This window comes from Labrus bergylta, chromosome 3, assembly GCF_963930695.1.
Source record: "Labrus bergylta chromosome 3, fLabBer1.1, whole genome shotgun sequence".
NCBI classification, from domain to species: Eukaryota; Metazoa; Chordata; class Actinopteri; order Labriformes; family Labridae; genus Labrus; species Labrus bergylta.
In genome coordinates, this window is record NC_089197.1 from 29,904,147 (window position 1) to 30,048,325 (window position 144,179).

The following is a 144,179-nucleotide window of genomic DNA, read 5'->3' on the forward strand; positions in this document are numbered from 1 at the left end:
TAAAAAATAAACAAAAAAGCATCGACTTTTTCATTCAGTAGTTCAATGTTTGAGAAAGCAGCGTTGATGTAGCAAGCTACGTTTGCCTCTTTGCTGTAGCTTAGCTTGCTACATTTCTCTTAGAGGTAGCTTCAGTGTAGTAAGCTATATTTCTCAAGGAACTCGCCCAACACTGCATCTTAATTACATCACAAGTGTTCTTACTCAACCAATGACCTACATCCTTTAGACAATACTTGAAAGTGAAAAGTTGAGAGAGTGATAGAAACAGAGTAAGAAAAGAGTATAAACTCCACAACCACTTGTCTTTTTGTTTTCGATGAAAGTGTACAGCAGAAACATGAATCAAATATGTAGTTGAATCAGTTACAGAGAAAGTGGAACTTTTTGGGTGGTGAACAAAAAATCAAAAAATGTAGGCGTTGAAGACTGATTCAGTTAGATGTTTTTATGTCAGTCTTTGATTAGTGTTTTTTCAAGACCTGCTTCTCATGGGTTTCACTTTATGTCGGGCATGAACCAACAATTATTGCAAATCACTAAAGAAAGGAAGTATCTCAGCCAAGCTGCATCCAAAAAGCAGAAGAAGAAGGCTCCAGATTCTCAGGTTAAACTTTAACACAGTACAGCTGTAACTCTCTGTAAATGTGTGGGAGGACTCGCTGCTTATTATCCACTGGGAGGATCTGTACATGCACTGTTCTGTAGAAAGGTTAATGAAATTACGCAGGGGGCTGGTACCTCAACTGCAGGTGTGCTCATACACACACACACACACACACACACACACACACACACACACACACACACACACACACACACACACACAGGCAGGCACACTGAAGAGAGACAGAGGAAACAGGACAAGCTGAGTTCTTTAGTTGCAAATGAACTCCTTAGTCAGTACACTTAGAAAATCTGCTTATCTAATGATTTATCTTGGCAGCACACTTGCCTAGACTGAGAGTTTTTCATACACAGGACCAGATTTGCTGGACTAGTGTACATGATTGTGATAACCTTGAAGATTCTCATAACAGCCCTAAGATAGCGTTTGTCATTTCCATATGTCATTTTTTGGATAACCTTCAGGCCTTTTCAAGAGCAGTGTGGGCTTCTGTTTGTGTGTATGTGTGACTGTGTGGTGTGTGTTTAACAATTGTGCATCGGTTCACAGTTGACCGGTGATACGTTCGGATCACTCACAATGGTTCAGGTCGCTTGTGATCCAGGGATCGATGGAATTTTTTTTTAACATGGTGTAAAATAAATGGACTGCCACTAAATCCCTGTGCAGAGTGTCAGTGAAAAGAAGAGTTTAAGGTACTTGAGTGTTGGCACCATGTAGATCTGCTGTGCAAATAGGTCGACAATTCAGTCTCTTAAAACGTATTTTTACGAAAGTTTTGTAGATTTCACACAGGAGCTGGTCAAGCGCTGATATCTGATTGTGTATGAATACTTAGTTTTTTACTTTTCTCTGTTTCATCTCACCCTGTCTGCCTTTGTAAGCAAGTATCAACTGGTGGCTTCATATAGCATCAAGCAGAAACATCACGTTACAAACTTTAGGTCACTTGTATCATTAGCTATTGGTCCACCTATAACTCTGTAATATGTTGGTAGAATTAGCATTTAAAAGGTCCTCTCCAGTCAACAAAAACTTGCTTTCCACCCAAAAGTACATTTTGTCTGAGGAGTTATTGTCTTTGGAATTTAAAAGTCTCTTCAGTCCAATATATATATATATTTTAATTGGTCTTAAGGTTGGCAACATTTAGAAAATATTGTATAGTTGTTGTTTTTTTATAGTTATATTTCTGAAAAAGTCCCTGCTATTATTATACATCATTTTTGACTTTACACCAACAATAATGTCATGTAAAGCTTCAAACAGGCATCGTTTTTTTTTACACAGCAGTGTGCCAGCCTGAAGGTCAAGCTGCTGTTGGTCCTGAAGAAAAGGCCAAATCAGTGTCTGGACATTGTCATCAGTTTATCTTTCTATTATATTGTTTCATTACAGTGTCTGCATTCATCTGTCAAAACACAACACAACAAAATCTACTGTTTTCAGTTGTTTTTTTTTTGGCTGTAATATGATGCTTTGAGAACTTGACCACTCAGAAATGATACCATGCACCTCTTGACCAGAATAATGTACTCTGAGCAGGTCATTTATTAGCTTTTAAATAAATCCACTCATCTTAATGTTAACCCTCCACCCTATCATCACAGCTCAGCTTTAGTATTACAAAAAAATGATGTTTTTTTTCTTTTCACAACTGCAGGCCATATGTTTGACATTTTCTCAATGTCTCTGTTTGCTACGGCAGGTTAAAGGGCACATAGTGATGACTGTCTGTACCCCAGTGTGCAAGAGAGCGCCAAAGATTAGAAGGTGCCAAATACGAAAATGACAGCAGGACAAAGATATTTCGTTTCACTATCTTCAGCCTGTTCTCTATTCTTAAAGCTGTTTATGACTATGTCTGATCCCAGAGAACAGATGGTGGTCTCCCCTCTCTGATTTTTTTTTTTTCATATGTATCACCATTCGGTCATGCGTGTTCAAATGTTCATGTGTGTCTGTGTTTAGAAAAGGCTTGTAACAACAACAACAACGACGAGCAACAACTGTAGTTCTTTAACTTTGTTCATAGCATTCTATGGGGTCAAAATTACACTTTTAGGCAGCCGCTTTGCAAAGAGCTCTCATGTATTTTTTTTATAGATCTCATAGTCCATAAGAAGATTAAAAAAACATTTAGATATATAGATTACTTATTTACAATATTCCAAACAGGTGGAGTGGTTAGGTAACATGCAAGTGAGCTAGTCAACAAAGACATGATTTTGAGAGTGTATGATGACAGTCCACAATGAGGGACAGAACCAGTTGTCATGGCATGAACAAAAAAATAGAAAAGATAGGAAATGAGGGTGGTAATAGAGAAACAAATACGATAGAGTTGCATAGAGTTAGAGACAAGGGGGGGCTGGAGGGATACAGGCAGTGTTCTAATGACTTCACACCCCATTAGCCACTTAGTCTGATGCGTCACACCTCATTATGCTGCTGGAGCAGCAGTGCATGAACGCGTGAAACCGTCCACTCAGCCAGACCTGTCCACCCGCTCCAAACACTCACTCACTTACAGCAATTAGAGTGTGTGTTGGTGTGTTTGTGTTTCTGTGCTGCTTGCTTGCAGGCCTGCATGTGTGTGTAGAGGCGAAATGGAACCGACCTACCTGTTTTTCAAACAAACGGTTCAAATTAATTGTTTTAAGCCCAAATGAAGACCTTCTCAACAGAGATGTAGCGGTTTCCACTATGTGGCATTTAAACACAAGTTCACCATGGCTACCCCACAGTTCAAGCTGGAAATGCTGCAGACAGGCCAGAGCACCACTTTCTTTTGTCCGCCTTCATAAGGGAGGAGGACCGAGTAGCGTGCTCCAGAGGACTCTCCTTAATCACTCTCCCTTTAAACACGCGAGTGCACATGCATACACTCTGACACTACAATAAATATGCATGCACCCACACACACAAAAAACAAGAAGATTGGTGAAAAGAGAGAGGTGTCCCCATGCCATTCCCTGCACGGGCAGCCCCACTTGGCAGAGTGTGAAGTGTTCCTCTCCAGTACAAGGCCTGCTAACTCAAATCCCTGGCCAGCAGCCACGCTCCTCTCCATTACAAACACTGGGCCCATTTATTCCAGTGTCCCCCCCCCCCACCCCTCTTCAGTCACAGTGCCACCCCTGGGGGAATGCCACATAATGGCTATGAAGCCACTCTAACTGACATCTCTGTGCAGATAATGTTTATTGTTTTGCTCTGCTTGGTTTGTTGATATTCAACAAAAAATGAGACGCACACAAGAAAAACCAGCATGGGAGGATAATTGTATCATTGTGCCAAGCTTTGTATAATTCATGGAGCAAAGACAAATATTTCATATTTAATCTGAGTCGTCTCCTGTTTCCAGCCAAGTTCGACTGTGTTAATACCCAGCAGATGAAGGAGCTACTCTATTATGCAATTTGCCCCTGACTAGAACATCAGTATGAGGTTGAACACTATTTTTATCTCTGCCGATGACCTGAAATGATCTAAGCTTTCCTCTTTTCATTGTTCATCCTGGACATTTCTTAACTGTCCTGTCTTATTGTTTACTTTTTAGATTTGATTTATGTCCCAATTTGATACTCTTTGACCATGGTTTGCATGATCTCATCAGCTTTTGCTTGCCTCGACCATGCTGGGAACATTTGTCTCTGAAAAGTGGTTTTCATTTGCCCTTCAATTCCGGGTTTTGTGAGTATTTCCTCCTGCATTCCTTTGTTGTAACTGAGGCTTCAGATTTGAATGGTACGTTATTCAATCAGTCCTGTGACAAAGTGCTCTGAAGAGCATTACAAACGTATCTGCAGGACAACCAATAGGCTCTTCTACACATGATTTGTAAATATCACGATTAAGGCCTTAGCTATTTGAATGATGCAAACACAATACAGAATGCACTCAGTGAAATCTTCATATTAGCTGAGGCTGCACCCCGCCCCACAAGAATAGCATTTTATTCTGAAAAAAACAAAGCTTGCAAACTTCTGTAAATGTGATGATCCTATAGGATTAAAGGTGAGTCCACAGAGAGACTGTTCTCAAAAACAAAGAAGAAAAAAAACACCACTCGTGTCTCTATGAATTGTGCTTTACTGTCTGTGATAAACTGAATCTTCCCTTGGCTTTGAATTTTCACCTTTACAGTCAATAGCACTGTAAAGCCACAAACAGAACATTTTCCCAAATTATGTTTCCACGTGATATAAGGGAAGCATAATCTCATTGTTTTTGTCTCATGATCGTTTGTTTTTTTGCTACTAGCTGGGGATCTCCCCTGACCTTCACCAGCGCACCATGAGATAATGTAATCATGGTCAGGGAGTCGCTGCTGTCAAACACGTCTCCTCCCTGTGATGAACGCACGCTGTGTGAGCATGTCAAACATCACACACCTGAACACCTGTCTGTTCCTGTCTCCAACCCATCTCAACCCCGTCTTTGAGGACGAGGGAGGGTAAGGACAAACCGGAGGAGGGGTCGTTCACAAATAAACTGAGAGGCAGTAAATCCACGTGTGTCTTAGAGCTGAAAAGATCTCTGATTAATACACACAATAATTGCATTGTTAATTTGCTGAAATTGAGTTTTAATTAAAGAGTCTATCAGTGTGTGGTGAGATGTCAGATGATTTGTCAGATATCAAACCTCGCTGACTGGCAGCTGTGACAGTCGACACAGCTTGCAGTGTGTTGGCCCCTGCAGTGGCCTGTTACTGGGTCACAGAGGCCTCGCTGTGACGCTGTGCGCTGCAGACAGGGGGTGGCCTTTGGTGTCAGATTCTTCTGTGACCTCCCTCTTGCATTCTCAACCTCTTCATATCTGCCTCCCATCCTCAGGGAAAAAACAGGGGAGAGCTCGTATCAGCTGAAGGGAACTGGCATACAAAACATGTCTCGCATTTCATGCTGGGATAACAGTTTAAAGCAGCTGAATTGATTGCATAGCCCTCACAGGTAGATGCATGTTGTTGTGCGTTTGTGTGAAAGGATAACGGGGTGAATAAGTGGTATCGCGCTCTGTCATCTTCAGAAATCCTTTACACAGACAGGCTGTGACTCCTCGATCTCTGAACTCTACCCTCACTGCTGGGAGGAACCGGCATCAACAGAAATGTGATGAACATGCCCTTGCCCTGTCCAGATGTACATAGAATAAATATTACACTTTATTTTGAATGCGTGTGGGGGAGGGGTGATAACGTACTACGGTCAAACATTCTCATTATCCCTTTCAGTTCATTATTCCCTCCACTGCCCTCTGCTCCCTCTCTTTCTCCACCTCCTCTCCCCTTCCCTCATTCACTCGTTCTATCTCACACTTCCTCTTCTCTTTTGGACAGAGGTATGGCTGAGATCATAATTATGTTTTGACACATGGTGTTAGCCCCTAGAGCGCTTTGGATTTCTAACTCAAAGTGGGAGTTGTCAGTGCGACAGCCCCTACTGCTCTTAATTGGAGGGGAGGACCAGGAGGCCCGCCCACAGACCAGGGTGGCAGTTTTAATGAGGTTATGTTTGTACAGGAAGTCAGAGTTGTGACAGGAGGAAACTGTCATTGGCCTGTTAAAGAGAGCGGCTGGCATCTCAAAGCCGGCTGTGTTTGTCAGTGAGAGGGGAAAACCTCTCCCCTCCTCTCTCTACAGGTGGAAGAAGGCAATTAAAAAAGAAATAAGTAAGTAAAAAACAGCCAGGCCAGCCACACCAACTTGAGTAAATGGCCAATAAACACCAATCAGAAGAGGAAAAGCTGCTGATAGAATAATAATTGCCAAATTAAATACTTATTAACCCCCTTGGCCTCACTTCAGCAGGACTCAGTAGAAAAGGAGCCATAATTACCCCAACTAAATGGCAATTAACACAAATCAGCAAGAATACGTGTGCTTGTGTCAGTATTATATCTGCACACATATATAGCATGATTTATAGATCATTATGTGAATTTCATAATCCGTAGGTATATGCTTGTTGTGTGTTGCAGTTAAGAGACTTTGCGCCCATGTTTTTCAGCCTTTGCTCCATTCGCAGAAAAACATGGAGAGCGAAGGTGTTGAAAGCTAGACTGCAGACTTCTCTTGCCAAAACACTGGCCTCAGTGTTCTCCAGGTGCACCCTGTTGTGGAAGGGTGCTGTTGCCAGAGCAATGTGGCTCTTGGTAGACTGCCCTAACAAACAGGCAGTGTGTAACCTTTGATCTGCACCAGCCTCAAAGTGAGAAATCCCCTGAGGTCCCACTTCTGTGAAAAGTCAATTGACAGAATGTATTCCATTCTTTTCTCTAGTTTATGCCCAAAGCCAAAATATTGGCCCAAAGTTTCAGTTCAAACAGACATTTATTTGGAATGGGAGCTCGGTTTATTTTCCTAAGTAGATTTTGAACAGGTTTGAGTTTCACCCATGCTTTTAAGCACACACACGATGTGCGCCGGTGTCCAACCAAAATCATCACAGAGATCATAGCCATTTCCTCCCGGCATGTTCCTCCACGGACCTCTGCATGTTTTAGACACACCAGTTTGTTTTGCTGGCGAGATTTATCTTGCCAGCCAAGAATTCTATGGGTCAAGGAGAGGGTTTTTAGCACAAAGAAGTGAAAGAAAAGTCAATCCAGGTTTCACACCTTTGGTTCTTTGTGAGGTAAAGTTCAGTTTTTTAAATTCTTTTCAGAAAGAGATGATCCATTGTGCTTTCACCATAGCCATATAATAAAACAATTGTGTTATTATTGGAGGAATATGACGATGTTGATTATGGCATGTTAATTTGTGCACACATACACACACCCTCACAGGGCTGATTCCAGCTGGCCCAGTTTTGACATATCTCTCAGTCTTCGGTTTGCTTCATCTGGACCTTATATCATGAACTTAATAGACTCTCTTTGTCCACCTTGACAATATGTGGCTTCGCACAATTAGAGAGGACTCCTTCCTGCCATACTGTAGATAAGCATCACCTGCTGGCTGTATAGATTGGAACAGGCCTTTCAAGGTTGTCTGGAGGTCTTTCTGTGTTTAGCGCCGCATTCTCACAAACACCTCAGAGCCGGCCTCTCTGAGGAGGAGATGGAAAGGAGCGTGGGTGCATCTGTCCTGACCTTGTGTGGCAAAGGTCACGAGGAGTGAAAAAAGGATGAAGTAGAGAGCGCGATCCTGAGCAGAAACGGACAAGGTCAATGTGTTTTTTAACAGGCAGGAGGAGGCTGTTTAGTTAGTCGACAAGGATCGCAGCAAATTGGCTTATCTTGAGATATGGACACCAAGGTGAGAGGGGGCAAAGTCCCATTTAAATCCGATCTGAATTTAATGCTATGGTGAACACAAGTCTTTCCCATGTTGTACATCACAGCCTTCTATGGGTGTGTTTCAGATCTGAAAAAAAAACCCAAGAGAGTAAGGTGCCTTTTTAATAGCTACTCCATCAGGACGAAGGATTTCAAAGCTCTAACAAGTATATTGAGTGGCTTCTACCCTCAGGCACACAGGATCCAAGGAATACTATTTGATTTCCGACTGTAACCACCATATTTACATGTTGGCCATTTTCTTCAGACATCCAGCTTAGTATCGGAAGCACAAATGCTGCCACAATGTCTTATCGTTTCAGGTTGCAAGCAAAACAAGTTCAGAAAATCTTACAAACCCTTATTGTTTCTCTGCTTTCTGATCAATCAGCAACTGAAAGACAATGAATTATGAATAGTTGGACTGACAACGAGCCATACTTCAAGGAGAATTGATTTTTGTTTGCAAATCATTAGCTACAATAAGGTAACAGCAAGTATTGGAACAAATCAGCTATTGTCTCATGGAGATGCCTCAGGGAGGGACTTCTACTTTTGGGGGTCCTGAGGTAGCAAGCTACTAACAATTAATGGCCTACTGGCCAAGGCTTCCTCTTCCATGGGTTGCTTAGTTTGTATACAGCCCACCTTGCAGCTTGAGAAGGAATATGAGGTCAAAGTTGAGAAACAACATGAAAGAGCTGACTATCAACTGCACTCACGTACAGATGTCTGTTCAGAGATATGAATTAAAGCTAAATCTACATTCTATCTCTGCCAATAGCTTCAGAGATTGTGTTTCAGCTGATGTGTTCCCCCACTTATGCTCTTCAGACCGTTTTCTTGTATACATCATTATCCATCCAAATTGCTTTCGAACAATGTTACTTGAAATACTGACAGAAACCAAAACCCTTCTGATACATAAACCTTTCACATGTAGAGATTCAGCTTTATGCAGAAAAGAGATCAGATATTTGATGTTTATTTTCAACCACTTCGATTCCACTACATTTACTACAATTTCTCACAGATGGGCCATGATGAGTAACCGAGTTTATTAGCTTGATGCATACTGGAAAATGTCTTTAACTATCTAACAGAATAAGCATTGTGATAGTCTTAACTTAGGAAACAATCTATTTTACTTCACATAACCGATAATCAACACCATATGCACTTGTACTTGCAGGCCTATGTTCCCAAAACTCTGTGGAAATGAACTTGAAAAAACCTGCTGACTTATGCTAGTCTGATTTGCTACTCTGATCCATCTTTATAAACAGTCAATGCTGAGATCAAGAGACTCTTTCTCTTTATGTCTGCGATCATGGGACATATCCATCTGCTCCTTGGTGTGCAATGCGTTCATGAGCGTATTCAGTAGTGCTTTCGAGAAGCCCCTACCTATTGTATTTAAGAGGCGCAAATGTACATGTTAGACTTAATGAGTCAATGGAGGCCCCTAACATCATCATTCTGGATGTAAAATAAAAAACACTCCTGGCAACAGAAAGACAGCCACCATGGCGTCACTTTTCAGACCCTTCAACTTCCCCAGTTGTCGCAATCGCTGAAAAGCTTTGAGTGTTTATTCTTGCTTTATCTAAACTCTCTCTCGTCGCAGCCTTCTCTGCTTCTGTCCAAACAGGGCGAGCAGTTACAAGTAACTGCGGCATTGGTCAGTTAAGCTAAGCTTTCTCTGCCATCCTCCAGTGGACGTGGAAATCCTCCAGCAGCACTGAAGCGCTTTGAGTGCAGGCTGGTGCAGGGCAAGGGTAGAGTCTGCACAGGGAGCCAGGTTGGCTTTTGATTGGTTCTCTCCATCCAGAGCTTACGGCAGTGATAGGTCGGAGTGCTTACAGGATTCCAGCAGCTATGGTGGCGGTTCTTTTTCTCTTCTTCTTCAGAGCACATGATTTATTGATTGCTGTCAGGGTGGGAAAGATCATTTCAACGAACAGAACAAATAGTCTATGTTGGATAAAATTACACAACCCTGCCTTTAATTGTGTGATAGAATTACAATGCATTAGGGAAGGTGTAAATTCGTGGCGAGCAGTGAGAACGTTTTTTATGATAACATATGCTGTTTTCTGGCTGTAGCTAATATGTTATCAAATATGAAGTGTTTCCATCCATTTTTATCCCTTCAGGTTCCCTAAATGTTTTACCACTCACAACTTGGAACACAGCAGTAGATGATATAAATGCTGTTGAGCTTCAGCCACACTGAGACATAACAAGAAAATGACACTTGTGTGAATATGGCCAGTTGTTCTGCTGCAGGCCCAATCTGTGAGAACCAAGAAATGTTATGGTGTGACTTTTGAAGTGGAACTGCAACAGGAGCCAGAGTTTAACATTACTTAAGCTGGGTAGCCTGTGTGTGTGTGTGTGTGTGTGTGTGTGTGTGTGTGTGTGTGTGTGTGTGTGTGTGTGTGTGTGTGTGTGTGTGTGTGTGTGTGTGTGTGTGTGTGTGTGTGTGTGTGTGTGTGTGTGTGTGTGTGTGTGCGTGCGAGCGGCTCAGACCTGAATTCCCATCACACCTTTAAGGTATGTATCGCTGCACTGTTATCATGAGTGTAATCTCACCACAACTCAAGCTCACCCTTCTTAGAATCACCTGGAACATCATGTCATGAGTTTCAGTAGAGAGCACTGTGACCTAACAGAGAAAATAGGTTATGCTAATGCCTACTTCCTACGTGTGTCGATGATGGAAACGGATGTGCTAGAGAAGTCAACATGCACACCACTACAAGCATGCGATGAGTATTACGTATTTCAATGTTTTAGACCTGTTCAGAAAGTTATAAAGGCATCAAAATGTCAAGGTTCCTTTTTTTTTTAGAGCTAAAGTTGAAATATGGCCACTTCATTAGTCGACAGGTAAATCTTTCTGTCACACTGATGGAGAATCATGTTGTACAGTGTAGACTTTGTGAGTCTCTGCAGTGATCACCTCTGGTTAAACCGAGAATCCGTAATGCTCAAAGGTCCACTTAGCCGGGCTTCTCTAACATTAATAATGCAGAACATTTTCCTAATGAAGGAACATATTTTTTCTTTTCCATTTTTCTTCCAACATGTTGGATAACTGTGTTAATCAAGGCTTTACTTTCAGATTTCCTCTCTAATGGCATATCCAGTGGAAGGAAAAGGTCACGGTGGTAATAGACTGATGTGAAGTCCTCAGGGAGATCTCTCTCTCTCTCTCTCTCTCTCTCTACCCCTCTCTCTCCCTCCTCTCGGCCCAAGACAGACCGTCTCACTCTCAGACATCCTCATCTGCCTCCCTCTGCGTTCAGCCCTGCTCGCAAGGATTTCAATCACAGGACCAAATGAAATTATTAAGAGGTGTTAAACTTATTAATCATTAAATTAGCTAAATGATCCTCCGAGTTCAGCCGAGATGAATGACGTGTCATTCTCTAATGCAATTTGCTTCTCCGACAGGTGAAGGTCAGTAGAGGGCCCACAGCGTGGACATTGATGGTTCTTTTTCTTTTTTTTTTTTTTAGTCTCATTTCAAGTCTTTCCTGTTTCTTATCCCTTCTGAAGCCTGCTCTGAGATCCAGAGGAAGACCAGACACAGTATGCTTAAAAAAATACATAATATTACATTATGATAATTTATTAATTTAACCTTTATTTTATCTCAATAAATCATTGAAGGCATGTCCTCATTTTTAATGTCATGAAAGAACTACACTCAAGAAAAACAAATACACATATAAAACAGGAATAAAGAGATGAAACTGTTGGAATAAAAAGTAAACAAGCAGATGAAAGCAGAACAAAGTGAAAACAGTTGCATTCATGATCAGAGTAGTTTGTATCATGCTTAAGTTTTTTTTCTGGGTTTAAATACATGTATGTGTTTCACCGACACTAAGAAAATGTGAATGCTGGATTTAAACCATAATTTACTCACTTTGACAAATCACATCTTGACTTATTAAATAATAAGTGATATGACGATGATGTATTTTGCCTTAGCGTTGTATTACTTTCGGTTTTCTTTTCTTGATTTGATATGTGGAAAAATAGGTGAACGTATGTGAAACACACCACGCACTTAACACCTATGTTCTAGGTGTGAAGTATGTAGTAACATTCTTTTGGTATTCTATATGTACCCCGTGAGAACTGTAATAAAAAGTTCCAAGTTCAAGCCTCAATCACCTTTCAGGAAACGAAAGTGTCGAAGCTGCGTGCGTGCGTGCGTGCCTGCGTGCCTGCGTGCGTGCGTGCGTGCGTGCGTGCGTGCCTGCGTGCCTGCGTGCGTGCGTGCGTGCGTGCGTGCGTGCGTGCGTGTGTGTGTACAAAAACTGAAAGGTTAACACTCAGCTGTCACTGTCTGTCATCATGTCATGCATTGTTTTTAACTCTTAGTGTGATAACATTTATTTGATTTATTTGATACCCTGCACACTGATATTATATGTTTCTGGTTAAACTTTGGTGTAACATAGAGCAGAGAACTAGGGCTGGGAATCTGTGGGTGTCTCATGATTCGATTCGGTTTTGGTTTTGATCCTTGGGGTCACGATCTGATTGAGAATCTATTTTTGATTTTAAATGATTCTCAATTCATGATTCAAAGACTATTTTTGAATAAGTACATACTTCAGGATTTATTCCAGTCATCTGTGAGACTGGCTGATATTCCTCCTGCTACATTTAGCATTCGGGGGCAGCTGTGGTTCACTTGGTAGAGTAGAGGGATCGGTCCCCAGCTCCTGCATCAACATATCCGATGTGTCCTTGGGCAAGACACTTAACCCCAAATTTCTCCTGCTGCAGCGTATAAATGGAAATAGTTACTTCTGATGGTCTCGCTACATAACAACCACTGCCATCAGTGTGTGAATGGGTTTGACATGCAGAGTAGAAGCGCTTTGAGCAGTCAGAAAACTAGAAAAGCGCTTTATAAGTTCAAGTCCATTTACCATTCTACTGAGTTAAAGAGCTAGTCTTAGCACTTAGCAGGGAGTGAATGATTAGCCTAAAGAAATCACAAATCTATTTAAAATCTCAAAAGACAAGAATCTGGACTTTTGCGTAAATCGACCCCCGCCCCCACTCAAACCTCTACAGAGAACCATTCAAAACAAGACAGAGTTTACAGACGGCTTGCATAGCAAACCTAGTATTAAGTAGTAGTAAGTATTTTACGTTCTCTAAGAAAAAAAAGCTCCCCTTTCATTAAATTATTTGGCTGCTATTATGTTGTGGTATTTCATCAATTTAAATGTGTGTAATATCCCGCCTCCGAGGTGTTGGCTGAAACATCACCTTTCCAGTCTTACTAGAAGGCAATCTGATCCAGAAATTAGCAAACAAAAAAAAAGGAGTTAATGTTGACAAACTTGACTTTTTTTTCATTTCCAGGACAAGTACACTGCATTGTGGGAAAAGGATCAGAGAGACAGGGTGCGATTTCTGAACTGTTGTGAAAGGCAGATCAAAGGTAGGCCTCCTCTATGGATTAGGTCAATTCTTCATTCAACTCCACGACTGCTGCAAGTTTTGTGGCAGCTCAGGAAATCGTTAGGCGTGGGAAGCCGGTAGTATCCTGCGTGAAAGAAACAATAAACAGCAAACAAAACTGAGATCCAGGGCTGACTCAAGACTAAGGTGTAATGGTGGTCGCCTCAGGTGCACAGATGGGGAGGGTGCTGCCTTTAAACCTGAATGTTTTGAATATCACCCTTAAATGATGTTAAATATAAGCTTACTGTCAGATTGTCAACATCCCAGCTCTCTGCTCTGCTCCCATTCACCGCTCCCTCTCTCTCGGTTGCTCAACCACTCTCTCACCAAGCTCCACCCGACCCTGACAACAGCAGGTGAGATGACGGAGCATCAGGTACAGGAGGAACTCTATCCATAAAAGTGACTGGCAGAAGTGAGCCTCTGTTTAATGATATGATGTACATTTCTCTTCGCCCTGCTTCGATCATTGGCTCTCTTCTTTAATTTGCGGACCAATATGCGTCTGATCCCACTGCATTCCTGTATTTAATACATATATACAGTAAACACATACAGACATGCAGGCAGGTAGCATGTGATGGAGAAAAATCACCCACTGGAGCATAGTCACACACTATTTGGTAACATTTATCAACAAATACTAATTTGAATCTGTTAGTGATGTGACTGGGCTGAGAGATGCTTAATTAACTTCATTACAAGGTTTAAATATGTCTTGCAGCTGCAGATGGATGTTTTTGGGGAGCTGCAGGGAAAAATGTCTCAAGGTTGGCGACCCCTGAGATGAGGTCAGAGCTGTGGATGAGCAAGCACAGTGGATGGAGGTTTGAGGAGGGACACACAAGGTCAAAGGAACAAAAAAGGCCTTGTCCTAAAAAGAAGAGCTCTTTACAGTTAGGTCCTGGTTTCATTTGCAATTAAACTGTGTCACGGCAAACACAACCTCTGACTTTGTCCAGTCTGCTGCCCGCGACATAATTGTTTGTGGCTGCCAACTAAGGTAAGGGAGACGGACCTTACCTGTTGCAGTCTTCTCTCGGCGCGACGATGCGTCACTCTTTGGACCAGCTCACTCTGCTCGGTTCAAACCAACGCTTTCCTCCATCGGATGACAGTTCAATATTTAACACAAAACACACGACAGTAACTCAAAAGACTTAACTACGAAGAACACGGGAAGGCACCGACAGTCTCTCATCCAACTCCCACGAAGCTTCTCACATTCCCAAACATTTGTCCCGCACACCTGCCCGCCTCAGCTAATCAAGACGGTGTCTTCCCAGCCATTACCCGTTCGCCCAGGCAGGAAGGCCTGCCCCCCTTACTAGCTTGACAGCCATGCCATATAACCTATCAGGGACAGTGTTGCTGTAACAACTGTAACTTGGAGTTGGAGTAGTATAGAGATATGGTCACACACCAGATAGAATATTTGACGTCCTTGTTTGTGACTATACAGGCCATGCAAATGTTTTTGCTTACCTGCAAATCTCACCATAACCTTTCATACCTCTGTACAGTTTGCTGCCATAACTGTATGTGTGTGTGTGTGTGTGTGTGTGTGTGTGTGTGTGTTTGTGTGTGACACACATGCCAGTGGTGCAGATTACAGTCCTAAGGGATTTAAATATCATTTTAATTAATCTGCTCACCTGAATTTAATGAGACATGTCCAAGGGGCTGAATGCATGTGTGAATATTGGATGCATGTGTCCATATATGAGTGTGAGCTGAAGGTGTGTGTGTGTGTGTGTGTGCTGCATGTGCATCTATATGTTCAAGTGTGCATGCCTGTGACTAATGAAGTTCATTGCTGGACTTCAAATTACCTCCTTCATTCGGTCTTTTCAAATTTGCATAAATTACCTGTACGACAGCGACAGATGAAAGAGAGATCAATGACGGGGCGACTTTGAATGTTTACCTTACAGTGAGCTCATCCACAAGCCTAAGAGCACCATATTTGTATATCTGTTGAGTCTAGAAATCAACTCTACCTGATAGTAATATGATTATATAATTAGTCTGTGATCAATATGACATTGATTCCAATGCAAACAAGGGGATTAGAGCTCTCTGTGTTCTCTGGACAGTTCAGTAGATCACATGATCTGGACGTGTTCGACAGGCTGACCAGCTGGCCGGTACAACCTTGAGCAAGTTTACATCAATACCTGATTGAACAGAACACAGAGGTTATGGGAAAATATAGAGTTAGAAGTTACCAAAAGGAATCACTTCTAACATCGTATCAATATTCAATTACAATTCTGAAAATCATTGCCATAACAAGTTAAAGGTGCAAAGTTGCAATGATCAGTTGCTGCCTGTGCACATGATTTTAAATTACTCAAGTTTTTATGAGCATTTTAAAAAAAAGTTTTGTTTTAGGAGCCTCTTAGGCCCTGTGTCCACCTAGCATTTTCCGGGCAGAAAAGCGCTCGTTGTTCACTCAGGAGCGCTTACAGAAAGCATTTGTGCGCTGAGAAGAAAAGCACTGCACGTCCGTCCTGTCTCTATGACAACAGTCTATTCATAACGTCCGCTGTATGTCGCTGGTGGCACTGTTAATTTTTACTGTATGGATTGTTTTTGTATCCCTTTCAGACATGGAGCAAAGAGGATGTGGATACAAGACAGGGTTCCTAGGAAGCTAAACTACGGGGAATATCTTACATTTTGAAAAAAGTGCCAGTGACGTTAACAGCGCCCTTCTGAGTTGAAATATTTTCAACTTCAGCGCACGGAGCAGACGCACAAAAAAGGCAGAGCGCTTGGACAAAAGACGCTGGCCGCTACGCTTTACTCCAGGCGGCCGTCTGCTCCTTCGAACACTCTCTACTCATTAGGTGGACATGGGGCCTTAGGCTGTAAATAGTTTTGGATTTATTTTTAAGATATGAAGGAATAAAAAAAAGGCACACTTAAAGACTGGTGATTTGTCTTTCTGGTGTGATAACTCAGAAGGAAGTCCAGTTTTTTATGGCTTTTGAGCAATGTTTTTGGTCTGGTATATACTGGCTGCAAGGATATTAGATTATAAGATTATTCATTTTAAATATATAACGAACATAATTGACAGACTGCAATTCTTCAACTTATCTTCTTCTTCCTCAACCTGACACTTTAAGAATCCAGTGTTGAATGGTGCTTTTTGTTCAGAAGTACTGTAAAAAAGGAGGGTTGTTGATACATTGAACTAGCGGTGATCATTTTAAATAGACATAATGTAACAGGTTTGGGTAATGCTTAATGTATTAAAGTTGTGGTGTAAATGTATACCTTCATAGATTTTTACACACTGCAACTTTCTACATATCTCTTTATGAATACATGGTGTCGACATCTCTGTCTCATAGCCAGGCCTGTGTGTGTTTGTGCGTGTTTGATTGTGATCGCTGTTGGACGGCAGTTGTCAAACAACAAACATGCGAGCACATTGCCAGACATTGCACAATAGGAATCCCCCCCTCCCTCCCTCCTCCTCTCTCTATTACAATTGCTTGTTTCTCTCTGTTGTGCTTTTGTTTTGTCTGGCCTCATTTGTGATGGTATTTATCTCCATAAAGGATATAAAAAAGCTCGCTGTTGTGTGAAAGAAGAGTCATTTACATCATTTACATTAACAAAAACTGTATTTTAGCATTACAATAAGCTCAGACAATAGCATATATCCGCCTCGTTCATTTTGAGCTACAAATGAACAGAGGTACACACGCTCCCATTGTTCTGGATAAAACATGCAGCAGACGTAATCATCTCCCCCCGCACTTGGTGTATTAGATAATGAGAAGATGCTCAATACAATCTACTCTCCATTGGCTAATCCACATTATTCAGTATTGTAAGGATCACAATGATGGTTTATCACTGCTCATTCAGAGCTCAGCAATGATTTAAACATTTGGAATATAGGAACAAACACACAGTCTTAGATCATGACTCCGTTTAAGAGGATACCAGTTCTGCTTAGTGGCAGCTGTGTGTTGCTTGGAGGATGTAGATTTGTCTCAAAGCTCTACAGAAGATACCGACCTTTGGAAAGTCCTGCAAAATACCAAAGATGCCTATACATGCAGATCTTCTGGCACAACTTTTTTCTTCTCTGATATCGATGCTGATGCCTGAATTTGGAAAGCACAAAATTCAGGTGTTGCCTGGCTTTGGTTTTCACCCTTTCAAAAACATGAATAAATATTAGAGAGGGAAAGCATTTTTTTTTTTTGAATGAAAGTAACAACACAAGTTTTAAGATTAATCAGTCTGGAAGTAAAGATTGGTTGGAAGTGTTGCCAGCAGAACAAACACTTATGTGGTGGTCTGAAGTAGTGCTAAAACCAAGGGGCATGCTAGTGTAATAGTAAAGCACAAAGATTTTTTTCAATATGGTGTGCACATACCTTGACGTTGTTCAATGGCTCAGTATTTTCTTAAAATCAGCAAAATAACGTGGAGTAAACGTAGAAATCTGCTACTGTGTAGCCTAGCTTCTGTGACCAACATCTCCGGTGGCTAATATACTAACTATTGACCTCATACAACTCCACTTAAAACATACCAAACTAAAAATAATAATTTTGCAGTAAAAGTTTCACTAAGTGATGTTCTCAGAAAACAGAAACCATCATGAAACTCCAACCAGTAGAAAGCCTGCATTAACCACACACTGTTGTTGTTTTTCTAAGAATGAAATTCTGCTCTTCTTTTCTGCTCTAAAACAGTATTGGTGGCAGCAATAATACATCCATTGTGGCAGTACAGCACAGCTTCCTGTGAAGGGTTCCGTTTTGAAACTAAATCTGTTCAAATATGAAATGGGGTTTAGGGTATTAGTTGTTGTTTCACACCAGTGACAGCATACTTGCCAATAATTGGTTTTTGATCTATCTGTGATATTTATAACACTGGTATCTGCATCAGAACAACTTTACTGGTATACAGTCAGCATGTCTTTCCTTCTCCCTGCATCTCCTCCTATCCCATTTGTCAAGCCCAGTGCATTTTGGACAGGCTGTTCGTCATGGGCCGGTTTTGCCCAAGATTTCTGCCTCTTAAAAGGACTTTATTTTGCCACTGTAACTTTGCTAAATGTTGCTTTGTGCTCATTATGGATTAACATTGGGTCTTTATAGATAATATAGCAATGAGTAAGGTCTTTAAAGTGCTTTTTGTTAAGTGTATTGAGATCACATTTGTTATGAATTGGGGCTATACAAATGAAGATTGATTGATTGATGTCAGTAAAAAATGACCTAAATTATACACTGAAATACATACAGGTTTACAACAAAACATAGAACATGAATGGAGAATTGAACTTAGACATGTTGTGGCTGCAGCAGTTAATGTCCCCATTTCCCCAGGATCTTATAAAGACTGAACATCTTCTGTTCAGCTCACCTGCCCCTCCAGTGTCGGGCACCTGGGGTATTGAATTTCACTGAGAGCCGGGTCCTTAATGAGAAGCAGAACGACACCTTCATGTTATAGCTTATGCCCTACCTCTCTCCAATTCTATGACTTGCTTTAATAAATTACTGTCCAATAAGAACTTTTATGATCTTGGCATATGTTGCCTTTTATAGGTGAAAATAATTGCGTTCCCAGATCACCCTGGCCGTTCTGAACATGAGAATGAGACTAGCGGAGCCTACAAAATGAGATAGTTTCACAGTGTCTGCACAAGTCCTTCTCATTCGGGTGGTTACACCTCCTCCCGCCTCCGCCTTACTCAGTTTCCTGGTATACCTTCACAAGCAACCCCCCTTCTTCCTCCTCTTTGCCACTCTTAACTCCACTCATGCCTAGAGAGGCCTGTGCTTGCATGCCAACAGGCACTCTTAAACCCACAACCCCATCCCCCATTCGACTTCACACGCTCACCCCCGTACACACACATACACAGAGTCTTGTTTTTGAGTTCCCACTGAAGTGTGACAGAAGCCACTTGACAGGTGACACACACACTTGATGTTATCGGGTCAGGTCCAGAGATTCAGCCTCCTGAGTGATGAGAGACTGTCACCCGCATTGTTTATCTACGCTACACGAGGGGAGAGAGAGAGGAGAGAGAGAAAGAAAAAGAGCGAGAGCTTCTTTCTTTCTTTGCCATACATCACTCAAGGGGAGAAGGAGAAAAGAAAAGAGGGACCCCTTCTCCCCTCAGACGACAGTGTCAACATGTGGAAACATATCTAGCCACAACCAGCGACTTAAAACAACTTTTTGACGTTGAAGACGGGAAAGAATTTTCCTGTTTTACTTGATGATATTGCTCCCTGCTAAAAGAACTCTTTTGTGCTTCAAACAGAAGTGCTCTTCAATCATTTAGAGAAATGTGCTGGTGTCGCCCCACAAATTGATGCGGCTTTGTTATCGGCATTGTCAATTGATTACACCTAGGGCCATAATGAAATAACTAATTGAATGTGTCCTCTTGTAAACAATTTGCTGGAACGTACAGAACACAAACGGCCACGACGTGCCTCCCTCTTAGAGACTGTGAGCCGCTTTTAATTAATTGAAAACCCGCTCTGATAACCTTCAGACAACTATAGCCTGAGAGTCGGATTATTGACAAGCCAGGGAATACTGCAACAAATATCACAAGAATCAATATCTGACAGATAATCTTCAGTTATGTTTTTATATTTAAATTTAATAACCAAGGAAAGTGTGTTTGTGAAGTGAAACATAACCCAACATCTCAATCTCTCTTGGAACCAGGGCTCGAAGGTCATCGTCTCTTAGGCCGGAATTTCTTTGGATTTCATCAAGGACATGGTGAATTAAAAGACCAAACACTTACATCTCTTTGTAGTAGAGAGCTCTAAACCAGAACAACGAAGGACTCTAAAAGCCCTTTAGAGCTTCATTCATTCATTCAAATGCTCTTTTTCTCTGTCTTCATTTGTGTTCTCTTTCACATCTGTAACATATCCAGATGTTTTGGACTCAAAGGCACAGTCCAGAAAACGACACCACAACGTTTCTTGTTACAATAATTATTTATTAAATTTAAAATATCTTTAGCACAGGTTAAAAATTAGACACTTCCATCTACCATGAGCGCCTTGGGATTGAACATGGTTCTAACATGGTTGAAAATAAACACTCTTAGAAACCCAAGAAGATTTCTCCCCACTTCCTCCTGTTGCTGTTCTTCATTAAATGTCACAATAGAGTTGTTAGGGCAGAGGCAAATTTGGCATATAGACAATCATCATATTCACTGGACATATAGTATAAGAAAAAACTGACAAGGATTTTCAAAATGCCTTTCCCTTGCAAATCATGATTTGGAGAATTTGGAATGAATCAAATTATCTTCTTTTTTTGTACCAGCTGCTTAGGTCGTTTAATGGTTTTGTGTTCATAAATAGGTATGCCATTTCAAAATATCGGCACATTTAAAGCTGGTGATTTGTCATTTGGTGTGATAACTCAAGAGTGGCAGCCCAGTTTCTACTGCTTTTAAGCAAAGGTTTTGCCGTGGCATTTTATTGGCTGTGTTAGACACTAAGGATATGTAATTAATTATTGAATGTTTGCAAGTGAGCGTGCATTGAAAATAAGACGAACAAAAACAAACTACAAAGAGTCTGGCCATGCTGCCATTATTCCCCTCTTTTTCTTCTTCTTCCCAAACCCCGCTCTTCCACAAACCAGAGATTCATGGTCCTTTTTTTGCCTCAACCCTACCTTATGAAACATAAAAAAGATAACAGGTAACATGAGCAGAGCACTGTAGTAAATGGCAGGCCAATGCATTAGTTATCAGTAAGAAAACATTAACAGCAAAGACATATATTTTCCAATTTTGAAGTCGTTTACAAACCATATCCGTGTTCACAATTTATTACGTTTTTCTATGTTTGAGTTTTCTTTTCTGTCATTACATGCCATATGAGAAGTCTGGATTACAAAAGTACCTGAACAAATTGCTTGTATATTAGCATGCATAGCTGTTTGGTATTTACATCCTATTTACAGTGTTGAGCTAAGAAGAGAGGGATCTACAATAGGTTTTCTTTCATGTGGTTCATTTACATTTCTCAGATGGAGAACAAAAAGCAGCCTCGTACGGAGAGTACACAGGACATGCACAGAAACCAGAATATTTGCTTGACTCAACAAACCGTGTTGTTTTTATTCCCGTACAGTGAAAAAAGGAAGCTCTGAATTCTGTAACAAGCTACATCTCTGACCAGGGCTACTGCATTGCATAACATAGATCTATTTTCTCCCCCATTTTTGTCTGTATCGCACAGCAGTCTCTGAGCACAGGGGGCTAAGAAAGGTTAATTTACGATGTTAACCGTGCCGTGAAGGGAAAAGCAAATAGGAAAGAGCATGCACAGCACCAGAGAAGGACATTAAGCTGCGGCCACATCTTTCTCTTTCTCCCTCCCTCTATCTGTCCAGTGACAACAGTAGGGCCCCCTGATGTGTACCGAGACACAGAGCTATCACCATCCATCATTGCAGACATACTGAGAGGATCTTTCAGCAGTGATCAGGCTGTAAACAGGCGCACACCATTGACACCTCAGTATTTATTTGTTTATCCTAGTGTTGTTCATAGCCACAGGAAAATGCCCCTATCAATGTAACACATGTGCAAGGACATAAAAAAAAAGACATGATTGTGGACAGTTCAGTTAATAGGATCAGGGTAGCACAAAGGAAAAGACATCAAATGAAAATTCTGATAACTACAGTATACATTAAAGCTATTGGAAATTACTCCACAATGTAACATTGAGTCACATTTCTATGCAAAATGTACTTTTTTGTTTCTTTTGGTGGTGCGAGTTGTCGGATGAAATGAAGCTGGAACATGTTGACCAAGTGATGGATCATATAATTTAGTACCCAATCATTCTTACAATCGATGGATGTGTTTGGTGTTTAGTCCATAAAGGGTCTCGAGGTTTAAACTGTTTGACAAAAGAATCAAATGGAAGACGAGCTCTGGAAAAAAGGAGACTTTTTTAGCAACTTACTGCTATTTTTCTCTCTTCAAGATCGATCTATTAGTTATTAAAAAAACACTATTGTTAGATGAAGTATGTACAAAAATAACCATTACAGCTCTAGGACTAATAGAAGACTTGGATATATATTTAGACTGCAGGCAATATTTGTAATCCAGGGGGCAGTAACCTGCTCATGGGGCGGTGCAGTCATTAAAGATATTGCTTATTTAGTGAGAAGAACATCAGTGCAACACTGTCAGTTCTTGCCCACTACTACAGGTCCTGTGTCCACCTCCTGCTCAATTATACTCAACCTCTAATAAAGGCAATCAGCAGCCCCCTGTCCTCACCGGGGGTCCATAAACACTTGATTTCACAACACTGCCTTTGATAAAGGAGGGAGGTGACTGCAGGAGCATGTTAATGTGCTTTCCCATAAAGCTTATCTCTGACTGGGGTCATGGAGGCCAAGTGGCAGGGGGCTGATCGCCATAGCAATAAGACCCCAGAAGCTGTTACTGCAGCTTACGACCCCTCTGACAATAACAGAGCCAACCAAGGGCTACCTTTGGATAATCAAACCCTTGGTCCAGGCCCATGTGGGAAATAATGTGGACATTTACTGCAGTACAATTGAAATGAGGGGCGAGCGCGAATTAACCTTTGGTAGCAGAGCAGGGGCTCATTGTGATAGGAACCATAAATTTTTTAATTGTCCACCAGCAGCAGTATTTTAAACGCATGTAAATACAAAATCATGAGCTGACCCACACCATTGGGACACGGCTACTGTTTGAACAAAGTTGAAACAAAGTCACTTCGCAAGATAAATTCAAAAATGTCCCTTCACAGTTCAAAGGCAGCACATTTTGTGAAACATATTTTTAGGATATCCATTGTTTTTCCTGTTTGTACACTGAGCTGCATAATTATGTTTCTTCTGCGTTTGTCAGGTATATGTGATGATTCTGTATAATTCCGTGGACCAAAGACGGGAGCTTTGAAGAACACTTTGATAGCATATGGTTATCCCCCCGCTGTGTCACACTCACTGCTCCGTAGGGGGCCCAGAAGGGACATATGCGTAACTTTCTGGACTCTCCAAACTTTTCACTCCTTGAAAAAACTGAAGGATTACACCCTGTTCACAGCAGGGGGAACAGCATGCATCCTAGCATCTCCCCTTGAGCCATCTTTAATCTTTATTCTACATCCTAAAGACAATGTGCCAGCCAAACAAAACCAGGCTGATAAGGCAGAGTAAGGTTATATCAAAACAACTTCCTGTGCACCTGACCCTGAATGAACATGCACAGCCTTTACAGGATCACAATCAGCTAAAAAAACAGGCAGTTCTAAGTTTTTCTTATCCATTAGCTTCATCAATTGTGTTTCAAAGCAGGCAAATTGGAATCCAGTTAAGCTGTTTTTCCTGCAGTTAATTTTCTCTCTTCTGGCTCAGGTGCAAGGGACTAAATCAAGCTGTCAGAAAGCAGACTGCACAGCTAAACGGTGCAGGCTGAAATGCCACCTGTCCGCAGCTTCTGGCGATTTATTACTTCACTGTTTATTTATTTCCTTAGTGGCAACTTGGGTATTTGTCCCAACTCCCTACTGCTTATGACAAACTGAGCCTGTGTGTGTTTTGATGCATTCAAATACAACAAGGGTTTTGGCAATTTCCCCACAGATCATTGTTGCTAAAAGCATTTGTTTTCCTCCATTACCTAATCAGAAGCTAAAGATTTGGTTTACTGCGTTTATCAATGCTATTACACCGAGGTCGGCCCCAAGCATTTACTTAAATTGAGGCATATTGGTTAATCCGATTGACTCCGACCCCCAAATCTTCTTGGGTGCCCATCTCATCTCAGCGAGGGGGTTGATGGCAAACAGATCTCCAGCTTATGCACGGGGCAGAATGAGGTGGGAGTAAGGGCTTTAAAGGTCCATTATACAGCCCTGTCATTAGGTGCGTGACATAAGGAGGTCTGCTCCGTCTTTGCTGCTGTCTTGCTATTAAAAGAGCCTTCATCCACTGTATTAACTCCAAATCTATGCTGCCTTTGATGCTACATTTAAGCCTTTTACCAAGTTAATTGTAAGCCAAAATACCTAAACAAGCAAAGTATTTTGTGTTCAAGTTATGACGATGTTGATTTTTCAAGAGTCTGGAGTCTGCCTGGGGGTCAGGATTAGAGCGGAGCAGTTGACATGGACTGCCTCACTGTAATCCTTCCACCTTTGACCCTCCTCCCACCACCCCAACCATGTCAGACTGGAGGTCACTGTTAATCATGACACCCCACCAGACACACACATAGACAGTGTTTATGTCTGTTAGAGAGAGAGAGAGAGAGACAGAGGGGAAAAAAAACATAGATTTGTGTATGTCGAAGAAGCTGCTGGGATTTCCCACTGTGTATTCCCACTTACATTTGTACTGAACATTATCCTCTGATGTTCTTAAAAAGGAGGCACAGAAACTTTAATACAACTTTGACTTCAAGAAATTATGATTTATTTTTTTTGGTTTGGCATGGTGACTGTTTGTAGACCTGTGATACCCATGAGCCTTGAACACTAATGCACGCAAGAGATGCAAATTAGAGGAATTGTAACCTACAAAAAATTATACATGCTTTTGTAACGGGAGATTTAAAAAATGACACCAAAGCTGATGTATTATTCTAAAGTTGATACAAAAACAATAATTGAAGCAGCAGATTGTATTTTTTCTGGAAACGTTTTTGCTCAGTGCTAGGATATCCCTTGCTGAAATGCACTCTGGGAGTTGTAGTGCTTACTTCCACTTTTGATTATAGACTTAGATATGTTACACAGTTGCTAATCTTTTCTACTGATAATTGTGTCATTGCACTTTCTTCTTGGAAAAAAAAAAAAAAAAACTTCCCCTGAAACCGCCTTCCCCTTTGAAAGTGAAGTTAATTTATTGCTGGTCATTTTAATAGCCAAATATGTCACAGCTTCGTTAAACCAGCTTTTCATGGTTATTCTCATTTGCTAAAACCCTTTCACAGACACAAGCCAGTATTCTATTTTTAATGCTGGGTTATTTATTCAAGCCCCATGAAGTCCAAAGGATCTTGAGTGTCACTGTTATCATCACCTTTGTACCTATTGTCTGTCTTAAAGGTTGTTTTTCCTCCCTGGTGTTCTACCTCTGTGTTTACTCTGCTCCCCCCTCCTCCTCCTCCTCCTCCATGTGTATCTGCTCCAATGGTCTACAGACTTACGCAGTATGCACACACACCATAGCCAGTCAGTGATGACACTAATGGAGTGTTTAGCCAGGAGGACACAGACTTATTAACCAGTTGAGAGAATAGGCTAGATGGTAATCAAATAAAGCCGAGATAAGTTAATAAGCTGTATGTGTAATGGAGTGAGCTACACAGGCTTTATCTTGACTGACACCGCTCTTGTTTGCTGCTACTCAATGAGACACAAGAACTGTACTTTCATTGTGTTGAAGTCGAGATAATTTTTTATCTCTGTTTTATTTATCACACTCTTTATCCATATGGTTATTTTTAACTTGATGCTACAATTAGGCTTTTCCTTGCTTTGCCCGATCGTGTTTTTGTATCAGACATGTCAGTGGGACAATGTGACTGGGACCCCCTTTACGTAATCCAAACACAAGATTGTGGACCTGCTTTATCCTGCTCTCACAATGACCACATAGATGGATGGGACACTTTGCTGAAAGGAGATTAAAATCTATCCCGAAAAAGGAGGAAATGGGCAGGGAATGGAGGTGAGAAAGGTATTAGAGTGGAGAAATGGGAAAGAAAAGTAGGGATGTGTGTCTAAAGAAGTGGAGGGTGAATGGAGGGAAGAAGCGGTATAAGAGAAGGAAGGATGATTAAGTGGGGCCCGTACGAGGGAGGAGGAGTAGAGAAAGGCAGTGGACAGGGCCCAATAGGGGGTAAATCTAAATCAGTAGCGCTCTATATCCTTCCTACCCCTGCTCCCCTCCCCCTTCAACATATCCATCATGTTAATATACATACAGCGTGGCCCTCTGGGTAATATATCTTTGACCTGTGATTACGCTAACAGCTTATTGTTTGCACACTGAACAATCCCATTATGTCGACGATCTGTTTACATACAGCCTTGCTGTTTAGATTAGTGTGGTGTGTGTGTGTGTGTGTGTGTGTGTGTGTGTGTGTGTGTGTGTGTGTGTGTGTGTGTGAGAGAGAGAGAGAGAGAGAGAGAGAGAGAGAGGGAGAAAGCGAAGTTGCATCTGTGTGCACGATCATACTTTCTGTATATGTACATATACATCATTGGATGTTTATGTTCGAGTGCTGACCCCAGTCAGGGTCAATGCCAGATAAAAACGCATATGCCGCCTGACTGTCAGGGCAGAACACCACAGCTCATGCATTCAAAAATACAGAAATACAAATCAACCTGTCACACACTGCCTGCAGTTGTGCAGAACCAGGGCTTTGTTTGATTTCTCGGAAAGTGGAAAGCCTTGAGGCTCAGAGAAGATCAGCACTCGCTCAGTGTCTTTCTTCCCACTACATGTGACGTCTCGTGTTTGAGTGATATCTTCATCCTTTCCTGCATTTAAAATCTTCTTCAACTAATCACTGCTAAGTCGTAAGTCCTCATTTCAAGTTTGTTTACTTGTTGACTGTAAATATGCTCATGTGGATGCTCAGACTGTTTGGGAATTCTATAAATTGGCTACACACAGTGGGGGCATACAACTTAAAAAAAGATTAAGTGCCTGAATTCTGCTCATATTAAACCTCTCCTGAAAATAAAAGGTACCTTGACTAGATTGTTATAATTTGAATTGTTTTAATCACATTTTTCTATTCTTAACATTTTTATTGAAGCTTTGCTCAGAAGAGAAGCTGTAGTGGTCAGTCTGTAAAGAATAGTGGAGAAAGAAGAGTAAAAAGTGTTAAGTCAGAAGCTGAATATCTGGCTGCCGAGTGAGGAGCTCATTAACACAGCTGACCTCAGACAGGACATCAAGTTGTGAAAGCCCAGAGAGCTGCATGACGGTGTAACTGTGTGAGGTCACAAGGTTACTGAGCTCCCTAAGCTAGATGCTGCTCAGGAAGAATATTCTGCAGGGGAGCAGACCAAGAGAAAACTTGAAAATAGGTGCAGCGCAACCTTCCATTTTTCAATCCAGTACCAGTTCCTATTTATTGTTTCTTCTGCGCCTTCCTTCCTTTCTCTGCTCTGCTCTCGGACTTCTCTGGCAGCATGTAGACTCATTGGGATGTGCAAATCCCTTTGACATAGGATGAATAGACAGTTGCTGGCAGGATGCCCCATGCCACTTTGTGTGCTGCCACTTAATTGGAGCGCCCCAGTTTGCCTCCCCCTCCTCTTTTCTGCTACCCACGCTCGCTGTGGCCAGGTTCTGTCTGACATCAAAGACCAGGTTACTGTATGTGCCCCTTCAAAGACTTTAAAACCTATCAGGGTGGCTGTTTGGCTGAAGAGGCCTCATCACAACAGGAGTTGTTGCTGTAAAAACTATTTTACCATACTCAAAAGCAAAGTAAGGACATGTCATCCTGACATTGGGATTCCCATTCTGATTGGGAAAGTCTATCCAACGACTAGCTGCACAGCTTTTTCTATGATTAATGGTCACGTTCCATCTATAAGTCAACATGCAGAGCACAGCATCTGAGACTATAAATAGTGGATATACTGTACATATATACAGCAACATATTCGAGTGGTGCTGTGTAGGATTTTTGGATCTGTATGCATGCGCTCATTTCTGTGAGTGTGTTTAAGTCAAAGTGAACTAGCGTTTGGTAAATTTCCCCAATGCCATGTGCACAGAGCTTCATTCTCCTCATGAGGCTCTAGAGACGTGAAGCACAGAAGTGGACTGTGGGGGACAGCAGGGAAGGCGAAGGGCCGCTGATAAGTCATGGTTTTCTTGGTGCACAGCACACGCTGAGAGGTAGAGGGTGCACAGAGGTGGAGATTAGGCATTAAACAACGTAGCAGTTTCCCTGTTGTCCATGCAAAGGTTTTCTGTCTTGGTTGGATGCTGTCTGTTCATTGGCTTGTCATGTTATCTTTCAGTCCATTTGGTTATCTCCATAGTCCATAGCAGATGGAGGTCAGAGTCCTCAAACCATGGAAAAAAAAAAAGAAGTGGCCCACTCATGATGACAGCAGCTTTGCTACTGCAGTTTCAGCCCACTTACTGGGATGGGGAGGGATATTATTGCAACTTGAAAGAGTCAAAAGGACGATTTTAAGAGAAATCTAATGTAAAAAAAAAAAAAAAAAAAAGAAGAAATATTTATAACACTCATTGCTTGGGTTAGCTTTTCCTCTTCAGTTTGACAGCTATTTCCTGATGGAACTGATCGATGATACCAATGTAACTGCTGACTCTAGATTCTTGAATGGTATTGAAATAATAATATTGATAACTCTTGCCTTTATGCATCTATTTAGATTCACAGAAAAAAGTGTCCTGACACCTGGGTACATATTTCTTTAACTATGAGAAAACCAGCTCTTAAAACGTTTTAAAAGGTTGTTTGAAGTATCCACACCTTGAGGTTTGTGATCTACTGGGGAAGTGGTAAATATACACTATAGTCAGTTCCATGCTGTTGTCATCATTCGTCTCTATTTACATGTACTAATGCGGATATTAAAGAGGAAGACTAGGCTGTTTGGTAACGAGAATAAGAAGAATAGGAAGCACATCTTTTTACAATCCAAAGGGTAGAGAAATGATATTGGAAATGATAATTACATGTTCTCTGAGGAGGTAAGAATGATACTGACTTTATATGGAAAACACTGAACCATGAGTAATCTATGCACAGTCATGAACGTTGATGAAGTAGCTGAGAGCAACTTGTTATGTTTCCTATATAAGGAATACGAATAGGGATTTATTATGATCTATTTACAGAAGCATGCATCACTGATATTCCCACCAAAGAGAAAATAGTCCTTCCAGTGTATTTATCTGGCGTTTCAACCATCTCATAATTATGAGTCTGTCTCTTTTTTTTTTCTTCTTTTATGTTTTGTAGAAAAAAGCCGGAGGTAAAATATCAGGGAGGGAACCAGGAGTAGCAAGAGGCTGTCAAGAATTTCACTGTGAGAATTTTTGGTGGGGATTTCAGCGGGTCTCGTCTTTTGTTCTTCAGTGAAGTCATTTTTGAATGTTGTGCTTTGTAGGTGTCTTCGTGCGATTGGTCGGCCGCTCTGATGTCATCGCTGCTCAGTCGTAAGGTTTATCTGTTAAAAGAAGCAGAAAGATGGAGGAAGGAGAAGAAAAGAGAGGAGAGAAAAAGAAGTCATTAGACAGTGAGTCAGGCCAGTATTCTCTCACATACTTTCATGGGTAGTGTCTCCATTCACACACATACCCACTCACACACATGTACACACAGTGAGGCATTGAGTGAGGTCCACAATGCGAGCTATAACTCTGTACACCCGTCCAGTCTTTATGGTGACACAGAGTGAGTCACGGTCACTGTATTTGGGGGTTGGGCACTGCTCTGCTGTCACTGGTGCGAGAGTCAAAACAAAGGCAGAGTGACCACCCTGTGAGTGTACATGGCAAGCCCACTTGGCTCAGATTCAGAGTGACAGTGGCGTCAGCATGGGGGGTGACTCTTTAATCAGCTTCAATTAAGGCCAAAGACAGACAAGAAAATTCAGTGTGGATGAGTGTACTGCACGTCTACTTCTCTTTATTCAATCTCTTCATGTTTTACTCTTCTCGGAATACTTGTTTTTTTAGTCTCTTTTTTGTATCTAATGTACACAAAGTTTGTTAGAACCCCACTGCAGCCTAAGTAAGGATGATTCATGTAGCCAGAAGCAGCACTTTGTGGGTGGGCCATTAGACACAGAGATTCTCATGGAATTCAGCTACTATGTACTGGAGATCCAATTACATGACCCTCCTGTAAAGGTGCCCTGTCTGCACCCATTATAAATCACCATAAACAAAGCAAGTATTGACAATGCATTGCATACAATTAGAGTTCTACTCAAACCTAGTCTAGAAGTGTTGTTGTTTATTTGCACAAGATGTTATAAATCCTACGCCTAACAGAATGCTTGTGTTCCCAAAGACGGATAAACCATGTGCAGCTTTTGTAAAATGTGATGAAAGATACTGTTCAGAATATAACTTTACTGTGAAGGAATTCCAAATATTAATTGGAATCAGGTTATTCATCATCATCATCATCAACCTTTATTTAAGTTCTCGGAGAGATCATTGAGGGCGACCCTCATTTACAATGATGCCGAGAAAACATACACAAATGATAAACAACGAGAAATGAGATAAAGCTACTACAAATTACAAATTGAAATTACTACAGTGATAAGTCAGCAATTAAAATCAAATAAAACAGTTACAGTCAGGTATTGGGCGGTTAAAAATAATATTTCTAAAGTGTCCAAAAGGGATAAAAGTGCTCAAATTCAGGTCCTGTTGTATTATTGGTGGTCTCAGCATATAGTACAAATGAGAAGTTAATTTAGCTGAGTGTCTGTGTAGGTTCTCAGTCAATCAAAGCTTGATCCAAAAGACAACTGGGCTGGTTTAAGGCCTTAAATAACTCCAACCAGACCTTCAACCAAGTCCACTTGCCTTTTGGATCAAACCTTGAATGTAGCTGTTGGTTTCATTATTGAAGTAAATAGCGATTGATTATCTCTGTAAACCCTCTTTTCTAATATGTTTAGGGTCTTTATTTTCAGTGCTACATTTTTAAAGCGTGCTATTTGTTATGGCTTGGCCACATCTGATTGACAAGCTGCTACCATGAATCTGTCAACCATGGTGGATGCAGCAAAACATAACAACAATATTGTCCAATATGGCTCCTTCCAGTTCCAATCAAATCAAGAAGATTACAGCCAAAATGAGAACTCGTGCCTTCAAACAGGAGGTTTTTTTATGTCAAATTTGCTACTCCACTTTTTATACACCGTCTATGATCATCACACACAATGATACATGCAGTGGCGTTATTCATGTGACATTGTTTCTGTTTTCTACCACTTAGAGCATAAATCACTGCAAGCTATACGGTCTCAGTTTTGTCCACCGTTTACGCAGCAGCGAGCCATGTTCTATGAGCTAATATCCTCACAACTGAGATCACAGCCATTGCCCGGGGGCGTGCCATATCCACTCTGAGAGAACAGCAACAGTTGAGACTCCATCCCTTCAAGACTGCATGTGGTCCCAGGGTGTGTGATAACTGAGTATGTGATGGGAATGCAGGGCCATTTGGACCTCCAAAGCCAGGTGTTAGCACTTCAGCTCACTGCTTCATCAATAATTGACAGAGGCAAACCAATCAGAACAATTTGCTCCCCACAGCGAAGTGCTAGAGCAGCCTAACACCGGTGAATCATTAATGAGGCAATTAGCTGAAATGGTTAGACGGTTAGCCCTCCCTGGCAGCGCTCCTGTGACGCTACGCTAAGCGACGAGTCTGCTTATTCAGGAGCAGCCGATGATGGAGTGAAGTACAGGCCAAGGCAGGCTAACAGGGGAGAGACAGAACTGAGCCTCCTTAAGGTTGGAGTGTAACTTGTATCAGTGATGCCAGCTCTCCATCTGTTGACCACCACTCAGAGGGCCAATAATGGGAACAAGCCCAATTGGCCATTACCATGGGAGATTGACCTTTATTGGTTGTTGTTACCATTGCACAGACCAACAGAAGCCGTCTCCCGGGTGATTCAAGTGTGGGAGAGCCTTTATGGACATGGATAAAATCGACCCCAGTGACATCACTCAAACATGGAAGGGGGAGAAGCAACAACAACAATAACAGCAAAGATGGAGTTTGCCTTTGAAGAGCAGAGATCCTGGATTGTTGTTTGAGAGGAAAATCAAAGCCCCCGGGGAGCTGCTCACAAAGCCCCATCGATCGACCATATTGGAACCATTTCATAGTTTATCGATGCTCCTCTGCCTGCTCTCTCAGCCCTGGGTCCAGTACAGGCTCAATTAAACCAGCAACCTTGATGTCAGGAACAAGCCATGCAAACTCGACACGCTGCACAGATTATTCCCAAATACACACACAGCCTACCCACTCCTATCTGAAGCTGATAATTTACACACTGTTTACTTTGTTTAGGCCGGATGAGATTAAAATTATATTGTTTACTTTTCCGCATTTACAGCTTTTCCTTGCAAAAACAAGCTTTAGTTTTTCGGCTTCCCAATCATCCTAATGCATTCTCAGTTTCAATATATCTTTGTGATGGAGGCATTTGGAGTGAGAGTGAAAAGAGCAACAGAAAGGGAGGGAGGGAGACTAAAGAGAGGAGGGGGGCTGATGCATACTAAACTCTTGAGGGTCGTTGCTGTAGTATTGCCTTATAGCAGGCCAGTCCCTGCAACAACTGTGTGCTGATTAGTTTTTCTGTATTTATGAAATACATTTATTTGACATATTTGCTTAATTTGTTGTAATTATACTCTGCTAAAATGCTAAATCTCAGACCTTCATGTTGTGTTTGAAGGGATCACATAATGCTTTTTAGGGTTTTATGGGTTCACTGAGGATCATTTCTTTTAAATGTAAAATGTGTGCTGAGCAGAAAACAAATAGAAAAACACTCTCTCTTTATCCATCCACTTTTTGTAGCTTGAAAAGAAAAACAGGGAGCCAGTGTATGATCCTTTGTTAAAAAAAGAAACACCGGTGTCAAATTAGCTTTGATGACTTATTTAAAGGCCAGTGGGAGATAAACGATTTGCGAAAGAGAACAGAAAATAGCTCAAGTGATCTGCTCCATTATTGCCCTCATTTGAACACTCTCGAGCTCGATTTCCTGCAAAGTCTGAAAGATTCCCTCCGGTGTGATGGTAGGTCACGCTTCACAAAGCAATCTGTCCTGGAAATAATTTATTAAGCTGATAGAGGGCAGTTCACAGGAGCTCCAGAACGTAGATAATAGTTACATTTAGATGTTTTTCATCCTAAGAAGTCTGTGTCAATTTATATTATCACATCATATTTTGGTATCTAACGCTCTGAAGATCAATCAGGCCTGCTGGTCTATTAAAGCCTGTGGAAAAGGTCTTAAACCAGATTATGAGATCTGCCAATTATGGTAAAAATTGTAACATTGAATACCACCTGGAAAGTTCAACTCAGTGTAAAAAATAAAAAAAATAAAAAAAAGCAAAATGAAGTGGCTATAAAAGATTGTCTTGCTAATTCTTTGAAAAGAACAGGGAGTAAATGTAATTGATTAGCCGCTGGGTCAACCTCTGTTGCTGTTATTGACACTTGTGCAGATATTGTAGACAGATAGCCTCTGTTTAATGATTGCCATTCACTTTTATGGCCCTCTCAGGATACCATCCTCAATAAATATTTGCAAACAGGAAATTTGCCGCGTGACTTGAGAGAGCTATAACCCTGTCCTGCGATGTGTTTTGAGATTAACATGTAATTAAAATAGTAAATCAATATTTATTAAGCAGTAATATACAACAAATGAGAAACCTAATCAGGTCATATAATGAGTCGCTGCATGGAGGAGGGCCCTTTAAAGAAACATTACATATATGAGCAGATTAGATACCTGCAAAATGGCTTTAATAAAAATCAATCAGGCACTCTGTTAATCACTTTGAATACATAAGAGTGTTCATTACTCGTTCAGAAATGCAGGTGGAGGGGCTCTGGTGGCGCAGTGGTTAGTGCACATGCTCCATGATCAGACGCTGTCGTCATTCAAGCGGGCGGCCCAGGTTTGAATCCGACCTGTGGCTCCTACCCGCATGTCATTCCCCTACCTCTCTCTCCCTGATTTCCATCTCTATCCACTGTCCTGTCTCTCGACACAAGGCACAAAAAGTCAAAAAAGAAATCTTAAAAAAAAGAAAATGCAGGTAAAGACCCCTGAGACCCCTTCACTTCCCTTTAACGCATTTTAAGACTTTTAAGCTAATAGAAGCTTCAGCTGCAGAGAACCCCCCCCCCCCCCCACACACACACACACACACACACACCTCTGAACTCATCAAAGAGGCCCTGCTGTCCAGACTTTCCACATCCAGTGATGTATGACAAAGAGACGATGTTAAAAGCTTAATGGACCGCTCCTCTTATTGTTTAAAAATTGCTCGACTTATAAATGGCCAACGAAAACATTGCTTGGCCTCAATTATGCATTGAAAATAAAGTTATGAGCCGGTGGCTGAATTATTGATGCTGGCAACGGGAACAAGAGGAATGTTGGCAATGTGTCACTGCTTTTCTGCTGAGGCTTCATCTTGTATTGATAATTTTTCATCTAAAAAGACCACAAAGTCTTGATCTGTGAAAGACGGAAAAACACACCACCAGTATTGGAAAATCTAATGCAATATTACCGGAAGAGGAAAACAGATAATAACAATAACACAACGCCGAGTAAAGAAATGGAAAAATAAAAAATCAAAGGAGAGAGACTGGACATCAGTGCTGCTTGTTGTTTAAGCAGCCTCAGAGGTGTTTCATTGATGCCAGTGTTCCTTCAAAACATATCCATATAATGTACAAGTTAGTAAAAAATGGGAAACAAGTAAAAAATAAAAAAAACACTTTGTCTCGGGACTGTCCCCTGAGGCTGACACACATCCTGAGATGTAAATACTACTGCTTCATCTGCTGATACCTAAGTGAGACTCAACCACACACACAAAAAAGACACGTGTACAAGTGCTGACAATTTCTTTGTGTGCAAATGCTTTGTTTAAAATATTAACATTTTATAAAAGTTATGGACCTTTCTAATACCGTTCCATAATATAAACGATACTATGCACAGACACAGACTGCTCATTCTTACATTTTAAAATGGATCTGGCAACACGATCAGGCGTCCCAAAGAAAAAGAGAGAAAACAAAGAACATGGTTTTATAAATGAATCTGCACGGACTGGTGTGCTATCAGTTTGTTTTAAGGACATCATAGGGGAGACAGCGATTACCCAATCAGATCCTGTGTTTATAGACCAAGCCACAATGAGAGCGACACTGCTCAGTGTTTCACAATCTGCAGCCATCTGTGCACACGCAGACAAACACACTGCGGAGTGAACATCTTCATGCAGTTGTTGCAGAGCTCTTATCCCCCCATCTATGCAAACTGAGCTGCCACTTCATTAACCTCTACCTTTTCTTTATTTTAGTCTTTCTCTCTTTATTTAGTGCTACAATGCTTTAAAATAAAATACATACTCTAAAGAAAGTCATACATGCACTCTGTAAGACAAAACTTCCCTTTATAATTATAATGGAGATGAATGTGTTTCTTAAAACACATGATTGATTGAGTTGCATCTAAGAGACATACAATTTAATGTCCTTGCGATTAAGTTCAAGCATCTTTGTTGAATATAGTTTGAATGTAAATCAGTCTGAATCTAGTTTGAGCTTAAAGAAACATATTTATCTCCGATATGTTTCATTAAAAATGGTCAAAAGCCTGACAGGAGTGAACTGTTTCTTTTAATTACTTATTAATGATTCAAACAATTTGTTTTAAAAGTTTATTAATATAAATGAATTAAAGAATGATTCTGTTACCCTTTCATAAAACATTGCATTCCCTAAATAAATGATAATTGCAACGCTCTTTGTTAAAGGGGCAGAAATAGATAAAGCTGGCTATAGAGCTCAGCAGCTGACATTTTCAACAGGCATTAAACAAAAGCTCACTGAATCATCCATCAGTCCTAGAACAGAGAAAGGTTGAGATAGGTTTGGGTTTCTAAGGGGGGAAAAAAGAAGTGAAACTGAGGTAAAATACGAGTGTCTGTTATAATTCTCAGGCAGCATTATGACTGGGCTCAACCTGCGGACGAGTTCAGGCCATTCACCATCGAAACATTACCAACATCTCCTCGCATGATTCACAGCTCTCATGGCTACCCCAGAGCTAAAGGGATGAGGGTTTTAGAATTGAACAACCACAGGTTATATCTACACAGCAGCTTTTCCGACCCGCACCTTTCCAGCCTACTCAAATACGTGTTACTCTGCTTGTGCTGCCTGAACAGCCAGCATGTGGACATATTTTTTTTGCTCTGTGTCAGTTTCATGCTGCCGTGACTCAACTTTTGTCATTCTTCGGCCTTTCATCTCCTTAAACGGCGACTGCTGAGATACTCTTTCTTTTATTTCCGATAAATGACTGATTTTATGATGAACTGGCAGTCAGAGGCCACCGTTAACCTTTCCACACCTCCACAGTGGTGTGTGTATTTTTTTTCACCTCATTCGTGAGGTGTGAGATGTGTGTGACCGTACAGAGCCGCCCACTTCTCTTCTCTTTTCCTCCCAGGGTCCCATAATGTTAGCCCGTGGAGGAGATCAATACACATCACACTGCGCAAATAAATACATTTATCACGCCGCTGCAACGCTCTGCTACAGCATGTTTCATCTGATAGGGGAAGAGATACTCAGACTCACCCACACGATAAAGAAGCGATTGCCAAACTGTACTATTTTTTTCTGTTAAAAAAAAAAAAAAAAAGGTCAGAAAGCAGATGTGTAAGGCAAGAATGAGACTCCTGCTCAAAAAATCACACTACTTTTGACTCTGTTCTGTGTCTTTTGCAAGCTCTCTGGATTTTTTTTTTCGAATCTCTTCTGAGAGAAAATGTTCCTTCTGTCGTCCCTCTGCTGCGGATAAAGAACAGGCGTTTGAGTAATTATGGTGCATTATCGCCAAGGAACGTTTGATTGCTACATTTTAAGCTGTGTAGTGAGCGGTGACAAACGAACGACCGTTTTAATTCCTGTCAGGAGGAAAAACACATGGCTGGAGCCAATGAAGTCAGCTCTCTCATTCTGCCACTGACTGAGACCATCTGGACTGAATAAAGTTTTTCCCTTTGAATCAACAGCTGTTGAGAATTACACGGGAACGCTCCTTCTCCATATATTGGACTTCCTTTTTTCATTTTTGCTTCATTTTAGTTTTAAACCGACCATGTTTGTTTTTTATGGTTTGAGTTTAGTGCCAGATTTGATCAGTGTACAACAACAAACCAAGACGAAGCAGGACGTTCTCGATGCACCTGTTTCCTTTTCGTTTTCTTTTCTCCGTTCATGTCTCTAGCTTTTTTTTTTCTTCCTCTCACTCACCCTCTCTGTGGTGGTGATCGAAGGGTTGACCATGTCAGTCAATATGTCAGAGGCTGACAGTTTTACAGCACATGCACTACACTGATGGGTACCATCACTCACAAAGCGATTGCCCCCCCGCACTGAAATCAAAAGATGCATGAGGGAGTGTGAAGGCTGAAGAAACAGAAGGCAGCTAAAATAAAACCAAAAATGTTCTCTTTTTTTAACAGGAACATAGAGGAAGATGGAAAAAAAAGCTTTTTCATTCAAGTTTTATCTAAGAAGCTGCCTCTTTTTAAAGATTTTCACAGTTTCTCTGAGCTGCAGAGATGGAACTGCTGTGGTTTTCTCTTTTCCACTGGCCAGAGAGGAACTTGTTCCACTCAGCTGACAGATTCAGTTAACGTTTTCACTCATGATGAAATACATAAATACATTTTGTTAACGTAAATGTCTTTCTTATGTATGTTTTCTTCAGTGTATCTGTTTAAAGCTGGCATTTTGTAACGCTTGTCGTCATTAACTTCTTGAGTCCCTCTACATACTTAAAGCAAAGATGAACTGAGAGCGTTCGTAGTAGTTTTTTTTTTTACTTACAGCTTTTGTCATTAAAACTGTTGTAAATGCTTAAAAAAAAATATTTGTGATGGCATTTTTTTTCCACCTGTGCTCGCTGACAGTAGTGATGGGAAACATGTAGGAAAAGTTCCTGTCTGTCCTAGACGGCTGGGTCAGGCAGGAAGCCGCAAATATGCATATTTGAGCCTGGGAATGTACTTACATGTCAGCCAATGCGAGGGTTAAAATGACCTGACAGATTTAGGAAAAATCATTTTTTTTATAGAATGAAAAATTACACAAAGAGAGAACATATTTTGACCAAATATGACCACTTGCAAACATATTATATAGCAAAACAGGAAAATGTCATCTCTGATATGTAATACACTTCATCCTCTCTTTATGTTGGAGAAAAAGAATTTGAGGTTGATTTTAGCACACGGATGCAGGATAGATTTACCGATCTGCCCGTCAGTCTATAAAATAATTCTGGGTAGCTTTGAAATAAGAGAGGGAAAGAAACTAAAGGCAACACACATTTGATCCCTGATGGTTTCATTTAATATGTTTTATGTGGAATAGCTGCTACTTACACACTAAGTTCTGATGCTGTGATCTGCTCTCAGCATTAGCCTGACAGTGTTGTAGATTAATTAAAAGAAGCCATGCTATTAATTGAAATGGAGCAGCAGCAGCCGTCTCTGTGCAGACCCAGGGGACGAGAGTCCTAAGCGTTCCCCAGAAATAAAGAGGCAGAAGCTGCCCAGAGGAGAGAGGCAAACGAGCCAATCTGTTTGTCTGTTTACAGGGACCGGCAGCAGAAGCATCCTGCTGCCCCGTGCTGTCATATGGGAGCCAGGCTCCCACAAACACATGCTTAATGACTCGATTTATTCACCCCGTCACTATATCTTCATCTCTGCCTCTCTGTTTTCTCTAATGGTCCTGCCCATATGCACTCCTAGTTCTCTGTGGAAATTTTAAGTTATGGCTTCATGGCTAACAACTTACCTATTTTTTTGTAGTCTGTGCAGGAGTGTGCATGTGGATGGGGACATATAAGACAGGACTGTGTGTCCCACTACAAACTTAGGGTCATGAAGGGGTCTGTTTTGTTTTGAGCAACGGTGCAATGCGTGTCAGTGACATCTGGGCCAACAACGGCGGTGCATCGATCAGCCTGTAGCTCTGGAAGGTCTCTCAAAAGCTTTATTCCTAAATCTATTCTGACAGGCGATGACATGATGGAGACGGGGCTGCTGAATTGATCGCATCTTCTCTCTCCTTTCGCTCTCCCACTCCCACTTCCCTTGGCCTCGCTCTTCTCCCTTTGTCCCATCATTCTTTGCCTTCTATCTCTTCTTCCCTCCGCCTCCCGTTTTTTTCCTCCTTCCCTACTCATCGCCTGGATGTGTCGAGCACAAGATGTCAGATTATTTCCCAGCAGACACTGCGCTGTGACAGAGGACTGGAGCTGTATATCACTGGATGACACTTCCACTGCCTCTCCCCCCTCCCCAGCTCTCCTCAGACAACATCAAATATCATCGGGCCTTTTTGATCACTTAAAAGGCTTGTATTAGGAGAGGAGCCGGTGCTTAAACAAAAGCAAACAAAGTGTTTCATCTGTCATGTTTGTCAGTGAGCCATATGTGCAGCATAACAGCGTCTCTATCAGAGAGGTGGTAAACCACACGATATCACACAATAAAGGACTTGAGAAACAGCTCAGTTCAGAGCCACTGGGTGTCAGAAGAGACAGAAATGTACAGTTTTAAAAGATTTTATTTTTTCTTTGAAAAATTTAATTATTATTTTTGTTTTTCATTTTAATTAGTTCCTTAAGGTTGGTTTTATGGCATATATATATATATATATATATATATATAAGTGGTGATTATCATCGAGGTAGACTTCATTTAAATGCAGTGAACATAAGCAAATAAATCAATCAATCCAGAAGGAAGACAAATGCACACAATACATGAAGAATATTTAGAAAATGTACATCCACAGAAGCGTAAAAAAATATAAAAGACATGGACCAAGAATACTTCCTAGGGGGGGACCCCTTGCTCTTAATCTACTTTACACACATTTGCTTAATTTAAACCTGATTTTTATTATACTGAAATATAGAAAATAAAACTGAAAACTGAATCCACTTCATTGAGATTTCTTATGTTCACTAAAGCTGGGCTTTATTCCACACCATGTAATTCTAATTAAAAGCACTGTGGGCTTTGGCACGGGTGGGGTCAGCCCCGTATCCAGACCAACCGATTGGCATATTGTTTCTATGGCACCTGTCCCCCCAGATTAATAACTCCAAGGTCTGCGCTGGCAAAGCATGCATAGATACCAGAAATTACAATACTAATTCAGGACTAGGGATTTATACAGCAGCCTCTCGCAGGATTTATGGCGGGGCAAGCGAGAGAGCAGAAGCAAGAGAGAGAGGAAGAGAGACTAATAATGTAGGAAAAGTGATTAGCTCAATGGGAGAAATTGTGCGTTTGTAGTCCTGCGATTATTATTGTGTTTCTCATCACATAATGAGTTTGAACAATGCAGTTAATGGTATTATTGGCCAGCCACCAGAAACAGGCAGTGTATATAGGCTTGATAGCACTTTTTGGTCAATAAATCACTCCAGTGCACATGGCAATATTTAAATCTATGTTATTAAAAGTGTTGGAACAACACTATCAGATTTATGTTGTGTTATTTTATTATGGATTGATTATCATCATCACAGGCATATCTGATTTGCGTGGAGGCAGCTGGAGCGTGCTCGGTTTAATCCATTTTGATTGCTCTGCAGAGGAATGCCGCTGCTTTGCTTGAATGGACAGCTACTCGCTGTGTTCCTCTGATGATTGCCTTACTGAGAAAATAAAACAAAGTGTTTTTTTCTTCTTTTTGTTGTTGCTCCATGTGAGTAAGAAGTTGTTTCTACAACAACCTGATCTCAAATTATTGTAAACATCTCTCACTTGCGTCCTCCAAATGAAAAAGAAACACTGAAAATGCATTATTGAGAGTACAGTGCATCCTTTATTGCCATCTCCCTTTTACCAAACTAAAGGTCATTTATCTTGGTAACACTTGGGACCTAAAGAGAATTAATAATTATTATTAGTTTGCTGAAAGATCATGTATAATTTCTTAAAAATCTCAAACACAGTACCATTCAGTGGATATCGTCAGATACAAAAGAGCTGCATAAAGGGCAAGCATTAAAACAGAGAGATAAATAATGTGTTACACTGGAGGAAAACAAAAAATGGAGGAGTGTGACCGCTATGTATACACTGCTCTCTGTTTGCAAAGTAGTCTGCTGTGAATATTATTCTAATCACTTTGTTTATAGGACATGTGATGAATGTGTAAATGAAGGCAGTCTAGACAAAAAAGGAAGAGAACAGTCTGAGCACAGAGAAGCGTTCAAGTATGTCTGCTCAGGGATACGGAGGCAGAATTACCGGCTCTCAGAACTGTGACAGCCTTGAAATTACAATTGAGTTTACCTCTTTCCCCGCTTTCACACCTTCCTCCTAACTCCTTCCCTTGTTTCCTCATTCTCTCTTGCTCTCTTTCTCTCACTGACGGCTCAATAACAGGTGCCATGCTAAGAGAGCTGTTACAGCCGTCCCTGAGTGGTTGTGTCAGCAGCAATGTAAGGGTTGAGCCTTCCAACCTGCTCACCATGCAGGAAAAAGGAAAGCGAGGAGGAGGGAAAAAAGCCTCTCCGGTCCCCAAATGATGCCCGCTGGGAGCCATCGTGTGCTAAATTTCACCGGGTGGTTCTCCCCTGTTTTCTGTCTTGTGGCCCCCGGACTCCGATTTACAGACAGAGCCATATTGGGCCTTTCTGCATGGTGGGGCCTGAGCAGCTGTGTTCAGCAGAAAAAAAATGACAACAACAAAATAAAGAAATAAATAAACAAATCAAGAAACACATAAGAAAAGCTTTTCTCCCTGCAAATGCACGAATAAGGACTTTTTGTGTTCCATCTGCAGAAAATGAACCGTGTAGTCGGACCTTGATTGCAGTTTGGCCTGACTATTCAAAAAAAAGCCCTAACTGTTGTGGAAAATCTACTAAATCCTCTCATCTGCATCAAAACAAAATCATAAAGTTACTGTGTGCCTTTTTTTTTTAAACTTTAAGAGCTAATTTTCTGCATGCAACTCCACTTCTTCTAATCCGGCCTGCTTTTAACACAAACAAGACGATGTGTCGTCATGATTGCTCATCTTTAACTCGTCTTCAAGCACACTCCTCGACATTTGAGAGGTTCTTGGCAAAATCTATGCAAATGAAGCTGCTTTGAGAAAAGACACATCACTGTGCGTGAAAGCCTGAAGCGGGCAATAATCACAGACGGATTGTGTGCAAACAAGAGAAGCTAAGCACCTCAAACCTCTGCAAGCGACAGAAACAGCGCACACACAGAAACACACCACGGGATGAAAGAGATAAGTCAAACATGCAGGTGATTGCTCAATATCTGTTCTTTTTCGCTGATGAGCAACAAAGTATGGTTCAACATTGTGTTACCTTTAAAACTTTTTGATGCACTTAATGGTGAAGAAGTGCACGTCATTGTAGGGATGACATGCCCGAGTTAAAAGAACAAAAAGCAAAGTCAAACGAGCGAGATCAGGCTTTTGATTTTACCCGTCACAAACATGCAGTAAACGGACTCTGCATCTCAGCATATTTCATAACCCTTTCCCCTCCCTGTGTTATGAGGGGAAGAGGGGTGGAGATATGTTAGCATATAGGTAAGCTAAATTTAGCTTCCATACCATCATGGGGCGTTTCATTTTACGCACACGAAAAAAAATGATAAATTTCAAAGGTGACCTGATGGGTTTCATTACAGCTGATTGATCGGCTTTATGTGAGGGTGTCACAAAATGGACAGGGGAGACATAGAACACCTTCAGGATCCTACATGGGACATAAAGGCCATCCAACCTCGGCACCTATACACAGGAAGCAGAGGATCTATACTGTTTATCTGACGGGACATGTCTGGGTTTCAAATTGATCAGAAACATTTTATACCTTCAGAATTCCCTTTAAAAAAATCTGTTTTGCTAACAGCAGTTAAATTTACCTTTTTAATATTGAAACAATTTAAATCAAGTAGAAAAACTACAACACCCAGACGAAGCCCGGTCACAGCCTTTGAGAGATTCATGTGAAAAAAGGACAAAAACATGAAACATATTAAAAGCCACAGCTGCTAATATGATTTGACTTCCTGCAATCATTTCTAACTTAAAAAACAGACAGCTCATCTTATTGTATAATAATTTACCATTAAAAAATGAATATTTCCAAATGTAGTACACAGTTTGTTAAAAAGGGACATTCACTTGTCATAAAGCTATTCAAACTTAAACCTCAGAAAACATCATTCTCATGTGACATCCTTCTTTAACTTAGTAGGTGAATCATTTGAGGTTTTTTCTAGCTTCAATGGAATAAAAAATCCTCGGAGGAAAACATTAAACAGTATGTAGTCATGACGCTGGAAGTTCCTGAGCAGTTCTTTTTATGGATGTCTCTGCATTCCTTGCGAGTGTTTGTGAACAAAGCAGGCATCTGTGACTGCCTCCTACGAACAAGTAAATAACCCTCGCAATTCATCATGAGAACAAGAAGGAAATGTCAAGGGCACAGGAGTCCCTTTTTTTGTTGAGGTCACACACAAAACATAAACATCAACACATATGCAAACACACACACACACACACACACACACACACATTTCCATGCTGCATTGTGACCACAGTGCGCTATATAGAAGTTGAGGCATTGACAAATCACTGAGACCTGAAAGTGGGGCCGAGGTGGGACTAATTGAAATGAACTTTAGAAAAGGGGGGACACCTAATTAAACATGAACTTTCTATCCTGTGTTTGTGTTGACATCATGGGGCCTAAATTTAAGCTCATCTTTGTTAGGCCCGAAACCTGGCGATGCAGGAAAAAAAGAACACTGCATAAAAACACAGAGAGAAGGAATAAGGTCATCGCTTTCCCTCTGTGGAAACAGATTTTTCCTTGTCTCAAGTCACTGGCGACACTTTTCTGTGTGAGTTTGTGAGGGGCACATTCATTATCTATAGCTTCTCCTCAGAGAGAGCATTCACATATGGTATCGTGGTGTTTTTGTGTTTATCCGTGCCGGCTATCATGAGCTGTGTGCTTATTGGCATACATACAGCCTGAGCTTTTGCACCTGCATACACATACGCGGGTGTGTGCATGCATGCGTTTGTTTGTTGCCGTTTATTGCCTGTTCTATTTTCTGATTTACTTAATCGGGGACGCAGCCCAGTGCAGGAGCCGTGAAGTTTCCCAGTAACAGGCTAATTCCTCAGTGGCTGTTTAGAGTGTCTCCAGCAGTGCTAAGTGTTCTCCTCTCTGTGCCTGATCAGAAAACAGGACCACTTTAGTCAGTTTGTTTAAGGTCCCCCGAGAAGGCTCTCATATCCTCCCTCTGCTCACCCCCTTTCTTTTTTCCCTGCTCTGGATCTCCCGCTCTCTCACACATACACAAAAACAAAATCGCAGCACCACTGTCACACTCCATAAAGACAGAACATGAAGAGATAACTCAACTCCTACTTTATTTCTACATGTCTCTACTCTAATTCTCTAAAAATATCTTTTCACTTTTTTTTTTTTTGTTTAGTAAATGGTAGTGACAAAGATGAGTCAAAGATTTTCACGTTTTGAGTTCAAGGTATACAACAACTCGAGCTCGGGTTCTTTTGAAGGGAAACATACAGTAAATAAGGAGCTGTGCAGATGGTGCTGCATAAATAGAGATGTAATGTGCATTCTAAAAAGCAAATACTTGGCACTAGATATGATGCAAAGCTTTGAGTCACCACTTTTAATAACAATTGGAAGTAAGTACGGTGGTGAACAGACTGCAGCTGAAGATAAATGTTACGATGGCTATTTCAAACAATACTACAAACATAAAACAATGACTGAACCTTTTTTTTGACTCAGTAAATAATACCCCACAGCTGTTTCTTTTCAGTAAATTATCTTAAAAACAAATGCTTTTTCCACTTCTTTGTGTCCTGATTAGAGCCTGATAAATACACAATTCCCTAATACAGATCTGCAGCTGATTGAAAGACACTTTGATTCATATTGTATCCCATTAACATACATAATTGTATATGCATACAGCCTAATAAGCCCTCTTTTGGATTGATCTGGAGGGCTTTATGTTGTTTAAACCTGCAGTAGGTGTTGGAGTGTCAATTCTGCCCTCTTTTAGAAGAATTTAGAATGGGGTATATTTGCAAGGGAAATTATTTGCATAAAAAGAATCTATCCCACAACATGGAGACACGATCTGTCTGTTTTCTATGGCCTCGCCTGTTCTGCTATCCTTGTGTAAAGGTGAAGTTTCCTCAGAGGAGCTGACAAGTGTGAAATTACGATAGGAAGTGCTTCATACCCTGCCATTTACCTTCATTCATTACCACACTGTACACACACACACGCACATATACATATATCTACACACTCCCTACAGCCCACATCTGACTGGCTGATATGGCAAGTCATTCCTTTAACCAGGAGTGTAGAAAAACACCACACATATTATGCATGACAGTTGTGCCTTCGGAGATCTCTCAGAAACTTTGCTGGAGTCCTCAAAGGCTTCAGCTTGCCTTTGGAGTTGTATTGAGTGCAGAGGTACAAAGGTATCGGAAAGAAGGCTGGAAGAAGAGATATAGAGCTACATGGATTATAGCTCATCTATACCACTAGTCTCCAGCCTAAGAACAATAGATCCATATGACGTTTAGAGGAGCGCTGGACCACAGAGATTTTCTACCGAGAGGTGAGCGAAGCCACAGGGCATGACATGATCCTCGGAGGAAACGAACTGTGAGCCTTTGTCTTTCAAGTCAAATTCAAAATACACAAAATGAGGTACACGAGATCACCTTTAATGAAGCTTTGCTAAAGGGAATACTATCTAAAAAAATTTTTTTTAAACGGTAAATGAAGTGTAATTTTTGGTGTATTGTCTTTCTGCTCTTCAAATAACGAAGTTTTTGTCTTGAAATCAGATAACACAATTCTAGTACTCTGTCTCCCCCTCCTCAGTCAGTGTGTGTTGTGTGAAGGTTATCCAGCTGACTGTGTGACCAGAGGAGCCGAGGGAGGCGCTGGGCCCGGTCATAAGTCTTTGTCTTTGAAGACTGCACGCTGTGTCCGTATCGCTGTTGCAGCGTAATTGATACAGGCTCACGCTGTTGAGCTTAACGGAGCCCCATCATGGCCTTACACTCAGATCTCTCACAGCTGTAGGGCTCAGAGCACTGAGCTCTCACAGAATCACACAAGCGTGTGCAGACACATACATACACATCAACACGCATATAACACCCAGCTGGCTTGTGGGGAGATCACAGCTAAAGAGATCCTGAGCGGAGCTGGTTAGACTAACGCTAATGGAGATGAGCTGCCTGGTTAGCTCAATGGAAAAATTGGAGCAGAGTTGATGCTTATTTCATCACAGCAGTGGTCCTTTCCCGAGGGATTTTACAGTCAACTTACACTGATTTTAAATCCTTGTGAACAAGAAAAGAGAAATACAGTGTTGAAATCTGAAGTGAAAGAAAGGCCCATGTGATGTGTGATTTGATTCTAAGTAACGTGCACAAAAGGATACACTTGTAAGGCCACGCTGTGCTCAGTCAATGTTCCTCTACTGACGACGGGCTCTTCTAACTCGCTTCCTCTGTATCGAGTGTATTAAATCATGTCACCAGCCGGTCTGGTGAAATCCAGGCCACACCTGAGCGCGTCTGTCCTGCCCGGCAGCACTGTAGCGTAGTAAAATCCCACTGAGGATCACTGGCGAGCAGGAGGAGGTCCTCTGCTTTTATCCCTACGCCTGACATTCTGTGACATTTAAGAAGTCGTTAAAGGTGTGAGCGTGTGGAGCAGGAGAGCGCGGCTCCTCAGGCGGAGAGAGACCCTCAGCACTGTCACCAAATAAAAGCTTGTTGGATGAACTGATCATGCTGTCAGAAAAATCACAACATTATATTACTCCCTGCTCGGAAAAATGTATTAACTGTGTTGACGAATCGTGATGGGGGGGGGACGACGCCTGTTGTGGACGTTTTTTTTCTTCTAATTCAGCTCATGGAGGATGCACTGCAATTATCTGATTGAGTGCTGTCCTGGACTGTCCCGCACGTCTTTCACTGTGCTCACTGTTGGCCGTGACACAAACACACGGGGTCCACACAAGATAAGAGTCTCCACTTTTATGAGCCTTTTCCTCTCCAACAACAAACAGCTATAAAAGCGTCGCTAGATCTGGCTCCTGCTGCTGCTGACAGCTAATGTCCTGCTATTTGTCCATCTCTGGCATCCGTCTCCATAAAAGCCCTTGCTGTAAAAAAAAAAAAAAAAAAAAAAAAAAAAGAAGCTTGCTGACCTACATCGTTAGGGGCCGACCCTGTCTTTACTGCAGTAAATGTTTGTTTAGGGCCAGGCCCCTGTTCTGAAGTAGCGATTAGCCTTTTGGTAGAGAGAGGAGCCCTCAGGTTCAAAGCCCTCCCTCCACTGACGGGCTGTCAGCTCCAATACTAACAGAAAACACAGACGGAGAAATGCAGAGGCAGAGACAGGACAGTGATTACAGAGCCTCCCTCAGCTCTCTGCTCAGGGCTCTGTGCTGCTTCTCTAGAGGAAGAAAAAAAAAACACACTATCCTCCTCAAGTCACTGAACTGACAACTGTAGTGCGCTGTAGTGTGGAAGTGGGAAGCATCTTACAGAAAAGATAGCTTAGCATGGTTTACCCAGTCAGTACAACAGAACACACACACAGCCTTCTACAGAACTATACTTCTTATGAGAAGTAACCACAAGTTTTTCTTTTATCTGCATCCACATTTTTGTCTCCATTTATGACTCCCTCCCCCCCCCTTACATTATGAACTACAAAAAAAGTGTTGTGGATTTTAAACATTTAAAAAAAGGTTTCTGTAAAAGTCTAACAAACCAGATCTCCATTTTTACCTGTTCATGAAAAGGTGAACTGCCTTCATGATAAGGGGAATATGTTTAGTGTTCTACAACTTCAGGGAAATGTAAGACAACAATGAAGTCATCGTGACAATTTTGTAAGTCGAAGAAATGTTAACAACTTGACTCCAACTGATTTTAACTTTCACTCTCAGTGTGTAGGCTTAAGAGCTCAAATCTTCTCTCTCCTTTTCAGACATTTGCATTTAAATAACTAAGTGTTTGAAAACTTCTTTTCTATTATGTTATTTATTGTTTGTACATATTACCTTCTTTTCTGTCTGACTGGTTATATATATATATATAAGTTATTTTCTTTTTACATCTTTAAAATAAATACTTCAATTAAATTCAAATTCCCCCAAAATCTTCAGTCTTAAATTCTTCTTAAGCCATTTATTTTCAATTCTAAACCTACACTGCTGGCTGTTACTTCACTATAAAGTGATGTAACATTGCGCTGCTGTTGGGTGTGCTGGAATAAACCACAACTCGTCAGAAAAGAAACTGAGTCGAAACTTTTAGATCAGAAGTCATCACAGCATTGCTGCTCTGCCATCAAAGATGAAGTCTCCTATATGTTAAGGGAAATGTACACAATCTTTGCCACCATCTGAACTCCACCCCTCTACTTTTCAGTGTCTTAATGTCACACTGCTCAGTTTGTCGTTCTCATGATACACACTGAGTACATTTTAAGACTTGGAGCTAATTTCCTGTAATTTCAGAAGCTCAGGCTCGTAAATCAGTCATCTAAGCCTTCCCTCCTCTACGACCTGTACCTGGGGACCTCACACTCCCTTGCCTGTGCCATGTAAATCTGTCTATGTGTAAGAGTGAAAGTCAGCCGGGTCACAGTTAGACCTCTGCCCATCAATCTGAGGCGCACGCTCCTCACACAGGGGGGTCCTGACATTCCCACAATACACGCAGAGGTAATGGAGGCCCAAAGCTGCCTGCAGGGACGTAAGTCACAGAGAAAAGAGATGGTGACAGAGTGACAAAAGCCTGCTACACTCCGATGCCTCCACCCTCAGGTACAGGCTCCAGTCCCAAATCCTTTGTGGTAACCGGCTCAGGTCTTTCCTCAGCCACATCCTTCATCAGACAGAGGACGGGGGGGGGGGCTTTATGATGGATGTTTAATAGATGATGGCTGGAGGTTTCGGGGTTTAAATAGAGAGCACATCTGTAATATTCTCTGTGGCCTCTCAACTTCTACATTACATTTAAAATGTCTGTGTGGCAGCCACAGGCCTACACGCTGCTCTGTGTGCACATTCAAATCACTCTTACCGGCACTTCCCAACAGACTGTCATGAAGGAATCTTCAGTGCACATGTTTTTTTTTCGTTTTCTTGTGTCGTAAAAATAGGAGTTGTAATATTAAAAGAACACACACATTATCTGATTACTGCTCATAACACACACTGTACTTCACACAGTCCATTAGTTACACTTCCTGGGCAACATTTTGCACATTACTGTACAAACCAAAGCACTTTTCATATGCATGTTACATATTATTTTATGAATAAGCCTTTTTATACATTTATGGACATTTATATGTTAGTTTCTTAAAAGTAGGAGTACTGCTGTTTACTATGTTTCCTGTACTTCTTTTTGATTTAAATAACTGAGGGCGATTCCTTGTATATGTTGCATGTTATTGTCCAGAACTAACCCAGGTCTCTTCAGGACAACTGCAACTAATTGGTACTAAATAAGCCATACATTGATATGCATGAATTATGTATGAATGAATGAATACAACATTTTTGACAATCATGACAACATTCATTGTGTCAGCATTATATGACGTATATTTTTTCAACTCAGCTAGTCGGGTATCAAAATTTTCTTAGACTCTAAAGTTGAATGCTTTTAAAACAATGGAGCAGCAACGCGTTTAGCATGGTGACATAACGCGTTGTTCGCTCCAATGTTTTATATGCATTCAACTTTAAAGTCAATGGGAACAATCCTGGTGTGTGCTGGATTACTCTGATCTTGAGAGCTGCCTGTTCCTGCTCTAGCTGCACCCTGGATGAGCAGCACGCCTGTGCACAGGGCACCCATCGATCCTCAGTTTTCTTAGACTTCTTAGATTCTTCCCATCCTCTCTGCATCACTTGAACGCACCATTATATCACTATAAAATATTATAAGTGGCTGCACACTTCTGTTTACAGTGCAGTAAGAACATGTAGACATCGAGGCAACACCAATGAGCCCTTACTGGCTAGCTGGAAACTGCACACGCTCACATTATGTGTTTAGGCAGGCACCAATGAACCAATACAGTGACGTCTTTTACCATAAATACATCGAGTCACTACAGTAAAGAACATTAAAAAATGGAAAACGGCCATATTGAGAGCTCGCTCAGCTTTAAAGCCACTTTTGATGAATAATTCAAGTAGCTCTTTAAATTATTTACATAAAGGTCAGAGTGTAATGTTATGCAAAAAAAGAGGCTTGCCTGTTAGTGTAGCACTATCTTTAAGTTATGGGGGGATTCTTTCCGACCCTCCTTGATGACATATGCTGTACTACATGCTCTTGCTGTTGTTATAGTATGCTTTTCATTACCGTTAATCTCAGCACCTGGGAATGTAATCGCAGCGTCTAACGAAGTGAGATACACAGTATTCAAGCACATCAATTCTGTTGTTTTCTGGATCGCTGAGTCTGACCCGAACCTGTGCGGGCTAAAGCCAAAACTAAACACACACAGACATCTGCTCCCTGTAATCCTCTTACAACTCTTCTCCCCCCCCCCTTCACACACAGACACTCAGTGGGGAGTCTGTGGTGTCTATGACATCGTGACATGGCAATTAACTCTTGTCCAATGATTATATAAGAGCAGCTTACCCTAGCAAGGGTCAAGGAAGCGACTTAGCATTGAACAGGAGAGGAGAGGTCATAGGGCAGTCACACACCATCTGATCATGAGTGTGTGAGTCTGTGTCATATCTAGACACATACAGTGACATAATGTGTTTCATTTCAATCAAATATTTGAACACGTTTCAGAATGACCTTCCTGAAGTCCAGGTGACAAGAGACATTGTTAGAATACATGTGTATGAACTTTAAACAACATTTAATCACGCCTACATTGTGATATTCAAACTTAAATGAATGGAAGAATAAATCAAAAAGTGCTTTTGAAATTCGATTATTGCTTTAACAGCATGGCCAACATACTATCTCATGATTTCTATTTGTTCATTAGTCCAGTTCTCTCTATTTCTCTACGTGTCTCACAGAATATGAGACGTTCTCCCAGTTATGGAAAACACTGAAATGATGAGTCTGATTGGCGAGAACTTAGTATTGCCGATGTGCCCTTCAGTAAGGCACCGAACCCCCGACAACTCCCTGTGTAGCAGCCACACTCCAACATCTGTCCATTAATGCATGTCCATAGCTCCTGTCTGTGCATGTGTTTAATTCAGGCCTATGTGTGTGAGCAGCGTGTATCTCAATAACAGAATGTAAGACACAATTTCCCTTCTGAGTTTAATAATGTAAAATTCAACTAAATTAGAAAAACATTTAAAGTCTATTAATTTCTGAAAATTTGTCATTTTTTATTTTTAAATATGAACATTTGACAACAAGAGTTGTTTGAAAAATGTACAGGTACTTTTAAGCTTCCTACGGTTGTACGGTTGAACTGATTTTTTTTTAGCACTGCTAACTTCTTCATTTTGATTGAAGTTTCTGTCTACATAAATTATCTATTTGAGGAATATATTTTCCAAACATGTCAGATGCTCTGTACATTTTCTTTGTTGCTCATTAACTTAATTGCTGAAGGTTGAAAAGCCCAGCTTTAATTCTGTGGGTTTGGCATACGATTATTTACTCACAGTGGCCTTTTTCTTTCTATTTCAGAGATTTCACAGATGACAACACTTTGTTATAAAGTGGAGTTTTCAGACTAAAACACTACAAGTCTATTCAGTAATGCATCTTAATCCCTCTTATCTTTAGAGCAAAGGCACAGTTGTTTCCACCGAAGAGAAGACATGAATGAAGTTTTAGAGAAACAGGAAAGCTTGAGTGCGGTCCCTGAGATAACAAAGAGGAAACTGCAGTGTCCCTGTCACAGCACATGACCCTGCTGTCATCACTCAAAGAAACATCATCCAAGTTTGCATCTTGTCCTTTTTAATTTATTACAAATTTCACATGTTAAGCGTGCAAACCTCCAGGGTGCAATTTTAGCTGCAGCAAACTATCAACAAATCTTTGTTTCTCCCCTGGCAGAGCGCTTAGTAGAAGCGATAAAAGCTTTTTGAGAGAAACAGACTGGAACAATGGTGGAGACTACGCTCTAAACGGCTTCCTGTTGCGCTGCAGCGCAAGATTGAGCACTGCTTCAGAAGAGAAGAGAGAAGTGGAGAGAGAAAAAAAAAAGAGGCGTTTCATATAACGGGCACACAGATAGCATAAAGCGAGGGATACACAGTGTATGAAAGTGAGAGAGACACTTAAAACAAACAGTTTATTGACTCTGCCGGCGAGAGCTTGTGTGTGTGAAGTGAGAGCGGTGCAAAGACTCGTGGGTTTACAGAGGCATGCCTTTAGTCTGCTACACAAGAATCTCCCAGTCCTCCCAGTCCTCCCAGTCCTCTCAGCCACTTAGCACCCTGCCCGAGGGAGCTCAAGGGGCTGTTGTTGTTAACGTCTCAGGGGTAAAAAATACTAAAGAGCCAGACACTTTGAAAAGAAACAACAGATCTCTCTTAGGTGTGTCAGTGTCCACAAATCAGAAAGGACAATGCTTGTTGTTTTTTGTTCCATGTGTGCAGAATTATTCGACATGTTCATAGAGGTTATAAGATAATATCTCAGATGAAGAAAATGAGGGATTGAATCAGCTGTACTTTTTAAAACGATTTAAACACTGCTTTGAACACCCCAGTCTTTGATTCTATTGCAGACAGGATTTCACTTTTTAAATCCTAAAAGAAACCCAGGATTCACATTTGACTGATGAGAAAACTGAAGATGGTGTATCAATAAACTATAAAGACACAAAGTGCACAGGAAACATACAATAATAACCAACATGATGCATGTGACTTTAACATCACTCAGACTTTTGAAAAATTTGAAAGAAAATTCTGAAGAATTAAAATGTTCTTAAAATGAATAATGAATAATAAACAAACTAAAACGTGTCCTTCACTTGGTTTTACAGCATGAGAGCTTTTGGAACTCTTTATATCATTTTTATGCAGAGGTTTAATTTCACCTGACTGGAGAATCCTGATTTTTTTTTCTTTTTTTTAACAGTACCTTTACTAAGGGATTCATCTTTTTTTCCCCCTACAATACAAAATTCACTCATTGAAAGTAAGGCATTTTTTAGGATTAGGTAATTCAAACATCTTGGTTGAGATTGCCGTTTTTTCATTAAACGCTGACTGAAGAGACCAAATGAAACACGCATCCAAAAAATGAATAAAATCAAATAAATGATTCATATACAACACGTTCAGTATTTTAAGGAGACAAGTTTGAGATTGTGCACATGTAATATAAAGTTTAAGTTCTGACTGCTGTAGATCCATGGCAGCTACACAGTCCCCTAACTAATTATAGGCATCAACAGTAAGTGACTGATGGAGGGATATATTCTTACCCCCATCTCTCATCCCAAACTGGCACAGTGTCCCTGTGTGGGCACCCATAGCCTTGAAGCTGAATCCCTGACAGGGCCTCTCACGGCTTAAATACAGGGTGTTCCTTATTAGCACGATGCCCAAGATAGGAGTGCGAGGGCTGGTTAGGTGAGGACTCCCTCAGGGGAAATAGGAAGGGTAGATGACACTTTGGCATTGACTCAGACCTTTTCAGATTTAGTAGCACTTTGTCACAGTCTTGACTTGCAGACATAAAAATGGAGCTACTGCGAAGGCTCTGCACCAAACATCTGTTATGAAAAAAACTCAAGCAAGCATACACAGGCTGAAAAAAAAAAAAAAGACGAAACGAAAAAATCAATGTTACTTTAATCACATCCAGACCTACAGTATAACTGTAACTCTGGAGCTGTAGTAATGGTAATCAGAAACAGAGCGGTCTCGTCAGGAACCTATCCGCTCGCTGTTTTTCATTAAAATGCTGGCCACTGCTCCTCACATCTCTGTGAGCATGTAAATAGTTAATGGACTGCCCATACGCCCGCCTGGCTACTGTAAGTTTGGGGGGGTGGGGGGATGAGGCTCTTTGAAAGTTTCTCTTTCAGATCAGAAAGAGTGACTTTCCAAATCTTACAATATTCATGATGTGTTTAGGAACTCTATACCCGCTCCTGGCTTTGAAGTTTAAGCAATACCAGATTTCATCCATCTCACAAAAAACCCTCCGGCCCTTTTGACTGGTCAGTAATTGGGCACCAACATAAACACATACACATATTATACTTCACACATTCAAAAGACACTACTGTATTCTCACCGAGTCCCTCTGCAATTTTCCCTGCATAGCCAAGGTTCCAAATGTTTGGTCAAAGGTTTGCTTAATGTGAACTGCACAGTCACTGATCTGCAGAGATGAAGGGTGTCAGGACGGGGGCGAGTAAAGGAGAGAGGGGTAACTTAAGAGGTCCAGGATACCAGGTAGGAAGTTTGAGTTCTTGCGCTGAACACATACAGCGATTTGGCACGTTCAGCAGGACCTCTTTGAAGGAAACTATAAAATATTAAGGGGAAGTGGATACCTCGCTAGGCGCAATGCAGACACGAGTCAGGCCACACGTAGGGTCATAAGATAAACCCTTATCTTCTCTCTTTTGCTTTTTATCTCTTCCTTGCTCAACAGCCCTCCTTCTCTCGGTCTCTCACTCAGTCTGTGCAGCAAGAAGAGGTTCACAGACTTCAAACACGTCTGTTGGCGGTCTGTCCCAGGCCAAGGGGAGGGGGGCAAACTTCCTCTATGCCACAACCAGCAGCTCCACCTTTACTTATTTGTGTAGCCTGAGGAATTGAGCCTTATTAAAAAGTTATTTCTTACCTTTCTGTGGCAAAAAGCTGAGAGCTGTTAATGCTTTTCAAGTTTCTATTTCCCTACAGTAATGATTTATGTTTAAAGTGGACATATTATACCCCTTTTCTACCTTTTCAAACAGTCCCCTGTGGTCTAAATGAAAAATCTGTGCTGTGCTTTGGTCAAAATATAACATGAATCAATCACCAGAGGAGGTTTGTGACCCTGTATAAACCAGCTCTCTCAGAACGCTCCGTTTTGGTGTGTGTGTCTCTTTAAATGCAATGACCCCCCCCCCCCCCCCCCCCCCGCAAACAAAGGACTGGATGGATTTATTTCACATTTTGTGGGTTAGTAGACACTCAGGTTACCCAAATATGTGTTCAAAAACACTGAAAGTGGATTTTTCATAATATGTCCCCTTTAAATAATAATACTGCTCAATTAAAACAAGCACGATGAATCCATTGGTCAGGTTTTTATCAAGTAAATACACTCAAAACATTACTGGATTCACTGTGACTTCTTATTCCAACATTAGTGGAGTTGAAATGAATCATTTAATGGATGCAGACTAGAAGATAGATGCATCAATGCAGGGACAGGATGTAAACAATGCTGACGAGGTTGGAAAAAGGCATCTGCCAACTGCTAAATGCGGTTGGTTTGCGCCGCGTTCGGGGAGTTTGTTTTACCCATCGCCATGGTGGTGAGTAAACGAAAGTAACGTAGGCTAAGAGAGGGATTTGTGACAGAAAACAACGTGAGGCATCGGATTAAATCGATGCACAGCTCTACTCAAAATATCACCTGTGTCACTGCATGACGTGTCTCATAGAGATACACACACACAAACCTTCAGCTTCTGCTCGAGACACATGAGTTTGTTAAAGTGTTGGTTTCTATATAAACGCAGCTTTTAAAGTTAAGAATCTAAACGCGTGAAGCTAAAAGTCAACGATGCGTTTCTTTTTAAACCATGCTTGATGTTTTTCCTTAACATTATCAAGTGTATTTTTTTTATTTTGCCTAACACCAACTAAACAGACTGTTAGACATTAACCACCAGATAGAAATAAGTAAAACAAATACTTTAGTATGCGTCTGTATGAAAGGCCAAAGGGATGTGATGAGGCATCTGTACTTAAGATAGTGAGATAATGGCGATTGGCGAAACATGGAATAAAAGAGAGGGAGAGAGTCATACACAAAATACATCCGTTCAACCCTACAGCTATCTCCATCCATCCATCTCTTCTCCTCCTCCTCCTCCTCCTCCTCCTCCTCTTCCTCTCCGATGCAGGACTGCTCAAAGTTACTGAAACACAGTACGCCAAGCCAGATGGCCGGCCACACGGTCGAAGCATGTACCACTCGGTTTCAACACCCCTCTAACAAACCCTCCTCCCAGCTCCAGATGGCACGCCATGCCTGCTTCTAGTGCCACAGGGGGGACTGCGGCGGTATCCGTGTGACTCACGTCCCTCGGGGTATGGTCTGTGTGCACGTGTGTTTGCGTTTGTGTATGTGAGCGTGGGCGGCTTGTCCCTTATGTGCGCTTGTTTGGTTGTGTGTTTTAGCAATCAAATGCTTGTGTCTCGTGGGCTGCTGATTTCTCCCCTTTGGCCAAATTCTGCTGCTGTGGTTCAATATGGAGCTCCTTTACTAATAATCCTCCCCACTGAGCCTCACTGTTTAAGTATGTACGATCTCAAAGGGGAAAACTTGTCCTCACTACTGGAGGAATAACACACACAGAACAGAATAAAAAGAACATCCTCCCTTGCTGTAGTTTCTTTCACATACAGCGGGTCTTACAAAGACATATGCTAGGTGGAAACTTTTGCAAATAGTAATTGTGACTTAAAATGTGTATTTTATTTTTATTCTTAAAGCTGTGAGGTTAAGAGAATGCACTTGAGGAACAAAGTGCAAACTAGGGCCTGCCTGATATTGGATTTTTGGGGTCGGTACCAATATCAATATTACGCAGAGAAAATATTGGATACTGTAATTTCGGTTTGTCTGAATGCAGTTCCTGCTGTTACCTTCATGATCTTTTCCTGCTGACTCTACTCTGCAGGTGCATCTCTCTTTGCAAACCCAGTCAGTTCCTTTGTGTTCATGCATTTTCTGTTCAGTTCACTTTGCTGTAGTCGTAAGTCCATAATTAATGCTGAATGAATTTCACTTTAATTCTGTTGTAATATACATCAAAATCACTTCTAGTAATGTCCAAGACAATTTTTTCACCGAGACAATACAGTTAATCGTATCTTGTGTTATCTTATTGCTGCTCAAATTCTTGAAGTCAAGCTGCCACACCATTCTTATCAATAGTGAGTGTTTCTGTTTGCGGATATTTGCTTATAAGACAAATATCCGCAAACCATACAATGGTTGTTATAAAGAAGTGTAAGCACTGTTCCTTATAGAGGCATTCTCTTTGACATTTAAGTGGAAAATAAGTCCAAAAAATCATTAATTTAAAATGCCAAAGAAATCAAAGCCAAAGTAACAAATCTTGAAATTTCACGATTGACTTTCAGCCTCTGTGAAATATCATTTCATAGGGTATAAATGTTCCTGACTGTCACTTGTCAACATGGTGGTAATTTCAGCTCTGTGCAGAAACGTGTTTTTATAAACTTTGTGTAAAGGAAACACACCATTTATTAATTGTTGAGATAACACCGAGGGGTTTTTCTCTGCTGTGTGTCCTCCTGCTTTACCCTGCAAATGTCAGGAGGCTCAGAAAAGCGTTGAAAGCAGTCAAAAGGGAAAACCAGAGGTGGCCCTTTGTGTCTGATCTGGGGAATATTTCTACTGATCCCCCCCTTCTAAATTAAAAAGCAGTTATGAATAATCCTCACTGGGGACTCTACTTAAATTAATACCTCAATTAGATTTGGAACATTAAAGGTAGTAATGATTCCACTCCTCTGTATTGTAATTTAAGGCCTGCTTGCTCTTCGCTGGGAAAGCAGCTCTTTACAGTGAATGTATTAGAGTAGATTAATGAGGGGAGGATGTGGAGGTGACTCACAGGGAGAGCTGGGCCACTCCGCGTCCTCTCTTCTCACACACCCTTAATGGCGATGAAAATGGAGGTTTATCAATCATGCAGTCGTTGTCAATCAGGATATTCTTCCGAGAAGTTTTCTCTTAAATGTAACGTGGCATAAATTGCTCCAAAAGCCAAAGAAGAGCGTGTTAGAGGAGACGAATAAAGAATCCTTCATCTCTGCAAGGGCACAACTCAGTTAGGAGCTTCACCTCTCTGCTGCTGTGAGTCCCTCCATGGCTCCACCTGAGCGCTGGGGCGGGGTTGTAACGATCGCTGCGTGTAAGTGATCCATCCCTAATCGATCCAGACTGTCAGCATGGACTAGACATTCACCTCTGCCTGTTATCTCTATCTGTAAGGAAGCCTGCCTCAGCCGGAGCAGTGACCACAGCCTAACCCAGCTGGTCAGCTCCCGTCACAACCCACTACAGCGGAGACGAGTCACGTATGACTGGGATCCCGGTCTAACGTCAGGTTTAACTTTGGTGAAATGAACAGCGGAGGGATGTAGGCTGGCTTATATTGCATTAAAAGGTTAAATCTATGGTGACCTTATTTTTGGTGGAGCAGCGTGATAATTGGAAGTCCTGCACAACATCAGGGATTACTATGTTTATCCTCCCATAATCCCCATAAACATTAAGACACAACGAGCTACATGCTGATTAGCTTCAGGCAGGAGCAATCAATCAGCGAAAGATAAATAGCCCCTTGGCTTTTGATGCACATCAAAGACAGGTGAACGGCTAATTTTATGTTGTGCAGGACTTTCCATGGCTTTACCAGCTCCACAGGCACCATGGGAAATGCTTGAATACCCCCTCACAGGTTTTCATCTGAAACAGACATACCATCTTCATAATTCAGCATTTTGAGGAATAAATTAGAAGAGTTTTGCAACTTTAAATTTAAGCCGTTTTTTAAAGAAGATAATTCAATAAAACAGTTCTCGTTCTTTGCTTACTGTAAGTCCTTATTGACAATCAAAAGTGTAAACATTTATCGCCCGCCACAGGCCTGTGGGCACGACAGCTCCTTTGGCACACAGGAGGCCATTTTGCCATGCTGCACATTTGCCTTTTCAGACGGGGAATGGGCAGAACCCCTCAAGCAGAACATATTCAGGGGTGCGTTTTGAGGACTTCATGTTTGCAAATGACTTGCAGGTACACACATAAAACCCCCTACCTGCTCTTGATAAAGAGACTTGTTGAAACCCAGACAAGCGCGGCTGCTCAAGCTCCTCTCCCCAGATGCTGGATGGAGGAGACAGGTTGTGTGTGGAGATGGAGGAAAGCAAGAGGGGAGGGGAGGGGGAGGGGGTGGAGGGGAGGGCAGGCATACGCTGTCTCCTTGTCCGTGCGACGCCATGATAAGGAGACACTAGAGCTTGTTTACATGCAGCAATGGGAAAACAAATTGAAAATTCCTGCCGGGACGCAGATGCATATCAAAACAGGATTATTTTAGAAATAATCGCCCATGCCACAAACTGTCACCAGCTAATCTCCACTTTGTTAGAATTCAAATTACTTTCCCATGTTTACATTGCCATTACTGCAAGGGCAGGGACTGGGGACTCTATGGGGGCCGATTTGCACAAGAGTAGCAATAAAAAAAAAAACAGATAAAATAAACTTTCCATAAATATTCCAGAGCAGAGAGAATGCTCAGGTCCTGTTGGCGCAATAGGAATATTGAATAGGAGGGGCTTTTGGAATAATGGATGCTGAAAGGCTTGGCTATAAAGCAGAGGCAGCAGACAGATTTAAATTATGATGGGATGAGATAGACTGGCAAAGAGAAGAACCAATCAGAAGTGGTCAAAAACTGCTGGAAGAGCCTCCGCTGACCTCCACCTGGCCAGGCGGGGATGAGCCAAGCAAATGTGGTCTTGGCGAAGAAGAATAGAAGTGCATTAAGTTTGAACTCTGTCGGAGGCAGAGGCGTCTCTTGTCTCTGGATCAGGTTGCTAGTGTTTATCACTTCTAGCTGTGCTGGCACTGAGGGCAGACACACTATCCCTTATCCAGAGCTGTCAGTCAGGCGGCCGATCCGTCTCTCACATACACAGCAGCCCTGAGCATCAGCCTGCTTCAGCACTGGAGGGAGCCATGGAAAAACACACAGGGCTTATTGCCCCATATCCCACCGATCAATGGGGCTTGTCCTTAAGTGAGAACGGAAGTGCAAACCTGTGCGAAGCAGCTCTCATGTATCAGACACGCTGCCAAGTCATTGGGATGTTAATTCTGTATATGCAGAAAAAAATAAATACACATTTAGCCTTTTCAAACTTAATTAAAGTGGAAAAAGCCTCGCAGGAGTCAAGCTGTGCATGTAAAAGTCATAAATCTGATGTCAGTAGACAAGCTTCTGTGCATGCTGGGAGAAGTTGTCCCTCCTTAAGCAGCATTAAAGATACAGTCAGTCTCGGTCCATCGCTAAAACTCTTTCTCGCGGTCAGAGTCTCCGCACTAGCCTATTTGTTGCTTTGCCATGCTGTCACGGAAGTTGGCCTTATGGTTCCCAGAAGGATAGGGGATGTGTCTTGTGGTGAAAACCACACTGTGTGACAGACACAGAGGAGACATGAGGAAGGCAGTTCTCATCCATGTTCACTGAAGCAGTGGTCACACCAAAGACTCTTAGCATGCCTTCCCTTTTTGTTTTTTCTACAAAGATGTACTTTTTTCAAACCTCTTGGACAGATTAATGTAAAAATCAGCCATTCAAAATGGAAATAATGCTGGTGCAAAAGCTTCAAGTTTACAATGAATAACCAAACACATGTTGTTGGAGTTAACCTCCCCTGTGAAGCATGCAGTTAGAGAGGAAACAGTGTGGTGGTGACTTGAATCCACCGCTCGGCTGTGACTTTGCTCTTATGTTCCCAGCCCTTGCCTGAGGCGGCAAACGGCTTTGCTCACTTAGGGAGAGAGGAGAGGGGGTGGTGCATGGGCTGGGATGGGAGGGGAGAGCAGACAGAGGCAGGTTAGATTGGGTTTGACAGGGTAATGCTTTGAAAAGAGGCCTGTTAGATGATTTATTCTCAAACACCTCCCCATAATGGGCCGGTGCGTGTTTCTATTAAGGCTGATGGAGCTGCTGCTACGCTCACTTCCTTAGACACTCAGTGGTCTGCTGTGCTGTCTGTCCCTTCTTCATGTCTTCAGCCTCTTCATCTTTCTATTTCTCATATCTCGACTACACTCTCCCTTGTGCACTCCCACAGAGATGCACACATGCAAGTTCTCGCCCCTCCTCCTCCTCCTCCCCCTCGTCTTCTTTACTTTCTTTTACATTACTCACTCTTCAACGATTCCCAGCAGATATTTTGTCAGCGGCAGAACAGACACACAACATCAGAAGTCAGGAGACAGAGCTTTGCTGGAGCTCACGTCGTCTGTCCTCAGACTCAGCGTGAGACTTAGCGCCTACTAGCTGTGTGTGTCTGCTGCTGTAACTAAGCCAAAAAGAGGCCTGTCTTTTTAAATTTTGTACTTGTCGTCTCAGCCTTCAGCTGCTGGGCTGCAGCGCTCCGTGTGGGAGTGTAGCGGTTTAGGGTATACTCTAGAACTGAGGAGGACGGAGGAGACAGTCAAATAGAAAACATCTCTGACAGGGTGAATGAAAGATGATGGTTTAACCGCAGAAAGGCTCCAGAAGCAATTCAAAGCTCAAGCTGTTTGTTTAGTTTAAATAGGAAAGGGACTGTAACACAATGCAAACAAACCCATAATGCACAACATTACTTACACATCCTGTGAAACAGAAATCAATTTGTCTTCTGATGTCACCAGATTTCACCTCTTTGTTTTATTTCTGCTTCAGCCTCCTGCACCAAAAGTATGTACGTGATGGTGTTACAGTAGGTGTGTTCTCACTCTTTTGTAACCATCTCTCAGACCATGAGTTCAGAGCATGACTTCCTGTGACTGGTGCGAACCCGGCTGATAGCAGTGGTTTCAGTTAAGTAGGGTCAAAGTTGACATAGGAACATTAGAGCAGCCTGTAAGAGAGCACTGGCACTGGTTGGACAAACCAAACAGGAAGCAGTGTTTCGCTCTGCAAGGCTGACAGAGATATGGGTCTGCAGAGAGCTACGATGGGGTTATGGTAAGATATGGATGCCTGCTCGAAGCCATTGCAGGAAGGAACAGAAATAGATACCATTCTTTCCGTTGTGCTGGGAAGGTGCTGCTCATATCGGACAATCACGTTACAGAGGAAAACAAACACATCTGTAAAACAAGAAATGAGACATTCAAGGGTATACGTTGTACTCTCACAATGCTCCTTTCCATAAAAAGTGGATTTAAATACACTTCTGTTAGAGATGATCACAGTTGTCCTTTTCATTGGGACCCATGACTGATCCAGTCCACTAGCAGAAGCCACAGGCAATACTGACTGTCTGTCCTAATCTGAAAATGTAAGAAACAGACCAAGAAACCCTTTATTCTGGCAATTAAAGGGACAGTTTGGATCATTTAAAGTGGGTTGTATGAGATACTTCTCAATAGGGAGTGTATTAGCCACCGGAGATAGCGGTCAGTTCAGCCCATTTATTGAGAAACTGGTCGGACTGTTGACACTGAAGAAAGGCTACACATTGCGTAAATGGGGTCAGTTTAACCACATCATTTAGAGAACTTTCAGCGCTTGACTTTTCCGTCAGCAAGGCTTTTTTTTTTTTAGCAGTACTTCGGGGCACCACATATGTTTAGGTGAGTTTGTGTTTTATTTGTGATCATTTTTCACTATATTGAATATGTTCTCTGTTTTTTTTAAACACACATGTGCGCCCTCTAGTCTTACATACACAATCTTACAAAGGCTGATTGGACCTAACTTCAAGCTTCAATTTTTTTAAAGATACACAAGGCAGGAGCAGTGATTTGTTCTCTGACCTGCTTGGTTTAAATGTTAAAAAAAACAATCAGCCAATGATATCTAGCCCTCAAACGCTACCTCCTTATAATCTCACAGTGTCAGCATGTGTTTATGTGCCTTACAATACTTCCTCTTAGGTAATTCAATAAACCAGTTACATTTTTAGAGGTGCCAAACAATATTACACACGATAAAACACCTAACCACAACACACACAACTGTACCTGACAACAAACCAGGCACACCTACATAACTGGATGCATTAGTGTTTTGTCTCTAACAGCAGCAAGCCTGGGTCACTCTGTGCTGTTGCTATAAATCCAGTTAATTCATTGTCAAGACAGTGTGCTGAAAACCCACATTCATTATGCTAGCTCGCTCTGCGGAACATGTCAGCGGGCATTTTAGATCTTGGGAGTCTGTTAGTATTTTCGTTTTGCACACCAGCCACAGTAGCACTCTCTTATTCCGGTGACTTTTCAGGTGGTGAGAAATGATACGCTATCTGTGGCAACAGAAACTGCACTGCCTACCTCTGTCTCCCTTTTCTTCAACCCCCACAGATGTAGGTTTCACTGTGCTGAACAGGGGAACACAAGCGCACAGACACACATACAATGAAGCATTCGCACATACAAGTGAACCTCAGTGTGACCACCTTTACCACAGGTTTTCTTTGGAACCCCCCCCCCCCCCTTACTACCCCCGCCCTCATCTCCCCCTCTCGTCTCAGAAGCTGTGAGAAGCAGGTAGAGGGGCTATGTTTTCTCGATTTGAAATACAGAGGGACTCTGAAGCCAACTTGTTGCCGTGCAAATAAAATACCACTTCATTACAAGAGCAGAGGCATAGCTGCTTCCTTTTTTTTTTTTTCTTCAGCCGTGCTGAGCAGAGAGGGACAGGAGCGTGACAGAGAAGAAAGGTTTGGTTTGGGAAGGTGGCAGAGAAGGAATATAAAGCATGACTCTTGTTTGGCTCACACATTACTTAGACAACCTGAGTGGTCACAACCCCCATAGTGAGTTTCTGAAGGAGGCAGAGAGCGATGATGGTGAAACGACTGATGATTCACACTTTACTGTCAGAGGTTGTAAAGACAGTGCTCGCTCACACGCCTCGAAAAAAACAGCGTGCGATTGAACCATCGTGGCTGGTATTGACTCATCTTATCCTCCACCATGTTGCTCGGACAGTTGCATTTAGTCATGACAACAGGGCAGCACAGCATTGTTTTTTATTATTATTATTATTATTTTGCTGCATAATGTCCCGGAGACAAAATGCCTTTTAACACCTGGTCCTCTTGTTTAGTCTTTTATAATCTGCATGTACACTCTGTGACTCCATAGATCTACTGTAAATATAGATGCACGTCTCTGTGCACCTTCCAGTGTGCGTGTGCCGCCTTCCAATCGCAGATGGTGAGGTCTCTGTTCTCCATCAGTGGGATCTCAGTAGAAACAGATGTTCTCATGTGTGTGTTCCCATTGTGTCTAAACCTGTCTGAGCTCCTTCGCTGTGTCTGCAGCTCCTCCTCAACCTGGTCCCATTAAAGGAGTTTGGGACAATGAGGATCACTCTGTAAAACACTGTTAAACATCCTGCCAAATGGGCCACTTCCAGTCACAATGAAAGCTTGGAAAACAAGGGCAAACATGGCCATTAAAAAAATACTGGACACGTTAAACAGTCCTCTGCTTAATGGATATTGTTGGTGACAAAGTTTGGACAGTTTACAGTCGCACCAATACATGTTCTGTGTCTTATAAGCATATTACAGCATTCATGTGTTACTTAAATGGAATGGTCCTGACACGTGTAAAATCTAGATTCTAGGTATGACTAATCAAAAATAGAATGGCATGTTTAAGTACAAAGCTGGACATTCTGAAAAATGTGACTTTGGCCTTTCCCTGGCACTGTTTGCATTGTCTTGAAGGCCTGATGATGGCCTGTGTCCTGAAGGCCCAGTAGTATCTGTCCAAACACTGATACAGCTCTTCCAGAGCTTCCTCCTTTCGTCCCAAGACCTGGCTGCTAAAACAAACACTGACCCATCCATCCGTCAGCAACATGCCACAGGTATGTGCGAAGCAGGAAATAATCTTTTCTTCTGGTGAAATTTGCACAACATACTGTGCAATATTTCTTGTATCAAATGTAGTCAACTATGCAACCCTGTGAAGGCACTGCTTGATTTTGTCTGATAAAAAAGGGACGTTTTGTTTTGTTGTTGAATTTCGGACTATCATCGACTTGCAGCAGTGCTACTGTGAATGGGAAGACACTACTCTGATAACAATGAACTCTGACCAAACAGGCATCCTGCTCCTATCCAGTCATGCTTTTCTAACCCTAACGCATGGATCAGCAGAGATCCTGGAGGCATGTCTCTTTATGCTCTCCCTGGGCTCATAAAGCTGCCAGACCCCAGGATGTGGGGTCTTCTCACTACACCAACCATGTCACTGCCAGCTCCCTCCATATCAGTAGAGTCTGCTTGTGTCAAGTGAGGAGTGGGATGTTTGATGGTTGTATCTCGCATGCCACTGGGAGTAAAGATAACAAAAGCAGGTAGTTTCTCATCCCCTCACTTGGCAGCACCCCTCTAAAAAGACATTTACCAATAGTAATTTCTGTGCCAGGGAGGGAGGAAATGAAAGGGAAGGAGGGAGAGAGTAAACAGAATCATAAAAAGTTTTCAAAGTAAGCAGACAAAGATAGGGTTTTGTCTTAAAATGTCCTATATAAAAGTATTCAGTGCACTTATAATACTTCTATTGGCTCCCATTTCCTAATCTGAAACTTTTTCTTTTTTTATCATTGTCAAGGGGAGGAACTTCAGTCTTCTAAGGGAACTATTTTATTTAGGGAGAAGCGTGTTGGGCCATGCAAAGCATGCAAAAGCCCCTCTCAAACTCCTCCTCAGATGAAGTGCTGAATGCTTGAAGGCCACGAGAGTAGAGCCAAGAGCCCAGAACAGACTCCCATGAACCAGGTTATGTTACAGCACAACACAACTGGGGACTGCCTTATACACTTTCATCACACTTACAGACACATGCTGTAATGAATCGCATGCAGGCCTCATGACCGCAAAACCAAATACTTGAGTTTGGTTTTAATGAGTGTACCAGGTTCAGGATTAAGCTGGAATCCTGTTGACTGACCAACTGAGTGGAGGATCATAGTGATAGTGAGCAGAGTTAAGTTGCTCTCTAATTAGCAATCACAAGGACTTGATCCCACACAGGTACACAGGTGTGTGACCTCACTTTATACTAGGTTGTCAGACTTTAAGTTTGAATTTGACTTTTTGTTTTGTGTATAATTTAAAAAACAATTGGAGCTTTTTAAAAGTACTTCAGTTGAGTTGGAATTGATTAAAAATGAACACAAAAAGACGCTTCTTTATCTTTTATGTGTAGCCCCTCTCATTGTCTAGACAGTTTTCAGACATTCAAAACATTACGTTTTCTGAAATTGTCACACATGTACCTCGAATAGAGAGAACGTCAGTGTTTCTACAATCCAAACACAATAGGAAAACAATACATAGCCAGCAGTAAAGAGTGGAATACAACAAAACTCTGTTCAATGTGGACAAAGTCATTGTCCCGCCCACCTGGAGGGATTTTTCCACACTTTTACCTGCAGCATTAACTTATTGGCTCGACCTGACTTTACATGGAAATATTGTCAGGAGACTGGCAGGAAAAAGTCGAGGTGAACAAATTCAGCGTTTGCTGCAGAGTCAAACGTTGCTATAGACACAGCTCTAACTCTATATTGCAACAGACTATTTAGGTAGCGGAATACATTGATATTTTTAAATCAATAACATAATTTCCAAATCAAAGTTGTTGTTTTTTTAATTACTGATTTCCTAAATAAGTGGGATAACACAGTTCTTATAACGGATGGACCCCTCCCCTGTCAGCCTTCCATTCTGCGATAACAACCTACTCACTATACATTATCCCTTACTCAAACACAAGCAATGCTATAAATAGAACATTTTCTTCTTATGATTTTAAGCATTAGGTAAGAACTAGATTCATTATAGGACTCTACAGATAGATTAGATTAGATTAGATAGTACTTTATTGTCAGACGTAGTCTGAAATTTGTCTTGCATCACAGCGGCTCCATTTGATAGGACTGTAATAGTGTTTATGATAAGCATGAACACCCTTACCTAAATCATTTCACCTTCTGAAGCAGAATCTAAAGTCACACCAGAGAGAATAAAATGTTTTAAAAGACAAACTGTATCAATGTATCCTCACATCAACATGAATGGAGTCAAGCTGCTGTAAGGATAGCAAACAAAACAGAGGGAAAGACTGCTATTCAGGAAAAGTGTGTATTCTGAGCCTGTGCTTGACATCCTGTGTGATCAATATAAATAGCAACAAATGGGCTGTTTTGAAATTGTCGAGAGCTGTAAATGATCCCCCAAGACAAAACTTGAACATGAAAGAGCACAAACTTGTATGCACAGGTACAGACATGCTGCCAGACATACATCTCCAGCAAGTGCAAATCTCTACAAAAACTACTTAAAACACACGCACACACACGCTCACACATGCACACACACACAAACAAACGCACTCACACACACACACGCACACACACAAAAGCACTCACACACACACGCACACACGCACACACACACGGCTGATAGTGACTGGCTGAGCAAAAAACCTCCTAGCTTCTATGTGTAGAAAAAAGAGAATGTAAACTCTGCAAAAAAAATAGCTTTTCTCAAGCAAATTAAGTTTTTTTTTTTTGCCTCCCTAAAAAAATCACTTGGCAGGCACACACCGGATATACATGTACATTTAAAAATGCATGCATGCATACACACACACACCACTGCTTTAAGCTGACCCAAGGCAATACTTCCCCTTCAATAAGGCAAAAACACATCTTTATTGCTTTGTTTGGTGGATGGCATGATTTATGAAAAAAACTTCTGATCAGCAGTATTTCAATTGCTGTATACCAGGGGACAGGGAAATGGGCTGACTGTAGGGGAGAGGAGACGGAGACCGACGTCCTGTACACGCTGCCCCTTGTGGTCATAAGTAGCAAATTCAATTGTAAAAACTCATTAAAAGTGAGGATATTCTACTATTGTATTGTAATGATTAATTTTATGTTTGCATCATTTATTTTTTTCCCCCTTTTTCCTCTACCTCTCTGTACAAATCCATTCATTTATCCCAGGTAAGTCGAGAGAAGGAGATCCACTGATTATAGAGACTTATTGTATTATAACTCCGCCAAAGATTAAAGGGAGAAACGGGGGTGGAAGGATGAGGGAAGGCTAAAGTGCTGCGCTGGCGTTTTATACACACAAAGACTTTTTAATGCATATGCATCCCCCAATTCTTCATCACAAATGGGTGCACCTTGAGCGAAAAAATATTCAAAGATATCTTTCCAACTAACTTTTGAGGTAAAACAAAAAAAGAAAAAGAAAAAAGCTTGAGTTGGTTTCTGTCTGACAACAGAGGAGCGTGTGCGTTGCCACTGGATGCACTCTTCGCCAAAGTGCTCGCGGTGACGGTCGTCGCTTACCGCAGCCGTGATTCAGTGGATATCACACAGACTGACTAATGAGCATTAGCATTATAGCTAAGAGATGCACAGGTAAAAAAGCACTGAGGAAGGAACCTCCTGAGGATATGTCTAACTTTTTAAATCCCCCTTTTTTCCTCTCCTTTAATTTCCCCCTACGGACCATTAGCCAGTAGACCTCCCCCCCCCCCCCCCCAGCTCCCTCCCTACCTCCCCCCTTCTTTCTTTCTTTCAGCAGGGTGCAATTAGCGCTCTCATTGAATATTGAAGGTATGAAGAAGAATGGGGCTTTTTAGCCGTTTCTCTTCCGCTAAGACCATTGCTCGGCTGAGGGATGGCTGAAGGCTCCGACTAAATCAGGATGCCGAGCTACAGCAACGGCACTTAGAGCCAAACAATCACTGATCATTTATTTAGTCTGCCTTATTTATTCATCTCCCTTTGCTGTTGCTCTGAGCTGTGATTATTTCACTTAGGATTATTCTCGTGTGATTCTCTTTGCTTGGAGCAGACAACTGGTTGGAGCTTCGCAAATGAACGAGAATCGTCAAGATTTTTTCTTTTTTTTTTCATTCAGATGATTTTTATCAGATCTGATTGTTTTGATTCCAAACATCAATCTGGAGGAATTTTATTGCAATCATAACCTTTTCTTCTCATGTTTTCTTGATTATGATCTTATTTTCTAAAGATTGTTGCTCCTGTGTTGCACAGAGCTTGCAGGAGGGATCATATTGCTGCTTTGTGTGTCATTCAGAATAAAGAGTAAAGCCCTACTGTACACACTTGTGTTGCATGGATGTCAGCCTGAGGGCTGTGTGGCACGTTACTGGCAGTGCAGATCAGCTGCTTGATTCTCTCGGCACACCAGTCTGCCAGCATAACACACAAGCATTGTCTGCATGTAAACCCTCCATGCCCTATGGCCACATAATCAGACATGATCCCGATTAACACAAGCCTGCTCCTGCCATCTATAAACAGCTACGTTTGCAGACATTCACACGGATAAAAACATTGCACTGAGGTTGCGCACAAACACACGCACGTACGCCAGACATCGATTCTCACAAATTCTAGATTACAACGTCTCACTCTCACAGTCTAATAACCATACCCAGCTCACATTGCACTCTATAAATACATTTACAGTCTTAACAGGCCTCAGTATCAGGTCTGGTATGCTGCTGAACTCCAACACGTGTTGGTTGTGGGGCAGATCTCTGAGGGCAGGGGTGCGGATGAATGAGGTGGGGTGGTGGAGGAAAATCAATCCCTGTTGGATCTGTGTTTGGATTTGACACCATGAACTTTTCAGCTTGTCTTGTGGATTTCTTTAAAAGTGATCTATACTCTGATTTAGATCTCTCTTCATGAACACTGGTTGTGATTCTACACTGAAAGCAATAATGGAATTATCTGAAGATATCATTGCCTGTTCATTAATCCAACATTTCTTCTCATCTTAAGAAAATAAAATGATACTAAGGTGTCATACTCTGTTATGCTGCAGTACAAGAACACACACAAACACACACACACACACACACACACACACACACACTGATAAAGGAAGGAAAGTATTGCCGTCATGTGTCTCCCACCACTTCCTTTCATATAGCCGTGCTCTGTGGTGAGAGTCATAATGCATAACATAAATGCACCACACAGATGCAAATACAGGAATCAAATACACACAAACACACACACACAGTCATTTCCAGGAAGTCACGTCTCAATGCTGTGCAACACTGGCCACAGGCAGCAGCAGCAGACACTTATCACTCTCATTTCTTCAGATTTGATGTGTCTTCTAACAAGAAGAAGCACTCGCTGCAGACCGCTTCATTCGACCACATTCAAACAACCACTGCAGAAGTAAAGATATACATCCGTGAGGGAAAAAAATAAATTGAAAGGAGACAGGTTGAAGCCAGAAAAAAAAAAAAAAAGAGACTGGCTATAGGATAGGGCCAGACCACAGTAGGAGACAGGCTCCAGCCTTCCGTTACAGCTCCATCAATGTTTAATGCAGTGGGGCAGAGAAGGGGCCGGGCCCAGGCTGACACCCTTAAGGAGGAGGTCAGCAATGGAGTCGTCAGGCTGGAGGGAGACCACAGGGAAGTTAGAGAAGTGTGAGAGGAGACAAGGGTCTGTCATACAAGGCGACTAGTGGGAAACAATCCCTCCAGGGGGTCACAGAAGAGCAGCCATGTTTTTCTTACGTTTCTATGAAGAGAAATCTGTTTTTCTATTAAACATGTCTGCAACATTTTCACAGTAAATTGAAATACTTTGCATTGAATGTATCTGCAACACATTTTCTGTTCTCCAATAATATACTTCTGTTAATAGAATATTGGATACTGGGAAAATAAATGTTGTAAGTAGGTTCAGGCATCTCAAACCTCTTAGTTTTTTTTTTGTTTTTTTTTCCCCATCAGTGTAAGCTAACACGAGGCGCAGCACTGTCGCACAATAGGCCAGTTTACTTTTGGAAGGGAAGGGAGGATGTTCAGGGAGATACGTTCAGTGATGTGCACAGGGCTCACAAACATTGGTCCTGTTTGTTTTTATCGTTGCAGGACGTCCACTCAATTTGTGACTGAGCAGACATCTACTCTGCGATCAAAGCAGGAAAAGGCCGGTTTTCTATGGGTCCACTCCAGCTCAGTGGGGAACACTTTAGAGTTATCTCCTCTCACAGTATGAAAAGCACACACACACACACACACACACACACACACACACTCACACTCACACAAGGAGTAACCCTGCACACACTTTTAGAGAACAGACACTCGCAAAGCTGTGATTACCTGGACTAGAGGCTATCTGCCCTGTCATTGGGGCCATCAGCTGTAGTAGTGTCGGCGTGTGTTTGGGAGGGGGCGTGGCCACATAACCACAGTTACACAGTGACCTTCATCTGCTCTGCCCATGGAGTGGGCTGTGGATGTATGTTTAAACCGATACAGAGGACAGAAGAAGATAACGACTGACATAGGTGCAGGCTTACATAGCAGCAAAGAATATCTAGAGAAGCACACGAGTGAGGACAGGGAGTCAAGTCATCCGATTCAGCGTGGTCAGTGGAACAACACGTTGTGAGAGCCCCAGAGTAGCAAAAGCATGTGCTGCTTTTGCTACTCTGGGGTTGACTATGGATGCTGTCCTAAAGCTTGTCAGATCTTATTTAAGTGGTGTTGAAGTAAGGTGACGACGATTGAAGAGCGCAAATTGCCAATCAGCGGGATGATGGATAAGTCAAACAAACCCCAATCGTTTGATAACATAACCATTGTTGATTATGATCTCTTCCTAAATGCTAAATGATATTTATATTATATATATATAATATATTTATATTTCAAGATTTTAAAAAAGTAATTTGAAGGCATTTCCTTGTCAAACTGGTTGCAACAGCGCGCCCTAAGCGGTCTGTCAACACACACACATCCAGTAATGTACATATTAGCTCAGGCGCGTGTCCTGAAGGGATGTCCAACCTGCGGCATCTGTGGTTGGCAGGCAGGCAGTGAGGGAGGGATGGAGAAAAGGGAAAATGAGAGGGAACGTGGGAAGAGGGAAGAGGGAGGTAAAGTGCTGACTCTGACACCGTCTCTGTGTGCCGCTAACACAGGAACCAATTAGCTGGGAGCCAGCTTCCGTTGCCTGTGCTGTTATAGGACCTCCTCTCTGAGTCCCCAGGGCCGACTGCAGCTTCAGGGCTGTGGTGGCACATATACTGTATACAGTAGACACGCTATAGGAGAGACACAGATACTGTGCAGACACACTATGGACGGGGAGGTGGTGGGGCCTTCCAGACAGAAAGAGCAGAGCAGACGGATGCAGCAGGTCAAAAAGGTGAAGTGTGGATATGGCACAGAAGAGAAAAGTGTAGTAGTACTGCACTCTGACTGACCCATGGCACTCTGTCCTTATGTCCTTACATCTAAAAGACACCTTACAACATCACCACACGGCCTGCAGCTCATTTCCTTTCAAATGAAAAACATTTTTCACAATTTCCACACGCTCAGACAGTCCCTCAAATAAACCACCGCACACATCTCATCGACTCGCACCTCATCTTACATCAGTGTCGAAACAGATGTAAACACACAACATCATGCACACTCATGATATCACACACATGAGCACCCGTCATTCCTCATTCCTACACATGTCGAGCCAAAAATGTGCTTACACATACACACACCTTACTAACCTACAGACAGCATCTCCCCTGTCCTGCTCAAAGAGGGCACCGGGTGACGCAGTCTTTTTATGACAATTATTGATCCTCTGGAGCGCAGTAAAAACTATCCCCAGACAGACAACAAAAATAACTGTAACCATATAACAGCTTCCTGCCAGGGGAACAGATCCCACAGAGCGGCCACGTGACCGCACTATTCCTGTAGCATACTGTAGACCCCGTGCAGACCCGGGGCACTGACCAGGCACACACTCACATGCACAGGACGAGGAAAGAGAGGAGAGGAGAAGGTTATAGAAAAGTGTACGTTGAGACTTTGTCAGTTCATTTGGCTGAAAAATGAGCATTTCATGTAGTTCTGCTCACTGAGAGGCTTTCAATTTGATTGTTTTTGAGCAGCTCCTCTACCTCACCATATGGTGCTGCTCACTTTTAATTATGATAATATCAAAGTCTTTGTCTTGCATAGTCCATTTATGTAATAGCATTTTCTCGGTGCAGTACTCATGGCGTTCTCTCACCTTCTCATGCCCACATATATTCTCCGGAAAAGACATAACTTATCAAATCCATCCTCTTTGAAAAACTAAACAACTTTGGCATATTACACCGACAAAACACAGAGAGGGAGGGAGCTGAACACAAGCCTTATTTCAAGTGTAAAAATGGGCTATTGTATTCACCGCTTTGTGGTTGAATTTGTACCCTAGAAACAATGGACAAGATAAGTCAATATTTCTCCCTCAGAACAATTTGGCTGTCGGCAGGCAGGAATTACTGTTATAAAGCTGTCTTTGATTCTGCCACCCTGCCATTAATAGAGCCGACTAAAACACAGCTCCTGGACGGACTGTGAGTACCTGAGATGAATGAGATGATGACAGAGGTATAGAGAAAGTGGGAGCCCAACAGTGGGATGTTAGACTAAATATACACTAGACTGTGGCAGCAGTTCACAATCGTTTTTCTTATTCCCAGAGCCCTATCTGATGGGCTCAAGTACCTCTTCCACATAGTCCCTCCATAGACTTTGCAGGTGCAGGGCTTTAGTTGTTGAAAAAAAAAAGAAATCATAAAATAGATACCACATTTTCATTTTGTGGATCTGAGGCTGCACACAGGAATCCACACAAAACACAGTGATCCTGGTACCGCCAGAGTTACAGCTTGGCATCTCGCACAGGCAGTTTAACCAATCCAATTTAGTGCTCTGATATTGGATAAGCATGTTACCGGCTGCTAACATAAGACATGAGAATGAAGTTGGAGTTTAGATAGTTGTATACCAACAGGATGTTTGTTGCACTTACTGTATCCAGGTTTCTGTTTGCTGATCTTACACGGATACATGGCGTACTTATCTGTTACTTAGCTTTTACTTTGCCAATTCTTTTGTTTTAAGGATTCTTTTTTTTGCCTTTATTGGATAGGACAGGTGAAGACACAAAGGAATTGTGGTGAAAAGAAGGAGGGATGTTTTGCATCCATTGGAAATGGAATCTAAATAAGTACGCCTCATTTCTAGACACTTAAATCCAATTTGCTTGCTGCATTGGCAGCATTATTAGTTTGCTTTTCATATCTTCAAAAAAGTTGTTGATCTGGACTTGTCAGGTGAACTTGGCTTGAAATAAGTATAATGATGTATTTTGCTAGAAATTAGACAAATACAGTGAACTGATGGGTCAGCAAAAAGTGCATGGTTAAAAAAAGAGGGTACTTGGGGGGTTGGGGGCACATAATGGGTCGGGATATGATCTGGTCTCAGATACAGAGCAGTTAGCGGCTGTCAGACAAACAGCATTCAGTCTTGTCAAAGTCTAACACTCCACAGTCCACATTATGTCCTGGCTCCCAGCCAGCCTGGTGACGGAAACCTCTCATCAATGCCATTCCTCATCTGTCCTATAGAGTCCCATTGTCTGCTGAGTTAGGAGCTGTGATCTCAGCTCAGACATGTAGAGATGGTCATGTGACACATAATACAGCCAATAGTACAGATTTTCTGTTATTGTTAAATGTATTCTGAAAGATGTCTTTAAAACTATGCAGCCTTGCACAGAGTTAGAAATGTGACATAACGGAGCACTTCCCCCCCTTAATAACTTATCATCTGTCTGTGTTATCACCTCGTTAGCGGTGCCTCCGTTAAATGAGACATACACTGAGCAGTGTTTTCTGCAGCCCCCCCCCCTCCCCTCGAGGGGAGCTTTCAACTGGGGATGGTCTGTTTGATCTCAACACTTGTCTGCTTCATTTCTGTTCTCTTATGTGGTACTCGCCAGCCATCACTTTGATTTGTGGTCAGGCTCAAGTCAAGTGCATTAACCACCTAACACACAGATGTGTACATTCAGCTGCACAAACACACTCAGCATCAAAAAAGAAAGGGTCCTGTTGCAAACCTCAGTCGGAGTGAAATGAATGTGCTTGCCAGAAGGGTGTTTGATATCGTTTCAGAAACTGTTTGTTTAGACTGTTCATGTACTGCTGGAGAAAATAACTGCATATTGTCTGCACTGCGTTACATATTTCAAAGCCTGATATTTACTTTTTCTGACTCATTTGTACAGTAACTGTGTAGTCATTGTGTAGTTGTCTGAAAACAACTGCAAATTGCTCCCTTTTACATGCAGAGGTCCAAACCCATGATTATTTTGAATACAAGAAAAGAACTGTACAAAAACTGAGTGATCAAACCCTCTTCTAACTACTCTCTAAGAATTAAAAATGAACCACTTTTACCCAGACTGAGCAGAGACGCTGTAATTATAATCCAGAAGCATTGATTACAGTAGGAGTTTCACTTTAACAATGCATTAGTGTGTTTATCATGCAATAAAACAACGTTTTCTTTCTAATCCACATTACATCTAAAACATTGGTTCACAAACTGGGGGTGCGCCAAAGATATCTGGGGGTTGGGCTTTCTTAGCTCTGAGGTTGTCAGAAGATTTACACATGGCCTAAAATAATGATACGACTTATGGAATAGTGTCATACAATATCTTTTGGTAAGAACGAGTGTGTGTAGGCCTTTTTTGTTGGGCCTCATCAATGAAAACAATTACAAATGTGCGTTCATTTTTGAAAGCAATGGAAGACTTTTTTATACAGTACTTTCTGACAATGTTTCTGTTCAACAAGCAATGATAAGAACAAAAGCTTCAGGATTTCCTTTGTGCACTGTATTCACTGGATAATGGCAAAATGAGAGAAGGGAAGAGAAACCCCCTTTTTTGACTCTCAGGCATATTCATAAGCTTTGAAGTCACACCATATAAACACCACATAGTGGCTGTTTTTAACTGGATATCAAGCACTCAAAACTAACTGCTGATGCCACTTCACGAGCGACCAAAACAACCAAACATTCAGTTTGATTTTGTATTTCTATATAGTATGTGCCTGCTGTTAAAAACAAATCCATTCACAGGACACACACCAAAAGAGTCTTTGTTTACATTTCCTCTGCAAAGTTTCACACTGGAGGGTATTTGAAGAGAACTCATCACACACTTGTACAGGGCAGGATTTACAAAGAGATATGTACCTCTTTATTTAGAGTGGATGAATCAAAATGAGAGGTTCTCGTATTGCTTTAAGTAATAAAACCAGAAACAAAAAAAAAACAACAACAGTGTAATTCCTTGAACTACAGTGGGCTTGAAATGATTTAAGTGATACTGAAAGTTCTACTAATTGAAGCTCTCCTGCGATGTTGTCAGCAGTCATTTGACACTAGACTTTTTTTTATTTAGAGACAAATAGGAGATATTGTGTTGGAAACCCCCAGTGTCAACAAATGTATATTAAGATTTCTAGCTGAGTACATTAACACTTCTGTTAATGGCTCAGGCTTTTCCTGTCTACAAAATGACTCTGCTTTTATTTAGGGCAGGCATCAATACAGCACTGTCCTAATTATTTTTAAACAAAGCTCATGCACAGCAAAGATGGGAAATACTATAAAATAAATCGATCTTACTTTGTAAGAACAGCATGCAAACCTGCTTCACAGCCTGTTTGCATACAAGCATTAATCTGTCTTTCTTGGACAAATGTTGAAGTGCATCTTTATTGTTTTGTGCGTGCAGCCTTTTCTCCTTATTTTTGATCCTCACGCTATTTCAACACTAAAATCAAAGAGGCCTGTAATTGAGACCGGCCATGTATTTGTCAAAACATGTGGCAACTCCGGGCTGGTAAAAGGGACTGAGCGTTAAATAGGGATAAAAAAAAAAAACCCATATATTTCATAAAAGAAGAAAAGAGACATAAAGATTAATTTTAAATAAGTTGAATGCACTTTTTGTTCTGCTGTCCACAGTAACACAGCCAATCTCATTAGACGTGATCAAAAATAAGAAAACAAAGCTTTGAGAAAATGATTCAGACAGTCAGGAAACAGTGAAATAAATGGGATTAGACAGCGAATAACCGTGGCACATTACAAAGAGGGTCAGTGAAATTGAAAACACACTTTGCCTGCTCTGAATCCTATTCCTGTACGCTAGTCCTGTGCATCTACATGTGAAATAGATTCTTATGCCATCCAGAGTCCTTCACGCTGCTTGGTAGCGACATCTCTAAATATAAGGAAGGTAAGTATGCATGTAGATTAGGTCGAGTAGGGGAGACGTGCCCCTAGAAGGAGTTGGCCCTGTTTTACTGGAGAAAAGTATATTTCCTGTGGAGCAGGAGAAACACTGCAGGGTAAGCTTTTTGTGCAACGTGTGCAATAAGAGTATTAATTTCTGGAGGTGTCTCCTTTAGATGGGGTTTGTTATGAAAGACTGGGAGGCAAGAAGAGGAGATGGGAGGTTTAGGGGATGCTGGGGGCTTCTAGTAGCAGGTTATCTGTTTAAATAAAGCCCTGCAAAGCTGTGTGATCGGGGAGCAAAAACACACATGCATTAAAAAGCTCTGCGTGCAGACACTATCATATGTGCTTGAAAAGCAACACATTTTAGAAGTTTCCTGCAAGAGGTCACACACAAGCAACCACAAACACTATAATTCTTTTTTTGTTTTCCAATATTCATAATGACTTATTGTTTTAACTCTTTAGAGATGAGGGGTTCTGTTCAAAACATGTTCATTAAAGTTTAACAAAAGGAAAGTAGGCAGTTTCCCTGAGAGCAGACATGCACTGCAGTGGGGAGGACCAGATTTGTTTTTGTGGTTTTACTTCTGGATTTTTTAGTTCTTTAACTCAGCTAAATTAAGACAATAACTACAAGTTTACCCGCACATATGAAACACAGCCGTAAAAAAAGAGAAAATGCACATTTTATAGGCCACAAAGAACGAAAATTTAGGGCTTTTGCTGCTTGTTTGATTCCTGTGTGTGTGAGTGTGTGTGTGTGTGTGTGACAGAGGCAATGAAATAAGTGTGTTCGCCTGTGCTTGCCTATTATCCTCTCACTTATCTTTATGTCTGCAAGAAACCAACAAGAGCAACAACGAGAGATAACAAGAGAGAAAGAGCGGAAGACTTACTGACAGACACACGGCGAATGAGTGTGAAAGTACTGTCGATAAAAAAAAAAGTGCAGATTTCAGATATAGCCGTTAGCAGTTCAGCCATGATGGTGGCTGAACACAGCTGTCAGACCCAGATGGTGAGGTGCTAATAACATTCAGAGTTTTGCAGCGCACCGTTTATTTTCTAATAATAAAACTGTTAGCGCTTGCTAATAGCATAGCCGCTGCCTGCCAAGCACACGTTCCGGCTGACACTCACACCACTCTGCTGCCATTTATGTGCCGTATACTGCCGAGCCCAATGGGTCTATAGAAGGCCCTAACACATCTGACAGACAGACAGAGACTTATACACACACACACGCACACACTCACACTGTCCAGCAAGCTGTTGTGAGCTCCCAAGCAGAACAAAATGACCTGAGGTAATGGACACATAGATGTGTTACAACCATGAATATGTAAATATACATGCAGAGGTGAATATAAACACACACGCACACACACACACACACACACACACACACACACACACACACTAATTCACACACACTCATACTAACACGTGACAAAACATGCCTTGTAGAATAGGATTTGATTGTCATACCTGTGTCTAACATTAACCTGCATTATAAAGACTTACTATCACTTTGTTCATGTTTCAAATATAAAGGGAAAGTGTTTTACTACTTAAATGACGTGTGATACTTCACTCAATTCAAGTAGACTTGGTCACAATTTAACAGAATTACATTTTCCCACAGGTGACCTTTTGGTGATGACAGATAGAGTCTGTTTGTAAGACAACCAGGCCTGCGATCAGTGTGATCTTTAACTGTGAAATGTAAAATAAATGACTTTCTTTAGCCTTTGACAGCTTAAACAAAACCGCCCATGAGAAAATGAAGCGAATCTCTACTACAGATGTCAAAGCAGTCGCCAAATCTAACTCTGTATGTTTCCTACACGAGAGATATTGTTTTAAAAACATGCCGGTGTGTTTCAGTTTAGCCATCAACTCAAGAAAGTCAAATAAAGGACCAGAAAGTAAATACATAATCAGTGAGAAACCTTTAACATATTCAGGATATCTTTACATATGTGAAAGGATGGAATGAATAGAGTGACAGTGTTTATTTTCAATTCATGAATGAGTTGTCTGGACAGTAGTTCTGGGCAGATCAGCCAGACTCGCCGGGTCGAAAAAAACAAAAGATGCTGTTCTTTGAAAGTGCTGACTCATCACAGTGTGTCCTACAATAGAGAGCTACTGTGGCGTGACACAGTATGTCACTGACCCTTAAAGACTGCTGTTTCCTTTTATAGACTTTCCCATTTTAGGTGAGATCATTGGGGCGCACCCACACCTAATTCAACAGAATTTTACCTACTTTTTTTTTTCACACCAATTTAACACTCCCGGTTAAAAATATGTTTCAATAGCTGCAAATGTAGGAAGAGAGAGAAGAGGTCTGCATCCAAAGTCAAACCTGCGGCTTATTAATGGACAGTGAATCTTTACATTTTGGCTCCTGTGACATCACTTTTTTCTCTCTCCTTTATATTTGAGCAGTATATACAGTATATGTGTGTGTGTGAGTGTGTGAGTGTGTCTGTGTGTAAAAGAACATAAACAGCCACGTTTGTCAGTATCATACAAGGTTGTTTCACCTCGCAACTTATTTATTCAATATTTCACCAGGAGCCAATTTCCTGTAAAGTGTCATTACAGTGTTTCTGCACACACGCGTGCCTCCAAAGTGCCACAATTAATTGGACTTCATTTCCGGGAGATAATTTCCGACTGTTAGGCAGGCTGTAAAAGCACATCACCATGCACATAATTACATAGGAAGGCAGGAGCAGCCTGCAGAATTTATCTTCCACCCCAAATATGAGTCGCTGGTGAGCGCTGGAGCCTTTGAAGAGGCGTTGTGTGTGTGTGTGTGTGTGTGTGTGTGTGTGTGTGTGTGTGTGTGTGTGTGTGTGTGTGTGTGTGTGTGTGTGTGTGTGTGTGTGTGTGTGTGTGTGTGTGTGTGTGTGTATGTGTGTTAACAGTCTCTAAATGAGCATGCACCGTCACATCACTGACACGCAGCTTCATTTAGTGTGTAAACTCACTGAGTCAGGGCTTCCATATCTCAAAATGTTAAGCTTGTGTATGAATGAAAAAGATGTGTAATTTAGTAACATAACCCTGATTGGCAAATAAAATGAAATGAATCACACAATGATATAAAAGCAATAAACTAGAATAGCAAACAATCTACATGAATTAACTCTAAATGAACCCGCTGTACTGTGCCAGGTCTCCAGCTGTCTCATGTAGCTGAAAGTAGAAACCTGTCTTGGCTAATTGAGCTCCCCTCTGCCACAGTTATCATTTTGCTTATTATGCAGGGATACAGTATGTGACGCAGAAAAGCAGACTGACTCTCTTAGCAGTAGTTGGCTCAGAAGCGAAATCACCCTTTGCACTGCATGCTTTGAAATGCTCAATACTAAAAAGACAACATGTGGAGGACAGGGGGGCTGCCAAGTGACGCAGCAGGGGTCTTTTGCTAAAGGTCTTTCCAGTCAGAGTCTGTGGAAACCTGGAAGAGAACCGAGAGATGAGAGAAGGAGTGTTGACTTAAAAAAGGGAATTAAATGATTCGTGGAAGTCTATGAGGTGGATGAAGCGCCGGTAGGTTGTTAACATGGAAAAAAATCTGCTCTATCTGTGTGTGTGTGCTTTCATGTCTGAGTGTGTGTGTGGGACAGAAGGTTCCGGGGCTGCTGTGTGCAGTACCGGCTGGCAGGGTGGCTGTCAGAATGGCCCTGTTTCCTGTGTCAGCTCTAAAATAGGTCCAAACACAGCAGAGATGCACGACACACTCCGGCTATTTACAGCACTCACACAGTGTGTGTGCAGGATGCTGCCAAGAGTATGGAAGCAGACGCTTTCTGCGTTCTACTGTATCTACGCTCAGACTGAAAAGAAAAGATGTATTTGCTTTTAAAAATATGCAACATGACAGCCAGGGAACTACATTAGTCTTAAAATGTAAGACAATGATAGTTCATATGCTTTGGTGCAATGTTAACAGATCACATAGAAAACCTGTGTGTGTGTGTGTGTGTGTGTGTGTGTGTGTGTGTGTGTGTGTGTGTGTGTGTGTGTGTGTGTGTGTGTGAGTCAGTGTGTGCATGCCCTTGACCCCTCCATATGTAGTTGTTGGGAGGGTATTGTGTACGGTAAGGGCGCTGCGCCCTGCTTATGTCACTGCACCCACCTCCTGTTCCCTGAAACGTCGCCCTCTGGGTGTCCGTGATTACAACCAAACCTCCTAAATGACGCAGACGGACTGCCACCTCACCTCGCTCTGGGCATGCTCAGTAAAGCATTCAACAGCACATAAGGTGTTCAACAAATTTAAAAAAAAAAGGAGTCTACTAAAACACAGTACAAATGATTTAATAAATCAGTGATCTTTAAGTGACAACTACATCTTTTTATTTCCACATCATACTCCAAATTTCATGAATCGTAAGCCCGCCAGTCTTTGGAAGCTCTACTTCATAATTGACTTATTTTCATCTTTTTAGTTTCGTATCATTCTTTCATCTTCTTGACAAAGAAAGACATGCTGATGAATGCAGTTTAAAGCTCTGTGTGAAAAACAGTAGCCAACCATGACCATATTCTGTGAAACCCGCCGACCTGATCCAGTGTGTCATTAGCCAATACACACACACACACACACACACACACCACCCATAACTGCCGCTGACCACGTTCTGCCACAATGGTTGATGTAAAGCAGCAGAAAGTCTGTAGTCACTTGTCACCTCACACCAACTACCAAGAACAGTGTTAACACTTTGACCTAAACAAGTCCACTACTTGTTACTTGAGGAACTGAGCGAGAATCTCGAGTGAGATCCTTGAATCTCAAGAGGATACTCAGTTTATCTGCCTCTGTTAAACCATTGTTCTACTGTTGGAAACGTTGGTCGCTGGCTCCCCAAAGAGAGACACCCATTTAAAGATTAACTGCAGCCTACTGGAGGCTCGAGGCAGGTTGTGAGGACACAATTTTGTTTTGCAAAATTCTGCCCCTGCTCTTTCCACACAACACACCCACGGCATGATCGACTCCATTCACATCAAAGCAACCATCAACTAACCTCTGTTAGAAGTGCTTTTGTTATTGCATGCATGCCCACTCCTTTAGTTTTTTTTTTTCATTTTCTGCTATTTTTAGTTAGCAATTTGTCACCCCATAAAGATAGATAACAATAGTTTCGATCCTTGTTTAGTCTTGCATTGCTGCTCGCCCACACTTTCTCTCTTTGTGCACGCTTTATCCTTATCCGTCATATTCTACAAGTGTTTTTTTAATAAAAATTTCCATTGCAGGTTTCAATTCGGAAACCAGACACTTAACGACTATTTATTCGTAGAGGTGAGAAATGGCGACGCACATGATTTTTGAGCCATGGTACACTTTTGCACAGATTCGAAATCGCTAACAAACACATGAAAAACAGGACTAGCTCCCAGTTCATGTGCAGCATTACAGCAATTTCACACTCTTGGGAAAGTCTGTCGGCCATCCCCGTGTGTGCATTTAATGTGTATTTGTGTAAATGCATGCATCTTTAAGAGTGTGTTCAAAAGGCAAGAGCCAGTACTGGAAGGATCAGAGCGGGACAGGAAGCAGCTATCAGTGTACACTGTGTCAGTTTTCAGTCATGAGGGCCTCTCATACAGTCCGTCTGAGGACGAGGAGGAGGAGGAGGAGGAGGAGGAGGAGGAGGAGGAGGAAGCTTATCAGGAAACTGATAAGATGGCTCAGGCCTTTCTCAAATTATACAGAAATTATTTTAATTGCTACTGAGAGCGAGAGAGCTTTGAATTTTATCTGCCTGCTTCTCTGTGCCGGCATCAATTTCTTTTGTCTCTCAACATCCCGCCCCTTCCCCTTCTTCTCCTGACTCACTTCACCTCCCTGTCTGCTAAGTTTTCCCCTAAATATCTTTTTATACACAGCAACTGTCAGCCTCAATCTGGGGCTGCTGGTAAAGGAGGGAGTGCTTTTTCTCTGCCTGCTTTTCTCTCTCTGTGTGTGTGTGTGTGTGTGTGTGTGTGTGTGTGTGTGTGTGTGTGTGTGTGTGTGTTCTCGAAGCGTGTTAATACACGGAGGTCACAGGGTCAGTGTTTAACACCCAGGCACTGTATGACCAAGCTTTGAACCAGAAAACTGAACCAAGAAATCTGGCCTTAGCTGATTCGCATGTGTATGTGTGTGTGTGTTAGTGTGCATGTGTGTCTCTTGTGCACTTGTGTGCTCCCTGAACCAGAGAGCTGGGGTCAGATGCCTCCAGTGTTGGGCTTAAAGCTGCTTTGAATGGGCCAGGCTTTGCTCATCTTCTGTCTAATCTTCCTGCTCTGGTGAGTGTAGGGAGGAGGAGGAAGGAAAAAAAAAAAAATCCATAGTCTTTTCATCCTCCTGTGACCACTGTGCCTGTGAGACAGCAGCCGTGGGAATGGAGATGGATCCAGGCAGCCCTGCCTCTGACCTCCCTCTACTTCAACACAAGGGTGGAGATAAACAGGGCCACAAGGATCGCTAACATCTTTCTTTCTCAGGGACACACAGGAGCTCACACACACACACACACACACACACACACACACACACACACACACGGCGACATATCCACAGACATCTCATTAAAGCAATAGTAGGTGAATGTTGCAACACTAGTGTGCTACTGGGAGAGAGGTCTATTAGGGATACTATCAAGAGACGGAGGAAGGAAATGAGAGTCAGTGTAACGGTCCTGTGTGTATATTCTGGTATGGTGTATGTGTTTGATGTATGTCTCTTTTTTGACCATCCTGGGAACCAACCAAGGAGACAGTTTTAATACTTATTGGCTTCTTTGTTGTTATAATGGCACGACTCAAGAGGACAGATAAAAATACCTTCTAGGGCTAGTAATAATGCCATATCCTCTGAGGATATTGATAAAGGGGGGGGGGGGACTAATACACTATACTCATGAAGTACATCCAGGAGTACATTGCCACTTCCTCTTACTGGTTACTTACTGTACTGGTTTAAATAATTGTGTCTATATAATTGTAAGATGGAGATGCCACCGCAGGCCTTCTCGGTTAACAAAGGAGTGTAACAGAGGAGGAGAAACAGATTTTAAATGTGAAACTGATTGAGGTCTTTCTCTTCACTTAAAAAAAATACAGTCTTGAAAATGTGACCTGCAGTGAGCACATCTTTACGGCCACTCCTTAAACTGGCAGCATGATCAAGATATAAACCCTATCAGATATTTTGGTTGATTAATATAGGAAAAAAACATGATCACGTTTGTTGTATATATCACCAAGCCTTTAATCTAAATTAGATCTCTGTTAAATTGTGATGTGTTGTTCGTGGTCTTTTGCGATCTTCTGAGCGTGTCCACAAGTGAGAAAGACAACACAAAACATGTAGCCTGACAGAGAGCATTCATCCCAAATTACTCTTCCCTCCTCTCGGCTTCCTGGGGATTTTGGAGTGATACTCGCCTCCTGCTCCCTCGCTCCCTCAGCTGTCACAACCCGTCACCACAACTATTCCACTTCAGCCGCAGGGACGGTGGGGAGAGCTTTGTCCCTCTCCATCACCCTCCTTCCACAACCCTCACACTAATGATGGCTGTGGCATACTTGGTTGTATATTGAGAATGCGTTTACTTGTAACCTTTTTTTTTTCCTGCCTCCTCCATGACCTATTTGGTTTAAGGACACAGCAAGAGGCTAATGGTTTTAGTTTTTGCTCACAAAAGTCTCAAACTGCAGTCTGTCAAGTTGGACAGTAAACACACATTGAGATTTCTTTGGTTAAGGCTAGTGTCAATAGAGATGAGTCTTATTATGGTCTGTCAGGGGTCATAATTGTAATCCAAGCAGACAGAAGTTTATACTGAGAGAATTGCGCCATAGTATTCTCTTTCTGTTTGTGTCTATTTTTTTTTTTTTGTATCTATATGCAGCCACTTCCGATAATGTCATCCTACACTGCTCTCCGCTCCTCGCAACCAGAGACTATCAGCTGTGAACTCATCGCTCTCCTTTAATGGCCAGGTCGCAGAGAGGGAAGACAAATCTAACAGGGTTGAAAGGCAGCGATGGTTTCTGAGAACGCGTGTGCCAGTAGAGAGAAAAGACAGTTTCCTTAGTTCTGAGAAAGAGGGAGCAAACCAGAACTCTTCATTTCTGTTTTTGTCTCCACCACAACATTCTTTCCCAGGGGTCACACACCACCCTCCCACACCAACAGAGAAGACAGCAGCGAGGTGACCAACTGAGTTCACAGCTTGGTCTGGCCTGGCGTGCCTTTGTCGGAGAGTTCCCTCACGACACATGACCATTAACTGCCTCTTCAGTACATGCAGAAGTGTGCCGCTCCTCAGCCCCAAAGCCCCTCCCGCCTCCCATCAGGTCTCTGAGGCCATGTACTCTCAGAGGGTGACACTATACCCAAAGTCTGTAATTATAAAACACAGAGAGCATTCCTTTAGCCTGGTTAGCCAGAACTATGAGAGAGAGGGACAAATATCTACTGCCCCACCCCCTCCCGCTCCCTCTGTTCCTCCTCCTTTAACGCACCCCCACCCCAATAATTTAACAGTAAGAGCAACTCAGCCTTGTAAACACAATAGTTATGTCTGCGCTCACAGAGCCATGAAGCAGACATACAGGCTCCACTACCCCTGCAGCTACCACTAACACAGGCTCTCCTCTCCTCTCCTCCCCTCTCCTCTCCTCTCTTCCTCTCCCCTCTCCTCTCCTCCCCTCTCCTCTCCTCTCCTCCCCTCTCCTCTCCTCTCCTCGCCTCTCCTCCTTCATAAGTTAGCCTTCAGTGTGTTTTATACATTTTTAGATTAAACGAGGATTGACAGAAACTCGATGGGATATTTACAGCTGTGTACATTTTGTATCAGTGTTGCTTTTAATTTGTCTTTGTAACAGGACACACAATGTCTTTGACAAGGTCTTGAAGTATTGGTGTAAAAAAAAAACTATAAAACAGAAACTTTGTATTTATCCTAATTTTATCCCAAAACATTCTCTAACCGTGTAAATTCTGTGGTTTCAGCAGATGCTCTTTCTGCCAAATGTATAGGACTCTTGGCAGAATTAATAATTGAGACTGCAATAAACTATACTGCAGGATGTAAACTGGACTTAAAAACAATGTTGCACTCTACCTATAGGTCTGTCACACTTCTTATCTCACTCTTTCTGACTTTGAAGATCCACAGAAATGTACACTAAAATGTCAAAGGGCATCAAAGTGAAGAGCAGAATATACAAAATGTAATATGCCACTTATCATGTATGTGAATATAAGAGAACAAATAATTTCTGTTTCACAGAAAGTTAATGGATGTTAACTGAGACAAGGGAAACAAACTTGGGACATGCATGTTCGTGTATCTCAAATGTGTATTAATAGGATACTGCCAGCAAAAAAAGATAGAATCATATTGTCTCAGAGGCTATTTGTGTTTGATGTTAACGGGCACAAGCACAATACATTAAGCCTGGAATGTAAGTAATGTGCACTTAGACATGGAGCCTGAGCCGCACTGTGCGGACAGCAGCGTTTAATGTGCAGCAATAACTCTGTGCTGCTGCTGCTTCTCATCGCTTCTCTTTCACCTTGCGTCGTCTCTATCTCTCCGCCTGTTGTCACTTTCTGTATTCATTTCTTAAATGGTGCACGAGTGTGAAAGATGAAAGATGAGAGAGGACACTGCAGGTCTCTTCAGAGCTATTTACTTTGTGCCGCTCTGTCTCCCCCTGGTCCTGTTTGTCTGAGGAAGCAAGATACTTTGAAATACTCTAGAAACATTTGATATGAAGCAGCCATACTGGACCTCTTTTATTGCTGGCTTTTTCAACAAAAAAATATGCTGTGATTCAAGAGGCGAGTTGAACTCTATCAGTATAAATGCAGGCCGGGCCTCCACAGAGGACCCGCTATCGTGTGTGAATGACTGTGAGAGCCGCTGTATGGCAGGATGAAGTGTGTTCATTTCCTTATTTATTGACTCACTTGCTTTTCTCTGAGTGTTTGAAATTAATAACAGCCAGCAGAAATCAGACAGAGGGATGAAAATCAGCACTTTCCCTGCAGTGAAGCCATTCATCAAGCTAACGAGGAGGAGAATAGGAAGGGAGGAAAAGGAGGAGGAGGAGGGGAAGGGGGAAAAGTGACGTTTGGAGAGGAGGCAGGGTGCGGGAGGGAAGCAGGTGCAGCGTGATGCAGAAGGGGGGAGGGATGGAGTGTAGGCAAAGTGACGTTGGGAACAGAGGCGAGGGGAAGGAAGCTAAGTTTGTTTAGAAGGATGAGGAGCGGGAGGAGGAGAGTCATTTGGAGGATAGCGGGGCAGACAGAAATGGAGGAGCTGTGTGTCACTCTAAGAAAAGCGCTACACATAGATAGAAAGACAAGTTTGACATTGGTGTATAAATAGAGAGGGAGGAGGAATCACAGACAGTATCATCTGGACTGAATGACTGAGGGACTGACACAGACATTAAAACAGAATAGAAACTAATTATGGCATCATGTTTATATCCCATTTTTAGCTTGTGCTATGACAGGCTCCTTTAGACCTCAGCAAATAATATCCAGTCTCAAACTTCTTTTCCCTTTTGGAGATTAATATAATACACCTGTCTTATTCACCCTTCCCTTAAACATACAGGATGTAGATTCCGCCACCAGGGGGCTCTCAATCAAAACAATAGCAATAGATGAAATCGAGGCTGGCGGGGAATCTGCTACCCCTCACGACTGATAAAAACGAACTCCGAGTTGACCGTAGTCAAGACTTACGGACGAAACCAACCTGAGGGAGAGAATATGTTTGCCGGCGATGTATCCAGTTATAATTTACATGATGTGTTTATCACAGCAGCACATACAGCAACAGTAAGGCAGCATTCAGTCTCCTTTCCGCTTCCTTGTGTAGTGGTCCTTGATCCAGTGTTTTCATGGCAACGATAAACATCGTGCCATCGTGTTTGTCATGGCGGCCACCATGACAAACACGGGCCGTTACAATTATAAAGTTAAGACTTTCTCTGGCTTTTGATAACTGTTGGAAATATTTGAGGTAATGTTGCTCAACAAACATGAAATATATAACATAGCTGCAGTCAACTTGTAATTAATTTAGATATTTTAGTAGGTTTTTTTTTAACATATGACACATTTAACCACTTGTTCTACTTCTTGTGGTCAACTTTGTTCTGATACTGTACAGATCCCTGTGGTAGAAAAACAGCAGATTTCACTTAAAAAGCAGGATTTATTACATCCTGATATGTTTTTTATTGATTATCTTTGTTTTCCTGTAAATGTACATAACATGACATTTCTTTTGGTATTAATCTATCCTCAGAAGTGCAGAAGTACAAAACAAATGTAAAAAATAGGCTTAACTTTCCTCATTAGTGTGGGCAATGATTGGCAGCCAATTGATGTCGTTTACAACAGTGAAGTGATGTATCACAGTATTTGTTTTTTACGACTGCTATGATTACTTCTACTACTATGACGACTACTACTATTACTACTAGGGCCTGACCGATATGGGATTTTTGTGGTCGATACTGCTACCAATTTTGGGGAGAAAAAATGTCCGATATGGATACATCAGCCAATATCATTCTTCGAGCTATCTTAAATTCTTTTGGATAGATATAGATATACACACACACACTTATTGTGTCAATCCCTCAAATGATGTAATAAGAGATTTATAATGAAGACAAGATTATTTCTTTTTTTACAGTTTAACGAAAGCCTTTATTGGCCAGAATAACAAGAGTGCAATGAAATAGTAATTTTAACTTAGAAATGAATACAAATAAATAATAAACTTAAATGGAAAAAAAAAAACATGTCTGTCTGCATATTTGAGATAATATTAGCCGATGCTGATGATCTGGTAATATCGGCCGATTTTATTGGTAATTACTTCTACTACGACTTCTGTGACAACTGTAACTGCTACTGCTAGACGGACGTTACATGTGTACCAGACACACCGTAGAAGTTGTCACAGTGGTCTTGCTCTACCCACATCCTGAAGGAATAGCTAGTTAACTATGTTTATAATTGACGCCAAGACAAGCAAGGGTTAGACAACCAACTTTACACAAATGAAGCCGTTACAGAAGTAAACAACAACAAATTAGTGCTTGTGTAGAGTCTGAAGATTGTCAGTTACACTGGATGAAAAATGTCCATGTTAAAAATGATTGCTTACGTAACGTTCCGGTGGTGTTACGGGGGGAAAAAAGCAGCTTTATGTTGAGAGGCAGGCTCTCTCCTGTACACTTTGTGTTGGAGGAGTTGGATCAGTGCTCAGTCCAGTTGTGTAGCAGGTTCAGATATGGGTAGGTAAAAAAACATGGAATCCAAACACCACGACTTGTGATGTCTTGGTCTCGTGCTGCTCCGCCTTCCAGCCTGTCCACAGTCCACCAGAGACCCAACAGTATCTCACACCCAGAGCCCAGAGCAGCGCTGACTAAGCACTTACCGCTGAGCCTCTCTTCTCCGTGCAAGAGAGGAGCGTCATGCTGAGAACTCTGCCACAGGAAAATAATTAGCAAAGTGGAGCTCTGCCCAAACACACTGGGCTAAATCTAGTACTACTTCACAGACAAACGCAGCCATAAATCTTTTCCTCTGTTTATTTGTTTCTTTGCAAGTAAAGAATCACTCTCACAATCAGGAAGGAAAAATCGTAGGTTATTATTTAAGTTTCAGGATTTCAGTTGTAATCTTTTCCAGTCTAATGGAGGGGGAATGTGAGATGAAACCAATGAATGCTGCGACCAGCCTCTTTCCAGCCTCACAGTCAGATCAAGCTGACAGACTTGTGCTTGGTGTCAATCTCCCTGTACATGGATATCTGTATTTTTAACTTTAAAGTTAGACCACAGTCTTTGGTCACCCATGCTAAATATAGTCAGCTCCTCCTGAGCAGTCTCCAGTTTCTCACTCCTTTCCGAGAGGCAGGTGGAGCAGAGAGGAGGAGGAGGAGGAGGAGGTGGAGGAGGGGTAACACCCAGTCTTGAATAAATCATCCCCCGACTTTTGACCCATATGAAGCAGGAGGTTGTTTTTGCACTTCTTCTCTCTTTGGCCTCTGCAACCCCCCTCTATCTAATTCATTTTCTCCTCCACATGACAGGTCAATCTGGATCGATTTCATCTGCCCTCGACGACTGAGACCAACATCCTGGCACCCAGAAATAGAGCTCCCTGTGATAGAAGAGCCTCCGACCAACCGTCACTGTTTCGCACGCAGCTCCTAGGAGGGTTGAGTGAGAGAGGATGTGGGAGCAAGACTATTTAGAAGACATTTTCAAGAGGTAATTTACTGCACAGACAAACCAGGCTGATACAAGAAAGCAAAATAAACTTGTGAAGAGACTGATCGTTGTGATGAGTTGTGGTGTGCGGGTGACGCTTTTTCAGCAAGTTTCACCCAAACCATCATGCCATACATTTTGGGTGGCCTTGCCTACCTGTTACAGTGTATATGTGTTAACAAACAGCATGCAAAAACTCAAACACACACACACACACACACACACACACGCGTGCCTGCTTCCCCTATCTATATTTAAACTCAGCTCTGTTTCCCACACTTATAGTACGTATACAGACACCTGGTGTTTTATCTTTGTCAGCATATTCTGGGTCCTGCAGCTCCCTTCTAGGCTCTGAACTTCTATGTATCTCTTCATGGCAGACCCCTGAGGTGTGTCTGCTTTCACGACACACACATTCAAATTGCAGGTGAGACACACTTGCATTCTTATACCAACGTTAACCTCTCTTTATCTCCTCGGCAACTTAACTTCTCACAGTGGTGCCTGGGAGAAAGGAGCTTTTTTTTTGTCTTGTGCAGTGGCAGAGTTTAGACCCACAACATAGTTTTGTGGTGGTGTGCAGGCAGTCCTGGCCGGAGTCAGGACACTCTTTCCCCAGGCAAGGACACCGAGACCTGGCTCTCTGTCTCCATCACTCAGCCTGTCCTCCTGGAGCTACGTGGCCAGACTGCTCATTGCCCTCCCCCCCATTCTCATATGCATGGATTTGCATAAAACAAAGACATGGCTCTGCCTAGTTGCAGCCGCTAAGAACAGGATCGACCAGATCAGACCACACCGCGCAGCACACAGCCCCTCTAAGCTGGGCTGGCAGGCTGTCAGAGCCAAACATCAGCATAGCGCAGCGGCACGGCGAGGCGAACGGAGATTTACGAGACTGACTAAGATAGACACCCTCATGGTTTTCCACTTTCATTCATTTAACATCCGCTCTTGGCATTGTTGATATCCCACACCCCTCAGCGTGGAGCAGAGGGCACCTAATTCACAGTGATGACGTGGGAGGAGAATCGGAGCACTTAAAACACTTCATCTAAAGATGATTTGTCCTTGTCTTCCCTGATGCCTTTTGTCCTGCATCCCCTCCTGAAGTTAAGTGGAGCTGCTGGAGAAAGGCCAGCTACTGATCCCACTCCCCACTTAGACACAATCAAGTAAATAACAGTGGATACAAATACATGGACACACCAACACACCACATACACAAATCATACACACATACACATGCATACAATCAGTGTCACTTGGAGGAAAATCATGAGCTCAAGCTGAAGCCTTCTCTCTCCTTTATGTTTCATGATGAAGCATTTTTGGGGGAATCTTCTACGGAACTATTACAGGAATATTATCTGAAGCGCCCATAACCTCTCTGCCTCCTTGACTACATATTTCACTCTCAACGCCTTTTTTTATATTTCCAACAAAAAATCCAAGCATGCCGTTTATGGTTGAATGAGTCGCAGTGATCTGCTGTTCATGCTGGTGATCCAAGACAGGAAATGTGACGTCTATGTTGTGTGAGTGTGTTTCCTTCATGGATTGAAATATGGTTTTAAATGCTCACAGTATTTTGAAAAGTTGAGGAGATGGTGGGAGATTTGACGGTGAGAGATATCGACAGCATAAAGAAGGCGGGTGCTCCTTAGCATATGAATAGGAATTGACAAACTACGGTACATTATGTATCCATTATGGAAGCCGGCAGCAGCAATAAAACTCTCACCGTTATATGTGGTGAATGTATCCACTCTCTATTTAATACCAGAGTCTAATATTAATGAATAATTCATCTGGATTTCATTATATAATTGGAAAATAGAAACAACATAACCAGTAGTAATACTTTAAATTTGAATTATGTTTGACAGCTCTTTCTTATTTATCACTTTATTTACTCATTTTAAATAGTTGAAATTACAGGGGAGAGAAAAGCACAAAGAGAGAGCGAGAGAGAGAGAGAGAGGGAGAGAGATCAAGTAAGAAGTGTTTTACCTCAGAGAGCCGGGGGCACGGAGGGATGGGGCTGGAAATCACAGATGGAGGAATTTTCTCGACGACCTGAGAGAGCAGATAAGATTGAACAAAACACATAAGAAAAGATAAATGAATATCAATGCAAATACACATGCTGTTTTATTCTCTACCTGCTCTGTTTCTTTTATTGTGTATGTCGCTCTCTAACACCCTGGCACTGACGCACACTCTCTCACACACACACACACACACACACACACACACACACACACACACACACACACACACACACACACACACACACACACACACACACACACACAATTTTATACATACAGACGGATGAGCACAAACAATCACAAAGAAACAAGAAGATTCATTCCGAGCGAGATTCACTCTCACCTTGTCTGTCTGCTGAAACAGTACATGTATCATAGTAAGCGTTTGATGCGGGAGGGAAATGTAAAAATTTGCATGCAAATAGATTCTCCAGGCAGAAGCCATGCATCAAAACACTGTAACCACAAGAGACAAAACTTAAATATCTAAGCACACGAAGCTCTGTCGCACAGAAAAGGCAAAATAGTTTGATGGTGAGACCATGACTCCTGCTAGTTTGATTAAATTACACAATTAACTGATCTATGAGGAAGAGATGTTATCATGCGGGCTAATAAACAGAAGAGGAATGTAATGTCTGCCTACTTTACACTTTCATAACCCCCCCGTCTGAAAACATACCAATGCAGGTTAAATCAGAGTTCCACATCGTCCTTATTAGCTTAGCGCTTAGCTCCATAACCCCTTTGCACTCTGCCCAAGTTATAAAACCATTAGATTGACAAATAAATGTGAAATGAGTCAGCTCTAAAGAGCACGCAGAACCTTCAGGATGCAGAGATTCCAGCATGGAGACGTTAGAAGCCAGAGCAGAAAATTAATTCATCGAGGTTTGCATGCATTGTAAACTTTTATTAGAGTTGAGATGGCTTGCTTTCACATTTTCAGAACTTTGTTATTCGAGCTGAAAATAAGAACTAATGCTACATCTTTGAAAAAAAGCAGAGAAGATCACATCACTTTAAAAAAAAAAAAAAAAAAAAGCTAAGGAGACATGGGAATACTTTGCCTCAGAAAAGTTTGTAAATGTCTCAGTTATGTTGTAAGGTGTGATTTATTTCTTCTGTCCTTGTTGTTGTTTTTCTGTTCTCTGTTTTGCAGTGAAGAACCCGGGGAAACATTAGGATGAGAAATACTGTCCAAACAAATCTAAAGCTTTTGGTTAATGGTTGCTTTTTGAGTAAATGAGTAAATCCTCATTGTTCATTGTTTTGCCACAAATTTCTATTTCAGACAAAATCTGTCTGCATATAAATGTAACTCTGTGAATACAACTATAAATGTCCCCAAAAAACGATCACTCTGAGAATAGATGCAGGTTTCTTTGTCTTTAGGACTTTAAAAATCTCCACTTTGAAAGATTAGAATCCCTCTTTTTATATTTTGTCTCCTTTTGTGCAGTGGGACTGCTGAGAGATGGCCATGCATTCGTTTAAGTCACGGTCTCTTGGTTTGGGTCCTTTTACAGACATATAAAATTACCCCAGCAAGTCCTGACCACCTCATTACCAACATAACCTGCAGCCAGTCTTTCAAGGACAACTCTCTAATGACACGGCGCGTATCCGCTTAATGTCTATTTGAAGCACGCCGTGACTTTCTGCCACGAAGAGCGAAGGAAATGTATAGAAAGAGCAGCGCATACTCTGATCATATAAGCTACTTAATTGATCCCTGATGTCTGTTACATTCTGCAGCGCTGAGTGTTTCTGTACTGAACCTCTCATGCTCACTGAAAAGGGAGAGGAGTTGTGTGTGTGTGTGTGTGTGTGTGTGTGTGTCTCTGTATCTGCTGTGAATCTGGACAGAGCTGGATGCCACCTGGTTAAGTTGAGACACCTGACACCTGTTTCCTCCCTGCACACACTGTATGTTCTCGATCTGCATCTGTGTTTTCAGCAGCAAAGGCATAAATTACAAAAGCCTTGTGTTTGCCACTTTGAAGGAAATCGTCAAAACGACTTATTTTAGGACATACATACAGTGAAGATAATTTATAGAATTGATGATTTCAGTTTTTAGAAGATTTGACAATTTTTCAACAACACCAGAGTGTCTGTTTTCAAATGATTTGCCCCTTCCTACGATTAGAAAAAAAACCCAAATAAATGCAGGAAAGAAAATAATGGATACACATGAAAGTTACTCCAATCAGGCTCTGAACCTCATTCATTTCTCATATATTTAAATGAGATCAAGTGATTCATTTCTGAGTGGAGGATCAAGCAAGTGTAAATAAACACAGCAGCCCTTTCTTTTAAATCAAACAATGAGAGAAAAGTGAATTTCTCCAAACTTTTATCCTCCACTGAAGTGCAGACTGAGAATGAAAATGTCATTTCAGTAACCCAGTGTGACTCCGAGGATATTTAATAGAGTTGAGCTGAAGTACCACTGGTTGTTTTGTTGTGTCTTTGCAGCCCCCACAATAAAATCCATGACTGACATCAGTGTGAGAGAAGAAATAACTGCACTCTGTGATCATCAGAGTGGTGACCGCACAATGTCCATTATACTTCTGTGATTAGTTAAACCAGTACAGATGCTGCTTTATTTATATCTTCATTGTTTCTCGTCGACTGTGGATTTTCCCTCCTCAGCTACAAGAGAGGAAAATTATAGAAGACATAAATGTGAAAGCTGCTCTGTTGACATGTAATACCTGTCCTGCACACTGCATATAAACACATTTTGTATCCCTACCCCTATTCAACGTGACTACTTTTCTGCCTTAGCAAATAATTCATAGAAATAAATCATATCTAGTGAAAGTTTTCTTTGTGTTAAAGATTTAAGATCAACAGAAACCTTTTGATGAGAAGTACACTGTCAGAACTCTCTGAACAGAAATAAAACACAACAAATGGACATGAGAACAGTGGCAGTGAGCGGACTTGAGTTTACTGTGTAGTGTAGCATGTCGGATGTGCCTGTACTTTTCATTCAGAGGGCTCTGGGCAGAGGAAATGAGCGTACGCTCCCCAGGGCAGGGATTACTCTAATGACTTTGAGAGCAGCCTTGTGCGCTCTAACTTCTGACCTCTGCTCATCCTTTTCTCCAAAAGATGACAAGACAAACACACACACAGACACATGTATGGACACACAACTACACATTTGTATATGCAAACACACATGTACTCCACACACGCATTAATTAACCTTGCACCCTGGATGCTGTGAGTTAAGAGGTGCATAAACGCACACAAACAGATCCTCTGCAGCTCCTCCTTTGGCTCCAAGGAAAGTCTGCAAGAAGTCAGACACCCATCCAGCTCTTATTTTTGGGCCCTATCAAAAGGGGTGCTAGTAACTTGAGTGAACATCGTGCTGCATCTTATGCCGTCAGCCCACATAGCGCCAACGGTCCAACGTTCCTCATGAGTGCATCAGTGGAAAATCGATAGATTAATCACTTACGTAACCATGGCGCACTGGTGCCACAGTTATAACAGAAAGCGTCTTTTGTGAATTAGATCTGTCTTCACACAAATGTCGTTTCGCTTGTAGACTGAAGATATGCGTCTTATAAATGCCTGAACACAAAGAAACACCAGGGACATCATGCTGTGAGCCAGAAAGACAGGGCCATGTGATGTGTTTTCAATTTAAGTGCTCAGACATTAGAGGTCTAACTGCAACCCAATAAAAGAAAAAAAAAAAGAAAAGAAATAAACAACCTTCAGAGTAAAAAACGCAGCTTTAAACTGAAAATATATTTTGATTTTTTTTTGTTTTAACTCGCCACCCTGAACACATCAAAAATAGCCACCACACAAACTCTCCGCCTTTAGTCAGGGAAAGCCCTGCTCCTAAATACTGAAGAAAAATGTTTCCTCTTTCAAATGGCAAGTGAAATATTTTCCTTCAAAGAGGGTAAAACAAACTATTATCCTTCCTGAAGTGATTCAGTGCATTGTTGTGGTTAATGTGAAATATCAAAATAAAGCAGCACCACTGCTCCGATCAAATTGAGCTAATTAGATAAATTGAGGAAGAAAGAGAGCGGCTTGGCTGTAAATTGCATGGTGTGTGCATGCTAAGACCCAACACTGGCACAGCTGCACGGAGCCGCACTCACGATTTATCATCTCTACATCGCAGGAGCCAGCGGCCCACACCACTATTAATCATCTGCAAAATCATTTAATTCAGCCCGAGCCCGACTATTGTCTCAGTCTCTCCCCTCACTCTGGGCAAATCAGCCACCACAGCAGCACGAGCACCTTGGAGGAATTCACACAGAACAGACTGGGATACAAGTGTTGGGTTAAAGCTGTTTTTTTTTTCCTCTTTGTGTTTTTTTTTCCTTGAACAAGCTGTGTAGCACATAGTCCCTGACATATGCTGCAGAATACAGCTTTTTTTTTTATATATAAATTTGAAATGTTGAAGTGCATTAGTAGAGAAAACAGTTGATCACTTTTGTATTCTGTTAAAACTCAGACAGAGTGGCTAGTTTTTGTGAAAGGTGCACTTTGTGTACATCCTCTGCTCATAGCTGCAGGAAAGCTGACAGGTCCAGACTGAAGCTGTCCTCAGAACCGTCTTTAAGTATACTTTGGCACATTGCTCTTCCTGTTTCAACAAAGAAATTGTTCTGGAACAGTGAAACAAGATGCACACAATCCTTTTCTTGTCCCGAAGTGAAAAAAAACCCTTTTGTTTCAGACAAGTGGCCTTTTCAGTTCGAGCACCAGTGCAAAAGTAATGTAGAGAGCGGGCAAAATGAGATGTCTAAACACCAACTGTATAACGCAAGATTTGGAACAGCAGCACTGAGCGGTTTCTGCCCACCGCAGTGGCTGACTTACATTGGCACCTTCTCCGGTGCCCACTCACATGCCTGACATGACTGTGCCCTCACTGCACCTCCTCTCTGAGGGCACGATCGCTCCAGACTCATCATGCAGGCACACTGACAAACAGGATAACGCAGGGTGAAAGGGGGGGAATCAAAACGGTGACAGGCTAACGACAGAGAGCTTTCCAAGTGTTTGGAAAACACGAATGAAAACAGCACATACAGATCAGGAAACGAGCAATGTGACAAAAAAAGGGCAAACAGAAAGCACAAATGGAAAACATGCAGAGCCAGAGACATTTAAAGAGAGGAGGAACACACACACACACTCACACTTTTACATTCACACCTATTATGTTCAAAGACATGCATGTACACACAGGTACTGATGAGAGCACACACACACACACACACACACACACACACACACACACACACACACACACACTTTTCAAAGGTCACGTTTCACAATAAGATGAACACTGTAATCATATAGATCATGTCTGACTCCCACGAGGATGTAATTAACGGTCAGACAATGTTCAATAGAATACACATACTACCACATATCACACAACACAAAATGATGTGTTTGTAGATCATTTTGAATGGAAATGGAGAGTGGAGATATTCATACTGAAATTATAACCATTAACATTTTAGTTTAGTAATTTTGTGTGCAGGATTTTTCTGTCACCTTTTTTTATGACAAATATATGTAGGCTAGATCATGAATCAAACAATAGCATGTGAAAACAAAAGTGCATTCAAATGTAGGCCACTGCGTGTCCAAATCTTAGTTTGTGGTTTCATCTACTTATCTGTAACGCCTGACCTGCATATCTCTCATCTTTTAAGCATGCAGCACTGAAGCATTCGATCGGAAAAAGTGTCTAAAACCTGAATTCATACTCGTGTTTTTTTTCTCTCTCCACCGTTTCTTTTAAAGTGTGTAAATAGGTTGTCGTGGGAAAGAGCTGTTTCTGCTGCGTTCAGGGTGGCGCGTTATTAATTTAGGTGTTGGTGAAAATCACATTCATAAGAACGACAGCAGCAAATATAAGCAGTGTTACCATGTGGGCAGTAGAGTAAGCATGTTCAGGTTCTGGTTTCACTTTGTTTCAAACACAAGAATAAAACAAAACAAAAACAAAAACTTTTAGGACACGTCAAAAGAAAAGTGAGAAACGTATTGTAGACTTTTACATACATTTATTGCATATCATTGAATTGTATGAAATGAAAAAAAAACGAGCACATATGAACATCACATATGGTTAGTGAATGAAATAGTTTTGCACAGCAAAATATATATATTTAATATACTATATATAAGAAGTAAGATTATTTAACATATTCTCACGATTTATTGGCGAATGAAACTCCCTCATTTTGTACAGGCAGGGTGTCAATCCCTGACGATCTAACAATGTCCAGACATTATTGATTATAATATTTGTTATTGCTTCGCAAATATTGAGTTCGTTTAAGACAAAACAACAGTCTCTCCTGAACTGATAATAAAGTATCAAAATGTACGAATAGCTCGAAACTTCTTTACATTGAACTTTTCCTTAACTCCCACATGAAGACATGGCGATGTGGTTTTAGTGCATCTCAGTCCAGAAGACGTCAGCTCGTTGAGGACACACATTTCCAAAAGCATGCCAATTTAACATCAACTTCGGCTGAGGGATAATTTAGACCAACGATTTTTCTTTTTCAAATATAAATCCAAAGAAGCTGTCACACTTCTGTTTGAAGCACATGCTGCAAAAAAGCGCGGTTTATGCACTGCACAATACTGCTCTTTGTGTAAACTGGAGCCGAGCCAATTTCTCTAGAAAAAAAAAAAAACACCTAATGCAGCAATGTGATTAATAATTATCCTATTGATCTATATGCTCCAACCTGTGGCACGTTATCTTTTACAACTTCGATTATTACACTTAAATTACGCTTTAAAAATGGCTTTGCAATGCAGAGTGTCATATCTTTAAATAACAGTAAAAGGCTTTAAGCAACATTTTAACTTCCATGTAAGGTATTTCTTATTTCCTCAGTTTTTTTTTCTCCCCCCGCCGATCCACTTCCAGCAGGAATACATTGCGTATTCACTGCAGCCTAAAGACAGCCGATGGTGGTGCACTTCAACACAGCTGAAATGCACTTGTATAGACTAGAAAGTGTGTGTGTGTGTGTGTGTGTGTGTGGGGGGGGGGGGGGGGGGGAGAGTCCTGTCACTTTTTTGTTGCTGTCCCAAAAAAGTGAGGAGGCCATAAATGAAGTATGAATGCCATGCTGGAGTCCCGACAGAAAAAAAGAACATCTTCAAGCACAAAAAGGAAGAAAAAAAAAAGAAACCATACATGTCCAGCATGCAGGTACAGTTCAATAACACATCTCTGTAAAAAAACAATGAATATTTTGTGACGAATAAAGTCTTTTCGTTGCTCAACACAATAACAAGCAAACGCATGAGATGAGGTGGCGTCAAACGGCAGGCTCGCAGTCCTCCAAGTTTGGCAGACAAAAAAAGGGCAAAGTAATAAAAAAAGACCAAAAACATATTGTCGATGGATGAAGGATTGACAGGAATCTGTACACTGAATTCAAAATAAAGGATGAAAAAGGCCAAGTTGATGAACTTTATACTCTGTGCGTGCATGCACTCTCAGTATACTGCGGCATAAAGTTGGATCAACTTAAAAAAAAAAAAAAAAATCACATTTTACTCAAACACTGCAAGTCTAGTAAACGATGAAAATATCGACAAACAGGCTAAGCAAAATAAACTGTAAGATTGCAAAAAGTTGCTGAAAGTTTCTTTTTTCTGAATATGCATCTCCAAAATAAAAAAAAAACACGGACGACAGCCCTCAAAATCTAAAAAACAGCCGCAGACACGAGTAAACTCTTGTTTGAAAAAAATGTATAAAATGAAAAAAAAGAGTTGAAACTTTAGTTCTTGGTCTAGGCATGTCAGCCAAATTATATAAAAAAAAGTTTGATAATGAAACTTTTTTTAAGCCGGGATGAGAAACTCATCTGATAATCTTTTTTTTTTTTTTTCGCGTTAATGTCGAGACTCACATGAAAAACTCCGGGGATGAAGGGTTGTTGTCGCTGCTGGATCCATTTTCTCTGAAGCCGTTGCTGATGAGCTTCTCATACTTTTCTTTGTACGCGTCCCTCTCCCGGACCAGCCTGGAGATCTCCTGCTTTAGGTGGTCGACCTGCTGAATGAGTTGCGTCTTCTCCCCCTCCAGGACGTGCCGCTGCTGGACCCGCTTGTACCGGCAGGACTGCGCGTAGCCTCTGTTCTTTAGGGTCCTCCTCTTCTGTTTCAACCGGATCACTTCTTCCTTGCTGACCCCCCGTAGCTGTCGGTTGAGCTCCCGCACTGACATGGAGACCAGCTGATCGTCCGAAAACCGGTCATCCAGGCGCAGGTGTGGGTGAATTGTCCCCGAGGTGCCGTTGGACTGGATCCCCTGCGCCTGGTGGTGACTGCCGTTGTGGTGGTGATGGTGGTGGTGGTGGTGTTGCGCTCCGTTCTGAGCGGCTGCCGCAGCGATGACTGCCGACACCACCGCTGCGGCGGACCCCATCTCTTCCCCGGCCATGGTGCCTCCTGCTCCGGCTGCCCCAGCAAACTGCTGGCCCCTGGCATAGCCATCGAAGGACTGGAGCTGGTGACTGCTGTTGATCAGCGCCTCGACTGCGTCTTCGGGGCTGAAGCCCAGCGCCTCTGGATTCAACTGCTGTTGGTAACCGGACATCCAGTAGAAATCCTCTATGTGTGTCTTTTGCTCGCTCCCCGAGCCCGGACTGGGAGCCGAGAAGCTTGGGGAAGGGGGCACCGAGCTGCACGGCGTGCTCATCGGGGTGGAAGACAAGGATCCCCCGGCGATAAGGCGACTGCACTGGCTGATGTTGCGATCGGGCTCCACCGGCTCCTTTTTCACTTCAAACTTCATCAGATCGAAGTCATTAACATATTCCATGGCCAGGGGACTGGTGGGCAGGTCGGAGTTGCTCATTGCCAGCTCTGATGCCATCCTCTTGCTGCTGACAGTCCTCCAAGCGGGGTGAAGCGCAGCTGTCAAACTGGGTTGGTTGTGAAGAACGTGAGCCAGTTTGATTTTTGAGCGTTTTGTCTTGAAAACTGAAAAATGAGCTTTTCAGCGTCCTTCTTTGCAGGCGTGTGAGAGGAGTTTTTCTTTGCAGAGTCTATTGCACAGACACAGCAGTGCCGCGCGCACGAGTAGCGGAGTCCTTTTTCAGCATGTGAATTCGGCGGTTTTGGATTTCAAACATTTAACACTTTACGGTTTTCCTCATGAATGCATTGCGCAGGCGGAGAGGGAGAGAGCAGCCGAAAGTAAAGGGAGTGAATGCAGCCTCGCACGTTAGAAGCCGCTGACTGGTGGGGCGATTTTTTAGAGGGATCACACAGCAGATGAGTTTAAGAGCATTGTAGCCGCCCTGACGTCAGGCTGCAAATGCGAAATTGACTCGGACGAGGAGCCAATAGGGTCGCACACTCCGAGAGCTAATTAACATATTAGAAGCCCACAGAAACAAAACTTTTCGCAACTGTCAAAGGCCATCAGCTGACTGTCAGCTGGGACACGGATCCTTAACTCTTTGGCTGCTCCGAGTGTAACTTTAATCTCTGTTTATTCAAAGAGCAACAGTTTATACCGCTTTATTTCATTTCATTTGATTTGAGAATTAGGAAAAGCCTGCGAGCTGCAAATTCACTTAGACGGGAACTTTTGTCAAAAGAACAAGGAAATAGATAGATAGGTAGGTGGATGATAGATATATAGATATAGGCTATATATAGATAGATAGATAGACTTATTTTCCTTTTTTCCTACACCCAACTCAGACTATCACACGCTCCTGTTTTAAAGAATAGTAAATATGAAGTATTTGCGTATTTAAAATAGGCTACTTCTCTTTTTTATTTTTTTTATTATTTTTGCAGTTTTTGACACAGCATATTAAAAGTTGTTGTCCCTCTAACTTACGACAGCGACAGATAGGCTTATATTTATTATTTAAAATATTAAAACAACTTTTAAATACAAGTGCCACGAATTGTCAATGATGAGTGGTGAGTTCAAGGTCCGCTGACAAAAAGTGTAAGGTAGATTGAGGAGGTTTGTCATGTGTCCGCGCACCATTATAAAACTCAACACTGCCACCTTTTGGATATGCCGGTGCATGGGATTCCCTCTTTCAATCACTAATCCACACACATGTCAAACACAGGGGAAAAAAAGCTGTTATTAACACAAAACTAAAGAGTTTATTTCATTTTCTTTCATCAACAAGAAATACATTCTTATAGTCACCAATATGAAATGACTTATGTAAGACAGTCAAACCTGTGTGGAGGAAGTTGAGTCAGTGGAAGTGAATGCCAGTGAACCTGGTGTTCTATCCAAACTGATATTGTATCCCACAGCCATAAACAGCACTTTATCTTAACACCAGCCCCGGCATTGTGGAGGAGTCATATAAACCGCTCTCGAACATTGCACTTTATCCCAGTTCAGAGGTCTCCTATACTTTTAATTGACTCAGTCACGTCCCAGCTGCTAATATGTGTGTGCTGTAGAGCTGTGGAGACACAATAGGCCGTTTGAACCAAACACTGTGAATAATATGCAATCTGTAAAGAAATATATATATTTTTTTATCTGGAGCATACACGTCCACATGTTGCTCTTCAGTTTCATTTCACACATTTACAGCTGAGTTCAAATTGTCACATTCAGCAGCTTGTGAAAGTAACGTTTGAAGAATGTCCTGATATAGAAACATCCAAATTATTCAGCTAGATTTTAATGCGCTCACACAAATTGTAAGTTGACTTTATTTCTTACATCCCATTTGAGTTGCCTACATTTATGGCTAAATTCAATTAACTGATGGCACTCTGCAGTTTGCTCATTCAATAATCATTTGAACAGTTTGGGAAAAGAGTGATGTAAGCTCGACCAAGGCCGGTCAGTGTGTTGATTTAGTTTGTGGCCTCTTCTGACATGCTGCTGACAAATAACCATTTCTTTCCTGTGACAAAAGCCTATAATCATAGTCTGCATCTCTCTCTCTCTCTCTCTCTCTCTCTCTCTCTCTCTCTCTCTCTCTCTCTCTCTCTCTCTCTCTCTCTCTCTCTCTCTCTCGCTCTCTCTTTCTCCAAATGTATGACCTCATTGGTGTGACGTGTGTAATTTTAGATTCTGGGGTGCACACTATTTAATGACAGGCCAAATCAGTCACATCTCTGCTGCCAGAAGCTGTGGAAGATGATCCTGCCAATCAGGGAGATATATTCTCATAACCATACTAAGCTATGGTTGTCCCGAGCTGCAGCTTTGGTACTTTCTTTAAGTTTTTTTCTTATTCAACTGTAGTGGAAACACTGGATAAAATGCCAGAGAAAGTGCATGAATGTTGTATAAGTATCCTTATAAACATATTTTTCTGAATTTTCTTGTAGAAGAAAGTGGGCAGAATGTCAATGAGTGGCTCAAAACTCTAAACCTACAGTATGTAACATTTCAAGCTACCTTTTTTAAAAAAGGTTAAATGAATACATCTGCGTGTTCAAGTTAATACAGTACTGTGTGTTTGGCTCCAACAGAAGTCAAATAGGACCCTATTGTTTCTATTTCCATTCTGTTCCCCCGTCATCTGTTTGGGCTTACCTGTTCATGGGCAGGCACAGCAGTGGCAGTGTTCCCCGAGGTACGGCCACAGCAGAGCGAGACTAATACACAAACGAAAGGAGAGCTCATTAGTCATGACAGAAGAAAGTGGCGGACCTAATTTAGCTGCTTTTGTGCCTTTGAAGTTATTGATGATGCAGAGCGGAGAGATATCTACAATGTGTGGAGAGGATCTGAGAAGAGGATGTGTAAAAGCAGAAAGAAGAGTCCCTTGTAAAGAAGTGGAAAATAAATGCAATGTAACAATCAGGCACATTCCCCATTTCCACACCTTTTTTAGTCAAATGTAAAATTGGAGCATTTTTGAATCCACAGCAGCTCATTGAAAACAGACAAGTGTGGTTGTATGAGCACTGCAGCTAAAAGCAAAAATCTCTTTATTTATTCTGATCAGGTCGCAAAGTTCAGAATAACGAAGTCAGCAGTAACACAGGCTTTTTACAACGTGATACATGTAGAAGCTCAGTGTTTTAAAAGTCTCTGTGTGAAGCATGAGACTGACTGAAGACTAACTATTATTCAGTGAGTATCTCTGCAAATCCAAAAGCTTATAAAAAGCTTGCTAAAATATTCAGATTATAATATTACACTTTCATTATAACACAACATTTATTCATAAAATGCTTTATGCATAACTCAAAGACATTTTACAGAGTTACATTCATACCAAAGAAGTTGAAGGAAACGTAAACATTAAATCAACGTCCCAAAAAGAAAGATGAATAAAAGTAAGTCTGAAAAGATGTGTTCTGATCAGGGAGTGTGTCATATTTTTATTATGAATATTAGAGTATTTCATTAATATTATTCTTGAAATAACTTGTCATTCAACTTTTTTTGGAGTAGGCCATTGACCTCTTTGTGAGTGTATTTAAAAAATTAAACAAATATAATGAAGATCACAAAGTGCATTTCTTTGTGAATCATGTAGCTTTCATAGGACAAGAAAATGTATTGTATTATATGGCATAGCTAGTCCCTGATTTAAGCCTATTCTGTCACCAGCCTGTCATCAGTTTAATCACCTTAAAGTAAGTAAAGTAAGTTATGTAAAAGCTCCAGAGTTCCCCTATAGTTACCCCAAACGTTGCTTCTTGCTTCTGATAAGAACATGAGGAATCAGAGCTGTTCCACTGTGAAACTGGAAGGTGTTTGAATGCTCTCTTTAACCCATATTGTAAAGCACAAGACAGACAGTAGTCAACTAGATGAACAACATATTAGAAATCACCACGATATATGTGCATGGTTTTGTGTTATGATTGTAGCCTGCGTGGTTTGGTTAAGCTTAAGTAACAAGGATGAGAAAAGAAAGCAGGACATCTCACTGCATGAGTCAGAAATTCCTCCGTCTGTGCGGGTTTCATGTTGTTTTCCAGCTCGTAAGGCAGAGTCTGCAGCCATATTCACAATTACACTGATGTAACAGGTTAGGGTCTGCTGCATGGGGGTTTAGAGGACCTTACAACACGGTTCATTTTTAAGTCTGTTGTAATTTCCTATGGTTTTAACAGACAAAGCATCAAGTTTTAAAAAGACCTGTGTTACGCCCCACCATAAGGCGGCCCTATGGGGCTAACAGCAAACCATACACTGACCCATTAAAAGACACTAACCACCTTAACAAAAGTCAAAACAAAGGGATTTATTACAATATGACACACTAAATGATAACAAAGATCAAAAGAGAAACAAAAGACAACAGACAATTCCGGGCGAGCCCCCATTTTGTTACTTATGGTTAGCTCGTAACACCTGCTAAAGTTTAAAAATCCACTTTGTTAACCAGGTCTGAAACTAACACAGGAGGAACTCAGGATTTAAACTGTTCCACGTCAACCTTCCCGTGTAATCACTGTTTGTCTGAGGTGACGCACAAGTTTTGTCTTTAAAGTTCTCAGTGATATGGAAGAAATCGGTCAATAGCTGGGGACAATCTTCAAAGAAACAACTTTGACATGTAAACAAATGCAATCCTTTAACCCGGCCTCAGCAATACCGTGATGAGTGTCATTTAGATCAGAGTATTGATGGTGATATCAGTCAGCAGTGGTCTCATTCTGGTGAGCGATAGAAGCCACTGAGTGGAGAGAGCAGAGGTCAGTGAGTTGTCCACTGTATATCTGTTAGACACACACACAGACTCTGTGTCTGTGCGTGTGTGTGTGTGTGTGTGTGTGTGTGTGTGTGTGTGTGTAGTGGTTGTCGGGGTTGTTCAGCTGCAGACAAGGCTCGATAAGGCCATCTAATCAGCCTCTTTACATTCCAACACTTCTGTTACGTGCTCCATTGCTGTGCCTTTTACTGTTCCCATGTCTCCAGCTCTGAATACCTCAAAGCTGATAGCACCTGTAAACAACACAGGTAAAAGGAAAGTCACATGGCTTTTGTTATGACAACAGTTTATTTGAATGTATTTTTGAACTTTGAAATGAAGAAGACAAAAACAGTACCCGTGTTTTACATCGCTACAAACGTGACGAGGTGGTATTGCTCCGGGGCGATGCAATTTCATCAACAGTTCAGTGAGAACAGCAAAGTTGGAATATCAATTTTCACTCTACCAACAGAATGTGGGCACAGCCATGTCATAATTACCTTAATCCATTAGTCAGAAGCAGGGCGAGGCTGAGAAGGGTGCGACAGAGGACAGAGCAGACAAAACAAGGTCAGGAAGAGAGCAGATCTGTTGTCTGAGGTGGGTTTTGGGTGGCCTCTCTGACACTGGGAGAAAGTATTTGTTAGCCTCCAGCTATAGCAGCCTCCGTATGACTGGAGATCTCCATGTGTGACCCCGAGCTGGTATCATTTCTGTGGCTTGATCGCGACAGACCAGCAGAGAAGGCAGTGAATGTGTTACAGTGCTGTGAACGGCTCAAACTCACATGACCACGGGGTGACACAGAGTTTGATATTTATTCCACTTCCTCTTCTAGCTGTATATTTGTCAAGCTAACTAACACGGGTGCTAATTAAGACTGCGAGGCCCGTAAATGTCGGCTACTTTGTTCACCACATGTGAAGTAATCGAAGACGACAGGTCAATATTGCACAAGAGTTGGCAGAGTGGCTTGCATATTAGCCATAATTACATTCACATGAGCATAATGTATTGGTTTACTGTCATGTGTAAGGTTAATGTGTAGAGCCATTTAATGGTGTATTAACTGTTGGGTGGCTTCTCGGGGTTATCTCCTTTGGATGTGTGTGTGTGTGTGTGTGTGTGTGTGTGTGTTGTGCTTGATTGCTTTTGTTGTTACACAACTTTAAAAAAAAAAGGACAAGGAAAATAAAAAAATACATTTTTTTTAGAAGAATTCAATACTTCAAAGTACGTCAGAAACATAACTATAAAACTAGTCAATCTGTGAATTTGTTGATGCCCCCTCTTTTAAATGGGATTGAATCAGGACAATCGGAAGTGCAGAGACATATGCAGGGGTTGTGGACTCCTACACCAGTCATTGGCAAGGGTCCAGCCACCCCCCCTCGTTCCTCCTGCCCTTGAGCTATAGTCTCAATCTGACACTAACAGTAAACTGTAATTTTCTAAATGACAGAGAGTTAACGAGGTAATTACAGCAGAAATACAATAGAAAGATTGGAGAACAAAACTTTGAACCTCCTGATGTGAAATGATTTTCTAAAACGGTTTGCTCTCTCAAATGTTAAACAGATGAAAATCTGTGGGAAAAGAAAAACAATGTATATGTGCATGGATATATGGGGCAGCGTTTTAGGTGCACAGCTTTCCTAAAATTAAGTTGATTCCCACAAAGGCAAAACATGAAGATCGAGGAACCCCTCTAACTTTGTGAGTCCCACTTTGGTTGTTGTTGTGTAGTTTATATATATTACACTATGTGTGGTGTTTTGCGATTCCTCATCTGTTTGCTGAACATAATGAGGTAATCTTTCTATTGTGTTCAACACAGTGTTTGTCAAATATGCCAATACAGGCCATTGACTTGAGTGAAGATCCACAGGCTGCCTGCCAAAACCACAGATTGATAAAAGCCACTTCTCAAAGGGCTACAAATCACAGCCTGTCAAGGGGGCACCTTGTTCTGCATTTACATACAAAGTTAATAAAAAAAGCATTTTTTAAAAATGTATTTCATGCAAAAAACGACTTCCACAAAAACTACAAAACACTGATGCATTCATCTAAAATCACAATACATATAATCCCTGCACTAACAAGTAAACAGAACAGAAATCAAGCAGACACAATGACACACAAATACTCCCAAATGCCTGCATGGTTACACAAAATGCACATAGGGGGACATACATGCGCATGCTCCCAGCCTAATGAGAGAATTTCTGACCTTTCTTCATGTACCCCTGGAGAATATTGATGAATCCCCTTTTAAAAATAACTCTCGCCTTGTAGGGTCATTAAATGATTTACAGTTATTTCACCAACACATAATTATTACATTTATTATGTTGGACTGTACGGGGTAGGGCCATTGTGGTAGGAGTTGGACCTCTTAACACGCAATGGAGGCCATTAAAAGTTTATTTTACGCAAGTACCCTTTACTTATGTTCCACTCAGAAGTTAACATCACAAGAAAAGGAGTTTACAGCTTTTTATAGCGCTGCATTAGCCACCATGAAACTAAACCTGTAGCATTTATGGTGCATTGTCTGATTAGTGAAAGAAAACCCATTAGAGGAACCGGAGAGAACACAGAGTTATAGTGTGAGATCTGGCTAATTATGTTTAACGTTCCCGTAAAATCCTGCAAATTTAAAACTCTGCTCCTGAATTTCAGCCATTTCTAATTGTGAGATTTGCTTTGACATTTAAGTCTTTTACTATCATACAATCTAAACCTTTATGAGGAAAACCTTTGTCACAATGAAACGTGAGTGGATGAATTTTATCGCCTCTCAGATCACTCCTATTACCCATGTCAAATCAGACATGAATCTAACACAGTGAGCTAAGTACTCACAGGTAATGTCACGTTTGGTCTCATGGCAAAACGACTAATCCCCGCATTCAAATTGCAAGGTTACGGAATGATCTTACTGCGAGCCGTCTCTGACCTGCAAATGTGCATCACTTGCTTCACAGTGCTACCACTACCATTACAGATAGGATTAAGGCCTTTGAGTCTTTGAGTCCTGCGGTCTATAGCTGATCTTAATAATGATATCTTCTCAATTGTTCCACTGCTGGGCTGGTTAAAATGTCATCCAACTGTGATTGTGAGCGCCGCCCTTCAAACACCCCCAGTGGGTGAGGCGCTTAATGTTCATTTGAGCTCTGCGTTGAGCGACCGGCATTAAAGACCTGACTGAAGCCCAAATGAAGATGATTTAAATGAACTCATTTGAGCAACATTTAATTACCATTGGAGCGTAATTGAATGTTTCTCTGAAGTGCTGAGTGACTCCTAATGAAATGAGAGAGGGGAGATACTGACGAGGCTGAGCTCAGACGCTGATAGTCTGAGCTATTTCTCAGCCTAGAAGACAGATAAAGAGATCAAAGAGGGATCGACCGGGAAGATAAATCCATCCCATCCTACGCATGCCACAACAGAGTTTATTCTTTCACTAATCTTCATAGTTGATTTAACATATTTGAGAGAGTCACCCCAAGTTTTGATGGTGAGTATTACTAATACAGTTTGAAGTTGAAGCCTTTGGATACCCAAATCCACCATAGCCATCGTGCTAATAATGTAGGGTCTTATGTAGAGCCCTATATATTAGCCGATATTAGCATATCCAGTGACTATCGGTATCGGCTAATTTTATCACAGATATGCACCAATATTTCTAGATTTATTCATCAGTCAAATAGCATTTCATTTGTATCATTTATTACACTAGCAGTTTCTCTTTCTGGTGCCCTAGAGCCGAGAGTGCTATATGGATTACAACAAGCATTATCACCCTCCAGAGTGTGGAGTGGTACATGCGCAGTTACTTTCCAATTGAGAGACCCTCATGTCTTCATTGTACTGTAAATCTTTTCCACAAGTGTTTAATAACTGCATTTGAGGGATCAACGCAATAAATGTGTATATCTAGATCTTTCTCTAAAGATTGAACCTGGATCCAAAAAAAATATCGGCCGATTTTTTTTTGTCTCCCTAATATCAATATCTGTATCGGCCCCAAAAATCCCATATCGGTCAGGCCTGCCCTTGATAAGGATAACAAAACACTTGTCACTAACAATTCTCAATACATGAACTGTTACAGTGAATCATATTAGATGGCGGGGCTTCTGCTATTTTCTTCTGAATACAGTTAAAGGCATCATTACACTGATTGTCACGTACACTGTGTTCCAAGTCAAGCATCCAAATGGCATGAACAGCAGAACAGTTTCTAAAAATAAAGGCTTCATCCAGTGTAATACAGATAAAAGTGTAGAGAAAGATAAGTGAGGTGGAGGCCCATAAAATAGAGGAATAGGTTAGTAAGGGGTGAGACAATATTTACAGGGCAGGTGTGCTGCTTGGCCAGTAAAAGCTCCTTCCTCTGGACAGGTTTTTAGACTGTGGCTACTATTGGCCCTGACATTGCAGCCTGCATATTTTCAAGGCCCATTGGAAATTCCCAAATCACAACATCCTCACACCTGCACCATCCATTACAGGGAATCTCACTCACCTCCTTGCTCTCTAAGTATGTACGTGTGCATGACAGGAAGAGCAAGACAGCGAGTGCCTCCACATGTGTATGCAAGTAAATATGTGTCAGTCTTTACGAGTGGGCAGAGGGAGCAGCTGCTCTCCCCGTGGTCCTTTTAGTGCTGGGAAGCCCGAAGGCCTCAAGGCAGAAGATGCAAAACAAATCTACCTCTAAACTCCTGCTGGAAGCAAACTGTCAAAACAAAGATGCAGATAGAATATTTTAATAAAAGGTACAAAATAAACCTGGAATGTTCCCAAGTTTATGTCCCATCTTCTCTCCATACGGAGCCTTTCCAATAGAGGTGAGGTAGTCATCATTTGACGTTGTGCATTTTGTATTTCCAACAAGGCTTCAACATAAAGCAAGCAGAAGCTGGTTGGTGAAATGCTGGTGACGCTATTGTAAGGTTAAATCTAGAGTATACAAGCCGGCGGTCCGTATGGTGAGAGCATTTCCTGACGAACAATGACTCTCAAAGCTTGTCTGACAGAGACAGACACACAGAGAGAGATAGGGGGAGAGAGTGAATGAAAGAGAGATCATCATTGCTCAATGTGTGCACTCACATCTATACCGCTTGGCAATGGACCAGATGAAGTTCCCTCACTTGTTAACATAACACATGATGATAATTCTGATTCAACATGATGGTTCGTATATGTTAGATAATCTTGATACCGTTGCATCCCAGAGGCTGTTCCTCCTGAAATACATGAAAATCTGATGAAGACCAAATGACACATTTTCACATATGTAACCATACTACACTAAGATTGTATCTTTAAACAGATACACTGATGAATTTGTCACAAACCTTTCTAAATTCACAGAGAGAAATGCTGATGCTGTTTTGTGCATCAAAGCAGTAACAGTAAATAGAAGCCTTTGTGGTTTTTGTTACATTTATATTTGAATTCTGAGGCTGGGCACACACTGTGTGATTTCAGGCTGTTTCTGACTCGATCTTTGAGATCATGTCTGATTTTGAAGTCGGCCCATATTTCCGCCCGATCGCACACCGTTTGCCGTGCAGTGTTCACAGTTACATGAGTGACGATCACGGCATGATCTGCTGCTTCCGACTAGTCGGATGAATTTCTGGCATGTTTGAAATATTTGTCGTATGACTGCACACATTCTCACAGTGATAGAAGAGGCATTTATCTCTCCCCAAACTTCAGGGCTTTTTTTTCCTGATTAATTTCCATTTCAGAAAATAACTGGGTAAAACAATTGAAGTTTGCTTTATTTATTGTTCCATAGAAAGACCATTATTTTTTGTGGTTATGCAGAACAATATACTGCCCTAAGAAGACCTTTGAAAACTGCTTAGTAATGAGTTAGCCTAAAACAGAACCTCTATACAGAACTTATACAGAGGTTTTGTTTTGGAATATGATGCCTGGATTGAATATATTCACAGTCTTAGCACTACATTTCATTAAAGAAGAAACAAACTATTCACTTTTAAAAAGGAAGGCCATTTTCACTAGAACAACAAGCTTTTTTATTTACCTACTTAAGGGTATAGAAATGTTAAACACTCGTTTTTGTCTAAAGTAGGGGTATTTAAATATATGACAACAAATTGCTCTTTTGTCATTGATTCATGGTACACTTCCTTACTTCATGTAGCTCTAAGGACCAAAGAGGTGATTTCAGAGTGCCAAAGGGAGTTATGGTTATTTTTGTAATGTGTCTTACACTACAGTAAGTCAATGACCAAATGAAGCACATTTAACCCTGTAGCCAACCTCTGTTTATTGTCCGGAGAGGTTTACATGCAAATAACTTAGAATCACATGAATCTTAAGGCAGTCTTGTTAACAGCTGTAAGAAATCTCAGTGGCTGCATTGCATGTGTCATGTCTTATTTGACAGTATCAGGTATGGCTTCACCCTACCCACAGCCACATAAATAGATGGTTAAACACAAACTAAACAATGCAAATACTATGAGAATTAGCTTAATTCTCACGAGAGACATCACATGATTGTTGTACATTCAGACCAGTCACACCAGTGACACCGACGGCTCACTATACTGGATGTGCTTCCCATAGAGACGCAGTGACTAAATTGACTAATAAAAGCTCATAATCTTAATTGTAGTCCATGACTCCAGAGGTCTGGCATTGGAGTGAACATAGACAATGACAGCCAGTTTACAGAGCACATCCTCTAACCAGGCTGACATTCCTGACAGCAATTACAGCACCGGGCCCACCAATCCAGACCCAAACACCTACTCTCAACAACAATGAGCATCAGTGTTCGCACACAAGGGCAACCCTCTTTAGATTGTCTTCATTCCTCTGTGCCCCCCCCCCCCCCCCCCCCCTGCTCTTGGGTCAATCTTTTTATTAATCTTAACTCATTCATTAGACAAATTCTCAGTCTTAGCATGTAATGTAATCATCATAACAACGGATCAGTGTGTTTGCTGTCATGGAAGGCTCGATGGTAATTGATGCAAGTTTCAAACTACTTTGTGCTTTTAGAGGTTTTCTATGATGATTTGCCCAGAGCAACATCGTGTTTGTTTTATTGTTATTTGAAAGTTCAACATAGATACAGTAAGCAGAACAAAGTGCTTGATGTAAACGTGTGTGTGTGTGTGTGTCTGCGTGTGTGCGTGTGTGTGTGTGTGTGTGTGTGTGTGTGTATGTGTGTGTGTGTGTGTGTGTGTGTGTGTGTGTGTGTGTGTGTGTGTGTGTGTGTGTGTGTGTGTGTGTGTGTATGAGGGGTAAAGTCATTTTTAAAAAACATATTTGCCAGCTCATATGCTCTTGGACCACATCTAACCGCCCCCCAACCCCCACCACCATTAACAGACATATTCCATCAACTTTCCCAGTTTCTTTAACACACATAAAACCGAATAAAGTCAATGCTGTCTAAATGCTTGTATTTCATCTACACACTCCCATTATTCACACCACGTAATTATGTGTTAATGGCCTGCGCTGCAATTTCGTGTGCAGAATCTGTTTGGTAATTTAGTGTGAGATGAAATATCCCAGATGTGATGGAAATCACATTAGTCCTACTGAAGTCTTTCTTAATGTGTGTATAACCTTGCTGTGAATACAGTGCATGTTGACCAGATGCAGTTCTGCACTAACTTCACTTGGCATAGATCTATTTCAAAAGAATATATATATATAAAGTCCTCAAAATGAAGCAGCAGCTTTAAAACTGAGTTTAGGGTGACAATTTGTTCACCTTTACAAAACCATGTCAAACCAATATTGATCAATGAGTAAAATGAACTGGCAAGTGCTCTGCATCAAACAAAGTAATAAATGCACTAAATCTAATGTGTTCCACTCTTTAGGTTGAATTTCATCATAAACTGAAGAAAGAAGTCATGTTTGCCACGAGCCTGTTCGCTGGTTTCTGCCTCTCAAACCATCTGCAGCAAAGCGAGCTCACTGCTGGGCCGTGCAGGAACCAAGTCTTGTGCAACGCGCTCTCAAAAGAACATTTGTTCACCATCTGTGACTGCTGCTCCCACTCCATGCAGAGCTGAAGCAGAGACGCTCACTTTCTTACAATGCAGAATATTGGCTGCTGTTGTTTTAACCTTCCCCCTCCAACAAAACATTTTAAAGATAAAAACTATAAATCAACTCTATCTATGACAATGAAACGGCCAACTTTCCCTGGGATCATGAAAACATAATCGCTGCATAAATTTAACCCCCCTTTTTTATCGCCAAGACCCCTGGCCTGTGGAGTGTGTTTTGATGACAGCTATGTGTTTCCTGTTGCACCCCATTCAGGCTGCAGCTGCCTGTTAAAAGCATTAGTCCATACTGGAAATATCACAAGGGTGCCAGGTAGACCCACATGTCCACACACAACTGGGAGAGAAGCTTCAGCTGCAGAATAAGAAGAGAATAGATGCATTACAGACTTAATTATATCTTTATAAAAGACTTTAAGATTAAATGTGCAACTGGGGAACATGTGAATTCTACATGCTTACCTGCTAAAGTTTGTACTAGATGTTGTATTCCAAAGAAATATTTAAAACAGACACATTTTACAACACAGAAATAAGGGCACAGTCAAAAGGGGACAGAAGTTGACATTTTAAACAGTCAGAAGTGCAGGAACTCAGAGGACGTGATTGTGACTCGTATGACGTTGCAGCAACACCAACTCAGAGAGCTAATGCTTTCTCTCTTTCAGCACACTCACACTCAATCTACACTGTGTCATTGTCCAGCGCTGTGGGATCCCTCAGCTTGTTTCTTTCTCTCCACTTTTGTTTTGTTAAGCGGGGGCCAGAGGTTTGGCTTTGTCTGTGAAGGAGGAGTTCTAAAAATCTGTTTTAAACTGCCCAGTGACTGTTTTCTGTGCAGCTATACTTGGTCTGCTGGATCCTGTGCTTTACATGCTCAAAGTTGCAATCCTTAATCTTCAAACGTGTTGCATGCTGATGGGGGTGATATAATGTGAGATGTGTTTTCTCATGTGGAATTTTACAAGGTTTTGATTTTTGCATTACAAAATAGACGTCCAATAGCAGTCAGGCATGCTGTTAAGTCAATTAGCAAAGAAAACAACCAGAGTTCAGACATACTTCAATTTATTGATTCTTTAATAGTGTGAGTTTATTTTGGGAGTACATCTAACACTCGGTTGGTTGAATGTCTGCCCAGCCAACAACAGACCCTTCCCCTCTGTATACATGTTGATATGTTTGAGTTTCCTTGTTTAAAGAAATATTGTTTATTCTCATTGCCCATAATTCCTCTTCATTACCCAATCAGCAGATGATCTTAAATACCCATGGCTAAAACTAAATCGCCCCGGGTCAATCAGAATTTGCTAAATGAGGGTTAATGGAATGCTGAAAGGATGCAAATGAGGTCTCATTGTCCCAAAGTCCAAATCTGTGGTTGATCTGAAAGCATGCCATTTGAAAACCCAACGTCCATAAACTGCTTTTGAGAAAAAGACACATTCTAAAAGTGTTGACTGTTATTCATCATGGTCCAAAATAGAGTCAAATTGAAGAAGCCCAAACACTAGAAGCAGCATGATGCATCACCGATGTATACAGCTTCAGACAGAGAATAGTTAAAAAAATAAAAAATAAAAGTCTTTAAATAGTACATTGAAGAGTACCATCGAGACCTGCCCTTTTTGTAACAATGTCTTGAGATAACATTTGTCATGAACTGGTGGTATACAAATGATGATTGATTGATTTGGAAATTCACTGGACATATACCTCTCGACTGTGTTCATGGTGTTCATGTCTTTAACATTTCAAGCAAATATTAGACAAAGTGAGGGCTTTTTATCAGACCACACTATTTATCCATACTAGCTTTATTGTATCTTCATTGTAGTGTATGTTTTTATTGTATCTATATTAAAGCTCAATTATCAAATTTTTTTTACCAAGTCAGTAATATTTACAGTTCTTCTCTAAATCCTCCATATGGAATTGTGAAACATACATGTAGAAAGTACAGTAACTGTTTTTTGCTCAAGGCCAGGGTTACAGTCAAAGAGCAGCAAAGTCTGAAATTTGAACCAGAGGAGCATGTCTACTAAAGGAAACCCGAGCTGGTTTAATGAGAGGTCATGGGTCATTCTGGGTCAAGTACCCTGCCTGGGGACTACATGTTAAACACACTCCCCAGGGGAAGAAGAGGGACAGCACAGTGTCTGACAAGATCAACAACGCTGGCCTAATTAGAACAAACACAGTTGCTGGGGACCGACTGTATCTCTGAGGAACGAAAGGAACAAAGAGAGTCTCCTCGTGTGTTGTTATTGTTTTAAAATAAAGTTATTTCCTTGAATTATTCTTTCCTTTCCAGTTAGTGCAGAATCTTCACCACCAACAAGGATTTACCGTCTGGTGTGTAATTTGGAGAGGCTCCTTGAGGAAACAGCCTCCTCAGGGGGAAAGACAATTAGTCCTTCAACAAACAGCACGGATCAGTCGCTTTAATTAAACACCCTCCCCCATCATTGCCTCAGCCCTCTCACTTTTAGACCCTCCCCTACCTTTTTTTCTCTACTTTTCTTCCCCTTCTTTCTATGCCAAGGAGGCTAGAATTTAATCCTAGGCCAGATGACACCCTAATAATTTGTTGTATGGCTTGGTGAGCTCCTAACCAGTGGATTAGATGGATATTGGCCAGTGGGGTAGTTTGTGGAGTTAGCGCTAACAGGATTTACCATCTACTGAGTATATCAAAGGTAGAGTCCAGCGCTAAGCACTAAGCACTTCACCAAATTAAAAAGTGACCCACAGGTGGGCTCTCTGCACTGTTTGTGCCGATGGGCCATGACGCTAATTGCTTTCTAACTCTGTTACGAGTGCCATCAAATTACGCTCGTCAATTGGAGTGAAGAGGGGTGTGTAGAAGGTCTGAGAGCTTATCCCGCTGATCACTGCTGTGTGCTTCACTTCTGTCATTATTGCACACTGGGCATTGAGTCAGACAAAGACAAAGTGTAAACTATCTCTCTCTTTCTGGCTCTGGTTTGGGATTTCCAATGTTTAGATTTCTCTCTTAATTGTGCAATATCCTTTTGAAAGAGCTTTAATCAGTTTTTTTTCAAGCGTTGTCATCTTTTTATTCTAATGTAGGCCAATGAAGAAGAGCTCAGCTAAGCAATCTTTCAACTTTTTCATTTGTAAAATCAGTGCAGGTCATGTTCTATTTTGTGATATTCCAGAAAAACAGAAGGAGGTCAAAGAGGTTAAGCTGCAAACGCACAGCGAAGACAAAAAGCCTAGAAAGTAGGTGAAGTACAGTAGCAGAGAAAACAAAACTGAAACACCACAGGAAACTACTCAGCGCATCCTATGTGTGGGAATGTACTGATTGTTTGGTATGTGTGCAGGTTCTGCACTGTGATGTGGTAAAGCAGTATGAGGAAGGCAGGATGTGATGCATGATCTTCGTATACCTGTGACGTCGGGGAACCCCACCGTCTTCATTCACCTATACATTATGTTAAGACTACAATGTTTCCTGTGCTAGTTTCTTTGTAAAACACTTGATCAGTCATTTTCTTTCCTGCTAATGAGCTAGACATTCAAATGTATTGTAGAGACTCCAGGGCTTTTGCTGTGGATGCAAACTCAAAATCAAGAGACTTATTTTTAATTAAACTTCAAGATAAAAAAAAAAAAAACATCCCCATATAAGAACATTTTAGTGTTTATTCGTTTTACTGACCAATTATTTAATATTGTGGATCTGATTTGGACCTAATGACTTTCAGAACGTTTTTTTCCTAGCTCAGTGAAGCCATAACCTCGGTGTAGTGAGTGACATGAGCCGAGTCGACGGATGGGGGTGTGACATCTGTACATAATGCTTTACTGGCAGTGGAAGGCGTGGCTTTCCTGGAAGAGTAACAAAATAATGGGGAAAGAGAACAAAGGGAGAACTGATTCCTTCAGACAAACCAGGTCAGACAACACACCTGTAGCAGCACGATGAGCGAGCCGAGTGGCATGGTCAGGTTTGTAGTTCCACCTGTATGCCGACCCCCTGTGGGCACAAAGCGACTCCTGCTGCCTTCAGTTAGATACAAAGAGTTAGAGATACAAATACATATATATGTATACCATAAGGGGTATTTGATATGCAGCAGAGTACTATTTAATCAAACCAAGTCCATCATAATGATATTCTCCGATTTGTAAACCAGGGAACTACCCCTCCTCTTAGGTTTCTCAGTTTCACCCAAGTGAGCATTGTGCACAACAGCTGTTTCTATCTGCTACTTTCAAGTGTTGTGATTTTCATTTACTCCACTGCTTCAGGGCAGCGCAGCTCTAGTTTGGCACGCTGCATGTCTGGCATAGTGGATCTTAAACAAACAAAAGGCCCCTGTTTTACACCGTGCAACACATCATTTCTTTTGAGAAGTAGAAGAGTGAAAGGGGAGGGAGACTCAAACTAACCATTCTGCTGTTACTGCTCTTGTCAAAAGTTTGCTACATAAGTATTGCCTCTAATTTAGTGTTGTAGTGTACTTGAGCAGGTAATAATGAAGGATGTCTTGTGATGACTCAGAATGAGATATTATGGTCTTTAGTGCGCTAGTTGCTGAAATGTCCCTCAGGTAGATGCAACGGTCCTGCATGGGCAAAAGTATTCTGCTATAGCAAATGACTGACAGTTACCTTTTCAGATGCTTAAAAGTTCGTTAGAAAATAATTTTAAACATCACAGTCACATGTCCGAACAGTGAAGGTGTTGTTACCCCCAATTTCCACATATTCTATGTTTTCATCTGTTAGACAGCGCGCGCCGTCCCCACTGGATCCGTTGCTGGAACGTGAGTGCAGCGGAGTTCAGCTATGGGCAGCTGTACACAAAACTACAAGATCACACCAGAATAAAGAGAAATGTCTTTGTCTTTCTGAAGTTGCTTTGTTGTTCATTCGGTGCATGTTTTCTGACGCAATTAATCTGCGTATTGTGTTTTATTTTTGAAATTGACCAGGCGCTCTGTGCGTTTCCTTGTCTGACTTCCTGTCCGGGTTGTTTTATTCTGTGTAGCTTGAAGCGTGCCTGCAGCGTGCTCCGTTGAAATAGACTTGCAGCGTATTTGAAATGGAGCAATGGGCAGTGGCGCTGCTGGCATGCTCTGGAGATTCTTTGATGGATGTTTAATAGAAAAACAACAGAAGAGAAAATATTTATCTTTTTAATACACATGCAGCTTTTGGACATGCATTGTCCATGCTAGTATTCGACTTGTTTGCTTGTTATAAATACAAGGCGTCATCATCCTATATTCTTTTTTCTTCACGTTCAGAGAAGATTCTAGAGTTCTTCAGTTTGACTTTACTTGAAACTTTAATGAATAAATGCTTTAGAAATTACACATCAGGTCTGATATAGACATGTAACACTTTTATTATGAAATATGACATGTAAGAAAGAGAATGAGTTTGTTGGGCTGTTTCTGCACATAACTTATTGCAAAATGTGTATAAGCTGCTTCTACACAGATGTTTCACAGTCTGCACCTCTACGTGCAGAGGCATGTCCTTGTCTGGGATGGCTGCCAAGACAGGAAGTCTCCCTCTTAACCCTTTGTGTGCCAGAAGGAGAGAGACACAACCAAACACTCTACATTAAGGACGGGTCAGAAGAATTATATTTTCAGTGTGATTGGCAAGGGTTAATTCTACAGTAACTCTTGAATCCACCGAGATGATGTTTCTTTGCTCTCTGCAGCTGGTGGCAAGATCCTGCGCCCACTCTAATAATAAAAGAGAAGATTAGGGGGTAGTGCATGTAACACAAAAAAATATACAGTATATCTGTTAGTCTTGGGATGTTAGACATCTGTGCAATTTACCAAACGTAGGTGAAATAAAACATGTGTGGAATACAAGAAAACAAGCACTTTGTAGTACAAAATGTTTCACAGACTAACAAACATTCAACATGAAGTGACAGATGTTTGACCACAGTTTTTAGAAGACTATCAAGTAGAACATGACTTTAACATTATCATTGCAATCAAGAAACAAACTGAAATCACATCAAGTGTCTATGTGCACTTAGGCATTAAGTGGGCCGCTTTGAGCCAGTGTTTCTGTTTTTTTCCTCAGTACCTGTAGGAAGCACAGTGAGCGGATGGGGAAAATCCATTAGAAACATGGACACATTTGGATTACCACAGTTCTGTCCTCGTTTACAGGCTGCAGTGGTAGTGATGAACTAATCCCAGGTGGGGATGGCCTAAAACGTGACCAGATGTATCACTATTTTGAAGTGGTGAAACAGATCACACTTGATCCGTGATCTGTTTGGTTCACTCCCCATGGTGCGTGCCGCCTCCTGCAGATCAATACAAAATGTATCAACGACTTGTAAAATAAAACTACTTAATCTCCGTGTGGAATCTGCGTTTTTAGGTAATACATAGAGATCCGGAAATTGTTCCTTCGAGAAAACAAGTCAGACTAGCGTCTTCGCCGCCATTGTTGTTGACAAAGCTGCAATCAAGTCCTGCCCTTTCTTGAATTCAATTTGCCGTGACAGAGATGTGAAATTGACGAGCGAGACACCGTTCTAAAAGTTGAGCTTCTTCAGACATTCACAGTGACAAAAAAACAGCTGATGCCGAGACCGTTTTACCATTTAGCATGGTTAGCACTAAAAACATTGAACATTGGTTTTGTATTGAAACCAGGCAATGCCAGCACAAAAAAAAACACTGTCAGTGGATACAGTCCCTTAGGGAACAAAATGGGGAGACCTACCCTGGTATTTTATCCCCACTGTAAATAATTTTAGGGCTATGGCTCCTGTTTAACGTAACCATTGTATGTTGTTTCCGTATAACCCCCACCACTCAACTCTGATTTTACAGACTACTCTGCAACTGACTAGTCCGAGACATACAGCTGTCAGGCAATAGTTCTAGTTTTAGAAATGGAAGAATCTAGTGCTAATTAACACTACACAAGTTCAAACAAATACGTCTCAAATACAAAAACAAATACATCTAAGGCAAATTTAAAAAATCAATAATACACTGCTTTTAATGCAGCTGTAGTTCTTTTGGCAGCTGGACAAGTGATTTAATTTGCACCTCCATAGCAAGAAAAACATGGCCAGGGAAAAGAAAGCATTATACAGAGGCCGCGGATGTGAATTGGAAGCAAGACAAGAGAAAGTTTTGATTTACAAGGATATGCATTAAATTTGCAACCAGCCGTGCTACACACCTCCGGGACACATTTTTCTCGCACCTACACCTGCTGCCAGGCAGAAAAAGGAAAACAGAAAAAGAGGTTGAACAGATGTATAGCACAGAAAAGGTTATTGTGAAAGGATGTTCGATTTCTTTTACAGTCATTTTGAAAATGAACGACTTGGCAGAAGATGTTTTCCCATTTGAAATCGAGCTCAAAATTGTTCTTCTTGCCTTGTAGAGTCCAAAACCTTGAACAGTAACAGTTATAAATACTTCTCCCCCAACCACAAACACTAAAATGACGTATGTACAGTTAGATTCACAATATGAAGATACAGTTGAACAGCCGTGCAGCAACATGCTCTGCCTACCAAGAGAGAAGTGTGTCTAATTGAAGCAGACATGATGTTTGTCCTCACGATCTGGGCCGGGGCCAAATGCTGAGCATCAGGGGGCAGGGCCCCTCCAGGCCATGGAGGCTCTAAGATTACCTCCCTCTGCTAGCTTACAGCTTCACTAGCTTGCCCCCCGCCTCCCTTCTTTTCTGTCTCTCTCTCTCTACATGACGCCAATTTGTTGTGGCAGGCGTGCGTCTCAGGGTCCAGATCTTATTACACAAATTTAGGTTTTGCTTGAGGATTTTGGACTCTTTCCAGACCAGATAGAAGAGGCAGTGTGTATCTCTAAGGAGCATGAGGCAGAGAAGACGTGATATGGGCTGTTATGTTTGATGAGATTTAATAGGGTTGCTTTGTGTGGTGTACAAACAGCATAATCCAAACGCTATAATGTTACAAATCACTTACTAAGTGCCATCTGAAGAACATTATTCCAGTGTGTTCCACTCCATGTATCATATAACCCCAAAAAGCTCTGATAATTGTGCACAAAATTACATATACCATTAAAAACATTCAAATTGTCAATTGAAATTAATAGCTATCTATGGTTTTATTCCAGCTGCTGTTAATTTCAGCTCTTTTCAGAACAGTCCCATGGTGCTCCTTTGCCACACAGTCAAACTCATCCAACCAAGACCACTAGAACCAGGATTAGTTTAGAGAATACTCATCCTTTCCTGGATGAAATCCTGCTGCAATCTCTGACACGGGAAGCAGTGGCCATGGGTTTTGTGCTCAAGAGGAAGAGAGGCTTCTGTGGTTTACACAGTGCTGCTTTTATCTCCCCTATTGTTGTTGTTAGGGATTGGAGGCTTGATGAGGGTGAGCTGGGGTTGAAGTGTTGAACAGGGACGTCCGGCAGTGATAACCATCTCTCGGCAGTATATTGAGAGTTTGATTATGGTGTTGAGGTCATTACAGATGAGATAACGTGTCTTTCATGGCCCAGTAGTGCACACATCACTCATGTCAGATACAAAATGTTCTTACACATTTCTAAAGCAATAGACTGAAGGGACTGTGTTTTCTTTGCCGACCAAAATCTCTAAAAAGAATTGATATTAATGAACCGTCAAAAATATGTTTTCTTTAACTTTAAAGGACACTCATGAAATAAAGTCAACATTTATGAATGCAGGTTATCTGTCACCACTATGTATTGAAAACCTTTCTATATGCTGTAGTATTTCCCCATATTGTCACAACAGACAAAGCTAATGAAGATTATCAACCTTTTGTAACTTTCTTTTGGCCTCTCATTTGGACACCCAAATAGTGTTATATATGTATCATACATACGTAAAAACAAAGCATCTGTTTCTTTGTGATTGAAGAGTATTTCATTAGTTTGGTTAAGATTAGGAGAATAATATGTTATTGATATGACGTGGGCCGAGGCATTGCCACCAGTGTTTAACCTAAGCAGACTTTCTCAATCCTCCAACTACGCCAATGACAAATGTTCACTGAGTGCTAGGATTTCCATGGAAGAATGTTTGATACATCAAAGTGGAAGTCTATTGCATCCCATGCAGAAGCTAAAAGTTAGCTTGTTCGGCTGTTTGAGACGCTGAGGGCCCATGACAAAGTGTGCGCATGTGATGTGTTTGGAATGAGAACAGCATGGTTTTCAACGCATGGTTTTCAAGCTTTTTTTGAGTGTGGGAGACCTCAAAGTTGTTCTTCCCTCATTTATCTCTTTCTTAGTCCTTATGCCACATTGTCAATAGGAAGTCCAGCAGCTACGAAAGTATCCATTTCTCTCCTACGGAGCTGTGGGCAGCCAGGCTGAGAACAGAGGGCAGAGCGAGCCCTTTAGAAAGTAAACAGACACAGAATTGAAGAAACAAGGAAGCATCTGAAACATGTGGGCATTATGGGAATGTCGGATTGGATGGACAAAGGCTGGCTGTGATGGCTGCAAAGTATGGAATTGTCCTCCCTTATTTGGAAAAGATTACACGATTATGACCCAAGTCATTTTCCCACAGACTTTAGGTAAAGCATTGTGAGCCCATTTCAGTGACAGACCTTTCAATGTAAAGGCTGAGAATGGGAAAACATGGCGATGAACTGGGCGTCCATTGTAAAAGTGCTTGCTGCCTGAATAGTAATAAGTTTGCAGTCATAGAAATACTTTTTCTTTTAATTCTTGGGCGTCTTCAGGCTATATCAAATTCTTCGGTGTAAATTCAGCTTTTGGCTTGACACAAGCATTCACGCAGCGTCATGTAAGCTTTACTCCAAACAGGCATGCAGAGTAAAAGAAGCGTGAAAGTCTGCTGAAAACGTGACATATTACTGTCATTACCATTATTATCGTGCTGGACTACAGTTATAATGCCGTTACACTGGCTGACAAGCGGAGGATTTAAAGAGAGCTGTATTTCTCTGCCAGACTCTTAAACATCTCATTTTCCATTAACATGAGACCTAGAGCAGCATGTGTCACAGAGGGACATAAATCTCCTGTTTCCCTTCCCCCCCTGGCCCAGCTCAGTGTGCAGGAAGAGAATACAATCCAGTAGTAGCAGCTCACTGCCTCAAACTATAGTGTGCAGGACTAGTCATTTTAACCCTTGATTAATACACTTTCTCAACCTGCTCTGTCCGTTCCTTTTGATCCAAAATTACTTGCACCAAGCCACGCAAAAGCTTTTATGCGACCAAAATCTCTGTCTGAAGGCCCAGCTGAATCCCAACCTTCCATCCAGAGCCGTAGCAAAGCAGTCATTAGTGACCATCTTTTGAAGAAGCATCACAAAAAGCAGTGATATATGACTCCTCTCAGTCGTCTCTCCAGTGGCAGAAAGTAGCATGCTGCTCCACCAAAGACCTTGCTGCCCGTCGTCAGATCTGCTCAAGAGATGACGTGCAATCAGCTAGGAAAGAGCCCATTTAAAGCACTATCCTGTGCTCTTAAGTGGAATCATGGACTGGCAAATGGTTATCCAGGGCCTCTTTAATGGGTGTCTAGTTCTGTGCTCTCATGGGATCACCAAAGGGTAGGTGAAGGGATTTCTTGTGGTCTATTTAAGTTCTGGTCAAAGACCGACTTCCATGTTTCCAATTTTAAACGTGTCTAAAGAGACTCTCTGGAGAAGAGATAAAGACTGCTGAAGGATAAAGATGGAGTCTGAGATCAGAGAGTTAGGCTAGACTTGAAGACCTTTTATTTGAGCATCACCTGTTCCTTTACTAGATGCTTTTGATGTCCCAAGTAAAGCCAGTAAACAGTTTGTTTAAAGATAGAACTATCAAACTCGCATGCGCTATCTTGCATTAGTTTATTTTTACAGGCGTCTTGTCCCGATCAAGCTTACTGACACACTAACCTATGAACACACACACACTCACACACACACACACATTATTTGGTCATTAAGCGTATTCTCATTAGTTGTGAATGGGTCTTGATTAGGGGCAAGTTCACACAATCCATCTGATGGCTATCCACAGGGACCAGGGGTGGATGGAGGAAGGCAGGAGAGCACCAGCCAGTCAATTAGATCGCCTTTAGAGTTGGATGGTTCTGCTGAGGGGGTCACATTTGGACACTTCTGCCTCCCATTGCACATTTCTTCCCTCCCACAGGCGCACATATCCTTAACTCTCAGAGCATAAGCACCTACACTTCAACAATCCACTGTGGCACATTCTGTACAGTGGCAGAAAACACACAATGCACAAGGTCGGAGAAGTCAGGACGTCATTAGCTGGCCTTGACAGTTGAATGTTCATATAAAGTGTACTTGTACAGGTAAGGCTAGAATGTATTGAAATGTTACAACATAATACCGTCTTAAAATGTGTTCTCTAAATTTGTTTAAGCTTGATCAGGAAAATATGCATCGAGCGGGATTAACAGACAAATAATTGTAAAGTTTTGATTATTTAAATGTTGGGCCTCTTTAAAATGTATAGAAACAGGCATGAGTGTTTTGGGGGCTGCAAATAAAGTAATATTCAACATAAAGCAGTTCTCCTTAAATACTCAAGTCTACACTCCTTCACAGTAATAACTGGCTGCTCAAAAACTATTGAGATGCTTTAAAGGAAAAGGTCTTAAGTTTCATCAGTGTGTAACAACTACTTCATTTTTCTAAAGGAAGAAATCCATTTATGAATTCTACAGTTGTATTTTCCCACATGAATTAACTGCAAGAAAAAAGTGGGAAAACATTAATTCAGCATAGAAAATAAACATTTAAATCTGCTGTAAATAGAAACCAGAGGCCAAACTTATATGAAGTGTTGGTTGAATGGAAACAAGACGGCGATTTAGCACAGTAGTCGAAAAAAAGAGTAAAAAGTTTGGAAAATGTGCATCTGACTCCGGCTTATCCTGAGGTGACACCAGACTCAAACTGCATTCTCATATGTCTGGACTGGACGTGAGGCTTGGGGCCCAGCCAGTACCCATCACCAGACACCGCCGCTGGGCATGGAGCTAAAGGCTCCACTCTCCACTCTGAGCGTCACAGACAGTCGTTAGCTGGGTACTCGTGGTGGCTGCCAATATCTGTGTGTCCAATGAAACCAATGGCATGGATTGGGTAAAAGAAAAATAGAGGGGTTAACAGAGAAGCAGTTTGGAATAAAGAAACTGAATTATTACAACTGCAGATGAACTACAGCTGTTGTAGTTGTTTACTGTCAAGTCAGCTAACTGGGAAAAAAACTAAGATAACATGAAATACTGGTGAGTTATTTTTCAATTGGCAAGAAGATGTAAGATTGGCAATTAACAGTGATTTACTTGCTATTAGGAGAAAAGCAATAAAAAGAAACTCACAATTATTTTAGTAAGCTACATCATTGTATGTGGTTTTAAGTAATCTAAAGTATATTTTGTGGAATCTGAATCTCAACAATTTGTTAAATAACACCTGTGTGAAATACTGAGCCTGCTTGTACAATACTCTTTGCTATATCTCTAATGTTTAATCCTGCACTTTTTTCTTTATTGTTTTTTTTTTCTTTAGTGATCTACACTTTTTGTACTTATTGCTGTGTTTTATATTTATATTTCTTATTTTATTCATATTTAGATTTTCATTTCTATATTTCTCATGGCCATTTTTTGTCTGAGAGCAACTGTTATGTCTGAATATCCCCCAAGGGATAAAAAAATATTTCAGTTTCTGGTTCTGAAGAGTGTGCATTCAGGCTGCTGTTAGTATGAATGGCAAGTGACCCCACCGGTTTTCTGACAGTTGACCAGTGTTCGGACTTAAATACATAGAGGAAAGGCAAAGTTGGAATGAGCAGAAAGTGAGACATGACAAGCATTGGACAGCTAAAATGAAATGAAGAAAGACAGAGTGGGTGAGTGTACTGAAAAATAGATGTAGACATAGGAGAGAAATGGAAGCAGAAAACGTCAGGGCGCTGGCTCGGACATGTCCCGCTGAGAAATCTCCAAACCGCTGCGTCTCTAGAGGAAAATGTTTTCACCATTCTCTAAGTGCCCATTAACTGTCTATTCCCATTCCAGCCGTGCTCTGCACCGTGCTCCGGCACAGTGGGGAGCTGTGGCCGGAGCCGCCCACGGTATTCCAGGGAGGCTTCGGTGGGCCGGGATGAGAGCTGAGGGAAACGGAGAGGGGTGCAGGCTTCCTGGTGTGTGAAGACATGTAGGTCAGTCTTTATGCACACAATGCACTGAGTGAAACTTTGAGATCTAATAAACAGATGGTGTACCCAAGCTAATATTCCCCTCTGCTTTTGTGCTTTAAAAGTAGGATGTTAAAGCATTCATCATGAGTTTCTTACTTTTCCTTTTTCTTTCTTTCTCCCTTTACAAAGATAAAGGCAATAAAAGTCGGGTATTTGTGGGTGTTGGGGCAAGTTGCCCAAACTATTTACAAGTATTAGAGGCCTATTTACTTTCTGCCATTTCCATCAGAGATTTAAGCATCTGAGGATGAGACATTCAAACCAATTAGGGTGTGATAACTAATCAATGGCTGCATATTCTGTTAGCAGGAAGTAAACGATTGTACCCCTGGGAAAAACAGTTCAAATTACACTGTTGTCAATGTTGACGGTGGATAGAGAAAGACAGAAGAAGCCAGCACGGGGATAGGCAGGATACAGAGATCCTCGCATGGCTGCTGTTATTCTGCTTTTTAAAAGACAATATACCACTTATGTTGAATACAACTCAGAGCTTCATGAACACTTTCAAGACTTTCCGATTAAAAATAAAGAAAAGAAAGACTGGGGAACGTCTTTTTCAGTAGTTTGCTGGAGGGGTTGATTTGTACCTCCCAGGCTGAATTATGTGGTGCTTTGAGTGAATAACTGGTAGAAAGAGGCTGTTACTACAACAACCAGCGCAGCCAGAAGCAAACCACGAACAAGCACACCACAAGTGGAAACAGGAAGAACCACTGCAAACCCTGTGCCTTTATTTATGTATTTACTGTACCAAGCTCAAACCACAAGTATGGAGGAAAGTATGCAAACTGGTGCCAGTATAGGTCTATTTTTAAGTGCTATCCTTTACCATTAGTGTTGGCTCTCTTAGATTTATACACATCTTGATATTTGCAAAAACTCAATACAATTTTTCAACTTATTTGGAAAGTCCTCTTGGTGCTTGATGAACACAAAAAATGTATAATGAAAATAAAACAGTTATATATTTGAAAAGGAAACATCTTTATATATTTACATCTATAAACCTTTCCTTGAAAGCATAATAAGAGGTTATCCCACTGACGCCTCCTCCCTTTTGTCTTTTTTCTTCTCCTGTCGAATGTCATCTCTGAGTCAATCAATAGTTCAAGGAATCATTCAAAGCCATTCCTTATCAAAGCCTGCTGCTCTGGAGCACGGGCCAGGCCATCCTCGATGTGTAGATAGATTAGTGCTGTCTTCTTGGGCTCTCAATCAAACTGCTGAGACGGGGCAAGTCCAGTGTCAAACCAAATGGATCAAAGGGAGACATTTTGAAAAGAGAATGTTCAGGAAATTGGGAAATTAGCATTTGAAAGATTTAATTTGTAATCAACCGTTCTTCTTTATTGCAAGACATTTTTATGTGAAATATACAAAAAGGCTGAAGTCATAGTTAAATTGCAAGGTATGGCTTAATATAAAGTGTTTGCAAAACAACAAAGTATTACAAATGTTGTTACACACTTCGTATTTTATTTATTTTTAAGCATTTTATACAAGGATGTGAGAGTGGGGAATGACATGCAGTAAAGTGCAGAGATTTTAGAGTCGAACCGCGGCTGCGGGCTTTGTGAACATACTGTATGTTTGTAATTGTTCATATATTCAATAGAATTCAAATTCATTAAGAAAGAAAGAAGTATTTAAAGTTTAACTTTTGTTGGAAGAGCCTAGATTAAAAAAAAAAGAAAAGAAAAGAAACTGATTGATTATAGTCTTTATCCTTTGATCCAACCTAATCCAAGTCTTAGTGTGAGGATGTCGGGAGGAAAGCATCTGCATATCGAGAAGTTTTGGGCTCTAGGTGCTGCTTTTTGCTCTTAGTGATGCGTTGCATTAATCTCTTTTGCTGTCAGAGTTAATGAAATAGGGAGCTAGATGTGTGTGAGATCCTCAAAGAGCTTGTGTGTGTTTGTATATGTGTGCTTGTGCCTTCTGACTGCGTGTGTGCTTGGCCTTAAACCTCTGGTTCAGTCTCATGGTGGAGTTTGCGTGACGCCTCTGGAGGAACTGAGTGAAAAGGAGCATTGTGCTGAGGGAGTGTTCTCCTGGTGGGTAAAGCTTGTAAGCCCCTCCCCTCCACATGGGGCCTGCAGCCCGGGTTCTGAGCTGTGGTCTGGATGGCACCAGAGACCACTCCCCCTGAGACAACACTGGTTGGAGCCATGCCTGTTGCCCTGAGAGATAATGAGGAATGGAGGAAATATGTGAAACAAATATGATGAAAAAGATAACGATATAAAAAGTTAAATAATTAGATGGCGAGAGACCAAAAGACAGACTACCACATGTGCAGGACAAAAAGTAGCGGTCAAAATCCAGGGATGCCGTCATTAATCAAAAATCTTAATATGAAACCAATTTCAAAATATTCCCAATGGCCATCGTCCTCTCATAACCCTTAGGTTAGGAAACTCAAATTTAGTTATAATGTACTACTGCTCTGTACCATGTTGCAAGCTGCACAAACCTGGGGAGTAAGTAGAAATTATCATTTTACTTTACTTACATTTAACTTTGTATTGATCACTACCAAAAACTATTGATTATGTAGCAGGTTACGCATTATGGATGGATACTTGTTTCATTATCAATAAATGTAGTAAGACAGTATCTGCCTCCAAAGTTTGTCTATAATCCAGACAGTAATACCAAACAAGTTTGAGTGGGATTTGGCTGCTTTCATTAAATGTCCGTATGAAGGGAAAAAAATGCATCTCAGAACCATCAGCGATCATTAGACGACAATGTCGTTTTTCTTAGTCTCTATTGACACATTTCTGCATACAAGTTCAGATAAGGTCTCAGTCTTGTCTTTCAGCTCTTAATTCCTTCTTTAGTCTGAGCCATTATATATGGTATATAATAGTGGAGATTAGCATTCAGTCTCTTCCTAGCTACTATTACAATGTCACACAATAAATGTTTCCATAATGTAGTGATATTCAAGAATTATTTAATGACTGCCTGCTAACATTAAGCTAACTGATTGGTTTAGTAATTGTATGCCTCACAGTAGCTAACTGGTTAACTAACACATTGTTTTTTCTATGAAATAAGGCTTGATGTCCCTCCAAATGTTCAGTCTTTTTAGTTCCTCATCAATTGGGAAAGCTGGAAAACAAAGCTGGAAACAATTTTCAAGGCAGCACCTTTATACTCCATGTAACCTGGAACAATTGCCTTGCTGTAGCGTAACAGCATTTGAGCCTCCCAAACTGAGCTAGTGTCTTGGGATATGACAACCAATTGAATATGGCCATTGCTGATCAATATTAAGGTTAAAGCATGACCCTTGTCTTTTCCATCATACTTTTAAACTACTCACAATGTCACAGCGAGGGGACATCTATTCTGTATGTAAGCTTCTTGTATGTAATGTGGCAATTTCTATTTGTAGCAGAACACCTATATCTGGAAACAATCTTATATAGCCATACATCTCCTTGTCACAACAGCGATCAAAATTGTATCTTGCTCTCATCACGTCTCCTGCAGATAGCACTGGGACTGTCAGGGATGAGTTGGGGGAGGTAATGCGTTGATACGGCTCCCTGCTAAGGTCCGACATCGTACACATGAATAAGTGTGTATCTGTTTGTTCCTGTGTGAAAGTTTATTTTCATGCTGTAACAATGCGTCGCTGTGTTTGCCAGGTCTGTGGTTTGTATGATGATAAATTCAGTGCAGGTGTCACCGTGGTTACGGTAGGTGAGGATTGATGGTCTTCAGAGGCTGGTGATCCATCACCATCGCATCGGGATTTCAGGAATCTGTTCCTGATCACACCCCACGGTAGGGGCCGTGTGGTAACGACCCCTCTCAGTGCGACACCACAGGAAATCGATACCAGGCATTCAAGGTCAATGTACTGTTGGAAAACTACTTAAGCCCTGACGGATGGAGGGCCATGAGATGAGCCATTGACAGCTCCACATCCTCCTTTTACACTTAAAAACATACATGCATAAAGAAACGAATACAAACGGTGTCCTTTAACAGTTGGAGTTTCCTCCGCTGTGTCCCTCATGCTGTCTCTGGTTCTCTCTAATATAAAAGGATTTTTTGTCATTATAAATACAACAAAAAAAAATTGTATTATCTGATGCCAATTTTGAAAGTGACACAAGGAGACACATGCACAATCAGACAATCAGCTGTGCTTCAGCAACATGCGCCCTCCGCCTTTACTACCCTTGTTGAAAAAACAGCAGCTCTAGATACTTATGGATCCTCCGTTTGGGTCACTACTTTTATAGTCTTAGTTGTTGGTCAACTCATATCTGAACTTGCAACTCAGACTGTAAAATACAACCAATGGAAGTCTCAGCTCTTACCCCTCCCTCCTGGTAGATTTTTATTTTGCTCTGCAAAGCTTGGTGTAAAGAAATCTGCGAGTGCTTTTCAATTCCCAACCATATACCCCTACAGTATGTACATGGATATGTCACTGTCTTTCAGTTTGCTTATGTGTTTGACAGCTATCTGTTATAGATACCGTGAATTAACAGACTCAAATTTAGGTGAATTGCTAGGTTTGTCTCTGCATTGGCGGCTGCCGTGAAGCCACAAACCCAGAATTGGTATTACCATCCTTTCTTTTTCCAACCGCCTCTTTAGGTTGGCCTCTTTTGCGTCACTTTTGCATTAGATTTCCAGCCACTGGCATAACACAAATCCTGAGCTATTTTGCACCAGCTTGGCCAATGACAGACCCATATACACTTCGGACATGATATCATTTTTTATGTATAACATTATTTTTACTGCATTATAACTCAATAACTGTGTATGATTAAAAAAACGGCATCCAGTTGTTTGTACGAGTCTTGGAGAGTGGATTGGCTTTTTTGGTCCAGGGGCCAACTTTATCTGGAGTTCAGTGCGTCAGAAAGCACCTGCCTTATTCAAGTGTCCTTGAGCCATACACCAAAGATTATACTATCATATTTACTCCCAATGGATTGGATATTTTTTCCAGCCACACCACACTATTGGTTTTATAAACATTTTTCTGCCACACGTCAAATTGTTTCACTTTATCTGTAGATTCAAGACTATAATGAACAAATGATGCTTTGTAAGATTGACATAGATTTGCAAAGTTTACATTACTTAAAACACAACTGTCCTAAATTAATGAATTTATTTTTTTAATGTCTCTCAAACTATTGGATTTGGAGGAACACAGGAATAAAGTTTGTCTGAAGTATTTTTGTTAAAACACAGTCGTCTCTTTATTCACTTAGCGAGACATTCCACATGGCCACAAGGTACTTTTGCTGAGGTTACATGTAAGTAAAGACACCAAAGTTCCACATCCTGTCTAGCAGTAACAACAAGCCTTCATTGGAAGACCTCAAGAAAAAGTCCGGGTTCATTGAGAAGCTGATAAATGCTCTGTCTTCCTCACACAGGAAAGCCACAAAGAGGCATTTCGGGTAAGAGATAAAAGATTTGTCAGAGCACAACTTTGTGTTTCTGTGGTACACATTAGGGTCATATCTGATGAAGAGACTTTTGTGGTTTTGAGGATTAGTAACATGATTGCAGCAGTTTATTGTTAAAGAGAGCATACTGCTGAGTTCCTGTCTTTCTGAAAGGAAGACCAGATGCTGAAAAGCATTGCATCATCATGATCAAGCAGATTTTATTCACTTTAATTGTCTTAACTTTTGACATGTTACAATGCATGTTACCCCATTCAGTGCAAACACAGAAACATATCTTAACAGTTGGCACTCTAAGTCTGCAGACTACACACACAAACATCACAAAGTGGTGCAAAGGTGATCACTCAAAGTCAACCAGATAGCAGTGAATAAGATTTTTTTTCGGGAGTGGGGTGGTATACATTGTACTGTTGAGGTGGTGTGTGGGGTAATCAGTCATTGTGGATTTATGTTACACCTTCAGTTATTTTTATAGAACAGTATGCATACACACACAGGAAATTAATGTCGACAGTTGTACTGTGAACTTCCCAAGAAGCCACACAACATAAAGAGTGAGTATTACCTGCATCTACATAATGGATTATGTGGGTCACCATCAAGGTGGTCTATTTTTCTTACTCCAGCTCATCTGTGAGCCTTATTCTTTTTATACCTACAAATAATTAGTGTATCTACACAGCACAACACATTTTTGCTAGCTGCACTCTCCCAGCTAACCTATTTAAAATCTGAAGTCAACCACACCAAGTGTAGCCAAATCAGAGTTTATCAAACAATCAGAATAAACTTCTTCCAGAACAATATTTTGTTGTTTCTGAGACTGCTAATATATAAGGGAAGTTTGTTTTTCTTCCTGTTGGAAGCACGATTTGTGAGCAAAACCAAACAGAATCCAGCACACAGTAGTGTCCCGGCTGAAGGAGAGTTGAGCTTTAGGCCTGCAGAGCATGAGCAGCTGCTCTGTAAGGGACTCAGGTCAGAAGAAGATGTACATAAAACACCCATTGGTGACCTGAAGGGATCAGACCAGGGTTAATGAGACCAGACCAGTGTCAAGGGTAAAAGCCTTCACAGATCGTATTACACATACTAGAAAGAAGTGACCACAACAAGAGAAAGTAGGAGGGTAAACAGTGTAGATTCAAAATGATATTGTATTACCAAAAAGTATGATGTTTGTTGACCCGGTCATGTAACTGAAATACAAATTGAAAACGTTTTATTTTATTCTGCTGAATAGTCTTGCACTCTTTGTCGTAATAAACACATGTAGGGCCACATTACAGACTCTTTTGTACCACGGCTTGTGTATAACACTTTACACCCCAAAATGCTAATTTCTTATACTTTACTGATAGATTCATATTACTTGACATAAATAAGCTGTTTGGAAAATGTCTCTGACATTTCGAATGAGAATTAATTATTTATCACTGCAACAACTAAAGGCTGTCACACAGTTCTTGGTAAAGATAGTGCAAAAGAGATCAGAGGCTGAGGTTGCCATGTTTTATGACCCCTTGAGGGCCCTGACAAACCTTACATTAGCCTTCATTCTGGGCTTGGGAGTCAGCTGCCTGTTAGAACATGAAAAATTAGCCAAGCCCTCAGACACTGGTCATTATGTGGTCGCCACTCGGCTTTTCCACCATAGCTGGGCCAAATGGGACATGGTGCCACGCCGAAAAGCCAAAAAAAAAGCTGGCTATTCATGATAGTACCTCCCATAGGAATGGTAATAGGAACACAGGGGACCATGCAATTAATGGAGGGAGTGTGGAGGTGAGGGGTATTTGACAAGAATGAAAGGAGAAAGAAAATGGAGAAGTAAAGAAAGTGGACAGAGACAGGGGATGTGTAACAGAGTAAAGAGGTATGAAGCAAGTTCATGTCTTACAGCCAGATCAGTTTCTCACTCTATGATCCACTGGCATGAGAAAATGAAGCCTCAGACATTGACTTTGAGCAGTCAAAATAAATTGATTGACAACCAGAATATTTAATAACAATACTCAGATTACTAAGATTCATAAAATAATAATAATAATCATAAATGATTAAAGTTCTTAAATCCTCATGAATGGCATCATGGCAAGATGAATGCTAACATTTAAATGCACAGTTGCACAGTTTGATACAGATGTAAAAGATTGAAGTCACTTTAATAAGCGTTTTTGGCAGTTTTTTTATGTGTCACTTTTGTGGACTATGTGTGCTATGTGTCGCATTCATTTAAAATCAGACACTGCAGAAAAAATAGAAGTGCATTCAAACCCATATTGTTGGTAATCAAAGACATGTCCCAGAATGTGATCTCCCCTTACTGTAGTGTATAGGAAATCATATATTTTCACTTTAATCCATTGAAAATAAATGGTGGCGTTGTGTATACAAAGTTGTATTGAAAGAAGAAGTGTGAATTAATACATACTTTATAGTTATGAGCAGGGCTGAAGCAGGTTAAAAGATTGAAGTCACTAATATATTGAAGTATATATATTCATTTATGGCAGTTTTTTTATGTGTCCATTTTTTGGACTTTGGGTGCCATGTGTCACATTTATTTTAGGGCCTTGGGGGTTAAAGGACATTTGCTCCTATGATATTAACATGTTCTCAGTGCATCCACTTAAAGAGCCCATATTCTGCCCTTTTTGGGGTTTGTATGTATCTACTTTAGTACGTTCACAATAGCTAAAGTCCGAAAAAAGTGTCTGTTTTCATGTACTGCTCCTCTTGCTCCCTCTACGCTCTGAGTCCGTCAGCTACACTCTGCTGAGCCCACACTGTTGGAACCCACGTGGGCCAAGTCTGCTCTGATTGGTCTGCTGATCTGCTCTGTCGTTATTGGTCAGTCGCTCAGCACGGTTCTCGGAAATGTCCCGCCTCTTTTACCATATTGGGAATGCAGCCACTGGCTCCGTCTGAAGGGAGCATAAACATTAGCACCTTAGCACTACTGTGCTACCGCAGGCTACCGCATATATTGTGGGCGTGCTACAGAAGTTAACGGGCCTGCAACATGAGCTGCAGGGCTTGCCACAACGAGCCAATGGGCTTAGATCAGTGATCTCACACTGACAATGACGTCGGACTGACCAATTTTTTTCGAGGGGGGCTAGAACCGAGCGTTACATGCAGCTAATGCTACAGCTAACAGGAGGACGTAGGAGAAGCTGCGTTTCCACAGACTTTGAATTTTTGCAAATAGATGTGCCTAAACATGCACAGGACACTTGGAAAACACACTAAAGAGCATATAAAACCAGAATAAGCATAATATGGGACCTTTAAGAAAAAAGTCTCTTCAAATGAGTTCACAAGGTGCTAAAAGTAACTTCACTCGTGTTGATAGACCTGTGATATTAAGGGCATGATACAACTGTGTGTTTATGTGGATGTGCCCGGTATTAACTATGGGAGTAAAAAAAAAAGGCAAACCCTTAGGCACCAGATATGGCCGTTCCTAAGGCTGGCTATGTCTCAGTCACGTTTGTTATGTTGGTGCCTTTAGAGATAAATAGTATGTCTTGCTGTGCTGTTTATTGTTCCAACAGGCTGCCCAAAAAATGTGTCCTTAGGTTTCAATCTTGTATACTATTATTTATCTGCTAACACTTATTCCCAGGTATTTGTGATTTCTCCAGTTAATCAGCATAGCTAAGGACCAGAATGCCAAACTTAAGGCTTCAAAAAGGCAATAATCCAGCCAATGGATGACTTCACTGTGGATATGTCCATTTTCTATACAGTCTCTGGTGTGTGCTTATTGATACATTGGCCACTCAAAACACAAGTAATGCTCAGAAGGTTACACACAAACACAAGCAAATTGGATTTTAACCTACTTTGAAACATTTCCCCTTCACTCTGATGGAATAAGTACGCACACTGAGGTTATCTAGGGGGAGCTGACCTGCTTTTAAAAGAAGAAATAAAGAAACATACTTTCTACAGTGATTTAGAATGGTGTGTCAGTGTAAGAGCGGTCGCTTGTATGAGGCCATTGTTTCGGAGCTACAATAACAGACAGCCTTGTTATAGTTGTTTTGTGTAAAGCTCATCTTTCAACTCAACCTCACATGGCCTCTGATGATAATGTTCATACTACCCAGAAGCCTCAAGGGCTTCAGTGGGTGTTTCAGAAGAAGTAAACACTGAAATACACAAGAGACACAGAGGAAGGGTAGAATATTAAGTGAGTAAGAGGACATATAATGGGAAAAACAATAAGGAGGGTTTGATGGGGAGGCATGGAGACCGAGGGGCGTTGTTTGTTGGCCTGCTCTCGTTACTTTAACCACAATGCTCAAATTCCTCATCATTGTGGCTTTCCTGTCATGAGAGTGGTTGGAGGACATGGAAGAGACCTCCCACTCCATGGTGCCCATGCCAACCATAGCCAACACAGTATCACAACTTTATATGACAAAGTTATCAATGGTCATTTAGGTTGACCCAAACAGCCCATATATATCATATAATACATGTATCCTGTGTTGGACTTTTTGGAAATGGATGTAACTGAAGCTTTCTGAAAGAATTCAAGTTTCATATTTGCATATTGATTTTAAGTAATTAATTACTTTTTGATATTAATTAATTAATTATCAACATTACTGTTATATGCTCTCTTGTTTATGCCATCATGGCCACTTTGAAGACACACCAAAATCAAAGTTTTAGTTAACGCTAGTCATTAAGCAATATTCAGAGAATTTAATGCATGCTGATTTCAAAAGTCACCTGACTAAATGTCCGGCTGTGCAACACTCCCATCTCGAATCCAGCTTTTGGAAGGTTAACTGTTGATCATATTTGTCCCATAGCTGTTTTTTTATAATATTATATCACATGGACATTGTCTTTTTTTTTTACAGGAGCTCTAGGTAACCAGATTTCTAGCCATGTAGAACTTATTTTTGTGACGTAATTGGTAGCTTGCCAAAAGCTAGCTAGCAACTTGCAACCAGTTCAAAGTCGACTGGTATCATGTATAGAAAAACATCTAAAAAGGGGGTACTATTTTTAACTGAATGGTTAGTCAACTTTGCTAGTTTCTGAGACGACTAAAGCTTTTCATATACTTTAATTTCATATTTAGTAACAAAGCAACTATGATAAATGCTTTCCTTCAGCTTATTGATGTCAAAAGGTATAGCAATGGGATTGAATATTCTAGAAGTATCTTAATACATAACCTCCCCACTTCAGCAGAAGACGAGAAAAGCGCTATACAGTTTCAGGACCATTTACCATTTACCAATGTGTAGATTAACATCAAGGTCTGGGCCAAAATAGAGAGAAAATAAACTGAAGCTTCAGGTAAGATTTGAAGTCAGCTTGTCTGATCTGTCTAACCGACCATACACACCCACACATTAAAACATTAAGCTCCCTATGAAGTTCTCCGGGTTGCAGTCATGCAGCAAGCAGTCTTCACCACCACCGTAATCTTTGTGGCTTGAGGCAGTGAGAGCTGGCAGAATACCACAGCACAGAAGCTCCTTCCTTAATGCTGTGCGACCCCACAGCTTCACACATCAGGGCCAATTTTGTATCATTAAATAAAACCCTTTAAAGCCAACTTTTACGGCTCCACGTGACCTCACTACATGAAGGATCTCCTTTGTTTTTTGGTGTCTAATCACAGCCTCTTAAAGTTTTTAATGGCAGCCAGTAAAATATCGATAACAAATATCAGCTGGAGGCTGGGCTGGGCTCCTGGCAGGTAGCAGGAGCCTCCCTCTGAGCCGTGTCCGCCCTTGCTGGCATGTGTCTTATATTTGAAGGTGTACAGATGTGTGCAGGAACCAAATAATCTTGAAGAGATTAAACAGTGTGTGGTGGCCTTGTGTAACACACGTATTGTGAAAACCTCTGAAAACCCAAATCCAGAATGGAGTATGGAGTCTGAGATGCATTGTGTTTAGTATTTCAAAGTATACAAAATTAATTTAAATCCAAAGCAGAATAGAACAAGCAAACTTTCTGTAAACGTTCCTGATAGTGGGTTTGAAGTGGGTATTGTAATATGTAGAAATATTTTAGAATGAATCAACAAAATTGAAAAAATAAATTTACACCATGTGACTTTTTACACCCACTGTTAGCCTCGTCCACAGGTCAGAGATTGAGTTCCGCAGGTAGAGTAAAGTGTAGACTGCAGCTGTCTTTCAGCTGCAAGAGTTAAGTTCAGGTCTCTAATGATCCTCTTTGTTGGCTGGTGTGGAGCTTTAAGCGGGGGATCACAGCCCTGTAATTATATAGCAATAGCCAACGCTACATGGCATTCATAGCTTTGAGAACAAAAAGGGGGATAGCTGAAGGTGCATGCTTACTGTCCATTACTTACCTTCGAAGGACTTACAGAAATAGATTTTGATATGTTGGGGCTTTTTTGCTTCTTCACCTGGTTCTGAATCATTTGATTAATATACAATGTATGTGTTACACTGATTGTCACAGGCAACACTGTTGGGCACTGTTTTGAGAAAAGGCAAATCAAAAAATTGAGTGAGAAGTGAGAATGTGATCTAGGTTTTCTGATAGATCTTGATATTTATTTTCACAAATATTCTGTGGATGCTTAATGAGACAAAAGTCATATATACATTTTTACTATTTAAAGTCATTTTTGGGGGTGGGTGGGGGCGCTTTAGAGCTTATCTTTGTCTGAGAGTGTTTATTGGTGTTGACTGACAGATAAGGTAAACAAAAGTAAAGTCCATAGATCAGCAGTCTGCTCCTTGTCCTGCAGGGTCACTACCTGACAAAGTCTCTGTGCTGATTCTGGCAGCCCTGAGGCAGAATCTACCTCTGTACACTATACACGACACTGTCATGACAGCCATACACAGCATCTTTGTTGGCATTTAGCCCAAAGGCATACAAACAAGCACAGGTCAGTCCTCAGATAGAGTTACCCTCATTAAGTGTCAAAACTGCAATGAGCTGCAAAATGCAACCATGAGTGAATTCAATACAAGCATTAGCGTGGATGCAAATATGTGAAAACTGTCTGGTCAATATTTGCATTCTGGTTTCTGCAGAGTAAAACAAAAAAAATAGCAAACTGACACTTAAGTTAACTATACAAAGCAGTTCAACAAGAAAAAAAAAGGATGGGAAAGAAGGGTGGTTGTGACATCAAAATGTGTTAAAAAGAAGAGACCTTGTACGGTGCAAAGAAAAGATAAAAAGACTATGTTTACTCTCTTTGTAGATTCCAGGGAGATCTCTCATTTATCTCTCTCCTTAAACACAGTGGTTCACCCTGCTGCTAAAAGCCCACCTCAGCAGTTTCTCTCCCTCTCCTTACCCTTTAATATTGATGATTCTCACAGGATAAAATAAGTTAAGTGGAGATATGGTAATCCCCCCTCTGCTTGCTGAACTCGTTTGTTTACTCTGGGGTGACTCCGGTGATGTAGCTTCGCCTTTCTAGTCACATATAATTTCACGTTTAGCAAATGCTCCCCTCTTTAATGTGCCCACTATCAAGGTCATGAATAGCTAAATTTTCAGCCTCTGGAATTAATTATTCAAAGATAAAAAAGCGAACGAGGGTTCTCCCTGAAACATGTTGGCAGCACTTATCTCTTTGTTGAGAATATATTTGGACCACTTAAAAATACCAAATTATTTGGTTATACACATATTCTCATCGATACTCATGACTTTTTATAATTTAATAAGAATTACAAAACAAAACAAAACAGGGCTCATGCTGGAACCCTAAAAGAGTCAACCAAGGTGATGGAATTGATCACTTTCAGGGGGTTTAGCTTCTGGCTGTGTGCATGTGAAAATCTAGAAAAAGGTTATATGGCTCGGAAGTTTGAAATCCAATACTCCTCTCCACTCGGCTGTTCAAATAACTGAACACTGAATATTTTGGGCTCAGTCACTGTCCAACCGAAGAACAAGATAATTCAACATGTTGGAGGAGTCTTCACCTGAGCATGAAATAAGTATAGACCCGATTTATTTCTTGGTAATAAGAGCAATTATTGCGCAGGAAATAGCCTGATTCCTACTCAAGGTTATAGCAGTGATCGGCCAGGACACCCCTGTGGATCCTCTCTGTCCAAACATTGGAAATAGACTGTGAATTCCCATAGATTAAGGCCCAGCTTCATTGTATAGGCTGTTTGATAAGGGATTAAATTCAGTAAATCCGTTACTTCATATGGGACTCTGTGTGTGAGTTATCCTCTGCAGTTTAGAGCCGTTATTCTCCCCTATTACCACTTTTCTCCTATATTACAGTTTTGACTCAGTTCTTGTATTTATACTCTTTATATATTGCCCTTGGTAGCAAGACATTGTACCACATAATAGGATTGACAGAGGTGAACATTTCTTGTTCCATGTGTTTGTCAGTACCAATATAAACAGAAATAATAGCCAACATAACATTAACATATTGAACACATTTAGTTGTTCATTAGAATATATTCAGAAATGCTAATATAAAAGCAACAAAGAAACAAGGAAACACGAAAACACTGTTGACAAATGCTGAGTCAGTCTCTATTTACAATGACATCTCCCAACCACTAGTCACAAGATGCTGGTTCTCAGGTTGTAAACAGAATGAGCAGTCAAATTAATGATATTAAGCCATTTAAGATCAAGGTGCAATACATCTTTAATCATTCAGGCATGGACCACGCTGTTGTAGCAATCAGAAAGACATTCCTTCCATTGATTTGTCATCAGTGTGTTAATACAGAACCTTGTGCTTCTGGGCAGTGTCTGCCTTCCCAAAGAAATGTACAAAACCAAGAGAAATTGAGATGGATTGTTAACCTTTGGACACTGTGCGGGAGCAGATCTGGGCAAAAGAGGACAAACTAAAGAGCCTGTTCATTGATTCAACTGTTTTTAAAACAGCTGTGTGCATAGTTCCAGTTTACCTGGTCTGTTTTAGGAACATGACTGGAAAGGGGTCATTATTTTATATGGGCTTACATATTAAATTATCAAATTGGTCGGTAAACAAATTAGATGAATATCAGATAAGTCATTTTTATGTACGAGTTGTTTGACCCATGTTGAGGTCAAGATAAGAAGGAGATTTGTGATGTGCAATGGTTTCCTCACAGAACCATTGGTGCTATAAGAACACGAGGCAAATAATATTGACATATTTTGTATTTATACATGCAAGCACACATAAAGTAAAGACGGCAAAGGCTCTCATAGATAAACTCTTCCTCACAGCACGGCTTCTGCAAAGACAGACACCCCAGTAAGAACAATCCATTTCAGCTACAGCCAGCGTTTGCAATTAAGCTCCATCTTCACTGCTATGTTGTCAGAAGGTAACACACCGCCTTCTCTCTGAATGAATCACCTGTACAGTTTAATTACTGAGTCTCTTTCCCCGAGCCCACCCACCACCATCAGCCTTCCACATTATCAAAGAAGGGCAATTTCCCCCCCAGCAAACCCGTCTCTAATGCACGCTTGCTTTAAACAAGACTGATGATGGCCAATAAAAGTGTTAGAGTGAAGCTGTATAAATGCTCTGCTGCTGTTTTCACATCCAAACAGAAAGTAAGGCGGTGTCTGTGACAGCCTATGTCTTAACGTGTCTCCTCGTGATATAAGGTGAAGCTCTGAAGGTTGAATCAGCCCAGACAGAGGTGGTTATCCCCAACGTACCGCTTATCAAAATCAGATGTTCATCAACCTTGGAGAACTATTAAGTGCTGGATTTGATTTATTAAAGATGGTTCTTAATTTCTTCAAGTAAAATGTCAGAATCAACAGCTCTGCATCGTCTTTCTGAATAAGCGTGTATGACTCAGCTTTAAAATCATTGGCTCGATTAGTATGGCACACATTCTGCTGTATTTCATCAAATTAAATTTTTTCGTCTTAATCTAAAATATTTTTCTTATTTGTATACGGACAACTTGCATTTAAATATAAAATTTTGAAAAATTAAAGATTTATAGAATCTAAGCAGGACATTCTGTATGAGGCAAAGAGAAGGATATAAATTCATTTTCTTTTACCAACCAAGACACATACTTTAAGCACTTTAACTCTGAAGATCACTTTATCATGGTTTGTTTTGAACAACATCGCACAGCCACTCTTTATGCTTATGTCTCTGTCAACTAATGCACAGTTTATGTTGTTGTTCGGTCATTATGTTTTTTGTTTTTTACTGGCCATTGTGGTTTTATGTAAATGTGTAACCACCAGCCTGCCAAGGGAATACAGATGGAAATTAGCCTATGGCTACAATCTGGCATAGCTACATGTTCATGTTCATTAATATACACTGACCCTATTTTAAATCAATCAATATATAGGCAAAACTGATTGATTAATGTCAGTTTTTTGTTTTTCAGGTAATGTAATCTAAGTAACCCTTTATTTGATAGAGATGGAGAATGAAGTAGCAGTTTGCAGTAGTATGTTTGCAGTGCCAAATCAGCGTCTATACAGAGTAAAGATGACAAATACTTATCGCAGAGTTGTACTGACGACTGAAAACCAAGCTGAGTGTTTTTTTCCCATGAAGGTTGATTACAGTTGCTGGTTGTTACGCCAATCGTATCTCACTTTTTCAAATTAACTCAACAAAATGAGGTAAAGAATGAGTTTTCTCCGAAATGCAGATTAGTGCGAGCATTC

General features: G+C 41.3%; 1 protein-coding gene across 2 annotated transcripts; it reads right to left on the minus strand.

The window, feature by feature from the left end:
- Window positions 1-20,411: 20,411 nt before the first annotated feature.
- On the minus strand, window positions 20,412-102,434 carry mafa (MAF bZIP transcription factor a). 2 transcript variants are annotated; one of them, XM_020652966.3, is made up of 3 exons: window positions 100,957-102,434; window positions 92,958-93,023; window positions 20,412-29,679 (listed from the first exon to the last, which is right to left on the minus strand). In XM_020652966.3, exons 1-2 carry the CDS (start codon window positions 101,922-101,924, stop codon window positions 92,996-92,998), a joined length of 996 nt encoding a protein of 331 aa, XP_020508622.1. In that variant the 5' UTR covers window positions 101,925-102,434; the 3' UTR covers window positions 20,412-29,679; window positions 92,958-92,995. The 2 variants fall into 2 exon arrangements, with proteins under 2 accessions (XP_020508622.1, XP_020508549.1); XM_020652893.3 differs by lacking the exon at window positions 20,412-29,679 and adding an exon at window positions 88,851-90,880 and having other exon boundaries at window positions 100,957-102,433.
- Window positions 102,435-144,179: the final 41,745 nt, after the last annotated feature.

Excerpts from the sequence above, each read along its gene's own strand:
- mafa (XM_020652966.3), bottom strand. The coding sequence starts at position 101,924 with ATGGCATCAGAGCTGGCAATGAGCAACTCCGACCTGCCCACCAGTCCC. Across the intron at positions 93,024-100,956 it reads TCATCCCCGGAGTTTTTCAT|GTCGTCGAGAAAATTCCTCC; the intron begins GTGAGTCTCGAC and ends CTGCTCTCTCAG.